We start from the raw sequence: 143357 nt of genomic DNA on the forward strand, positions 1-143357 counted from the left end.
GGAGTTCTGCTCTCTCCCTCCCTTGTCTCCTCCTGCTCCCCTTGCGAGGCACAGACTCGCCAGGCCAGTCTGTACTTCCCCATCGCCCTTCCTGCCTTGCCTGCTTCCTTAACTCTGGTGACTCATTTACTTGTGGCAGTCTAAGGATCTGTTGAGTATCTCTCTTCCCTAAGTAGGGTCTGAGCTCCTTGAGGGCAGAGCTTCATCCAGGTAATCTCTGTGTCTCCATTGCCTTAGACTAGGAACTGAGCACTGAATTTCAAAACCAGTTGCAACAAAAGACTGCATTTAAAAAAATCAGCAAGAATTTCTTTGGCTCTGCAGAAAGCACAAAGAGTGTGGGTGAGTGATGATTTCAGCAGAAATGCCACAGGACTCATGGGTTCTCAATTATTTATGGGCCTGAGGAGACTGTTCCCAGAGCATTGCAGTACATTCTGAGGATGTCAGGGGAAAATGTGAGTGACTTCGCTCCTTGGAGTCCCTGCACCCCTACTCTGCAGATACCAGGGAGGGGGCTTTGAGCTTCTTTTTGCAGCAATGAAGAACTGAAGAGCTCAGTTCTGCTCTTTCCTGGTTACTGTTTCTCAGTGTGCTGGCAAGAGTGACAAGAGGAGGTAGGATGGCCTCTGGAGACAGAGGGGTCTCGGTTCAAGTCCTCCTCTGCCCTGGGTCAGTCTGTGCTGGCCATTTTCTGGGCTGCCGTTTTCTCATCTGTTTGATGGAGATGGGCACCACCCCCTGACAGGGTCCCTGGGCCATTCAGGGAGGCAGAAACCTATGTGGACTCACAGCTCCCCACTGGGTGCACACAATAGGTGCTCACATGGTGGCAGTGGCAGTCCTACTCTCGGGTCTGGCTAAGCTGGGTCCAGCTTGACTCTGTGTGGTTCTGAGTTCTTGGAGTCTCTCAAGTGCAGAGTTTCTCAATGGAATTTTCAAGAAGATTTACAAAGGATTTGCTTTTCACTTGAACCAGAGGATAGAGGTTGTATAATTATCTGCAAGGGGTTTCTTCCTGTTTATGTAAGGGAGAGTTGAAAGGTTTTCCGGCAAAACTGTTAATGCTTTTCTTAAGAGCGGAGGCTGCATCAGTGCCAAGGACAGGGGTTGTGCTGGTGGCCAGAGACAATGGATGTGCTTTTTTTCAGGGCCAGAGGTTGTGCTGGTCCTGGGAGGCAGAGAGTGTGCTGGTCCTGGGATAGAGGGTGTGCTGGTTCAGTAAGACATACACAGCTTCCATAGCCAGAGGTCTTGAGCATTCACCTTGTGCTTGGAGACCCCAGAAGTAGTTGGGGATGGAGGCAGCCTCTGGAGTCTGGTGTCCCAGGTTGCTGGCCTTGATTTTCACCACTGATTATCCTCTTTTGGATTCCTTCTAGGATGTTCACGTGATGACCACAGAGCCATCCCAGCGTCTGGTAGTACATAAGTCCTTAATAAATGATTGTTGAATGAATTATGTGATGAGGAAATAGTCTTGGACTTGGGGCGAGATGAAGCCTGATGCAGATTTTATATGTGCATGGCTGAGTGTCTATTCCTTCTCAGCATCCATGTCCTCACTGGTGACAGTGGGTGTAACACCACCAGCAGTGCTGGGTGTTTGAGGCGTAAACAGTCACAGTTGAGCAAGCACCTAGCACGCGCTGGCACTCGATCCATGGTGATGTCTTCTCTGAGTGCCCAGCTGCCTTCTTCAGATTTCTGGAAGTCTTCATTTTCTTTCTTATTTTGTTTTCCCCTAGTTCAGTAGGTTTTTTTCAGGTTTAAAAAAAAATCATGGCAGGAACACTTACCATGAGATCCACCCTCTTAACAGATTTGTACATGTACCGTACAGTATGGTCTGCAGGCACAGTGTTGTACGGCAGGTCTCTGGAACCTCTTCATCCTGCACAAGTGAACCTTTCTGCCCATTGAACAGCCCCCTCTTCCCCCCTCCTCAGCTCCTAGCAACCACTATCTACTCTGCTTCTATGCATCTGACTATTCTTCCTTATTCTTCCCAAAATAAATAATGTTCCCCTTAAGCACTGCCGTCTAGATAAATAAAATGCTCTTATTTAATTTGATTGTTTTCCTGTTTGTTTAATTGCTACCATTAAAATGTTAATGCTGTTTTGAGTTTTCTCATGGCAAACGTGATTATTTTAGTTCCATTTTGGGTTACTGTGTTTGTCAAGTCTCTGATGATGCAAGTATCAGAAACCTGATTCAAATTGGCTAAAAAAAAAAAAGGGAAATGTATTGGTTTCTGTAACTACATATTCCAGGGGGATTGCTTCAGCCAAAGCGGAGGCTGTGTCCAGACAATCCAAGGATGGCGTCAGGACCCCCGTCTACCTCCCGGCTCTCCACCGTGTGGCTCTTGCTTGTGGGCACAGCCGTCTTTCGCCCCATCCTCTTCTCTCTACAGCTCCACTGAAAGAGCCCTTCCCCTCATCACAGACACTCAGAGTCCCAGGACTTAGATCCAAACCCTGCTGAGGGGTGGTAACACGCTGGCCAGCCCTGCTGGGTCCATGCCTGGAGCTGAGGTGGGGCTCATTCCCTTCCAGACCTCATGGGCTCGGAGAGGCAAGTGATGGGTCTCTGAATGAAATCAGTGCTGGGTTCATGGACACGGAAGGGAGGGTTGTTGTTGCTTCTGTTTTACTGGTGAAGAAAACACCCGTGTTCACTACTGTTCTATTGGCAGCAAACTTGAACCCCTGTGATAAGCTTATTTCCTCTGAAAAATGGGACCTGGGCGTTAAACTGTCAGCTCCTAAAGCCCTTATGGAATCGGGTGCTTGTGTTGACTTCTGGGCCTATCCAGGGGCCTTTGTGAGGCCGTCAGCGCAGGTGCTTGGGCGGAAGTGGGCAGGGAGCATCAGGGAAGGCTGAAGTCAGCCCTGTCCTGGCCGTGCCCCAGGCGCCCTCGAGGATCTAGTGCTGGTCAAGACCTGCCCTGGATCTTCACTCCCTCATTGTGAAATGGAAGCAAATAACTCCACCCTCCCAGAGACGTGGGGAGGATCACACGAGGGGTGAGCGCTTAGTAAGCGCCCAGTGAATGCAGAGTTGGCTCAGAAGCCATGTGAACTCGGACAGGGCACGTCAGCTCTCTGAGCCCAAGCAGCTTCAGCTGTAAAATGAGGTAATGATGAGCCTGCATCCCAGGTGGGTCGGGTACGAGGTGTTCACTGAGGGAAGAGACTTCACAAGCCATGAATCCCCCCAGTGCCGGGCGTCCCGCCTCCTGCAGGTGCACACTTGCTGAGACTCCCACTATTGAAGTGAGGAAATGGATGCCCAGAGAGGCAAACTTACTCCCTCAAGATCATGTAATCACACAGTGAAGGGGCAGAGCCAGGCTCAGTTCCAGCTGCTTCCCCAGGAACAGGACAGCGCTCCTTCCATAGTCCTAGTTACTCAAGACCTGGCTAAGAGCTGGCCTCTCATGAGCTCTCCCCAAGGGCCCGAGGCTGAGTGAGGGGCTCTCCTCTGATCCCCCCAGCTCCCTGGGCTCTCCAACCAGTTCTCACCACCTGGAATTGCAATTGTCTATCTGTGTGTTTGTCTCCTTCACTGGACGGAGGATCAGGTCTGATGTACCCCAGAGCCCCTGGCCCTTGATGTGCTGCTGGGGGTGAAAATGATGCTGGGCGAACATAGAAACAGTGACATGGTAAAGAGCTTCTGGTATCGCCCCGCGCTCTCTCCACTGGACCTTGAGCAGGGTCTTGCCCTGCTTTTGCCTCAGTCTTCTCATCTGTGGAATGGGAATAAGAGCACCTCCCTAGCTGTGTTGTTGTCAGGATTAGAAACAGTCTAATAGTAATATAGTCATAATAGCACTGGCATTAAGTGAGGGCTTACTCATTTATTTCTTCCCACAAACTTTTAAGGCAAACACCAGAGTCTGGCTTATTTTACAGATAAGAAACTGAGGCTGAGAAAGAACTGCTTTGCCCAGAGTTGCACAGCTGGAACCTACCACATGCACAGTGGGAAGTTGATGAGCGGTGTCTAGAGTAATAAAGAATGTTCCTGGGGTAACTGAATGAATGTGCCCCTGACCGCATGGCTTCCCCTCCCCTGCCATCACAAGCCCCTGAGCCCTTGTTAAGCAGCAGGCTTGGCCTTGGCCAGGCAGTGCCCAGGTGAGTTACTGAGCTAGAAAGGCCAGCGTGCATGGGGGTGCATGAGTGTGCAGGGCTGAGGTGGCCTCTGGAAGGAGGGGGATTTGGAGTGGAGCAGAGGCCTTGCCAGGCAGTCCTGAGAAGCAACCGGGCTCATAAAGTCTGGCGTTTTGATCTGAAGAAATTGCTGCAGCCCCTCCTGGACCCTGGCTTTTCGTTGCCTCCCTCTCTCAGCAGCAACCCCTTCCTCCCACGGGAAAAAGCTGCACAGCCGCTGGGCCCCTCAGCAGCAGCCTCGGGCCGCAATGGAGCATTCACAGTGCGCTCCAGTGCAGGAAGGGAAGACGGGTGCAGGAAGGAAAGACGGATGCAGGCATAGCGTGGGGCGGCCTAGCATCAAATAGGCTAGGCTCAAGTCCCTGCTCTGACGTTCACTGGCTGAGAGACCCTGTCTGAGCCTGGGTCCCTCTCTGAAAATGGGGACAACCACCCTGGTCTTGAGGGGCGGAGTGAATTAGTGTCAGTAAAAGGCGCTGGCACTCGTCGGTGCTCAGAAATGCTTTCTTGTCTTCCTCCCACCCCTTCCCTTCCTAGGCATTTACTGAGAGCCTTCTGGGTCCAGATGTAGCCCAAGGGTCACAGGGTCTTGGAAGCTCTGAAAAGCTGGGGTGTTTGGAGTTGGATATGAGGGTCATTGCTGTTTCCAATATGAGGCCACCTCCCCCAGGCTCAGTGGCATTGTCTGGGCATAAGAGTGAGCCCCCATGCCAGGAAATGCACTGTCCTGGCCTCCCCCAGCCTGGAGGCACCAGGGCGAGTGACCTGTGGGGAGGTATGGGTGCCTGGCCTGACCACAGTGCCCACGTGCGCCTCTCCACCCAGCAACACAGTCTGGGCTGAGCTCAGGGCCCCCTGGAGGTGGAGGCCTGAGTGTGGGGGTGCTCTGCTCCCCTCCCTCCTGGGGCATGGCTGTGGTCTTGTGCTTAGCCAGGGTGAAACTGAGAACTCTGGGGCACCTAGAATCTTGTTTTCTGCTCTTAGAGCTGGGTGATTCCTCAGGGATACCTCAGGGAACAGGTGGAAATACTTAGAGTAGGAGAGAGGGGCCCTGCAGAAATGTGGGCAGAGGCAGCAGGGTGGGGGATGCGACAGACAGTCCCACTGCACAACCAGGGAATATTCGGCTGGGAGCCATGCTGGGGAGTGGGTTATGGGAGGTACCCAGCCAGGCATTCTTGGAGGGACAGAGGAAAGGCAAGTTTAGGGGGTAGACCTGGACTCACTGTCCAGCAAGAGAATGATTTGTCAGAGAGGTGATGAGCACCCTGTCTCTGGGGGCATTCAGGTCGATGCTTATGACCACTGGGCAGAGACATGGAAGAGCTAAGGCACCAGGACAGTTATTCTGTTGGGAGTGACCTTGTTCTTGCAGAGAAGAAGGTGAGAAGCCCCATGCTGGCTTTGGGGGCCCTGTGGAGAACAGGGCACAGCAACTTCTGGCGAGGCCCAATCATGCTTGTCTTCCCCGGATCTCAGATGGCAGCTGTTGACTCTCCCACAGGTCAGCATCTGGTTCTGACAGAGCCATGGAAGGTCACGTTCCTGGGTCTGCAAGTGACCAGAGAAGACGAGCAGCCCATTACCCAAGAGGTGAAAGACAAGAGGGCTGTGAGGGGCACCCGGGGCCAGGCGGCCACCCTGAGAGGCTGGGACCCTAAGGTAGGGCCAGGCCAACCTGAGAACGGGAGAATCCGAGCCAGCAATATCTTCCTTAGGAAGGTGGCGTTGAGCACAGCCTTGAAGGATGGGGAAGAAGGTGGGTGGGAGGGGGGGCGGTGGGGAGAGAAGAGACACAGCAGGCAGCCTCAAAACCTGCGACCAGTGGCGGGGGCTGGATTCGTCAATACTTATGCGGTTGCAACAGCTAGAAATGGGATTAAGCTGATTTCTTCTTCTTTTTTTGGTTCACATAATTGAGAAATCTAGAGTTGGCTTTCTGCATAGCTAGATGCAGTTTTCTAAACGCTGTCATCATCTCTTTTCATCACTCAAGTCCTCTTTCCCCCTGTAGAATCTCAGAGGGGCTCTCTCAAAGCAACCCCCAGCACCAATGTCTTCCCCAATAGCTCCAGAGTAAGTTCCAAGAAAGGTCTGTCTGACCTGGCTTGGGCCGTGCCCACCCCTGAGGGATGGGGGATGAAAGGCTCTGGTTGGCTTTGACGGGGTCATGGGCTGATCCTTGGGTTAAGAATGTACAGAAGTATTTCCATTAGGAAACCTGAGGTACAGTTACCGGAAGAGAGAGAATGGATTTAGGGCACGCAACAACGATGTCCATGGCAGGGCCTGGTCCTTCTGTAATGCTTCCTGCTGCCAGCTGCCAGCTGCCACTATCATTCCCTTTTTTTTTTTTTTTTTTTTTTTGAGACGGAGTCTCGCTCTGTCGCCCAGGCTAGAGTGCAGTGACATGATCTCCGCTCACTGCAAGCTCCACCTCCCGGGTTCACACCATTCTCCTGCTTCAGCCTCCCAAGTAGCTGGGACTACAGGCGCCGGCCACCTCGCCCGGCTAATTTTTTGTATTTTTAGTAGAGATGGGATTTCACCGTGTTAACCAGGATGGTCTTGATCTCCTGACCTCAGGTGATCTGCCCGCCTCAGCCTCCCAAAGTGCTGGGATTACAGGCATGAGCCATGGCGCCTGGCCTTTTTTTTTTTTTTTTAAGACAGGGTCTCACTGTTTGCCAGGCTGCAGTGCGGTGGCATGGCTACAGATCACTGCAACCTCAACCTTCTGGGCTCAAGCTGTCCTCTCACCTCAGCCTCCTTAGTAGCTGGAACTGCAGGTGCACACCGCCATGCCCAGCTAATTTTTGTATTTTTTATAGAGATGGGAGTCTGTCTCACTGTGTTACCCAGGCTGCTTTTGAGCTCCTGAGCTCAAGCAATCCTCCCCTCAGCCTCCCAAAGTGCGGTGAAACAGGAAAGGTTCCCTTGCCGCCGTCGCAGGGCGTGCAGTGTGGGTGTGGCTCCCTTCTTCAGTGCCCCGATGCTCAAACCTCTAGGGAAGCAAACAGATGGGCAGGCTGTGGGGTTCCGACCCCACGCAGTGTGTAGGGTGAATGTTTACCCCTCCTGAAGCCCCAGTGGGCGTGTTACAGGGCGCTCTCTTAGTTTGCCATCTATAGGCGGCTTGTGTTAACCAGCTCCATTAGACCCTCCACCTGTCCCAAGGTCAGAGGCATTTCTGTATCCCGGGTTCTCGTCTTGGTGTACCGGAAGAATGGGATCACACGTGGGCTTGGAGAATGAGTGCGAGGTTTTATTGAGTGGAAGCAGCTCTCAACAGATGGGGGAGCCAGAAGGGAGATGGTTTTCCCCTGAAGGCTGGCCGCTGGGCAGCCTGTCTTCTCCGACCTCTCTTTCCTAACTCCGTGTTGTTCCGCCGGTCGCTGGCTTGCCGGCCTGCCGGTGCCTGTCGATGTGCTCTCCCGCCAGTGTGCTCTCAACCAGCTGCTTCTGGCTTTTTCCACCGATGTGTCCCTCACGATGTCTAGCCGCTTGTGTCTCTGCCGTGCTAGGGTCTCAGGTTTTTATAGGCCCAGAATAGGGGTGTGGTGGGCCAGAGTGGTCTTGAGAAATGCAACACTTGTGTGCGAAGGCAGAAGTACCTGTCCTCACTAGCTCCGTGGGGGTGGAGCCCTAGCCAGGACCACACCCTCCTTTCCCAGTACCCCGCCCCCACCCATCACTGGCATTACAGGCCAGAGCCAGCACGCCCAGCCCACCTTTCCTTCAGACGTGAGAGCTCCGGGCTTCCCTGTCACTGTCCTCTGGCCCTCTGCACAGATGCTCCTTATCTTCTCTTAACTCTCTCGTGGTGACTGCCGGCATGAATGACCAGCTGTGGCAGGCTGAAGAATGGCCCCCGAAGATGTTCATGTCCTAGTCCTTGGAACCTGTGAATGTGTTTCCTTACGTGACAAAAGTGGCTTTGCAGATGTGATTAAGAATCACGAGCCGGGAAGGTGACCCTGACTTATCTGGTGGCCCTGATGTAATCACAAGGGTCTGTCCTTATAAGTAGAGTCAGAGAAGGGGAAGGGATGACGAGCACATGAGGGATGCAGCTGCTGGCTGGGGCCATGAGCCAAGGAATGCAGGCAGCCTCCAGACACTGGGAAAGGAAGGGCAATGGATTTTCCCCTGGAGCCTGCAGAAGGAATACAGCCCAATTGCACCTCGATTTTACCCCTGTAAGACACATTTTCGACTTCTGCTCTACAGTACTTTCTGTGTCCTACATCTGTGTTGTTGGAAGCAATTAAGTGTGTGATCTGTTATAGCCACAGCGGATCAAAAACTTAATGGCTTTATACCTGACATCTTACTTTCTGGAGATCTTGCTTCACACTTGCCCCCGCTTTGTCACTCACAGATGGAGCCACCTCTCCCAGCTCGCAGCTGTCGGCTGGATTCAGGTCTCCCCTCCAGTAACCCCACTCCACCTGCTGGCTGACTTGCCACTGTCTGGGACCTACCCTCCACCTTCCTCCTCCACGGGGACAACTCCCACACCTCTCAGCTCCAATGTCATCTCCCCTGAGAAGTCGGGCATGTGCCCCTTCAACACCTGCTAAGCACCCTTTTCTGTCCAGTCCCGCTGGGGTGGAATCACATGTTTCTCTGGTCTCTCCATTAGGCAGTGAACTCATTGGATACAGATGACGGCTGATTCATCGCTGTTACTGGGTCCCAGCCTGGGGCCTGCACACATCAGAAGCTAAGTCCAAAATTGCTGACTTGGATGGGCCACTAGCCATGAGGGGTGGGCCAGCGAGAAACCACCAAAGAAAAGCGTGGGGGCTCCCTCTTCATGGCTGGCTGCTCACCCTGAATCTGTTTTCTTTTCTTCCTGGTTTGTGCCTCCCTTGGGCTGTGGGCTGACTTCTGTGTTCTGGCCCATAAGCTGTGGGCAGAAGTGATGGGTTCCCTTTTGGAGCTGAAGCTTTTAAGGAGCAAATGTGTCCCTCATTTTCTTCCCTTCCTGAGTCTGAAAGAGATGAAAACAAGGCCCTGGTGCTCAAGGGTAGGTGGCTCCCAGGGGTGGAAGCCTGGTGTCTGGCTTACTGTGAAGAGAACCCTCCCACCACCCAGGGCTGCAACCGTAGGCTCAGGATGATCAAGTGAAGAAGAAACCAAATTCTGATGTGTTGAGTCCTTGCTCATTTTGGATCTACTTGCTTCAGCAGCTTGCATTACTCTAATCAATACAGGAATTGGCACCTTGAAGCAAGAGTGTTGCCATAACAACCTTAAATACGTGGCATGGCCCCAGGGGGTGGACAGTGAGTAGCGAAGACTGGAGATTCCAGGTGGAAAGTGGGGGGACTTGTGTGATGCAGCCACAGCGCATCTGATGAGCCGTTCATTGCCTAAAATAATTTGGAAGGAAGACAAAGGCCAGGGAACTGGCAGCTCCAGCGGAAGAGGTAAAAATCCTGAAAGCTAGCTTTTGCTGCATTTTGCTGCTTACAGCAAGGTCTTACAAGAAAGACATGAACTCAGGTCTAAGATTTGTGTAGTCTGCAAGCAAAAATGAAAGAAAATAGCCAGAAAGCTGGGGCCTCTCTGGGTTGGTTGGATTTTCCAGATTTGGACTATTGCATTGCATGAGCAAGTAATAGACTTCTGTTGAGTTTGAGTGTGCATACACCTCTGGGTCTATTTTTCCAGCAGCTAGCATTGCCCTAACATAGGCGGCTTTGGTAAGTGCCACCCTTGGGTATGGCTAGTACTCTTCACATCCATTTTGGCTTAGTCTCCCATGGCAGGGAGGGGCCACACTGAGCCACCACTCCCTGGATGGCCTGCCCTGGAATCTATGTCATCACTTGCAAGCAGAAGGCTGGGGTCAGAGGGCTACAGGGTTCCAAATAAGCCCAGGGTCACACAGCTGATGAGCTGGGGAAGCCAACTCATGGCAAGCTTCCCTGGCTCTAGAAACGTGCTATTTAGTCACGTGAGATGTGTAGGGGCCTCTTTTTCACTGGGGCCTGGTGAGTGAGTGTGAGCGTATGTGCCTGTGCGTGTGTATGGTGGTGGGTGGCAATTGAGTCCTCAATGACCCCAGTGTTGAGATTCTTCATAAGTAAAGCACTGCTGGACAGAGGGATGGCAGAGGACAGGGATGCTTGCCCAGAAAAGTCTTTACTGATGGGAAAACTGGGGCTCAGAGAAACCAAGGACCTGCTGGAGGTTGCACAGCAAGTGGCTGGCAAGCTGTGATGAACAGCCAGGACTTTGCCCATCTGCAAGGAGGGCCTCCCTCCTTTACTCTTGCTCATTCTGCTCTGTCCTCCCTGAGCCTCGCCTTCCCCAGTGGCTTTCACACACTCTGACAGCAGAATCTTGCCTGCTCCTTCTCATGTCTGTACCTTTCTGAGCTCCATGCTGCAGGGCTGGGCCCAGGGACCAGAACAGGAACCAATGTCATGGAAACTGGAGTCCCAGCCTGGACTTGGTATATTGAACTGTCATGAACTTGGCTGATCTTTGGCCATCCAGCCTCTCTGCCCACTTCACTGGGGGGACTTGCCCTTCTGAGTTGCATGTGACATTGTCCTGGGGTGTCCATCAAGCTGTCCTGTGTTCTCCAGGCCAGGCCAGGGGATGGCCTGATTGCAGGGGCTCTGCATCATAGAGAGACCACCAGAAGTCATTCATCACAGTGGTGGCAACTTGGCAGAGAGGAAAAGCGCTCTCGGTGTCCTGGTCCCCAGAGCTGCTCTGGTGTTTGCTGAGCTCAGACCTCCAGCTTTCCTTCATTTTTTTCTGAGCTACCTGACATCTTTCCAATAAAGTTCACACAAGTCAGTGTTCAGAGCTTGCACCCAAAGACTCCAGATGATGCAGACAGAAACCCAAATGAATAGTGGGAAAGAATTTCCCAAAGCCATCCTCAAAGCAATGCAGTGTGCAGTTTTTGATCACCTACTGTGAGCTAGCCACTGAGATTGCAGAGAGGGAGCAGTCCCCTTTACAGCCTGGAAAAGCTCACATATTGAGGGCAGAGAAAAGAGACAGTGGACGAATGGGGGCCAGTGCCCAGTGGCCAGGAGTCGAGGCTTGGGGCTCTGCTGTGCCCACTGTCTCCCGTATCATAAACTTTTAACTATGAATTTAATTGGCACCCAAAATGGTTTGCTCCTATTTCCTCTCATCTCCCTTAAAAAATAAAATCAATAAACCATTCAGGATGTCTTTAATAGAGACTAAATCAGAGTCTTTCCATAACCTTGTTATGGGGTTGGCATTTGCAACATTTTACCCCTAAAGCTAAAGTTGGGTTAATATAGCATCATTTGGAAATCAGACAGTGGACTGAATTAACCAATAACCAACCTATGTCTGGCAGTTTATCATTTTCAGGGAACCCTCGCAGGCATCATAGAAGCCCTGCAGGTTAGAGAGTTTGGCTCAAAGAGGGGAGGGAACATGCCTACATTCACACAGCCAGGGTGGAAATGGTAGAGCTGGGATTGATCCTGGATCTGCCTGACTCCTCAGCTCCACTTTTCTTTTGTTTAATTGAAAGGGATAGTTGAAACTCTGGAAGCCTAGGAATGCTGGCGCTAGGGGGAGACGATTTCTGCAGGGTTTAGGGAGGGCAGTTTACGCGCAGGTGCTGGCTGGATAGGCATTTGTGGTCCTGCACTGCCCCCTGGTGGATTCCCTGTGCCTGGGCGTCCCCTGGTTTGGAGACTGGCTGGGAGTTGAAGGCTGCTGGCTGTGGGCGGGTTGGAGACCTTCCTGGTGCAAGCAGCCCCTGCTTTGGGACAGCTGAATGTTTAAGCCTGCGAGATCATCTAACAGATGTTCATGTGTTTGCTTATTTGTGGGAAAAGTGTTCATTAATTAATTCACTTCCCTGGGTTCTGCACGTCGCAATGCTGATGACTCCACACTGCCCTGGCCCCCAGCCTCATGGGAGGACCAGATCCACAGAGAGACGCCCGCTATGCAGGGAGATTGGACTATCCTAAGCTAAGCGCAGGGCGTCCTGGGGAAGGACCCAACCCGGGCAGGAGTGGGGAGCGGTGGGCGGGGCCGGGGAAAGGCTGCCCCGGGAAGGTAAAGGAGGGGAGATGGGACCAGATGGGGCAGGGGAGGCAAATCTGCTTTAAGGCCAATGGCCCGAAGCTTCAGGGACCCTCGTTTTCTAGGACTCTGGACTTCATTGTCCCATTTATCCTTTTGTACTCTTTTTCTTCAGGAGATATACCCCAGCTCATGTAAGCTTCAGGGCTCCACCAAGCCTAGCTCTGCCGCTGGACAGACGGGGATGCAGGCGGAGGACGCGGAGCGGGCTGAGCCGCCAGGAGGGTGGTGTGGCCGGAGCCCTGGGCAAGTGCCCCACAGAACCTGCAGGGAGCAGCAGGGGATTAAACGACAGAGGCAGAGGGGCGGGCTGGCGCGGAGGAGACCGGTGGCCTCTCTCGTGAGGGCAGTGGGTCCCACTGGAAGGTTTTGAGCAGGGGTGTGGCCAGGCCCTGTGAGTGAGACAGGTCTCTATAGAACAGGGGCTTGCCCACAGGGGCCCTGGCCTTCCTCCGCCGAACAGTCGTAACGTCTAATTCCAGGGTCTGCAGGGACCTTGCCCGGCCCCAGTCTGTAGAGGAGGGAGCACGCACGCTGGCGGTGTAGTGCCCGAGGATGGCTGCTTTTCGGGGCTGTGCGGAGGGAGTGGAGGGGCCTAATGGAGGGAGTGGAGGGGCCTAATGGAGGGTGTAGGCAGTGTTGTCAGCCGGGGGCCTCCCCCAGTCCACCCTCATGTTTTCCACCGTTAGGAGAACCTGAGCTGTGCACCCGTGCAGCTCACCCAGGGCCAGACCAGGCTGGGCTTCCTGGGTCAGAGGTGCTGGGGAGGCCCAGGAGCTGGGAGTGGGCGGGTCCTGCGGGCAGGTTGTGGGATCTAGAGGCCGGAAGCGAACATGGGAATGTAGGGGTGCTCTGAGAGGAGGACTGGCCAGTGATGGGGACCCAGCCCCAGGGTGACAGTGCCCAGTGCAGAGATAGTGCCTGGGGCAGGAAAGGGCAGGGAGAGGGCCAGGACTCAGATGCCAGGGCCGAAGAGCCCATGGCTCATAATGTAATTGTTGGCCCTTGGTAGCCCGGGAGTGAGCCGGGCGGCTTCCGAGTCTAGGGCCGGGGCAGAAATCCAATGGGAGGGGCCATTCTCGGGGCTGGGAAGCTTTATCGCCGGGAGGAGGACTGGGCTGTCTCTGACAATCTGGTCTCGGGGACACAGGCCAGACCTCTTGTTCTCTCAAGAATAGGATTCCCACCCTGTCTGCAGCCCCCAGGAGGCAGCAGGAGGCCCCCGAAAGGCGGGGAGGAAGCGCGTCTCTGGCCCAGCCTGGTATTTAGGTCCCTCAGTTGCAATTACTGTTGCAATTAGCTCAGCTGGTAATTGGAGCGGGAAGTGGTAATTTCTTTCCTTCATGGAAGCTTCCTCCGAATTGGGCTCTGCTCCTCTGTCCAGGATGCAGGGTTGTGATCCGGGAGCACAGTCTCTCAGTGGGAGCTCTGAGTGCACAGCCCTGGGCTTGGCAGGTGATGCGTTTGGATTCTGATACAGCCCCTGAGGCGGGACATTTTATTTATGGCAAGGAGGTGCTTTGTGGGCTTCACAGGAAAAAGCAAGGCTGCTCTTAAGATTTGTGGAGCTTGGGAGGACCGTTCTCACATATCTAAATACTTACAAGTCAAAAATCAAACCAGCTGTGACAGGCAGCCCCTAGTGATTTCCACCTCCTGATGTTCCTGCCCTTGTATGACCACCCCCCCTTGAGGGTGGGCTGGCTGGAGACTTGCTTCTAACCAGTAGAATATGACAAAGGTGATCGGGTGTCACTTCCATGAGTAGGTTATAAAAAATAGTAACTTCTGTTACAATCTTATGATGCCTCTTGGCATGCATGCCTTGATGAACCGAGATTCCTTCTGGCAAGGAACCGAGGCCAGCCTGGCTGACAGACAGCCACTGACTGAGCTCAGCCACCAACCCTGCCCTAGTTGGGCCTTCAGATGAGACTGAAGACCCTGGGCTGAGACTTGATTGCAGTCTCCCAAGACACTGTGAAGCAGAAAACTCAGCTAAGCAGTTTCCAGATTCCTGATCAGATAAATTGTGAGAAAATACATGTGTGTCATTTTAAGCTACTAAGTTTTGGGGTCGTTTGTTACACAGCAATAGGTAACTGGTACATAGACACATTATTAAATTAAATAGCTTCTATTTTTTGATCTTGAGAAAGTATGCTTTTCAAACTACCTAGAAGGCCAGGTTCAAATCTGGAATCTTTGGACTCCTTGGCATTCCACACCAGAACGTGGTATGGGGAGGAGAGCTGAACCTTGGCAGAAGGCCATCCTGCTCTGTCTCTTCCCACCTGGGCTCCATCCCGTATACCCCACATCTTATACATGCCCAAGGGTCAAAACTCCATTCATATCCCCCCATAAGTAGCCATCCTTGGGCCTAGCCATGTTCACGGTCTACCCCTGAGAGGTTGGACATGGGGACAGGCCTGCACAGGCCCAAGAATTGGGCTTTAGCACCATTGGGCCAAGGAAATCTAGGGCCCCAATTCCTGCAAGTGTCATTTAGAAGGGGGCCAGGGTTGGCTCCAGGTGGCCACATCCTTTCAGCCCCATAGACCCTTGACCCCATGGGGACCACTGGAGGGACAGGAACAGGTCTTCCAAAGCAGGGTCCTTCTTGCCTGGGTCTGAGGGGGGGTCCTGGGAGGGCTTCTTGTTCTAATCTTCTCAGACAGGGATGAGGTGTCTCCAGGGATATACCAGAAAAGAGGGAGATTCAATAATACTCAGCCCAGGGGCAGGACTGGGGCGCACATCTCCTCTCTCCTCCCTGTCTTCCACCTTCATTGGGCCTGATCTGTGCTAAGCACTTGCTGGCAAAGCATCTGATGGACACAGCCTCTGGCTTCCCAGTTAGTAAGGAAGACATACCTTAGAGCAGAGCCAGTCCTTCTCCCCAAGCAGATTCATTTAATTAGAATTCATTGAACACATATTACAGGCTAGGAGCTGGATATTAAGCAGGGAGAGATTTATTAGCATAGGTTATTAGAAAGCTCACGGATTGACAGCAGAGCTGGCCTGGCTGGGAGCTGGAGCTGCCCTCGGAAGCCTGTGCACCGGGGTGAGCCAGCTACTGCTGGAGCCCACCGCATTCTGTCCTGCACGGAAGAGCTTCTTCCTCCCTCCCTTTTTAAAATTGATTTATAATAGTTGTACACATTTATGGGCGACATGTGATATTTTGATACATAGGTACAACGTGTGATAATCAAATCAGGGTAACTGAGATATCCATCACTTCAAATATTTATCTTTACATTGGGAACATTCAAATTCTTCTCTTTTAGCTGTTTTGAAATATGCAATACATCATTGTTAACTCTGGCCACCTTACTAAGTTATCTTCTTCCTCCCATCAGACTGTATTTTTGTACCCATTAATTATCTTCATCCTCCCTTCCCCTCCCGTTCCCAGCCTCCAGTAACCACTGTTCTACTCTCTGTCTCCATGAGATCTACTTTTTAAGCTCCCATATATGAGTGAGAACATGTGATTTTTGTCTTTCTGTGCCTGGCTTGTTTCACTTGACATGATGACCTCTAGTTCCATTCATATTATAGCAATTTCACTCTTTTTTGTGGCTGAATAATATTCCTTCATGTATTGATATGGTGTGGCTGTGTCCCCACCCAAATTCATCTTGAATTGTAGCTCCCATAATCTCCACCTATCATGGGAGGGACCCGGTGGGAGGTGATCGAATCATGGGGGTGGGTTTTTCCCATGCTGTTCTCGTGATAGTGAATAAGTCTCGTGAGATCTGATGGTTTTATAAAGGGCAGCTCCCCTACACAGACTCTCTTGCCTGTGACTATGTAAGACGTGACTTTGCTCCTCCTTCGCCTTCCACCATGATGGTGAGGCCTTCCCAACCATGTGGAACTGTGAGTCCATTAAACCTCTTTTTCTTTGTAAATTACCCAGTCTTTGGTATTTCTTCATAGCAGTATGAAAATGGACATATATATATATATATATATATGTATGTATATATATATATATATATATATAACTTTTTCTTTATCCATTTATCTGTTGATAGACTCAAACAAACAACTCAATAGCAAAAAGCCCAAATTATTTGTCTGAAAATGGGCAAAATATTTGAATAAGCATTTCTCAAAAGAATACATACAAATAACCAACAGGAATATGAAAAAATGCTCAATGTCTATCATCGGGGAAATCCACATCAGAACTGAGGAGAGTGGAAATCACCTGGTGACCATTGGATGGGTCCAGGAGACAAAAACTCCTTACCTGAGGAGTTTAGAAGCGAGCAACGACCACCTGGTGACCATCGAACAGGCCACCGGAGGCAAAACTCCCTATATCTGGAGAAAATCAAAAGTAATTAGACTTCCCTAGTATCTAAAGTCGGCATCTGGTTCCAGGCCTCTTTCAACTTTCATAAGTAACTAAAATTTCTATCCATCTCCGGAATGCCATGCCAAAACTCATTTTACAACCCTAAGCTCCTGCCTTAGGTCCATAAATACCCCTAAGGAAAAATCCACTGCTGGATTTTTCCACCCTAAGGAAAAATCAGTCCTCTCGCTGAGGTGCCCCGCTGCATGCTTTTGCAGCATTCTTCCTTTCCAATAAACTTTCCTTTTTCAAACTTATACTATTGTTGGTACTTTTTTATTTTTTTTATTTTTTTACAAACCCACGAGTCGATCACTTCCCGGTGCTGGGACTCTGACCTTGCCTGGCAGAAACCACAGGAGATACCATCTCATCCCAGTCTCAACAAAAAGGCAAAAAATAACAGGTGCTGGTGAGGGTGCAGAGAAAAGGGAACGCTGGCATGTTGTTGGTGAGAGTGTAGATTAGTACAGCCGTGGTGGAAAACGGTATGGAGGTTCCTCAAAGAACTAAAAATAGGACTATCATATGATCCTGCAATCCCACTGCTCGGAGGAGCTTATTTCTAAATCAAAGTTGCTCGAGCCTTTGATCGGGATATTCTGTCATATGTCTGCACACTAGGGGTAAGGAAGGCTGAGCAAGGCAGAGGTTTGCATTCTACACTGAGGTCAGGAGTTCGAGACCAGCCTGACCAACATGGTGAAAGCCCATCCCTACTAAAAATACAAAAAAATTAGCCAGGCGTGGTGGCGGATGCCTGTAATCCCAGCTACTCAGGAGACTGAGGCAGGAGAATTGCTTGAGCCGGGGAGGCAGAGGTTGCGGTGAGCCGAGATCGCGCCATTGCATTCCAGCCTGGGATACAGAGCGAGACTTCGTCTCAAAAAAATAAATAAATTTTAAAAAAGATTGCATTTTGTAGATTTTAATCAAATGTAGACTCATTTTAAATTTGCATTTTTCCTTTCATACTTTAAAGGCTCTGTTTTCTTTTCTTTTCTTTTTTTTTCAGGTCCCAAATATCTTTGGAAGCTTCTGTAAAGCTTGCACTTATAACGTGTAATGAATAAAATGGCCCTGCCAGCAGGGGGCGTCCCTGCCCACTGGCTGCGGTTAGAACCCAAGTTTTTTTTTTTTTTTGGCTATTCTTTTTTTTTATTATTATTATACTTTAAGTTTTAGGGTACATGTGCACAATGTGCAGGTTTGTTACATATGTATCCATGTGCCATGTTGTTGTGCTGCACCCATTAACTCGTCATTTAGCATTAGGTATATCTCCTAATGCTATCCCTCCCCACTCCCCCCACCCCACTACAGTCCCCGGAGTGTGTGATGTTCCCCTTCCTGTGTCCACGTGTTCTCATTGTTCAGTTCCCACCTATGAGTGAGAACATGTGGTGTTTGGTTTTTTGTCCTTGCAATAGTTTACTGAGAATGATGGTTTCCAGTTTCATCCATGTCCCTACAAAGGACATGAACTCATCCTTTTTTATGGCTGCATAGTATTCCACGGTGTATATGTGCCACATTTTCTTAATCCAGTCTATCGTTGTTGGACATTTGGGTTGGTTCCAAGTCTTTGCTATTGTGAATAGTGCCGCAATAAACATACGTGTGCATGTGTCTTTATAGCAGCATGATTTATAGTCCTTTGGGTATATACCCAGTAATGGGATGGCTGGATCAAATGGTATTTCTAGTTCTAGATCCCTGAGGAATCGCCACACTGACTTCCACAATGGTTGAACTAGTTTACAGTCCCACCAACAGTGTAAAAGTGTTCCTATTTCTCCACATCCTCTCCAGCACCTGTTGTTTCCTGACTTTTTAATGATCGCCATTCTAACTGGTGTGAGATGGTATCTCATTGTGGCTTTGATTTGCATTTCTCTGATGGCCAGTGATGATGAGCATTTTTTCATGTGTTTTTTGGCTGCATAAATGTCTTCTTTTGAGAAGTGGAACCCAAGATTTCATCAAAGTATAATGTTCAAAAGGTTAAACACACGACTCATACAAATGTATAGTCAACAGGAGACACAGAATAATTTAACTCATTAATGAGAGAACAAGGAGGATGGTAGGTGGAGCTGGTTCAAATAAGAATCTGAGAAACAGCCGTAGACCATCACTGAAAGAATGTCTTGGGATAGGATTGCTGAATTAGACACAAACAGGGTAATGTCCTACAGGACAATAAACTATAACCTTTGATATAATCTTTCCCACTGTATAGAAATCATTTGCATTTCTAATGGGCCAAAAGGAAGCTATTTGCAACTTAATCTTCTACAAGTTAACATGTAACTTTGCAAAGCCTGGGCCCTAATCAATAGTAAACAGTAAGTCAAACACAGGCACATTCCCCTGGAGAATCAGATAGTCCTGGGCGGGCCTGCTAGATAGGTCCCCCCGTGTGACACTCACAGGACATGCTGTCACCTTTCAGCTTTATTCCCAAGTTTTGGGTAAAAGTTCTTAGCAATAGAAAGGGGGAGAAAAGGGCTTTTCTGGGGCAAGTCTTTCCTGGGTCAAGGCTCCCGGGGAGGTAAATGGTTTGGCATTTCTTCAGATCTATGTCTTTCGATCTTTGTTCAATATTAATCTAGCTGGGTCAGGGAAAAACTGATTTTTCTGTTAACAAAAACTATATACAGAAACAAAGTCACTTACCTGTTTATTTCCATGGTCACATGGAGTCAGTACTCAGAAAATACTCAGCAAAACATTTCATTTTGTTTTGGTTTTTGTTCTTTCCCTAGTTTCATTTGGGGATTATCCAAAAATAAGTTAGTGGCACAGGAAAGAGTTCTAGCTCTAGACAATGCATTATTTTTTATTGGTCAGCAGCCCGATGGCATGAACTACTGGGTTCCTGCAGTTCAGCAGAGGACACTGTGGGCTCCAAGCTCACTCTGATACCCCGTGTGTGGAAAAATGTCCAGAGTGGGCAAATTCACAGAGACAGAAAGTAGATTCATGGTTGTCAGGGGCTGGGGAGTCATTGCTAATGGGTGTGGGGGTTCTTTTGGGGATAATAAAAAATTTTGCAAAGTTGCAAAATTTAGCAGTGAAAGTTGCACAATTTTGTGAATATACTAAATACATTAAGTTGTACACTTTAAAAGGCAAATTTTATGGTATGTGAATTGTATCTCAATCAAAAAAACACTCCAGAAAAGGGTCAACACAACAAGGGATTTTGGAAAATTCCCTAAAGGGCCAAGCGTGGGGATCAATGCACATTTCTCCAGCTATGAGAGAAGAATGATCCTGGAAACTGGAGTTAGCACATTTATGGTTTATTCCCATGATATTTCAGGGTTCCCCGCCATCTAGCTGGCTCACACTCTAACTCAGCTTGGGCTGGTCCTGTCTTTAGTAACATGTTTCAGAGGAGACAGTTTCGAAGAACTGAGAGGGTCCTCTCCCTTCTACCTCTCATACACAATACATGTCTAAAAGATTTAAAATCATTTATTTGAACACCTGCTTAGATCCACCCAGTGCTTTAGCATTTTATGCTGCCTGGGACCTAAATCTTCAAATTGGACATTTCTATAGTATTGTTCCTGGCATTTAGAGGAGCCACAACCACAAGGAAAATCCACCTCAAATCATGTTGTCATTATGTATCAAATGCTTTTATTCCTCGTCTCTTAATCCTCACCACAAACTGTAAGGTAGATTTTATTAAACTTGTGGAAACAAAATGGCATCTGTGGCCTCCTGATGCCTTGAGATCTGGACAAGGTTGGTTTGATCTCATTCATTCACTACCCTCTAGGAAGAGCACAGCCTTCCCAAGATTCCAGTGACTTCCAAAGGATATAGAGTCTCCTGTTTTTTTTTTCTGGCTCTGGAAACCTGCTCCTCTAGGGTCCCTTCTGTTGTGGTCTATGTGGGCCTAGATGCCAAACTCCACCCCCTTCCCAGATTCCACCCCCACTACCAAAGCCAAAATACTCATGAGTGTAATGGTCTCTCCTGGAGATCTTTGTGTAGGAGGACAGGTGGAGAAGGGTTTACACCATATCAGTGTGTACAACTATGAAATGAACATGAGGAATTCACTTTTCTTCTAAGTGTCATTTTGGGAATGTACATGGTTAACTTCATTCTGTCCCCATCTTAGCAACTTTTATCGCTTTTCTCTTTTCTCATCCCTCCTCCTCACCACCTGCCACCCCAGACTGTACCTCACGAACTCCAAATTCTTCTCCCACTATTATGCAGATAAATGCATTTTCAGATTCATCCAGGTGCTCAACAGAACAAAGGGAACCTAGTTAACAATAAGGGACTTTCTTTGGAAGAGGCAGTTTGGGTTATAAATAGCATAAAGAAAATGTCCCCAGTACCACCATGTCACGGATGAGAGAATGAGACTCAGAGGCCTGTGTTAGTCACCTAGATTTCCCTCTCTGGCTCAGCCTCTAGATCAGATGAATGCTGGGTCCCTGGGAGAAGATCTTGGAGTCAACTCCAAATGAGCTCTATCCCTAAGTCTCTAAGAGAGGTTCAATTTCAATGCCCAGAGCAGCCCTACCTTGGCACTCAAATCCTGGACTGAGCTCCAAGGTTGGTGGAGGACCTCCATTGCTTTGGGGAGGGGGCCGCCTGCAAGGTCTTGACATTTGGAAGGCTCAGAATTGACAAGTCAAGAATGTACCATTTAGAGTTGGGTGTGTACATCTCATGGGTGGCAACTGCATCCATGTGGGAGCAGGGAAGGCTACATGGGCTAGATCAGGCAGGGCCGTGAATGTCAAGCCAAGGAGCCAGCTCTGCATTCTAAGGTAATGAAAGCTACAAAGGCGTTTGAGCAGAAGAACACTCAATGACTTGCACTTTGGCAGTAGCAGCAGCTGATGCTTATGGAGCACATGACATTGTCTAAGCTCTTTGGTTGCATTGTACCGAGCTCTTTGCAGGCATGACATCCTTTGAAACCTTCCAACAACTCTGTAAGATACCACCAATTTTCCCCATTGGTGGATGAGGGAACTGGAGTGTGACTTGTTCCCTCAGCTGGAATTCAAAGCCAGTCAGATACCATAACCTGCTGGCTCTGAGATGCCCTTGGGGACACAGGGAGGTGTCCATACACATTGGACAAGGAGGGAATGAGGACCGGAAGGCTAGTGGGGAGTCCAAGAAAGGTACAGTGAGGCCTGACCTAGGGCAATGGTGATGAAGATGGGAGGAGTGGGCTCACTGAAGACCCTTTCTGAGGTCCAAAGGCTCTTGGGATCTCTCTCGAGCACTGCAGAGAAACCCTGGTCAAGACAGAGGCAATTCTCAATCTCTCTGTATTTCTTGTCCTCTGAGGTCTCCCTGCTCTCTCCAGTTCCCCTGGAGGAGCTGAAGGAAGTGTGTGTGCGGTGTTGTCATGGCAGAGGGAAATGGAGGAGGCATCCTCGGTGGTGTCTGCTCTGGGCAGGGGCCACACCCCACCCCTACTTTCTCCTCTAGGGGCTCCCCCAGAGTAACAGGGCAGTTCTGTTCCTGAGTCCACAAACTGGCAGTGTTCTGGTGAAACGTCGCCTATAAAAAGGCTTGGTTGTTTCAGTACATCATTTTTTTTTAAATTACCAACTTTTCAAAGAGAGATTTATCTAATTTATCCTCCTCCTCTCCCTTCTTTCCTCTCTCCCTCCCTTCCTTCCATCTATCCACTTACTTTAACAGGTATACAGCATTTACGATGCCCCCAACATCCTTCTTAGAGCTTTACAAATATTAACCCTTCTAATATTCCTAATAAATGTCCAAATTTATGTCTTCTCCTGAAAAGTAGACTCTGGGACCACAGTCCCAGGTGGCAGCGTCATCATCCAGCAGAGTTGTTGTGGTCCCTTTTGGCCAAGGTCATATAAACATGCATGCAATTAGCATGGCTGGGGTGGAGATCAACAGCAGGGACATTGGTTGTAAATTGCCAGGCACCCTCTTCTGTTTGTCTTAAGCCAGTGAGCTTTGGTGGCCCCTGAAGGCATCTGAGTTGGACCCTCTGGGATGTCTGTGATGTGTCTCTTGGACAGATGGATGTGCCAAGGGAGGAAGTAATGATAATTCTAGGAACAGGGACAGGGATCACTTTGAAATGGAGGTGAGGCCCAAGCTGGGACTTGAAGGATGCCTGGGAAGGGAATTCTGCAGCGGACACGACCATGGAGTGAGAGCACACACGAGAGGCTGGGTCCTTGAGCAAGAGGGGAAGGGGAGAGTGCAGCAAAGGGGGAGGGCTGTGAGTGAGCCTGGACCGTTAGGCAGAGCCAGACCATGGGGGGGGTGGGGCAGTGGTGGTGGGGGTGGAACACTGAGGGGCCCACAGCCAGGCAGTGCCAAGGCCCAGATTTGAGTCTTAGAGATTTCACTGTGGGGCAGGGTAGAAAATCATTGTGGTGTGTGTAGGAGACTGAAGGCAGCTTCACTAATGGGGAGTTGAGGAGCTTTAAAGAACTCATTTCCAGTCAGCTGGGGGACCCGGTCTCCATCCTGAGACCGCTGCTCTGCAGGGCTCTGGCATCAGGCAGATTTCAGGTCATATCTGGCCTGGCTTCTGTGGCAGATTAGATAGTCATTCACCCCTCACCTCAGTTCCACTGGAGAGTGAAGGGGTGGATTTACTTGCTCCATCCATGGCTTGGCCATGGGACTTGCTCTGGCTCATGGTGTGTTTGCAGACGAGATGCCCAGAAACTTGAAATGCACATGTGTTGCTGGGCTTGTCTCTTATGTTCCTGCCGTTTCCCAGAGAAGAGCTTGCCTTGGTGGCCCTGCTGGTCCCAGGAGGGCATGGGAGACACCGGAAGCAATGCTGAACCATCCCAGCAGAGCCCATCCTAGATTAGCTGCCTACAGATGAATGAGCTAAATAAATATTTACTGCCACATGCCGAGAGATATTCTGGATGTTTGTTACACAGCACTCCTGTGGCCACTCTTAGCTGATACAGCTTCTAAGAGCTGGGTGACTCGGGCACGGCTGGCTTCCTCCACAGAGATCCAAGGAGGAAGGCAGGACTTGGTAGAGTTCATGGGGAGCCTGGGGTGAGCCTCAGGAGAAGTCTGAGTATTTCTTCTACCTACCTTTTCTGTCCTGCACTGGAAGTAGGGCATCTCTAGGAGGACTAGGAGGACTAGAAGGCACAGGTGGGGTGTTGAGGCTGTAAAGAGACAATTTCTTCCCAGTGTTGCTGGTGGGAGTGTGAACATGCTTTGCCTCTCTGGAGGGCTGTTTGACAGCATGTATACTCCACATAAGTGTACTTGCAGGTACACTTTGCTAAACACACACACGCTCACACACACACAAACACAACCAAAAAAACTGCACTTGCACATGTGCATGAGATGATCAGCATATCACTGCTTAAACAGCCAAAAAAGGAGAAATAACTCAAATGTCTGTGGCTAGGAAGACAGCTAAACTGTGGGGTACCTACCAATACCAATACACGGAACACCTTCCCACGGCTAAAAATAATGAGGAAGATCTTTATGTGCTAGCATGGTTGAAACTTGAAGACATACTGTTGAGTGTGGTTCCTTAGGTGCAGTATAACTTTTCTGTCAAAAAAAAAAAAACAAAATAAATAAAACTGAACCAAATAGCATACAGCAAACTAGGATAACAGTGGTTGCATGGAAAGAAATTGCTAGGGAAAAAAGATTGTTGGCGGGGCGGGGGGTGTCAAATAAACTCTACCTTTCTCTGTAATGTTTCCATTTTAAAAAGAGATTGTATGTCTATTATCAGTTATGTCCTTGACAATTAATTTCAAGATAAAGGTATAAAGAAAAGGCCTGGACTTTGGAGACGAGCAAATCTGGCTGGAGCCCCAGCTATGCTGCTTGTTCGGGTTGTTAATTTCAGAGTTGTTAACAGTTCATGGGGATGCTAATATCTACCTGGGATGGCTGGTCGCAGAAGAGATGAGCTGATGGCTGCAGAAAGGCTGACATCATGTCTGGGTACAGGAAGGGGCTCGTAAAAGTCAGTGGAAAGTGACGGACGGTTTATCTGGGAGCCACGTGGCCCAGACTGCATCCATTTGGGGCCCTATTTCCCTGAGAGTCCTGCCAGGCCCACCAGATGCATGAGAACTCTGGCAATGCCCCAAATGGCCCAGGTGGTGAGGGCCAAGGTCAGGCCAGGCCAGTGCAGCCGCTTGCCCGGTGGCATCTCAGGACGTGAGAAGCACTTTGTGCTCTGTGACCTTGAATGAGGAGGTCAGGGACACGGCACTGACTTCTGCAAAGACCTCCGAAACATTGAGTTATGAGCCCCGAGGTCTGTTGACAGTTGGGGCAGCGGGGGTGGGGGGGCTCCTTCCATTCACCCTGCAGGCTTGAGGCTCCTGAATTCTCACTGGATGCTTGGAATTCCAGTGGCAAGTGTGTGTCCCCAGCAATGCGTTCCTGCTTGTGTGACATGGGGAGAACCACCTGAACTCCCCAGCTCCGTTCCCTCATCTGGACAGTAAGGATGATGAAGTCTCCCTCGACAGTAGTCTTGACGGCCACACCAAGCACGGGGAATTTCCGGGTGCTTTGCTGGGGCTCACAGCAAAGTCGTTGTGAGTAGAATGGGATTCTCCATCCCACCCAGCTCAGCTGGGATGGGATTCCAAACCACCCCTCAATCTGGCTACCGAGTAACTCACCTACTTTGCATCTAAACCGGGTTTAAACACCACCTGAACCAGGGTACTCAGGAGCCTTTTCCTGTAGAACCCCATGGCTGCTGGGTCCACTTCCTCCCATACTCAAGCACTGCGTCTCCCTCCCAGCCACAGCCACCCCGCTCTCCACACAGCTCATTTCTTCCCTCATTCCCTTATAACGTTTACACGCATGCCCATCTTTCAGGCGGGCACAAGCTTTGATTCCTTTGGGTTCCCAGATGTAGCCTGAGGTCTGCAGTGAGCAGATGCTCATAGAATGTTCTTGTCCACCCCCACCTGCTGCAGGGGACTCACGATCTGCCCCCGATCCTCCCCCTGATCTATTTTCTCCACTGGAGCCTGAATGCTCTTTTCATAACACAGACCGCATCATTTTAGCCCCCTCTGCTGAAAACCTTTCAAAGGCTTCCCGTGACTCATGGGAGGAGACACAATTCCTGATGTGGCCGCCAAGCCTCCAGTCTGCTCATGGGGCCTGTTTGAGGCTCACATCCCCTAGTCTTGGTAGTTTCCCAAAGACTCTCTGGTCTCCTTCCCCCTCTGCAACCCCATTCCCCTTTGCCTAGTAAACGATCACAGTTTTTGCTTCTCCGATTCCCACTGGTGGCATCTGAGCCTGCTGGCACAGGATTCTGTAGTTCCCAGGCCCCAGCCCTGGCTGCTTGACTATAAAGAGCCCCGATATTCATCACCCCCGTGGCTGTCGCTCAGGGGTTAGCAGTTCAGTTCAGGACTGCTTAGCATCATCTGCCAACCCAATTTACTTCCTTCACCTTTTCCAAGTCTTCCAGCTTTGTCTTTTCTCCCCTGAAATAGATATTAAAACTCATTTTCAGCCGAGCAGTTCCTGTAAGCTTTGATTTACACACAATCTCTTCTCTGCTTCTTGTGAAAATTTGTCAAGGTGTGTCTTAGTGGGTACTTCTGGAGGGTTGGAAGCTCAGAATTCCACAACCTCTAGCCTCCTCCCTACCATGCCAGGGAGCACGGCTCACGGCTGACATTGCGGTGATCAAACATCATCCTCAACTCCGGCCTGCCCCCTTCCTTCCTCCTCAAAACCCTTTTGTTGGTAGCTCTGGGATTCATTCCTTGCACAAAATCCATGCATTTTCTCTTGACCTGGTTTTTACTTGTGCCTCATCCACCCACTCTCTATTGTGGGCTTGTTTGATTGGCAAGTTTTCCATTTTAAAGATGCCTCTTTCTCCCACGTAAAAAAGGTGTCTCTGCATCTGGCAATTTCAGAATTATTCCACTCCAGGAACACTTACCAAGCCCCTCCCAACTACCTGGGTCTCCAGGTCCTTCTGATCAGCCCTTCCCTCATTTCTGGTGTGGCTCTTTAAGATGAAAGGAGCTTCTGGAAAACATCTTTACTTTTTGAGGCAATTTTTAATTTGGCCTTTACCCCAGCATTTTATCATGACTCTTTTTCTAAATCAAGACACCGTATGATGAAGTTTGGGAAGCATTTCCTCACCAGGAAGTTAAAAAATAAAACCGTGAGGCAGCATCTGTTTCGATAGTTTTATTGGAACACGATGGTAACACAAACATGGATTTGGGGTCCCACCACAGATGTTCCTCCTCCAGGCAGCATGCACCCCACTTCTGCAGCCAGCAGAGGCTCCAGGAGGCCTGCAGAAGGTGGAGGCAGCCCAGAGACAGACGTGGAGGCGTCTTCTGCAGTGGCGGGTGGTGCGTGGGCCCCTCGGGCCAGAGCTCTGACCAGCTGAGTCTGTGAACAGCCAGACTGGTTTGTTTTCACTTGAGGTCATGTGGCCGTGACTGAGAGACCCGCCTGCCTCAGACACCTGGGAAAACTTCCAAGAAGGGGGTTCTGGGGATTCCAGAAGGAATTCAGCCAAGAGACTAAGCACCTCTGGGGGGTCACCAGGGCAAATCATGCCTTTAGGTTTATTGGCAGATACACTGCTGAAAGCATCTGTTTTGGCCACTCTCTGCACTGTCTTTTCTCTGATCATTCATCCAACACATATTTATTAAGCTCCTACCATGTGACAAACACTCCTCTAGGGGTTAGACAGACAATGGTCACCAGAAACAGACAGGACCCACAGCCTCGTGAGGAGGAGAGACAGACAACGTTCAAGGAACCACGCAAACAGCCATGCCAGTGCCTTCCAAGGAGAGCTCTGAGGGGTGTGGCAGGGGCCTGGCTTGGTGTGGAGGGTGAAGGAAGACTTCCTCAAGGCAGTGACACTTCAGGGGGCAGGAGGAGCCTTTCCTCATGGAAACAGCTTTGAGCATGGAATGGGCAGAGTGAGTTAATCAAACTAAAAGGAAAAGAACAGCAGGGCCAGAGTGAAGTGACGGAGGAGGCCTGGCGCAGGGGGAGGCTGGAGAGGGCCCAGCAGGGTCCCAGCACAAAGGGCCTGAGGGCCGGGCTGAAGATGGTTTTATCTACCTGTGTGGCACGACCTGGGTTGCATCTGGCATGGCCCACTCTGGCTGTCAGGTAGGGGGTGGACTGGGTGGGGGCGAGAGTGCTGAGGTGTTCCAACTGTCCTGATGAGACAATGGTGGTCGGATGGAGTGACACAGAGTAGATGGGGAGAAGCCAGCAGATGGTGGAGCCAGGGCTCCATGAGGACCGAGGCAAAGGGAGGTGGTGGCAAGGTGGACCCTCAGCCTGTGAAGCCCGGGCAGGCTTTGGTCTGAGAAAGGGACCTGGGGAGCAGGGTAGGTGCAAGGGGAAGGCAGGCACGCAGCTGCAGGCACGCTGAGGGAGAGCGCCTCTGAAACTCCCAGGTGGAGGTGTTGCGGAGGCGGGAGTGGGTCTCAAGCTCCCGGAAGGAGCCAAGCCTGCAGTTATAAATCTGTGAGTGATTTCATAACCGAACCTCGTGCCTTGTAACTGGAGTTGTGGGTGCAGACGAGGTCACAGGCGGAGAGATGCTGAGTGAGAAGAGAGGACTCCGGACTGAGACTGGGGAACAGCCATATCTGATGGCAGGCAGAGGACAATGAGTTGCAAAAGGGACAGAAAAGAGAGGTCGGGGATGTTAGGGAGGGGGAAGATCATGAAGCATCTTGGAAACCAAGGAAGATTGAGTGTCAGGGGCCAGCCAGGAGATGCCACTGAGAAGCCCTGAGTGTAGGAGTCCCTCCACAGCCCCCTCTCTCTGGGGCTGGCACTACCCTATCTCTTTGAGTCTCTTCATGGATCCTGTAAATAGGAACAGGGGGCCTACCCTCTTGGACAGGGGAATCAAAAGCTGCTTAGAGTGGTCAGGAGACGTGCCCGAGGTCATACGGCCACCAGAGAGTGCTGGGGGCCAACTCCCCCATTCACAACCATTACAGTCCCTCAAGCTCCATCCCTCCCTCCATGATGCCTGGCTGCAGACACTCTCTGAGAAAGTCCACCGCACACCACTTCTTGATGACAAGCACCAGAGAGGGTCATACCGTAGCAGGAAGGGACCCCCAGAGCCTGGGGGTCTAAGCCTTGCTAGGAGGAAGGTGGCTGAGTCAAGGAAATATTTGCCCTCTCTCCTGAGAGGCGGCGTAGTGCAATGTCAGTAGTGTGGGCTTGAGGCCTGGCTTTTCACTCATTCTCTCATGCATTCACCCATTCAACAAATATTTTTGTGTGCCTCCTATGTGCTAGGCACACTTTCTAGGTGCTGAGTGGCCTCGGGCAGGTCCCTTACTTCTCTGAGCCTCAGTTTCCATCTCTGTAGAGTCGGGGTGGTGATTCTTCCTCTAAACTCATGTTGCTATAAGGGTTATGAGAGCTCATGCCAGGGAAGCACCTAGTACACAGTAGGTGCTCATGAAAAGCTATTTCCTTCCTTTCTCTGTCTTTTCCTTTCCTTTCCTTTCCTCCATCCTGCAGAACCCATGAGGGAGTGAGAGGCCGATGCTTTCTTCAATACCCTCTGCCTTGCTCAGAGGTCATGCACCTTCCTACACATATGCACCCATGCACACACATGTGCACGCATCCCCGTCTGTCCCACCGTCTCTGCTCATGACTCCCAGGGCCAGCACCAACGTGAGCTTTGAACCCATGGGATTCAGCCCACTCGGGCCCAGAGGAGTCTTGCGTGCCTGTCTGGGAATGCTGAGCACAGAATAGGCTGTTCCGCCCTAGGCCTGAGGACCCCACGCCCAGCTGTGTGTTCTGGGAGCCGCCAGACTCAGTCCAGGGTGAGTCCTTGGTGGCTTTGGAGACTGGGTCCTTAGGAGCTCCAGGAGTCACATCTTGGGGACCAGGAGCGGTATCTTCAGTGTCTTGGGGCTAGGTCTAGACAGCCTCAGAGGACAGCGTCCTCACCGCTTTCTGGGGAGGTCTTTTCTGTGGCTCCTCAGACAGTGGCTCCCCCGAGAGCTCCTCCGAGGGGCCTCCCGTGTGTCTCTGAAGGAACCTGAGCCCCCACAGGCTCTTGCAGCAGCTCAGGAGGTTGCTGGAGCACGTAGTGCAGGACAGCGCTGGCTTCCTGAGGAGACACAAGCACATGCCAGGCTGAGGTGGCCACAGAGCAAGGCGGGGGCAGCCCAGGTTTAGCCTCTCGATTTTGCTTCTACTAAGCCGGGGCCTGGGGAGGGTGGGATGGGGTGGGGAGGGGAGGGGAACCGCCGTTTGCCACCCAGAGCAGCCTATAGGCAACAAAGACTTCTTCCCTCCATCCAAAAGAAGGAGTATTCAGGAGACTTGCTTTCAAATCCCAACTCTGCTTCTAACATGTTGTGTGCCTGTGGTCAATTTACTTAGTGTCTCTGACTTCAAATGAAGATAAAAATATCCAATTCAAGATTTTTGTTTTGTTTTTGTGTTTGTGTTTTTTGAGACAGGGTCTTGTTCTGTTGCCCAGGCTGGAGGGCAGTGGCATGTTCATAGCCCACTGCAACCTCTAACTCCTGGGCTCAAGGGATCCTCCGACCTCAGCCTCCCGAGTAGCGGACACTATAGGTGCGTGCCACTGTGCCTGGCTAGTTTTTTAAATTGCCTTTTTTATAGAAGTGGGTTGTCACTCTGTTTCCTGGGCTGGTCTTGAACTCCTGGGCTCAAGTGATCCTCCTGCCTCAGCCTCCCAAAATGCTGGGATGATAGGCATGAGCCACTGCACGCAGCGCTCACTTTTCCTACTCCTGAAAGAATTCAGTGTTACAGAATACATATAAAAGTAAGCACACGCAGGCTGTCTGGTAGTAGGAGCCCTGTCAAAGTGTGCCATTCCCGAATCTTAGTGAGATGATTCCTAAGCATCTGCAGCATGCCCCGAGTTGGGGAAGAAGTTTGGGAGAAGTCTGAGTTACTCCATCTGGCATTCAAATCAGCTGTGAACACCTCGGCCACCAAGGGAATCAAGTGTACGCTCCCTCTCCCTTCCACCTAGAGAGAGGGAAGGGAACCCTCGTGCCTTTAGCGTCCACCTGATGATAGCTGTGGGTTTGGAGGCCTGACTTTGTAAAGCTTGGTGAACAAGGCGCTTCCTTCCATGTGAGGGCATGTGCCGGCCAGGCCATTGCAGAAGGCCTGGGTGTGGCCCTTCCTCCCTGAACACCCCACCTGCACCTGGGCCTCAAGGTCATCCCTCTGGCATTTCAGAGCCTGTGGGCGTCCTTTACCATGTTAGCAGTGTACATATTTGACCAAGCAGGCAGGTATTTGCCCTTGCATTAACATTCCAGATGCAGCCTGTGGCTCTGAGAAGGCAACTCTCTTTGCACTCAGTGAAATTATCAAAGAACAGCTAGCTCTAGGCTAGGAAATAACCACCTCTCTTCTTCTAAGGGGCCTAAAAATCACTTAAAATAATGCTATTTTGGAAATACCACATGTTCATAGTAACAAATTCAGACCATAGAGATTAACTAAAAAGAAAATAAACATCTCAAGTCTTTCTCTATTCAGTCATATCTCTTTGTTACATGTCAATTTACTCATTAAATATTTTTAAATGAAATGCATTCAGCATCCAAAGAGACACTATATAAAACACATATACATGGATTAAGGAATATTGAAAAGAATACCAGTGGAACCACCTGTCAAATTAGGAAACTGAACTTTACCAGCCCCTGATTTGTTTCAGCAAATATTTCTGTATCCCTAAACAATCTATTGTGTTGTCCTGCCTGTATTTCACTTGTATATACATAAAATCGTGTTTTATGATCTTTTCTCTGTAGCTAACCTTTTGTTATTGTTTAACATTATATTGTTGATAGGTATAGCTGTAGCTCATTTTCACGGTTGTGCAGTATTTCAGGGCCAGGCAAAGTGGTTCATGCCTGTAATCCTAGCACTTTGGGAGGCCAAGGCAGGCCAATCGCTTGAGCTCAGGAGTTCGAGACCAGACTGGGCAACATGGCAAAACCTGGGCAACATGGTGAAACCCTGCGTCTACAAAAAAAAAACACAAAAATTAGCCGGGCCTGGTGGCAAGCACCTGTAGTCCCAGCTACTTGGGAGGCTGAAGCAGGAGGATCATCTGAACCTGGGAGGCTGAGGCTGCAGTGAGCTGAGATTGTGCCACTGCACTCCAGCTTGGGGGACAAAGTGAGACTCTGTCTCAAAAAAAAAAAAAAATTCTACTCTGGGCACACTACCTGTGGGGGTAGGTAGTCCTGCTCCATAAGAAGCAGTTAAAAAACAAACAAACAAAAAGATTGGGCATAAGTTGATAACTGTTTACATCTGTATGATGGGTTCAGGGAGCCTTACTATGTACATGTTTAAAATGTGCCATAATTTTTTAAAAAAGGTATTTCATTGTATGAATAGACTTCAGTTTATGCATTTATCTGTTGAAGGACATCTGGATTTTTTACCATTACAAGAAATGCTGCTCGGGACTTCACTGGACCTGTCCCCTGGTGTATAGGTGTTTGAGTGCTAGTTGAATTTTCTATCCTTTTCCACTGGTCTATTTGTCTATTCTTGCAGCATTACCACCAAGGACTTAATTGCTATATCTTATTTTTTCCTCTTTAGGAAAGACTTGGCTATTCCTGAGCCTATTCTCAACCGTACAGATTTTAGAATCAGCTTGTCCATTTCTATGATAACACTGTTTGGATTAATGGGAATTGTTCTGAACATACAGATTAATTTGGCAAGGAGAAACATCTTTATAATATTGAGTCTTCCCCTCCAGAATCTATGAGTCATTTGAATTAATATTAGGGTATAACAGGGGTATTGCACATAAGATCAGTATACAAAATTCAGTTGCACATATGGAGTCCAATTCTCTATGTATCAGAAGGAGGTAGCAAGAAAATGCAATTTATAAAAGGATACCACACTTACAACAACAATCAAAATCACAAGGCACCCAGGTACTCATCTAACAAAAGACGTACCAGATTTTTATGAAGACATGTATATAATCATTGAAAGATTTATTTAGCTCTTCTTCAATGTCTCATTTTCTGATTGTTCTTGTAAGTGGTAGTTTTCAAAAGTTGACAATGTACGTTGATTTTATGTCTGGCAATGCTGCTCAACTTTCTTATTCATGATAACAATTTGTAGATACTTTTTGGTTTCTGTATAGAGGATGGTTATTAGCTGTGAATAGTAATAGTTTTGTTTTTTCCCCCTTCTTATTTTTTTAAATTTGTTTTTCTTGTCTTACTGGACTGATCTCCAGTAATATGTTGAATGGAAGTGTGATGGCCAGCTCTGCTCCTTATTTTAGAAGTGGTTTGTTAGTATTTCCTCAGGTTAAGGAAGTTTCCTTCCGTTCAGAATGTGCTCGGAGATTTTGTTTTGTGTTTCAAATCGTGAATAAATGCTTAAACTTATCCAGTGTTTTTTTTTTCTGCTTCTATTGATATAATATTCACAAAGAGTTTTTTTTCTTTAATTTGTTGATGAGCTGAATTACATTAGTAACATTTCTAATATTAAAGCAACCTTCTATTTCTGTATAAATCTAACTTGGTCACGAGGAATTATATTTTTCTTTTAAAATATTGCACGATTATGTTTTCTAATGCTCTGAAATTTTTGTAACTATGTTCATGTTTCTGATTAGCTTGTAATTTCCTTTTTCATACTTATTTTTGAATCTGCTCTCATAAAATAAATAGGAGAGTTTCTCTCTTTTTCTCTCCTCTGAGAGAGTTTGTATAGGACTGCACAGTGATCTCTTTTCTTTGAATGTCTGGTAGAACTCATTTACAAAACCAAATACTATTGGTGTTTTATTCATATTATGTATTTATTTTTAAAATATAGAATTCTCATGAATTTGCATGTCATACTTGCACAGGAGCCATGCTAATCTTTTCTGTATGGCTCCAGTTTTAGTATATGAGCTGCCAAAGTGAGCCTGCCATTTTATTTATTTTTAATGGTTATAGGGCAATTCAGGTTTTCTATTTCTTCCCAAGTCAGTTTTGGCAAGTTCTGTTTACTTATTCACTTCACCTTAGTTTTTTCTTGTTTTGGGCATAAAATTGATCATAATGTTCTTAGTATCTTTTTTGATCTCTGCAACATCTATATTAATATCTCCCCTCTATTATTCATAGTCTTTACTTATGTTGTTTATTCTGTTATCTTAACAAGTTTTTAAAGTACCAAAGTTGGGTTTTGTTGCTCTTCTCCTTATTAAATCTTTGTCTTCTGTTTCATTAACTTCTTCCTTTGTCTCGACTCTTTCTTTTCTGTAATTATCTTTAAGTTTGTTTTGTTTGTTCTTTTTTTTTTTTTTTTTTTTTTTGAGATGGAGTCTGGCTGTGTCCCCCAGGCTGGAGTGCAGTGGCGCCATCTTGGCTCACTGCAAGCTCCGCCTCCTGGGTTCACGCCATTCTCCTGCCTCAGCCTTGTTGTTCTTTTTAACTTCCTAAATTGGCTGTTTAAATCATTAAATTTCAAAATTGCCTTTAAAAATATGAGCCACTATGGCTATATATTTCCTTTTGAGTAGAGTTTTAGTGGCATCCTATAAGCTTTGATGTGCAGTATTTTCATTGTCGTTTACTTTAAAATGTTTTCTAATATCCATAATTACTTTTTCTTCATCCCACGATCTATTAAAAATGTTTACAACTATGTAAGAGTTTTGTTACTATTTAATTTTGTTGTAGTCAGATAATTGTTCTGTAAGAAGCATATTCAGTGCCTTGAAATATGCTGATACATACTTCTTAACCTAATACATGGTCAGCTTTTTAAATGTTCCATGTGTGCTTGAAAGGAATATGTACTCTCTAGTTGTTAGAGACAGTGTTCTAAGCGTTTTGTGTTTCCCAAATATTAATTACTGATTTTTTATATGCTTCATCTTTAAATTTTGATAGAGGTATATTACACATTTTCTGCTGTAATGATTATTTATTTCTCTTTGTAGTTCTGTCAACTTTACATATTTTTAAAGCAGGGTTATTTGGTACATACAAATTTAAAATTTATCTTTCTGGTGAACTGAACTGTTTATCAAAATATGGTGACCATATTTATCTTTAAAGATGGTATATTTGGTCGGGTGCGTTGGCTCATGCCTGTAATCCCAGCACTTTGGGAGGCCGAGGCGGGCGGATCTGAGGTCAGGAGATTGAGACCATCCTGGCCAACACGGTGAAACCCCATCTCTACTAAAAATACAAAAAAAAAAAAAAAATTAGCCGGGCATGGTGGCGGGTGCCTGTAGTCCTAGCTACTCAGGAGGCTGAGACAGGAGAATGGCGTGAACCCGGGAGGTGGAGCTTGCAGTGAGCCAAGATCGCACCACTGCACTCCAGCCTGGGTGACAGAGCGAGACTCCATCTCAAAAAAAAAAAAAAAAGATGGTATACTTTTTGCTTATAGCTACTCAGATTTCTTTCAGTTAGTATTTGCTGAGTATATCTTTTTTTCCTTCCTATGCTTTCAAAAATTATGTTCTTTATATTTTAAGTCTCTTGTAAAAACATTTGTTTGGATTTAAAAAACCAAGCCTGACAATCTTTGTATTTTTTTAACTGGCCAATTTATTCCATTTATATTCACTGTAATTACTGATTTATTTTCATTCATTTCTTCCATCTGTTTTTGTGCTTTACATTTGTCTCATTTTTTCTAAATTTTCCCCCCTTTTCTTGTTTTAAGTTGATTTCTTTTTCTCATTCTCTTTCCTCCATACCATATGGAATCTCTACCTTCTGTTTTTTAAGTGATTATCCGAGGCATTTGAACATGCATATTTAGCTTTAAAAAGCCCAGTGGCAGGAGCCCCTCTCTCTCTTACTTGCCCCCCATGCTGTGCATAAGCTGGGATGAGACACCAAGCTGGGATTCCCATGCTGTGTAGACTCTAGTACAGATTACCCTTAATGGCAAAAACCGCAATTACTTTTGCACCAACCTACCACTTGCAGAGATTCTAGTAGGTTTAATCTTCTTCAACCCCCTTCACGGTCCCATGGCCTATCTTTGCCCTGAGCCAGAACACTGGAAGCTATTTTAGCGGATGTTAAGGGGGTTCTAGGTGTGTATAACGTGGTATCTGCCGAGCAGTGTTTGTGATAAACACCTCGTTTTCACATTTCCATCCTCAGTTCCCCTTCTCATGCTAACAGCACCTTGATTCTTCTTCAGAATTCGACCTTCCGCACTTTTTGTCCTTGTAGATTAGGTGGAGTTGACCTATTTCCCTTTGCCCTGGCTTCAGGGTTGGGCATGTGACAGTCGGTTGAGGGATAGACATATGACCCAATCCAATGAAACCGAAGCCTGGAGCTTTTTGTTGGAATAGTAGGAAAGGGACATACTTTTCCCTTGGGTCTGCAAAGATGTTAAGATAGAAGCTTGGACCTGCTGGTGGCTCTATGGGAAGACTCCAGCTGAGAATTACAGCCGCAATCTGAGTGGGAAGCCGAGTTGAAAGTTGGAGAAAGACAAATTCCTGAGGACATTTGAGCCCTTGGGTCCAGCCATGCTTGAAGCTACTCTTAGTCTCTTCAGTTCTATGAGTCGGTTACCTATCTCCCAAACCCCATCCTCTTTTAACTGGGTTTCTTCTACTTGCAGTTAAGAGAGTTCAGACTAATCATATTCCTAAATAAACGTCATTTGAATGTGAATCTTGTGTTTTTACATGGACGGTGTTATAATATGTTCAGCCACCAGGGAACAGGACCCGGTTTCAGAGCTGCTTGGGTCGCTTTGCCCAGCCCGGCTCTGAGCCTCAGTTTCCTCATCTGTGAAATCAGTTAATAATAGCGACCTCACACGGCTAATGTGAGGACAACGGATGATGAATGCCAGTGCCCCTTCCCATTTCCCTCTACCGCTTATCATACAAATAATCAGACAGAACCACCATCTGTATGTGTTATCCTGCTATTTCTTGCATCTGTGCTTTTGCACAGATTTTTGTTATTCCCACTGCTTTAAATTCCTGTATTTTCTTCTTTGCTGGTCAATTTGTCCTGTTTTTCTTTTCTTTTCTTTTCTTTTTGAGACAGAGTCTTGCTCTGCTGCCCAGGCTGGAGTGCAGTGGCATGATCTCAGCTCACTGCAACCTTCGCCTCCCAGGTTCAAGCAATTCTCCTCCCTCAGCCTCCTGAGTAGCTGGGATTACAGGTGCATGCCACCATGCCTGGCTAATTTTTTTAAATTATTTTTAGTAGAGACGGGGTTTCACCATGTTGGTCAGGCTGGTCTGGAACTGACCTCATGATCTGTCTGTCTCGGCCTCCCAAAGTGCTGGGATTACAGGCGTGAGCCACTGTGTCTGGCCAATTTCTCCTGTTTCAATATTCTGTTCAGTATCATCTCCTCTGGGCAGCTGTCTCTGAGGTCTCCCAGAATTACCGGTTCCCTCCTGGCTCCTGCAGCCCCTTTGCCGAGGCACTTATGTCCCTGGGTTAGGTGTCAGCTTACTTGTCTGTCTCCTGGACTAAACAGGAGTGTCATAAAGGCAGGCATTGGATCTTTCATCATCTACCTTGTCCAAGTTTATAGTAGGTGTTCATGTGTGTTTTGGATAGTGATTCTCCTGTCTTCTAACTTCCCAAATTCACAGATGGTCAGAGGCAGTCGAGCTTCTCCCTGGCTGTCTCTGGTAGCCAGTACCCACTTTCTGGCTTTATTTCACCAGCTACCTTCTCACCACCAGCCTGTAAGAGCCTTGTGGGCAGGAACCCTTGAGGGAGACAGTGAGGGAGGTTCACCACTTCAACAAACATCTGAGCAGCAACTGCATGCTAGGAGTGAATGGGAGGAGGTGTGAGATTCGGAACCAGGAGTTCCGCGTTCTGTCTGAGCCTTCCTCATCCCTTGCTGCTGGGTCTCAGACAACTCTGTCTCTCTCTGTTCCTCAGTCCCTCTCCACATCTGTACAACAGGAACAGTCCTGAAGAAGAGGCTGTCAGAGCCATGAGATGAGATGGGAGAAGTGGAATGTTTTGAAATTTCAGGGAATCCTCCTTCTCTTTCTCCTCCTTTGTAAATGCTTTGTCCCTGAGGGTCCCTAAAAACTGACAGTAGATCACGCCTGTAATCCCAGCACTTTGGGAGGCCGAGGCGGGTGGATCACGAGGTCAGGAGATCGAGACCATCCTGGCTAACACGGTGAAACCCCGTCTCTACTAAAAATACAAAAAATTAGCCGGGCGTGGTGGCGGCCGCCTGTAGTCCCAGCTACTCGGGAGGCTGAGGCAGGAGAATGGCGTGAACCCAGGAGGTGGAGCTTGCAGTGAGCTGAGGTCACGCCACTGCACTCCAGCCTGGGCAACAGAGCGAGACTCTGTCTCAAACAAACAAACAAACAAAACAAACAAAAAAGCAAACAAACACAACAAAACAAAAAAAACCTGACAGTAGAGGGACTGGGTGCTGAGGTTCTGGGCTGATCCTGTACTGAACAACACACAAGAAACCCCAGACTGAGAGGGTCAGTTTCACCTGCATCCTGGGAACTGGGTCACCAGGACATCTCTCCTTTAAGAGCAAATGGAAGCAGAGGAGGTTGGGGAGGAGAGAGGATGGCTCCTGCCCTCAGGGCCAGCCACAACCCACCTCACAAGGGTCTTTCTCATTGCCATAGGCTATTGCTAAAATTGGAGGCGACCCTTTTCTCTAGGCCATGCCTATTTTTTGGTTGTTTTAAAATATGCCGTGGTGGAAATTTCAGGACACAAAGTCACCTGGAGAGCAATCACAGTGTTCTTTTCATCCCCCCTTGTTTTCTGCCACAAACCAACATTACCCAATATGCCCAAATGACCACACTTCAGCCCTCTGCTCATGAAAGGAATTCTTTTCTCACGGCCTTCTCCTGGTTTTCTGGAAGTAAGCACAGAGGGTTTGCCTGCCCCCAGGGTCTGCTTTGAAGGAGACTGAGGGGCAGTGCCAATGGCAGGGATCTCCCTTCAAGGCAGGGCTCACTTCATCCTGCATTAACAGGCAGCGTGAGCAGGTTGCTGAGCAGGCCGGGGAGACTCCCAGCAAGAGCTCTGCAGACACTCTGGGTTCACTTTTGCACCCAATGAGGTGAAATGAACCCCGTGGGACTTACTTGAGATCAACAGTTGTCAGTCACAGGCCTTAACCCCTTTTACATTTTTTCCATGACAAAGGGAAAGTGTGGGTCTGGGAGCTTTAGGCCTATAAAAGGAATTTTGATAAGGGAGCTCCTGGGACACATATCCCTGAACACTCATGAGCTATAGCCTCGGACCTGACCGGGAGGCTGCGAGAGGGAGGGGGTTGGCTGTGACTCTAGCAGGATCCCTGGATTTGCTAGTGAATGAATAGGTGACTGGCAAGAAGTAGCATTTACTAAGTGCTCGTGTTCTGGGGCCTGAGCTGGGTGTTTTGCATCTTTTTTTCTGTTTAACTGTCTCAATGGCACGATAAAGCTAGAAAAGGTGTGTGCATTTAACAGACCATGAATGTGAGGCTCCACGTAGGTAAGAGCTGCCCCAGGTCACACAGTAGCAATGCTAAAATCTGAACCCAGGGCTGTCTGACTTCAAAGCATGCTTCTCTCCCACTGCGACATGCTGCTTCCTGTGGGGCAGACTGAATGGATTAGGCAAAACGGCATAGAGGGATAATACGAGGGACACGGAGATGATCTGGGCAGGGCTGCTGGTCTCCAGCAACTTAAGGGTGATACAATGTTTGGGTTCATTGCTGCAGTGTAAAAACAAACCTGCATGTGTGCATAACGTGAGCCTGTAAGCGAGCCTGTGCAGGTCGGTGTGCCAGTGTATGCACAGGTGTAAACTACACACAGGGACAGGTCTGCTTGCACGCAAGAGCGTGTGTGCACTCCAGTGCCTGAGTGTGCATGGGTGTGTTGCCTGTGAGTGTGAGTGGGTGTGCACCAGCAAGATTGTATGGCCATTTCTGGCTCTGGAGTTCACAAGAGGCTCCATGGAGCAGGTGGCATTTGAGTTGGGCCTGTTGCCATGAGGGGTGTTTGGGGAGGTGGGCAAGGCTCTTCAGGCAGAGAGCAGCCTGAGCTGTGGGATGTGTTCTGAGAACAGGCAATGGCCTATCTCAGCTGAAGAGGAAGAAGCATGGGGCTGAAGAAGATGAGAAAGGCAGAAAGGGATTCTGTAGTCGGAGTATGAAGGTCTTGATTGAGGAATTTGTGTGTGATCTGGCAGGCACTGGGGAGCCACTGAAGGCTGTAGAGCAGGGGAGTGTCAGGAATTGAACAATGACTGGACTAAGTCTGTGACCCGGACGGCTCTTCTTCAAATTCTATGGCTGCGTGGGGTGGTGAATACCCCAGTGGGGGAATGGGGAAGGGAGCTTGCCTCTCTGGCAAGGCATATTCACTCACTGCTGGGAGAGATGAGACTGCAGGGGAGTGAGTCTGAGCAATTTTCATGGGCGTCCTCTTTAAAGGTAAAACTTTAGGCAAAATGTGTGACTCAGCACTGTCTTTGAGCATGCAGTGTGTGCTCCGCCTGGGACCCCTCACCCCCACCAGCAGTCATGCCAGCGGGGGACTTTACAGAAGAGAGGACTGGCCTTCCCTGGGGTTGAACGCCCTGACCGAGGTCACACAGCTGGTGAGCAGAGGGACCGGGATCCTGCCACCTCCGCTAGGTGCAAACCCCGTGCTGAGCCCTAAGAGCTACCACGCGAGGCCACCATCCGCTGAGCTCCTGCTGCACTGCGGCCCGGCTCTAGCATTTTCTATGTCTTAACTCAGTTCCTTCTCACCCCAACCCCATGGGGCAGGTGCTGAGATTCTCCCCGTCTTATAGAAGGGGAAGTTAAGGCACAGGAGAGGTTAGAAGACCCAGCAAGGGGGTCACACAGCCAGTAGGCAGCGCTGAGTGTTGCAGCACATCCCATGGAAGAACTGAAGGCGTGGGAACCCTACTTCCTCCCCCACCTCCCTGCCATCCACTTCCTGCTGCTGACCTAGGATTGCTGGTAATAAAACCACAAGAGTGTGCATGGAGGAGGCCCTTAACATCCACACTGTCACTTAACTTTTACAACATCCACACGATCGACATGACAGATATTTATCCTGTTCTCATCTCTAACAGATGAGGGAGTCTTGGCCCAAAGAACTTCAGTGACTTGCCCGGGACTCACAGTGAGTGGTGGAGCCTTGAGAAGTCCAGGTCGGCCCCACGGCAAAGTGGGGGGCTCCCTGCCTTGTAATGCACAAGGCGGAGCTCAGAGGGGGCCCAGAGTTGACCCACACTGCTCCAGAATCGGGGTCACACTCAGGTCTCCCAAGTCCTGACTGTGTTCACCCTGCCCAGCTGCTCGAACTTTTCAATAACTGCCACTTTGAGATGGGCTGACTTGACGCACCCTCTCCTCAAAACTGTGAAATGTTTTTTTCAAACTGAAGGAAACTCTCAGGCCCCTGCCCACTCATGCCGACGGCGGCTCACACACAGGCGACTCTCAATGGCAGTCACCATCCCTCATTACATCCCAGCCCTGCGAGGCAGGCAAAGTGTCATGCCCATTTTGTAGATGGGGAGACTGAGGTTCAAAGAGGCCTGCTGTTTGCCCCTGGGCATTTAGCAGTGCCTGGCAGAGCTGGGAATCGCCTGGGCCTGTTGAGCGCTGTGTCTTGGGTGTGGCCCCTGAATCGCCGTGCCAGTTTCTTTGGTTTGAGACCTTTACTGGCTCTGTAGCCTCTGACTGGCTCAGGCCTTGGACCTGGGGACCTCTCAGATGGTTCCTCCTCAGCCCCTTCCAAGACTCCTCTCCCCTCTTCCCTGTTCCCTGGCCCATCCTTAAATGCTGGTGGCCCCTTCTCCTTGCGGTCTACACCCTCTGCCTTAGTCTGCCAGCCCTGCAGCACTTCTAGGGCCCTTTTGCTGATGTGGCTTCGAGGAAGTAATAACCTTCCGATGTGGCTGGCAGCAGGGAGGCCCCCACAACCTGTCTAGAAAACAGCCAGGTGAAGTGTAGCACAAGGCTTCATATACCCCTCCCCTTTTGCCAGTAACTGTTTCCAGAAATTCCGTTTCTAGGGAAATAATCTGAAATAAACAAAGTGTTCCCTGCATGAAGATGTTTATCATAGGGTGAAGAAGAGACAACAGCCAGATGCAGCAATAGGGAAGGGTTTTCTTGCACCAACTGCTGCGCGAGCTGGTGACCTCTGGGGCTCACTGGGTGCCGGACGCTGTGCTCCAGCCTCTATATTATTCACTCCTTTAATCCTTGTAACAACTTTTTGAAACAGGCACTAGTAACACCCCCTTTGACAAGTGAAGAAAGCGAGGCTTGGAAGGTTAATCGGCATGCCCAAGGTCAGCCAGCTCCCTGAAGTCTGACTCCACCAGCCTCAACCGTTACCAGGGCAGCGATGGTTAGTAGTCACAATTACCAGCTAGTTGTTGGGAGATGGCCAACGTGCTGGGCAGCGTGAGATGCTTGTCAAGTGCGGCAGGCTGGGCTGGACTTTGCAATGCAGGGAGACTGCATGGCTCCTGGCCCTGGCTTGTCTGCGTCATCGGCACGGGCCCCGCCACTCAGGCAGCAACGGCAGGGGAGGGCAGAGACAATTTCTGAAGTCCCAAACAGAAATGGTGGAGATAGTGTCAATGTGCATTAGGTTTGCAAGGGCCCCTGTGAGCCGTTCCCCACCACCCAGGAAGGAGGGGGCACCACCTGGGGAGTGGGGCGGTAGGCTGGGTTAGATGCTAGGCTGGGCCCTGCTTCCTACCCCCAACACTCTCCTGTTGGGTCAACACCCAGATTGCAGAGGAGCTGGAGTCACTAGAAGGTGAGTTTGTGGGGTCTGAAAGCACAGAGGCTCTGCTCCACTCCCCATTTGGAAGCTCAGGACAAGGCTGTCTCAGAGCAAGGGGCCCCTGCAAGGGAATAGAAATAGCAGCTAGGAGGCCTCAGGCTGCACCCCAGTTCCTCTTCCCTCTCCTCACAGGGGCTGCAGGAGATCGTTAACATCTCGCAGAGCCCACAGTGAGCCTGAGCACATGGCTGAGCCTTGGGGACTGCCTGCTAGGGTGTCCTAGGGGTGGGGGCCCATAGCAGAGGTTAAGGCCTGCAGGGGGATGTAGCTGGCTTTGGACAGTGCCAGGGAGAGCCCAGGAGCCGGCCGACTATGTCCACGCAGGTGCCATGGATAGAGAAGCTGACAAGACAGGTCTGGAGTGGCCCAGAGAATGCCACTGGGGCCAGACAGCCTCCAGGGACTTACACTGGGGGGATGCAGGTGGGGAGGGGAGAGAAGCCTGCACGGACTGCGTGCCACTTCCAAAGCCACCATGTTTACTACGGGAAGTGGCTGAGCTCCCTGACCTGGAAAATTTAAGTTTTTCCATCATCTGTGAAGTGGTGGCCTATGAGGTCCCAGAGCAGAATAAAACAAAGTATCTTACACCTGGGCACGTCCAGGTGTGTGCACCAAGCTCCACTCCTGGGGCAAGAGCACTCACTCAACTGGTCCTTCCCCAGCCCTGGGAGGGAGGCACTGGAATGATCAGCCCCATTTTTCAGATGAAGAAGACACAAGAGTTTGAGAGAGAGGAAGTCACTCGCTCCAGGTCAGCCAGCCAGCAAATTGGGGAGGTCAGCCTTCAGAGCTCTGGCAACAGACAACTGCCATGTCATAAATAGCTTCCCAGCTTGCGAGAATGTCTGGTAAGGGACGAGTGAATGGGGGAGACAGCAGGAAACTCAGCAGCCACAAAAGTGAGAGACGTGCAGCCTGCTCAGGAATGAACACCAGGTGGAACAAAAGCGGGACAGAACAAGAGCATGTGCATCCTCTTACCACCAAGATATTAAGGCCATGTCTGCACCCGGACCAAGATGGGAAGCGAGTGCAGAGCTGTGGCTTCAGGGACTAGGAAGGGTGGCAACAGACATGGGGTTCTCTATGACTTTCCATTTTATCTTCCATTTTCACAGTAAGTTTTAAAACTCTGTGTCTCCAGATTCAGCATGAGAAGGAGAAGTTCCTTGAATCCTCTGGGCATTGAGGACAGCCCTGCCATCCACCCTGACAGTCTGTCCCTGGGTAACAAAGGGATGTGGTCGGTCCTCACATGAGGAGGGACTGAGTGTCCTCCATGGACCTGCGACGTCCTGTCTGTGAGGCCCTCGCTACCTCCTGCAACTTTCTGCATGGATCAGAGACAGGAGAAGCAGGCACGCTGATGGCTGTGTAGCACCACCTGCCAGTTTTTGGCAGTCGGGACCACCTCGGCTTCCTATCTCCAGGCAGGGCGGGGAGGGAATGGTCCTCATGCCCCAGGAGAGCCTCAAGGGCTGTGCACACCCTGCAATGCAGGCACACCCCCTTCCACCCTCTGAATGCTGTGCCACAAACAGCCACTGCGAGTGTAATGAACACCCCAAAACAGGGAGCCCTGTGACTCACCACTGCTGCTTCAGGGACAGGGACAGCTGCCAGAATTCTTAGCTCTCTTTTACAGATGGGGAAATTGGGACTCAGAGAGGGATACGATCTCTCCAAGCTCACACAGCCAATCTGTGGCAGGGGAATGAGAAAGTCTGGTCTGGTCTCCTGTCCCCAAGGCTGGGGCTCTCTCTGCAGTCCCCGCCCTGTGCCCAGCCTGCACCCTCACCTGCCCCTGGCTTCCGAACCGGCAACTCAAGTCGTGACGAGGACACGCTTTACTGAATTTGCCTCCACACTTCGAGCGACTCATTAGTATGAAAAACACGTTCCTACCACCCTTGCCAGAAGATTCTTGACACAACACAGTTGGGGGGTTGGCACGCTCTCTCCGTTGTTAAGTATTTATATATAGTTAGTGTTGGAATGATCCCCGGACACCGATCCAAGTCTCCCGTTTTCAGATGGGGGGCATCAGGCTTAGGGTCAGGACCCCCCTGGAACAATTCAGTAGCACAGCTGAGACATAAATCCACAGAGCCTGCCCTGAACTTTCCAGCTGCTCCTTGGCAAATGGGCCATAGGGAAAAAAATAAATAAATAAAGACTGCCACTTACTAAGCATTTGCTCTGTGCCAGGTGCTTTGCATAAATCGGTGCTAAATTTTATCCTAATTCTCTCAGGGAGGCATTTTCATCCCCATTTTGCAGATGAGCAAGCTGAGGCCCAGAAAGGGCAAGCCACCTGCCCAAGGTCACAGAGCCAGGGGCTGGAAATGGCACACATTTCTTCCCCCACGCCAGGGCTGGCAAACGATAGCCCACAGGCAAATTGAGCCCACCACCTGTTTTTGTTGAAATGGTTGAAAAATAATAGAATAACATTTCGTGACCCTGTGAAAATGATATGCCGCTCAAATTTTTGTGTTCATAAATACAGTTTTATGAGAACACAGCCATCTCCATCCATTTATGTATGGTCTGTGGCTGCTTTCACCCTACAAGGGCAGAGTTGCAACACTGCAACAGGGATCGAATGGGCTGTACGGCCTAAAATATTTACTATCTGGCCCTTTGCAGGAAAGGGACTCCTGCCTTTTGCTGGGCTGTCTCCTGAAGGGTCTCGAAAGTATGCAGCCCCCATACGGTTGTGCAGGCCGTTTTCTGCACAAAGGCATCAGGTGAAGGGGTCAAGGGCCTGCAATCAGCCCTCCCTCTGCTTGCCAGGCTGTGCACCCTGGGGCCGGGTGCCCTGGAGGAAGGGCCTTTTCCTCATTTGTTCACCTTTCTGTGCTCCTTTTTTTTTTTTTTTTTTTGAGATGGAGTCTTGCTCTGTCACCCAGGCTGGAGTGCACTGCAACCTCCGCCTCCCAGGTTCAAGCCATTCTCCTGCCTCCGCCTCCCGAGCAGCTGGGATTCCAGGCACACGCCACCAAGCCCAGCTAATGTTTGTATTATTAGTAGAGATGGGGTTTCACCATGTTGGCCAGGCTGGTCTCAAACTCCTGACTTAGGTGGTCCGCCCGCTTCAGCCTCCCAAAGCGCCGGTATTACAGGCATGAGCCACCACGCGCAGCCGCTGTGCTCCTTCTTAAGGGTACCAATGTGCTAGCAGTGGCCCCGAAGGCATGGTGCCCCTTCCCGCCCCATCACGGTCCCTGGGAAGGCGGCGCCTTCAGACCCAGGGCAAGGGCAGGGCAGGGGAGGGGAAGGAGGGGTTCACAGGTAGAAGCCAGAGCCTCCAGCTGGCTTCCAGTCACCATCCCCAGACCCATGCAGGAAGTTTCTCTACCTTTCAATGACTCCTGGGGGGCCACGATTTATTCTCCTTGACTTTTGAGGCTGTAAAGGGCTTCCCACCTCCTCTCTGCTCTCCTTCCCCTGACTTCCTTTCCAGGAGTGGGAGGGGCTCTCACTCCCCAAACTCTCTGAAGAGACAAAGAGGAAGAAGATTAACTGTGAGCTTGCGCCGTTGCTCCGCGTGGCCGCTGTGCAGAAGTGCAGGCCCCGAGAAGCTGGGCGGGCAGGGATTTGGGCCCCGGTGGCCCACGATGCAGCCTCGAGCTGTCCACCCAGGGCCTGCAGAGGCCGCGAGCTGCCCTAAAGCCCAAACACTTGGGGAAGGAAAAATGGGCCCTTGGATGGAAGAAAGGGAAGGAAAGAAGAAACAGAGGGGAGGGGAAAATTGCAGCAAAAAGGATGGAAGAAACGGACAAAGGAAGAGAAGGCGGAAAATAAAGATAGCACCGTGGCACTGTTATGCTAAGTGAGGGGAGCCAGGCACAGAAGAGCACCTATTCCATGAAATCCAGAGAGGCCGAAAGCAGACGCGTGGCCACCTCGGTGTGAAGGTGCAGGGAATGGAACGCAGGGAGTGTGGGGGTCAGCTCACAGGTGCAGGGTTTCTTTTGGGGGGTGATGAAATGCTCTAAAACGGATTGTGATTGTAGATGCACAACTCCAGGAATATACTAGAAACCACCGAACTGTCCACTTTAAGCAGGTGAATTCTATAATATGTCAAATGTAGCTTGATAAAACTTACAATAAAATTGAAAGAAAGAAAAAGGAAAGCAGGCAGGCAGACAGACAGGAACATGAAAACGAGATAGATGGTAAAGAATGAAAATTCTCATTTGCTGAAGTACCTGTCACATGCCAGGAATGATGCTAAATGTCTGTGCCCTTTACACCTTTTCTGACTTTTCTGTGGAAGTCTGCTGATTATCAGCATTTTACAGTAAGGAAGCTGCAGCTCAGACTGGAGAGTGACTTGCCCGAGGTCATCAGACCTGTAAATGGTGGGGCCATGACTCATACTAGGCAGACCCACCCTCCAACACCCCAGGAGAGCACCCCTAGCAGCTGTGAGACGGGGCAGCAGCTTCACAAGGCAGCCAGCAGGTTCCCGAGTGGTGGGGCCAGCCGGGACCCCTGACTGTGGGGTGAGCCGCCCTGGATGTAATGCAAAGGGCACTCCTAGAGGCCGGGCAGGAACGCTGAAACCATGTGCTAAAGGGAGCATTTCACTAAGCTGGATGTATAAGTTAACAAGCTGGGGCTCTTGAAGGGGTGAACACGTTCAGGCCCTTAAGGAAACTGATCTTCTGGACAACAGCTCTTCTTCAGAAGTGTGTGTATCAGACACGTGGTTGCAGCCTCATCTTCTGAGATTGGATTTGGAGCAAAAGACAAAGTCAGCCTTGCTCCTCAAGCTGTGCCCCTGACTTCTGGCCAAACCACGACATGCTGTGGTGATGCTGTGGACGCAGTCCAGGTTGTTGGGAACTCCGGATTCCAGCCCTGACTCAGAAGCTCGCTGTCTGTGCCATTGGCCAGAAGTCACACCACCTTCCTGCGTTCATCTGTGCTGGAGCTAGAGAGGGATTAGGCTGTTCCCACCCCGAGGTTCTATGATTCAGAGCTGGTACTGGATTCTGCCAGGAAACCTGCCTCTGATGCCAGTATTTGGAGGGAGGCTTATTGTGACATCCAAGCTAAAAAGGCGAACCAGGAATCTCTGAGTTCTTATGAGGTTTCTGGAACTTCCCTCTTACAGACGTGGTTTCCTAATCTCTACAGTGGGGGTGGGTTCACTTCTCAGGGTTCCTGGGGGCCTATAACAAGATAGTCACTCATTCATTTATTCAATCAGCGATATTCCTGGGCCTATTCTGTGCCAGGCACAGTGCCACGTGTTAGGGTCCAGTAGTGAAGAACACAGACAGGGACGTGTCCTATGGAGCTTATGGTCTAGGGGGAGCAGACATTAAACCAATAGGATAAGTCAAGAGAGGGAAGAAGAGGGCCTGGGCTGAGGGGAGCCTGCATGGGGTTAGACACCATGTGGGCTGAGGGGAGCCAGAGGGGCAGGAGAGGAGGTCGTGGCAGGGCAGGGCCTTGGAGACAGGGATAAGAATTTGGTGTTTTACTCTAAGCAATAGGAGAAGTGGAATATAATCCAATTTATGCCTGGAAACCTCTCAGAGAGAAGGAGGGCAAATTCAGAGAGCCAGTCAGGGGCCAGTTGCGATGCTGGGCTGATTGGGGGACAGAAGAAGAGCTGGAAGGAGTGGGGAGGCACCAGCTGTGACTGCAGCCCTCCAGGCATCAGGAGTATTGAAGCCACAGGCACAGGCCCAGGGACTGTGCAGGCACGAGGAAGGGCCACGCCCGGAGAGTATGATAGCCCAGGTGCTAATGAATATTATCTCCTGCCTTGGGAGATTACCATGAACAAGTGAATGGGTGGGAAAAGGGCTCAAAGAGACCTAGGCAGGGGTCCAGAAACACAGGGTTCTCCTCCCAGCCTCTCCTGAGCTTGCTTCACACCTCAGACAGGTCACTTGCCTCCCTGTGCCTCATTTTCCCCATCTGGTCTCTGTAGGGCTAGCACTGGTGTGATAGTCAAAAACAGGGCCAAGTTCAAATCCAGACAGCATTTCATCCTAGAGTCTAGGCTTTGGGATCAGAGAGACTCGGGCTCAAATCCTAGCTCTGCCACTCATTAAGGTTGGCGGCCCAGGCCAGCTCCTCTGTTTCTGGGAGTCCCCTGCTGGTGGGGGCCACGCTGTGACAACGCCTGCTGTAGAGTAACATTCCTATGAGGAGAGGGCCTCAGCCTTTCTCCCTGCCCTACTGCAAACAGTGCTGGCAGGTGGCAAGTCCTTGGTAAATGCTTCTCACTGAGCTCTGGGTGGTTTATTCTGGCTGGGGCAGAGGGTGGTGGCTGGGCCTGGGGAGGTGGCAGGAAAGGCAGCAGGACGGTGGGCAGGGACCAAATCAGGACGGGCCAGAGGGTTGGGACTTGTGGGAGGCTGAATAATGGCCCCCAAATGTGTCCACATCCTAATCCCTTGAGAACGTTGCCTTACGCGGCAAAAGGGACTTTGCAGATTTGATGACGTTATGGAATTTGAGCTGAGGCTCTAGAGTGCATGGGTTACCCAGGCGGGCCTCAGTGCAATTGTGTCTTTCTAACAAGGAGGTGGAGGGAGACTGACTACAGCAGAGCAGAAGGTGACGTGACCTTAGAAGCAAAAGGCTGGAGTGATGTGAGAGGGGCCCTGAGCCAAGGCATGCAGGCTGCCTACAAGTGGGGAAAGGTAAGGAAAGGGAGGCTCTCTGGAAGCCTCCAGAAGGAAGCAGCCCTGCTAACACCTTGATCTTAGACATCTGGCCTCCTGAACTGCAATAGAATAACGTGTGTTGTGTTTGGCCACTAGGCTGGCGGGGATTTGTTATGGCAGCCACAGGAAATGGACACAGGGCTACCTATGTGCAGGCGGCTGTGGGAGGCAGAGGAGGGTCCTGAGCAGGGGCACTACACTGAGATTCATAATTTAGGGAGCTCACTGTGAGTGATGGAGCAGACAGGGAGCGGCTGGGAGCAGGGGTATCTGAGAGGAGGCAAGGGAGAGGTGATGAGGGGTGGACAGTAGGGGTCAGGAAGGGGCAGATGGTGTCTGCCCACAAGGCAGCCAGCAGGTTCTCGAATGGTGGGACCAGCCGGGGCCCCTGACTGTGGGGTGAGCTGTCCTGGGTGTGCTGCAAAGAGCACTCGTAGAGGCCGGGCAGGAACATTGTGGGGTGGCTGCTGGTTGGCCACAGGGAAGGGAGGACCAGCCAGCTTGGCCACTCTATCTTCTGGAGTCACCCCTTGGCCGATGGTGCCCCCACCCCACCCAGGGCAGGCTGGCTCAGTTCCCTTCAGAATTCTTGGCTCAGGCAGACAGCCCAATCTTGGCAGTGATAACAGCTCTGGGTCAGTGCGGGTTTGTCCCCAGACGGAGAGCTGGAGGACATGCTATCAGCCAGCAGGGAAACTGGCAGCCAAGCTTATCGAGGCACACACGAGGCCCTGATCGCCCCGGCAGTCTTGGTGGGAATATCAACCTCTGGCTGTTCTTGGCTACCTCCGCCCTCCATGCCCTCAACCACAGTGTGGGGCCCTCTGACTGGCTCCGCTACCCTCCTCTGCCAAAGCCCTCTGCCCCTGCTCCTGGGGGCTGGAGGACAGACCATAGCCGTGATCTCCAGGAGCAGGAGCTCTGGACCCGGCTCTGGCCCTGCCTCCACGGCTGCATGCATGACCCTGGCAGGCACCACCTCTCTGCTGGCCTCGGTTTCTTCACAGCCCCCCACCCAGGGTGCCCACGAGGATCAGAGCAGGAGATGGACACTCATACCCTGCAGCAGGCCGGGTGCCCGGAGGACAGTCTGCAGCAGGCGCTGCTATTTCTGTTGTTGCTCAGATCGCAACTTTGGGTTGTATCCCTTGGGGCAGTTTACTTGACTTCTGTGAGCCTCAGTTTTCCCACCTATAAAGTGGAGATTAAGCAAGTCCCTGCTTCACCGGGTTGTGTGGAGGATGAAGTGAGGCCCTGAGTCTCAAGGGTCCAGCCCTGCCTTGGATGAAAGGGCCTTTCTCATTTGCATTTAAAAGCTCAGAGGTCTACTCTCCGGAATGGGCTCCCGGGCCCATGTGCCAGCCCCATCTGGGCTTCAATCCTTGGCATGTGTGGCTCTGAATCTGACCAGTCAGCTTCTTCACTAGACCATGAGCAATTGCAGGTGGCCGAGGGTGGCACGGGGTGGAAGATGCTCTATCTCACTTTGTGCCCTTAGCACTTGGTGCAGGGGTGGGAGTAGGATGCCCCCGAAGAACAATTAATGCCTAGAAACAATGTCAGACATCTGAAACGGGCCAGTAGTGGATGCTCAATGAATGTTAGCTATTGTTGTTAAGTGCTTATTGAATGAATAAGTTCCCTTAAGGACTCAGCTGAAAAGGTGGCTTATTAACCCAGGGCTCAAATAGGTAACGGCACTACAAAGTGATATACCAGACTAAACCCAAGAGTGGCAACCACCTTCTAGCTGAACCACATCCCTGTATTTTTTTATGCTTTGTGAGCTAAGTCAGCTTTGCACTCCAGCCGCCTCCTGAATAAGAGATTGCGCAAGGATATGGTAGGTGGGCGTTTTGCCCATCAGCACTGGAAGCGGAAGTTTCCAGGTGTGCACTTGGAGGGTGGATTTGAGGGGCAGGGTCCAGGGCCTGAGGCCACAGTTCAGTGCAGGAGCAACCAGGCTTGCTTCAGATGGACAGTGGTGAAAGAGCAGAGGGCCCAGGACCCGAGTCTATGGAGGGACACTCCAGCCCTGGGAATGGGGGTGGCAGCTGCGAGGACCAGAGGGAATATGCAGGGGTCTCACTAGGCAGTTTTGCCTCCACATCTCCAGAACCTGGAGCCCTTGTTGGTGGGTCTGCAATATCCATGCAAGCTTTTCTTGAGTCTGACGCTCAGTGCAGCAGCGTGGACTTATGCCCTGTTGGGAGATGGCGGAGCATGTTCATGTCCCTTCGCTCATGTGAGCTTCAGGCAACTCTGGAGGGCAAGTAGGAAGCCCGGTGAGGGTAGACCAACTCTCCATGAGATGAGGAAACTGAGGCCTGAGATGGGGAGGAACTTGCTCAAGATACAAGGTGAGTGATGGCAGAGCTGAGACCAGGGCTGTGCCATTGATTTTCTCTAACCTCATCACCATAAACCCAAAAAATCTCACTTCTACATCCCCAGTATTCATCATAATTCCTGGCATGTGGTGGGAATTGGATGAATGTTTGCAAATGAATGAATGAACAAATGAACAAATGAATGAATGAATGGGTCAGTTCCACAGACCAGCATTCTGGAAGGCAAAGCCATGGTCTGTGGGAAGAGAAAGGAAAGCAACATTTATTGAGCAACTTCTATGTGCCAGGTATCCTCTGAGCATTCTTGCATTTGCTCCTCTCAGCAGCTAAAGCCCAGACCAGTAAGCTGTCTCTCCTCACAGCGAGCTTCCTCGGTGCCACTCGGGTCTTTGGTGTGGTTCCCCTTAAGATCCTGCATTGGCTTTGTCACCAGTGAATTTATCCAAATCTCATTCTGATTCTGTGCATCTTTTCTGCCTGGTGCCCTCTGGGAGGGGAAATCCTGTTGTCCTCTCTGCATCTCCCGCACTGTGAACATCCAAGAGTCTGCAAGCTTTTAAGATCTATGGCCTCCTTGATTTTGCTTTCTTCTCTTTCCTCTCTCATGAGTGAGTGCCACAACCCCCTCGTCTACAGCCTCATCCTCTGGTCCACATCTTAGGGGTACCCAGAGCCCTCTTTCCAAAACGTAGATCTGCTTAAGTTACCCTTACTCTTGCTTCTAACTCTTTCACCTTTCCTAAAATCTACAGTATCATGCCCAAACTCAGCCGCCTTCAAGGCCCCACCTTTCTGACGCCACTGGCCTCTTTCCCCACCAACTTACACACCCCCACGGTAAGAGCTGATGCATAGTAGGTGCTCAATAAATGCTGAACTGAGCTGAGTTTCTCATTTAACCCCACAACAGCCCCATCAAGTGGCAGCATTGGTGACATGGTTACTTGAGTGCTATCCTGGAGGGGTTGGTTGAACACTTACGACTCCTCAGTGGCAGTCAGGCTTTAAACATAAGACTCCTAATTGTAAGGACAATGTAGCTGGGAAAAGGGGCTCGTGAGTTCCGAAGTCAGGTGACCACTCTTCAGGCCCCAGCTGTGCGGCCCTTGCCAAGTCCTCTGAGAATTTTAATATGCTCCTTTTAAAATGGAGCTGTTTTACCTTTGGGGGCCGTTGGGAGGATTAAGCAAGAGGGTGTTTACAAAGTACTCACGAGGAGTTCCTAGAACATAAACCAGCACCACCTAAACAGCAGCTCCCTTAATCATTCCCACCAGTAGCATCCCCTCCCAGTGCCCCCATCTTGTGCACCAATGGCTAGGGCTATTACCTGTCTGTGGCTCCCTGGGGGGCCGTGACTTCTGTCTCACTCCACACCTGGAGCTTCAGGGGTTTCTCTTCCTGTTGCCTGGGTTCTCGGCTTTGGGTCCTGGACAGCTGAGAGGCGTTGGACCTCAGAGAAGTTTTGTGGGAGTTGCGGTTGGCGAGCCTGCAGCAGAAGAGCTGTTGGTACCCGGTGCGGAAGTCTCTGTTTAGCGCAGCATACAGGATGGGGTTCAGGGCTGAGTTGGCATAGCCCAGCCACAGAACGATGGCTTCTAACACCTCATTGATGGCATCATCCCCTCTCAGCCCACGGTACACAAATGCGGTGAAGTAGGGAAACCAGCAGATGATGAAGGCCCCCATGACGGCGGCCAGTGTCACTGTGGCTTTGTGCTCTCTGATGGTGGCTGCCTTCCAGGAGCTAATGTGATTGATCCTCTTGGCCTGATCCCGGGCGACCTTGAAGATGCGGTAGTAGGTGATGCACATGATCAGTAGCGGTAGGTAGAAGGTGACCAGCCCATCCACCAGCCCGTACACTTCATTGACCTGGACTTTGCACTTAGAGGTGGTATGATTGCCCTTGCTGCTCTCGTTCCTGCTGTTCCACCCCAGGTGGATAGACAGAAAGGACAGGGTAATGGAGATGACCCAAATTAAGACCAGAGAGATGGCAACCCGAACCGGGGTGACCAGCACAGGGTACCGCAGTGGGTCCATGACAGCGCAGTACCGGTCGAGGCTGATCATGAAGAGGTTAAGAATGGAGGCTGTGCAGAGCATCACATCCAGGCTGGTGTAGATATTGCAGAAGACCTTGCCAAAGCTCCACTTGCAGGACAGCTGGTAGATGGCAGAGAAGGGCAGCACCAGGAGGCCAAGGAGCAGGTCAGTGATAGCCAAGGACACGATGAAACAATTGGTCAGGTTGCGGAGCCGGCGGTTCAAGCCCACGGCCAGACAGACGACCACGTTGCCAGCAACGGTGATGAGGATGAGGACCGCAAGGACCACGGTGATGGTGATCTTGCATGCGGTAGAGTCCAGGCAAAAGGAAGAGGCTGTGCCATTGGGTGCCATCCTGGGACTCTATGGCTCAGTCCCCTGACCAGGGCCCCTGGTTGCTTCTTCTCTGCTCCCAATGTGACAATTATGCCAACCACTGGACTCCAAGCTCCCAACAGAGCCAAAATGTGTCCAATTTTTTTTTTTTTTTTTTTTTTTTCTGGCCAGGGGGTGGGGAAGGCTTCAATGACTGACTCTGGGCTGCTTTTCTAGAAATAAATTAAGCAACACCTTCTAAGGTGTTGGGAATGAATATGAATGAAGAAGAGAGAAAAGCAAGGCCTGAAGCCAGGTTCATGGATCAAACTCCAGTCCTCAGACGATCCCCTGAAGAGCTAGCTTCCTCCCGGGGCTGGGGTAGGTCTCCGCTCCCCAGGTTTTGCATAGAATCCGAGGCACTGTGTGGCGGTGGCTTTGGTGTCATGCAGGATGGGTCATGTGGAGCCGCAGCTGTATCCCTCTCCATAGCTGGTGCCTGCTCCCATCTGCGTGATGGAGTCAAGTACTGGGATCTCCCTCTCTGGACTCAGTGGAGGGCAGGAGCTGAAAAAGCAAGGGTTGGATGTTAAGCACCTTGAAACCAGATAGAAAGCATGAACCAATTCAAGATGTGTCCTTCTACTAGATCTCAACCTCTTGGCAAGACCCCAGGAAGTATGGGGCCAGTTTGGATACCTTTCTTTGGGAGGGACTTGGACAATCAGGATACATACTGGGGAGGCAGAAGCGGGGCAGGATGCAAGGGGCTGGACACTGAGGCTGGTGAGAAAGAGGTGGAAAGGCTGGAAGTGCTTGTACTGAGAAAAGAAGGATCTAGACACAGACTTTCAGCTCCAGAAGAAGAAGGCCTGCATCTGTTTGTTCACTGCTGGTTCCTGGTGCCTGGCCCCACAGATAGACATTAAGCATCTGACGAATAAAGGATAAAATGAATGAACGAATAAACAATTGTAAGGAATCTACTCCTCTGAAGTGCTGAGAACAGTATCTGGTGCTGCTGTTTGGCAAAATGTCATCATACTCTAAGGCAGTGGCCGACAAACTTTTTCAGGAAAGGGTCAGGTAATAAACATGTCCTGCCTCGCAGCCTGTGACGGCTCGGCTCTGCCTCTGCAGTGCGAATGCAGCTATGCAGATGACGTGCAGACAGAAGAGCGTGGCTGCACTCCAACAAAACTTCAGTAATGAACACTGAAATTTAAATTTCATATCATTTTCACGTGTCACAAAAATCTCCTTTTTTGATTTTTTTCCAAAATTTAAAAATGTAAAAACCATTCTTAGCCACGGGCTGTACAAAGCCAGGCAGAGGGCCAGATTTAGTCGGCAGTTTGTCACCTGTCATCCACGCCACCCCTGCTCCGAACACATCTCTAAATCTTACTGGTCTTACTTGGCAGAACACGTGATCCCACATCCAGGTCAGCAGGGACAGAACTCACTCAGTCCTTCTAATGGTTGCGTAACAGTCTGTGGGGAGGCTCACCATGAATAGGTTTATCCTATCACCCCCATCTCACCCTCTCACGGGCGTTAGGGTGCTTTCTCCTGTCTCCCGTCCTCCCTTTGCACTATTGAAGTAGTGCAAACAGTACTTCAATAAAGTAACTGCATGTGCAATGCCTCTTGGTTAAATAAGAGCCCCTGGTCACCAGATAATCTCCAAGGCTCCCTCCCAGTGGTGGCTGTATATGATTCCAACTGGCGAGAAATAAGCTGAGGCCCTGTTCCACGCCCCGGTCCTTCCCTACCAGCTCCTCCTGGTTTTTCAGAGAGCAGGCAATCTCCTGAGCTCTGAGAGTGTGCAGAAATCGAGTTGACGGTGGAACCCCCTCTCAGAAGCAAGCTGATCTCCATAAAACATAAATTAAGCCTCTCCCAGGCTCTTGCCTGGAGCGGTTTGCAACCTGAATATGAGAAGCATCATTTAATCAGAACCATTGTGTTCGTGCAGGGATCAGCGTTCCCGATCACCCTCTGCCATGCTCCCTGGCTTAGCCACCAGTCCTGGCGGCTGAACCTCCAGGTACTATTTTTAGCAGATCTTTTCATTACATAAATAGCCCAAACAGCATGAGTCTCACCGCCACACTTAATTAACTTTGGAGGGGGTAGCAATAAGGGTATTTTTTTGGAGAATCCCTATTTCTCATCAAAATTTTTCTGAGTTACCACAACAGCCGGGTATAGGTATTTTGGCATTAGGCTGACATTTGAGTTAATGTTTGGATGAGGGGTCTTCAAATCTGAGTGAACCAGCCTCTCTTATAATTAGAAAATCCTTTCCTTCTCTCCTCTCCTGCCCCTCCTTCCCTTCCTCAGTCCTTTTCAACACATATTTCTTTGAAAACCCACAATGTGTCAGATGCTACTCCAGATGCTGGGAGGACAATGATGACCAAAACAGCTGTGAGTCCTTTCTTCATAGAGTTTTCAAAGAAGAACCACTTCTGCTGTATTCCTATTTAAAGCCCAGCTCCCATAAGTTCTGGTCACCTTTCTTGAGGGCAGGGGATTTTGCACGGCGCTCTCCCTCCCTCCCATCCTCTCCTGTCCCATGTGGGCAGAAGGATTGCCCTAGAGGGCCACGTCATCCCCTTATGGAGCAACCTTCAATGGCTTCTCTTTGCCTGTGAGGAAGAATCATGTCATCCTTGTCACCATCATTGTCACCCTCATAGCTAACAAAAAATAGTCTCTCAAACTGTCCTTTCAAACTTCCAAAATGATGACAGGCTTATTCCAGTAAGCCAAGTATCCCTGAGGTGTACAGAAAGGGCCAAGAATCAGGGCCACCACACACCTGAGCCCCTGCACCAGGAAGTGACTGCTGCTGACCGTTTGGTATGTGGGGGCCTCCCGGGTTTCTCGTGCCTCTGCCTGCACATGGGCACACACCGGGCGCTGTCCGCACACAGCATACATGCTACTCAGCAACTGCCTCTCCTTCACTTCTTTTAAAATTCTCAGTATATAATGGATGGCCCTCTAGGTCACTTAGATCTAAGCCATTCTTTAGGGAGCCCAGCCCGTGGCAATGCAAATGCTCTTGAGAGGATACGTGCACAAGGATGTCCGCTGGCAGATGTGCAATGGCAAGAATGGAAAACAGCCTGAGCTGCCATCTTCAGGGAAAGAAAGTTCAATGAACCATGGCACAACTGTCCTGCAGGATCATCCTGGGCAAAGCGATGCCACGCATAGTAAATACAATATCACTGAATCCTCACAACCCCACGAGTGAGGAAAATCATTGTCTCCATTTAACGGTTGAGGAGACTGGGGCTCAAAGAGGCCAGGTGATGTCACACCCCTGGAAAATGGCAGAGCCTGGATTCAAATTCAACTCAAACTCCTTTGGCCTGTATTTAATGCCCACTCTGATCAGACTTCAACCTGTCTTTCCAACAGGGTCTCATCCAACACTCCAGCATCTGCCTGTTAATTTCACAGACACTCAGGCAACCGAGCATGTCCCCAGCTGCAGCATGCCTTCTCCCTCCTTCCTCTGCCTTTGCGTCCCCTATGCCTGGTGTGTCACTCTTTCTTGTATTCACTTCAACCACTCTCCTTTCAAGGCCCAGCTCAGGTACCTGTCTCCTTGAGTCCTCCCAGATGCCTAAAAGCAGGAGTAATCTCTCTGCACTTTGTACCGAGTTAGATGGTACAGCCCCTGCTGCCTTGGAGCGTTGATCTGGCTCTGTGGCATTTAATTCTGAAAAGTGCCAGGCCCATTCTGATTCTGTGCCTTTGCACATGCTGTTTTCACTGCCTGGAAGGCCTTTCCTTACCTAGAGAGCTCTTACTCTTTTTTCAAGCCCCGGCCTCCTCTGTCACCTCCTCCAGGAAGTCTTCCAGAGGTAGGTTCTCCATCCTCTCTCCCTTCTACCTCCCTTGTACTCACCTCAGGCAGAGGCTTGTGCTTTCTGAGGTGGACAGAAAGGGGGTGTTTTTTAAATCCCACTGGGCAGAGTTTTGAGTTTTCAAGGCCCTGGGAGCACTCTCTTCTTGGTGGAGTCCTTGGTGATTCACCATGAGAATGTGTCTCCCCAGGAATTGAGTTGTGGTGAGACACAAAATACCACTTTTCTCTTCTATCCTTCCACCTGGTGGTGAAGAAGATGAGGGCTTGGAGGGTGAAGCTTTCCATAGAAAGAGGTAGAACTTGGCAGACAGCCCCAAGTCTGCCTGATGCCACAGCCTCCCTCTCACTGCCCCCAACTCATGAAACCCCAGAAGAAATGCCACTGGTATGCATGCAGTTAGAAAACCAGAGGGGCGAGGCCATCTAGAAAAGCAACCAAGCTGGTGACTGGGATGTGCTCCCCCTCCGAATTTATGAAATCAAGTCCAATACTTTCTTTTCCCTTTTCAGCGGGAAGTGAAACACCTTTTGCTGTTTAAGTACTTAAACCCCCAGACACAGCCCTGTGGGAGCCTGGCAACTGCACACAAGCGACCAGCAATTTGGGGGAATCAGTTAAGGCTTGATTGGGCTTCTCACTCGGCCTGAAAGATAAATCTGATTTTCCAGGCAATAATGTACAACAGGAAAAGAAAATCCTGCATCCACGCAGCGACCGCTGTGCCTGACGCCCCTTCCGGGCGAGTGTCACGGCAACCCTGTGAAGTAGGTGGTTTGATCCTTACTCTACAGAACAGACACCGTGAGGAGTGAAGGGGAGCCCCCGGGCTGAAAGCAAGGACTTGGACATTGGACAGATCTGGGTTCTAATTCCAGCGCTGTCGCTGAAATAGCTTTGTGACCTTGGGCACGTGACTTCCAACTCTCTGAGCCTCAGTTTTCTCATTTGTAAAATGGTGATGCTACTACCTTCTCTTTCACTTGATGGCTGTGAAATGAAGACAGTAAAGGGATGGAAAACCCTTAGTGCCCGGCACGTGGTAGGTTCTTACCAATAACACTTTTGTCATTGGCTAAAGCTGCATGGCCGGCAAATAGCATTCATGTGCATGACTTCAGCTTCCAGGTGAAGACACTGTGCTGGGGACTGGGCTATAGCAGTGAGCACAGCAGACACATCTGGAGCGCCCATCACAGGAGTGGGAGGAGATAACATCGGGGACCTACTGTGGAACTGCTTATTTATGGCAGCCGCGCTAACAGTTATATAAAGGGAAATAGCACCGCCAGAATGTATCACGGTGCAGGTACGGAAGGCTTCCCCAAGGAAGCGATATTCGAGTTGAGATCGGTACAGATGGGAACAAGGTAACTGAGTGAACATGGGACAAGCCGATTCCAGAGAGAACAGCCACTGTGAACGTTTGGAGGAGAAAGATGGTGCGTTGTAGCCCAAGAACCCTGAGACGCCTCCAGCAGGTGGAGTGGAAGTTCGAGCAGAGGGTGATGTGATTGGAAGGCGGGAAAAGTGGCGCAGGGTCCCTGACCTCCTGCTATATATCAGGATTCGGGGGTGTGGCAGCTGGGGGTGGGCCGGAGCAGGTGGCTGCCCGGCACCGCCCAGTTCCTCATTCTCATGAGCTATTCGTTCTCAGAACTTTTCCCCTGTAATCGACCACTTCAAATGTTCCAGGTGCCTACTGAGGGTATCAGAAAGTGGCCCCAGCATCAGCTCCCAAGGAGCAGCCCAAAATGGGCTGGGAGGGGTTATTTTGGGGTTGCAAGGAAGCAGGGAGTTATTTTAGTGTTGCAAGGAAGACAAGCCTCTCTAAGCCCTGAGTGGCTGCCCCCATAGGAGCTGCGGACCAATGTGGCTTCAGCCCAGACGGTCAGAGCTGAAATGACCCCTGGCCTTCCCAGGGAGCCCTTTCTTCCCACTTAACATGGCAGGACAGCTTCATTTAAGAAATGCTGACCAATACATCGAAAAGATACCTGAGCTCATGTTTTTAGCAGCACTATTCACAGTAGCTAAGATATGGAATCAACCTACATGTCCATCAGTGAATGACTGCATAAAGAAAAAGTAACAGGGCACAGTGATTCACACCTGTAGTCCCAGCATTTTGGGAGGCTGAGCTGGGAGGATTGGCCAGGAATTTGAGACCAGCCTGGGCAACGTTGTGAGACCATATATCTACAAAACGTTTAAAAATTAGCTGGGCATAGTTATGCACGCCTATAGTGCAGGCTACTAGGGAGGCCGAGGTGGGAAGATCGCTTGAGCCCAGGGGTTCAAGGCTGCAGTGAACTGAGGTCATGCCACTGCACTCCAGCCTGGGCAACTGAGTGAGAACCTGCTTCAAAAAAGAAAGAGAGAAAGAAAAGAAAAGAAGGAAAAAAGAAACAGAAACAGTGGTATACAGACACACACACACACACACACACACACACACAATGGAATACCATTCAGCCATAAAAAAGAATGAAATCTTGTCTTTTGCAATATTTGACTTTCTGTGTCTGCTTTGTTTTAGTTAAAATAATATCCTCCAGTACAACTGGAGTGAAATATTGCATGTTCTCACTCAGAAGTGGATGGTAAAACATGTGTACACATGGACTTAGCACATAGAATGCTAGACAATGGAGACTCTGAAAGGTGAGGAGGTGGGTGATAAGAAATTACTTAAGAAGTACAATATACATTATTTGGGTGATGGATATGATAAACCTTAACTTGACCACTATGCAATCTATGTACGTTACATAATTGCACTTGTACTCCATAAATTTATACAAATTTTTAAAAACCTGGAAAAAACTATTGATGGCCCATTATGTGCTAGGAGTTTGGGCTTCTTCTTGCCTTTGCCCAGGAGCCCAAGGCAAGCCCTGGGGCGGGGGCTGGGGATACATTTGAACAGGGTGTGGTGGTCCCAATCCTCTAGAAGTTTAGACACAGCAAGAGATGGCTAATAAGAGCTGTGGGTGGAGGCCACACATGTGTGGGAACTGGAACTTTAGCTCTGAGGGCGGTAGCAGGCAATAGCTCCGCGTGTGCGCACGTGCGGGGGCAGACGTGCGCATGCCAGGGTGTGTACTCCGGCACACACACACGCATTTGTGGAAGGAAGCATTTTCTTGGGTCTGGAAAGCCCCATTAATGTTAAAATCACTCAGACTACTGACCCAGCAGTTGCACTTCTAGGAGTCTGTCCTGTGATTCCCCAAAGCACTACTTGTGTTGGCAAAGTCCAGAAAGTGTAAACGTGCACCTGAGAGAACGTGGTGAAGGCATCCAAAAGACTTAGATTGTCTGGGCTGATGGGCGGGGGAGCCTCCAAAAGTGTGCTGATGCTGAGCATGATATGCACAAGGGGGAACATACGTGTGCATACCCACACATCTACACATGTTAACATCGGTCAAGGACCGGCTCAGGAGGGCGGCAGTGAGAGGGTAGGGATGGCTGCCTCCAGGGAGGAAATGGGAGCTGGGACAGGATGGGAGAAAGCCTTCTTTTTCACTGTGTGTCTCTTGGGACCTTTTCAATCTTTTCACCTTGTGTTTGTATCACCTACTCAAAACCTAATAGACATATAGTTTGACAGGTGGAGAATGGAAGGAGAAGGGTACGCTGAGCAGAGGGAACAACACGCAAAGGAATGGAAGCTGGAGGACTAGCTCATGCTCAGGAGTGAGACAGGGCCACACGGTTGAGATGGGCTCCAGGCTAGGGTTGGGTGAGGGTTGATGCTTGGTCCACTCAGTCCAGATGCCACTTTATAAAAAGTCCTCTACCTCCAAGCTTATAGCCCTCAGGGCCCATCCTCTCCTCTCAATCATTGCACAGGTTTTGCAATCTAACTGTCCTGGTCTTTGAGGATGCCACAGCTTTACAATTCCCCTCCTGTTGTTAGGATAAAAATGGCAATGCCTGCTATGCCCTGTGTGATTGGCCCCCGCCAACCTCTCCGGCTAGTTCTCAAGAGGAAAATATAGCTGGGGATGGGGTGCTTGGGAGTTTGGACTTAGTTCTGAAGATAATAAGGAGCCATTGAAGGTTCAATCATCAGCCGTAAGATCACCCAGGGGACCCCATATCTCTTGATTTCAACCAGTTAACAACCCATGAGAGTGATACTACTACAAATTGGCATATAAAGAATGCTTACTTCATGACAGGCCTGGTGTTATCTCATTTAATCTTTACCACAACAATGTGAGGCAAGAGATTTTTCTTTTCCCATTTTACAAACACAGACGCTGAGGCTTAGCAAAATTAAGGAAATTGTCCAAAGTTTCAAAAACAGCAAGTGGCAAAGTCAGGATTTGAACCCAGGTCTGTCAGCCTCCAAGAGTCCCTGTTCTCGGCCTCCACATATTTGGCTTTGCAGGTGGAGAAAGGGCTTTGGGCTTTTAAAAGAGATGGCGTGATTGCAGTTGTATCAACAGCACAAAACACTTCCTCCCTTGTGATAACATACAAACATCTTTCATCTTTGTGTTTGCAGGTGTCTAACTCCTTCCTGGCAGGACATTTGGTCAAAGCCCATAGGCAGGAAAAGACTTCTGGCTGTGGCTGTTTCTTGGAGAGAAATCCTCCAGCCTCCTAGGAGCTTTGGTCCTGCCCCTTTATTTCTTCTGAGTCAGGAGGGGTGCAAAGGCAGGACTTGTTCTTGCTTCTGTCCCCAAGCACGTCTTGTCCCAAGCTCGGCAGCCGCCAGCGGGACCCCTCTGCACAGGCTGAAAAGTCAATGGATCTGAATGTTGTCTGTAATTTGGAATTGGGGGCAGGTTCTGTAACTGGTGTTGTTGGCACAGACTGGGAAGAGTCTCACTACCCCTGAGACGTGTGTCCTCCAGCTCAGTGCTAGATGGCGGGGTCAGAGTGGACCCTTTATGACGATGTCATCCCCTAGGCATCATAGTGAGGGAGAGGGGACCTGGACTTGAAGCAAGGACCCTGGCCACTTCCATTTCCTGAGCACCTACCACGTGCCAAGCACCTGACAGATGATAATAATAGTATCTGGATAGCAGAGATTGCCATGTTCCCATTTGATAGATGGTGAAACTGAGGTTTGGAAACCTCACTTGTCTGGGGCCACACAGCCGGTAAAGAGGCAGGCAGGGCTTTGAACATCCATATCCCCCGACCCACCCTGCCACAGAAGGCGTGAAACCAGCCTCGGCACTGACTTGTGTGACCAGTTCTTGTGTGATGTTTCTTTATCAGTGAGAGACTCACACCATTTACTCGGCCTCTGCCAACAGCGGATGTGGGAAACTGAAGCTGCATCTGATGACAAAATTCTTTAGTTTTTGTCTGGGAAAGGCTTTATTTATCTTTCACATTAAAAAAGAAAATTGAGGTGGCCAGGTGTGGTGGCTCGCGTCTGTAATCCTAGCACTTTAGGAGGCCGAGGCGGGTGGATCACCTGAGGTCAGGAGTTCGAGACCAGCCTGGCCAACATGGCAAAACTCTGTCTGTACTAAAAATATAAAAATTAGCAGGGTGTGGTGGCGGGCATCTGTAATCCAAGCTACTTGGGATGCTGAGGCAAGAGAATGGCTTAAACCCAGGGGGGCAGAGGTTGCAGTGAGTGAATCACGCCACTGCACTCCAGCCTGGGCAACACAGTGAGACTCCATCAAAAAACAAAACAAAACAAAACAAAAACTGAGGTGAAATTCACATAACATGCAATGCACCATGTTACAGTGTACAGTGCTGGGGAGCATTCAGTACCTTCACCATGTTGTGCAACCACCACCTCTCTCTGGTTCCAAACATTTTTATCACCCCAGAAGCAGTCCTCGTTCCCATTATCAGTCGCTCCTGCTTCCTCCTTTTCCCTAGCCCCTGGCAGCTGCCAACCTGCTTTCTGTCTCTGTAGACTTGTCTTTTCTGCATATTATGGGCACAAAGTGCATATAAATCATGAAGTGAGGGGCTGGAAAAGGACCCCTGATTCTTTTTTCTAACCTGCTCCTCCCCAGCCTCCAAACACCTGGTTGCTCAGGCTAAACACTTAGGCATTCTTCTTGATTCCCATCTTTCCTTCACCTCCGACATCCAGCCCATCAGCAAACCCTGTCTGCCTGTGAAATGCGCACATGCATACACACACGCACACACACACACATCTACTCTCCTTTGCAGCTGCCCCCGTCCTAGTCCTAGTTCGAGCCATCACCCTCTCTTGCCTGAAGTTTTGAGACAGGTCCTGACCAGCCTCCCTGCTGCTGGCACTTGAATCACTAGCACCTGCCTGCTTCTACCTTACCAGTTTTGTCCTGTTACACGCTCTTACCGCTGGCTCACAAGGCCCCTTGTGATCGGCATCCCCTGCAACCAGCTCCATCTCCTCTTTTACTACCCGAGGCCTCAGTGGGTGCACACTGGCCCCCCTAACCTTGCTCTTATTCCTCAGATACTACACACCTGCTCTTCCCCGGAGCTTGGTTTGTGACCTGCTGATGACCTGGACATTCCCGTCTTGGTACACACATCAGCTCTGCCAAGGGGCCTCCTGAACCCCTCCAAGGCAGCTCAATTCACCCTCTTTAACATCCCCCACCCCATGTGGCCTCCTAGCATTTCGTGTGTTTCTCTGTTGGTTCACTATTTGTGTCTCCCTACTGGAATGAGAGCTTGGCGAGGGTCAGGATCCGGGATCCAGGATCCACTCCACCTTGCTCCCCAACAGGCACTTAATGGGGATCCATTAATACTCAGTTGGCTAAATGCATTTGAAAATAACCATCATAACAATATAATATCCCATTTATTGGGTACTTTTAAAGTGTCAGATACTGTTTGAAATATTTTACATACATTATCCCATTTAATCTCTTCAACAACCCTATTATGTGGGTACCACTATTCATCTCTATCTTATAGATAAGAAAATTAAGGTTTATGATGTTTTGTGACTTGGCCAAAGTCCTCCATCTGCAGTGGGCTGGCAAGTGTGGCAAAGGCCTGGGGAGGGAGCTTTCAGGGCAGGGGTGAGATGGGATAGCTGAAGAGTCTGCCTTGGTTCTTGGGGAGGTGAGATGTGGATCGCCAGTGTTTTCAGAGAAGCCCACATCCCTGCCACCCAGGGGCAAAACTGCTCAGGGGCAAGAGCTGGGGTGGGAAGAACACTGGGCTGGGAATCCGGATCCTGAGTTTGTGTCTCTGGTGTGACTCTGACTTGCTGTGTTACCTCAAGCAAGTTTCATACCCTCAGTTTCCTCAGCAGAAAAGTGTGGAGATGGGCTTAGAATATTTCAAAGGTCTCTTCCAGCAAATGTGTGTGTGTGTGTGGAGGGGAGAAGGGAAGGAATCGTGAGCCCTCCATAGTAAAATAGGAGAGCTCTGGGTGGAAACAAAACACAGGGCTCCTCATGTTCAGGAACCCCTTCTGTAGCACCCCAGAGAGGCAGTCATCCCGCTCCCCTTGCACACCTCCATCGATGGGGGCTTAGTATCTTACAAAGTGTTTGCCAATGAGTCACAGCCATTTAAGGACATTTACAGAGCTCTACGCCCTCTTTCTTTTGGAGGTCATACCTCACTGCATAATAAATACATTGCAATTTATGCACTTTCCAAAGAAAATATAATTTGTCTATGGCTATTTTACTTACGCAGCTGACTTTGACCAGCTGGCATAATGTTACATTTGTGGATGTTCAATTGAACATTTAATACTTGCAATTTTGTGGGTTTCTTTTTATATTTTATACCTGGCACTTCATGTGTATGTGTGTGTGTTTGCAAAGTTTTTTGTGTGTCTCTGAAAAGCTCTGAGGTTCAGAGAAGAAGTCCAAGTTCCAGGCTGGCTATCACCACCATCATCACCATCACCTCCACCATCAGTAGCAGCTGTGGCCACATGAACTGGATACCAGCGCTGCCGCTGACCACACTGTCTCTTCCTCCCACTCTGTTCTCTCCCCCAGCCTCATTCCTTGGAGGTTTTGCCCTTCTGCCAAGGTACAACTTTCTCTTACAGGCAGAAGTTCTGCAACCAGCTGGGTCACCTTAAAGATATCAGCAGCAAACAGATAACACTTGCCAGGAACATTTATACCCACTGATTATCTTATGCAACCTCTGCTCTGCTGAGAAAAACCAAGCCCATGCAGTGCCCCACAAAGCCTTGGGCATCCATCTGGCTCTGGGAACTTTCTAATATGAGTCCCCAACTTCTCTTTTCCTCACTCAGAGGCTTCCGTGCACAGAACTGTCCTCCAGTTCCCCAAAGCACTGCCCCATCCCCATGCAGCACTCTCAACAGACATTAGACGTCTGGTTATACATTCTTGGCATCCTGTACTTCCAGCACGGCACTTAGCATACCTTGTTATTAATCCCATGTGCGCCATTCTTTCTTTCTCTGTTGGCCCCTGCCGGGTGTGTATAAGTGCCACAGGGTGGGGCCCATGTCTGTTTGCCCACTACTGCATTCAGATGAGGCTTGGTAAGCATTGTTACAGGCCCGAATCTGGATATGGCCTGGCAAAGCAAATTAAGAACCAGCCCAGGCAGCTGTCTGCCTGGAAAACATTTTCATCATCCTGATGTGGCCAGTCTTTGGCCAGCAATGAGGGTGGGGATTAGGCTTAATCATGTAGACTCTCCAAGGGTCTCTGGTGGGCTCAAGGGTCTTGAGGGTTCTGCTCCAGGCAGGTGGTTGCATTTGCAGCCTGGCTGTGGCGATGCTCTCAGGCACACTGCTGGTCCGAGGGGAAGCGGTGGGATTTCTGAATCATCTGTTAGTAGGACCGAGAACAGGAAATAGCCTAGTGGTCACTGCGAGTGGAAGAGTCCCTGTCCAGCATTTCAGATGGATGGCCGGGCTACCTCTCCTTGATTACCTCCAAAGATGGGGAGGTCATTTCCTTCAAACAACATGTGTCTCCCCTAGTTTTCAAATTTTTGGACAGCAAAGATGGAATCAATGGCCACAGGCTGAATTCAGTCTACTGAGGAGTGCTGTTGGGTTCAAACAATGTTTATCATTTTTTTTAAGAAGCAACATTTAACAATCAGGAGACTTCATGTAAAAAGTCTAGATTTCCAGTTACTTTAAAAAAAAATTTGTTTGAGGCAGGGTCTCACTGTGTTGCCCGGGCTAGTCTTGGACTGCTGGGCTCAAGAGATCCTTCTGCTTTGGCCCCCTGAGTAGCTGGGATTACAGGCCTGGCTCCAATTACTCTTGAAAAACAGCCCTGGCCCTCATTCCCACCTGTCCCCTTTGGATTGGAGCCTGGTGCTAGAAGCCTGTTTGGCCAGACACAGGCCCACCAGGGAGTGACACCAAGCAATGATGCCCCCTGTCTGGCCTTGGAAGCATCAGAGTTTGTCACCCCGAGGGAGCTGCTCCTGTGGTTAGTAAAATTTGGGCTCCTTGGAAAAGCAACATCAAGTTACAGAAGTGTCCAGTCTTCCTGGTTCTCTTCAGTCCATGAACAGTAAAGGCAGGATTCCTTTAGTGGAGCTCTAGTGCTTTTTGAAAGCATTAAAAGGGACCTTGCTTGGATCCTGATGTGAACGTAATCATGGGACAAAGGCATCTTGAGGCAATCAGGGAAACTTGAATGCGAATTGGGTGTTAGGTTATGTTAAGTAATTGTGTTCATTCTGTCATTCTGTTAGCTGCAGCAATGGGAGGGTGCCATGTGCTCGTCAGTTAGAAATAAACACAAACACTGAAGCTATGCACGGTGGCCCACTCCTGTAATCCCAGCACTTTGGGAGGCCGAGGTGGGTGGATCGCTTGAGGTCAGGAGTTTGGAACCAGCCTGGCCAACATAGTGAAACCCAATCTCTACTAAAAATACAAGAACTAGCCGGGTGTGCTGGTGGGCACCTGTAATCCCAGCTACTCAGGAGGCTGAGGCAGGAGAATCACTTGAACCTGGCAGGCAGAGGTTGCAGTGAGCCGAGATCGCACCACTGCACTCCAGCCTGGGCGACAGAGCGAGACTCTGTCTCAAAAAAAAAAAAAAAAAAAGAAAGAAAGAAATTAGTACAAGCACAGTTCCATGATGCCTTGGATTTTCTTTAAAATATTCACATGAACAAACAAAAAATATTATGTGGTGGCAGGGATGAAAGACGATTGGCAAAACGCTGAAAATAGTGAGGCTGGGAAAAGGGGATGTGGGGTTCATCATTCTCTCCTCTCTGCTGCTGTGTCCCTTTGGAACCTCAAAAACAAATGCATTTAACAAAGCAGGGGCCAGGTGCTGTGGCTCAGGCCTGTAATCCCAGCACTTTGGAAGGCCGAGGTGGGAGGATCGCCTGAGCCCAGGAGGTGGAGGCTGCATTGAGTTATGATTGTGCCACTGCACTGCAGCCTGAGCTGGAGGAGACCCTATCTTACAAAACAAAACAGAAACCAAAGCAGGGGCCTCCTGGGGAACTGCACGATTGACTCTTTGCGGACATTGTTGCACTTTGCTCCGTGATTCTGCACTGAGTGAGTCCTGCCCTCAACATCCCTTCCGTCCTGGGAAGCTCCCCTCTCCCCTGCTTCTCCCACCCTCTTTCTGGATTTGGACAACTCTGCTCTGACCTTGCTGCCCTTCCCTAAGAGTCTTTGAGTGCCTGTCACCCTCGCTCTGCTTCTGGGAGCACGCAATTGTTCCTGGACAGCCTGCAGAATGGCTGGACTCCTCCTCACTGAACAGACTGGGGCCCTCCTCCTAGCCGGCCCCTCACCGCGACTCTCATCTCAGTCTCCAGGACCTGATGAAAAGAGGCATCCTTCACAGCAGCTGCAGTGAGTTCTAGTTCAGCTCTGCTGCTACCAGTTAGTCCATTTTGGCCAGATGACTTTGCTTTGAGCCCCAATTTCCCTTCTTGTAAAATGAGGCTAATAACCCAGCCTCACAATGGAGTTGACACGTGTATGGGGTCAAGATCAAGACCCTTCTAGAGCCAACTTCCTGAGTAACATTTCCCTGCACCTCCACCCTGCGAGCAACAGCTGGGGGGGTCTCTGCCTCAGACTTCTCAACTGGAGGAAGGAAATCCGTGCAGTCCCCCGCTGTCTGACTGCTGTGGGGAGTCAGTGGGCAAATGTGTGCCAAGCCCCAGCACTCACTACTTTGTTCACACACCGTGAGCATAAATAGCGCACATGTGTGACGCACAAGACCACAGTACAGTGCTTGGCCCACACTGGCACCTGCCTTCCTCCAGCTCCCCAGGTGCCTGTGCCCCGCCCCGGCCCTTCCCCTTCCAGAACCTCATCCCCACACAGTCCCAGCCCTGGGGCACCAAACCATGGCTTTTCAGCACCTGGCCCCCGCTTTGTTAAATGCATTTGTTTCTGAGGTTCCAAAGAGACACAGCAGTAGAGAGGAGAGAATGATGAACCCCACATCCCCTTTTCCCAGCCTCACTATTGTCAGCATTGTGCCAATCGTCTTTCATCCCCGCCACCACATAATATTTTTTGTTTGTTGATGTGAATATTTTAAAGAAAATCCAAGTAGGTGGCCCACTTTCTAGGGATGCTCACTCTGCCCAGTTAGAAATATATAGAACAACTGTAGGTATAACTGTTTTCTTGACAATAGGCAATATCGGGAATGACCTATATGTTCAAAACTGGAAGAATGGTTAAATTATGTCATAACAAAATTACTATAGCTGTTACTATCACTTCTTGGAAACTATGAAATAATGAGGGGAAATGGTTATATTTAAGTCAAAAAATAGCAGGATTCAAATTGTAAGGAGACAATGATTATAACTATGAACTCCTAATCTGTTAACTTACAGGGGATGTGGGGGGACAGTAAAAAACAAATGTATGCCTAGTAGGACACGCTGGATGGTGTTAGTGGTTTTCTTTGGATGGTTATACTGGTTATTTTGTCTTCTTTGCACATTTCTTTTGCTTTCTTTTTTTTTTTTGGAGGCGAGGGACGGAGTTTCGCTCTTGTCACTCAGGCTGGAGTGCAATGGTGCAATCTTGGCTCACTGCAACCTACGCCTCCCAGGTTCAAGCGATTCTCCTGGCTTAGCCTCCTGAGTAGCTGGGATTACAGGCACCTGCCACCACGCCCAGCTAATTTTTGTATTTTTAGTAGAGATGAGTGTTCACCACGTTGGCCAGACTGGTCTCGAACTCCTGACCTCAGGTGATCTGCCTGCCTCAGCCTCCCAAAGTGCTGGAATTACAGATGTGAGCCACTGCACCTGGCCCGCACATTTCTTTATTCAAAGTTTTCTACATTGAGAGTTAAGCCTACAGTGACTAAAAAACAACATGTAAGGTACAAAATAGTATGTATAATATATTCCCCTTTGGGCCAAAAATAAGACTATACATTACATATATATATGCCTTCATTTGCAAAAAGAAAACCTGGGAGAATAAACCACAACAAATGAACAAAAGAAACCTCTTCTTGGCCAGGCGCGGTGGCTCACGCTTGTAATCCCAGCACTTTGGGAGGCCGAGGCGGGCGGATCACGAGGTCAGGAGATCGAGACCACGGTGAAACCCCGTCTCTACTAAAAAAAAATACAAAAAATTAGCCGGGCGTGGTGGCAAGCGCCTGTAGTCCCAGCTACTCAGAGAGGCTGAGGCAGGAGAATGGCGTGAACCCGGGAGGCGGAGCTTGCAGTGAGCCGAGATCGCGCCACTGCACTCCAGCCTGGGCGACAGAGCGAGACTCCGTCTCAAAAAAAAAAAAAAAAAAAAAAAGAAACCTCTTCTTTTTTTGGAGCAGGGATTGGACAGATGGTGGCCAGGGCGCAGTGAGGCCTTTCATTGTGTACCTTGTAGATTGTACTTTTGAACCACATGAAGGTCTTATCTACTTAAAAAGTGAAAAGAAAAAACAACCATCTAATCAGTCTTTAGAAGAAGGCAGTATGGTTCCAAATGAGCTCTGTGGATATTTGTTAAAGGCGCTACTTCAAAAAAAGGAATCCAGAGGCCAGGCGCAGTGGCTCATGTCTGTAATCCCAGTGCTTTGGGAGGCAAGGCGGGTGGATCACTTGAGCCCAGGAGTTCAAGACCAGCCTGGGCAATATGGTGAAACCTCGTCTCTATAAAAAAAATACAAAAAATTAGCAGGGTGTGGTGCCGCATGTCTGCAGTCCCAGCTTCTTGGGAGGCTGAGATGAGGAGGGTCTCCTGAGCTGGGGAGGTCGAGGCTGCTGTGAGCTGAGATTGCATCACTGCACTCCAGCCTCAGTGACAGAGTGAGACTCTCTCTCAAAAAACAAAAAAGGAATCTGCGCCTGAGTTCAAGGGTGAGTCACGTCAACTGGGGTCTCTGTTGCAGACTTGACTGAACTCGCCATCCTGTACTGTGACTGAGAGGGGCTGGGGGTAGCAGGGCTTCCAGAGAGCCAAATGAGGCCCCAGATCCCACCTCCACAAAGCCTTCTCTGAGACTGACGCTCCAGGAACACAGTTTGGGGACTGCAGGGCAAGCAACTCCCACACTGGCCCAGCCTCTAGGTAGCAGGGCAGAGACGGGGTGAGGCTGGTCCTGGGGTCTCAGATCCCAGGGCCTCAGGGCTCAGGCAGGCAGGTGAAATGTGGCAGGCTGCACCCACAGTGGGGGTGTAGTGCCCAGCTGGAGGGGCAGCCACTACGCAGCTGTGGCCACTGTGGGCTCAGTGCCATCAGAGCTCCACATTCTCCAGAAGCTGGAAATCTGGATGTTAAGTAAAATCTTCTGGGTTCGAAATAAAATGTCCTAACTTTTCAATGAAATCCATTTAAAACTGTTGGCTCATTTTTTTTTTTCCAAAACAAAAATATCTTGTGGTCTCTGCAAAAGTCCTCTGCCAGCTGCCATCTATGATCTTGGCATGTTCCTGGTGTTCGTGGAGAGCCAGGTCGGTTTCCAGGATTTCCTTCTTCCTTTTCTAACCACTCTTGCCCATTTTATAATCGCTTTGAGAGCTTGGCCTCAGTTGACATCACATTTACTGGTCAATTGTTTGTGGGAATCTGCCTTCTGCCTGTTTGACAATCAGACTGACAGGCACCCATCTCTGGCCCTGGGAGTGTGGTGAGTGTTGAGAACTTTCTAGCTCTAGCAATGGGCTTTCTCAGGGCAGTGAGTGCTCTGTGCCTGGAAGCGACAGTCAGTGGTCTTGTAGCCAGGACCCCTGCTCTGGGTTCTAACAGCCCTCTGATGCCAAGCAGGGATGCCCCTCCTGCCCACTCCAGCCTCAGTTTCCCCTCCCATCTTGCCATCACACCCTCTGTGCTCCAGGCATCCAGGGCCTCTCACTGTTTCTTTAACTCTCTTTAATTCTCACACTTCTGTGCTTGTGCGTATCCAGATCCCTGGGTCCGGACCTCCCTCTCCCGCTGCCTCTACTCCCCCTCTCCAGCCACCTGGAAAATGCCATGCTCAAATGCCAGCTCCTGCAGCTCCTGTGCCTCCTCGGTCGTAGCAGGAACCCCCGGAGGCTGGCATCAGCTGTTCCTGTGTCATTCATTACTTAGATTCCTTCCTTTCCTTCAACCCATACCCCCGTCAGATGATTTTACCTCTCGGCTTTGAAGCTGTCCCTTCCTCTCCAGCTGCAGAGTACTGGCCTTCATCCCTGCACAAGATGAATAAAAAGAGCCAGGGCATCCTGATTAAGTTCCTGGCCTCCTGCTCTCTCCTCAGCCCCACCCTCCTCCGCACTGTCTGGAGAAAAGGCATTTTAGAAAATGCAAACCGGATCACCTCTATCCTCAGCTGAAAATCCTTTTGTGCAGGCTGTGTGTGGTGGCTCACGCCTGTAATCCCAGCACGTTAAGAGGCCACGGCAAGAAGATCTCTTGAGCCCAGGAGTTTGAGACCAGCCTGGGCAACATAGCGAGCCCCTGCCTCTACAAAGAAAAAAATAAAGCAGCATGCATGGTGGGGCTCTCCTGTAGCCTCAGCTACTTGGGAGGCTGAGGTGGGAGGATCGCTTGAGCCCAGGAGGTCGAGGCTGCAGTGAGCCGTGAATTCGCCACTGCACTCTGGTTTGGGTGACAGAAAAAAAAAAAATCCTTCTGTGGCTCCCACTGCCTACAGGACAAAATCCAAACACCTCAGCTTGACACTGAAGACTTTTCAAGGTCTGCGCCCTTGATTCCTCTACTGTCTGCCCCCACTGCCCTGGGGTCTCAGGTCAAGCCTAATCATCCTGAATGCCCTGAACACCCCTGGACATTTTGCAGCTCTGCTTCCTTGTGCACGCCCTTTCTACATCTGGAATACCCAGACGCTCTGTGTCTACCTGCTGCATTCCCATGCACCTGTCTGCTTTCCACACTCTGCTGGAATCTTTTATCTGGTGTATCCATTGCTGTATCTTCAGTGCACTGGCCAGGACTGAGCACAAGCAGGGCCCCAGGAAGCATTTGGTGAGTGACGGAATGTGTGAATGAATGGCCCTCATATTAAGAGAGGCTTTGGCTGTTAGATCATTCTCCCAGGAAAAATGGGCAATTCTAGAGCCCAAGGTGGCCAAAGCGTCCAGTCCTTGCTGGAGCTGGAGGTGTTTGCAATCCTCCCTCCTGTTCTTGGAGGTTGGGTGCCGGGTCAAAGCTGCCACACGCTCCTGCAGACTGTCCCCTTGGGGCTGGCAATAATCAGCCACGCTGCCTGCTCCAGTCCGTGACCAACTTGGCTCCAGCCACCCTTCTCTCACAGCAACGGCGCCCGGCCCGCACCCTCCTGGCATTGCTGTCACACAGCATCAGATAAGGGCAGAGCTGGAAAGGCCCTTTGCAATCAGCCAGTCTCACTTCTTCTGGTTTTCAGATGGGGCAGCTGAGGCTCAGAGTGGGGAGGTGGCTTGCCCAGGGTCACACAGTAGTCAAAGGTGTAGTCACACCTGGAGTTCTTCAAGATCTTATCAAACAGGAAGATACGATCAAAGAAAACTTGAAGTGTGCTAGAGGGGGGCTGGAGAAGTGTCCTTGAGACTGGGAGGACAGGGAGGGCCTCTCTGAGGCTAATCCTCGAACTGCTGTGCAAAGGGCAAGCTGGGCAGAGGAACTGGTGAGTACAAAGGGCCGGTGGGGAATGAGCTGGCCCTTTTGAGCCTTTGGCCAGAGCCGAGTGAGGAGAAATGCAGACAGGGCACGGGCAGGGCCTGATGGAGGGCGCCTGATAGATTTCTATGGAGTTTGCATTTCAGTCCAAGTAAGGGAGTGATGCATTGAAGTTTAAAAGGTAACTCTGATCTGAATAGACAGTTCTCCAAAGAAGATACACAAATGGCCAACAAGCACACTGAAGGATGCTCAAAGTCATTAGCCCTCAGGGAAATGTAAACCGAAACCACAATGATAGCACTTCACACCCACAAGGATGGCTAGCATCTAAAAGATCTAAGAAGCTTTGGAAAGGACTGGGACCTCCACGCACTGCTGGTGGGAATGGAAGACAGTGCAGCCTCTTTGGAAACAGTTTGGAAATTCCTCAAACAGGCGCCAAGTCAAAGCTGCATCACCATGTGATCTAGCCATTCTACTCCAAGGCATATATTCAAGAGAAATGAAAATATATGTCTCCCCAAAAGCCTATATGCAAATGTTCACAGCAACATTATTCATTATAGCCCCAAAGCAGAAACAACCCAAATGCCCGTCAACTGATGAATGAAGAAAATGTGGTCTATCTATATAATGGAATATTATTTAGCCATAAAAAGGCATGAAGCGCTGATACATGCAACAACATGCATGAACCTTAAAAACATGCTGGGTGTAAGAAATCAGTCACAAAACCTATGGTATGATTCAATTTTTGTGAAATGTCCAGAATAGGCAAACCTATAGAGAGGGAAAGTAGGCCTGTGGTTGCTGAGCCTTGAGTGGCAGTGGGGAGCGGATGGACGGTGAGTGCTAATGTGGACAGGTTTCTTTTGGGGATAGTGAAAATGGTCTGAAATCACGTAGTGGTGATGGCTGCACAACTCTGTGTGAATATCCTAAAAATTATGGGCTTGTCATTTGAATTGGTGACTTTTATAGTATATGAATTATATCTCTGTAACGCTCTTATGTTAAAAAAGAAGACCACTTTTGTTGCTTGAGGGGTGGGGGCAGAGGGGAAGCAGGGAGCCAGGTGGCCAATAGAGCAACCTCAGGCTCAAAGGACCAGTGCTTTGAAGGCACTTGGTAAACACCTGTGGGTACCTGAACCAGCTGATCCCTGGTCAGGAATGCTCTTCTCTTCCAGCCCGGGGTTTCTTAACCTAGGCACTATTCACATTTGGGACAGGATAATTTTTTGTTATGAGGGCTGTCCTGTGTATTGTGGGAAGTTTAGCAGCATCTCTAGTGTCTACCCACTAGATGCCAGCACTCCCCCTCCCCAAGTTGTGACAATCAAAAATAGCTCCAGATGTTGACAAATATCTTCCAAGGGGCAAAAATGTCCCCAGTTGAGAACCATCGTTCCAACCTCCCTGGCTCACCTGGTGAATTACTACTTATCCTTCCTGATCTATTTCAAATATCATCCCCTCTGGGCAGCCTTCACCCTGCATCCCCTGAGGCCCCAGAGTTTCCTAAACACCCCCTATCAAAGCCCTGAGGACCCTGCTTACACACCACTCTCCCCACACCCCACTGTCTGTAAGCTCCCTGTAGCAATGGCTTTTTTTTTTTTTTTTTTGAGACAGAGTCTCACTGTCACCCAGGCTGGAGTGCAGTGGCACAATCTCGGCTCACTGCAACCTCCGCCTCCTGAGTTCAAGAGATTCTCCTGCCTCAGCCTCCCGAGTAGCTGAAACTACAGGCATGTACCACCATGCCCGGCTAAATTTTGTGTATTTTTATTAGAGACGGGGTTTCACCATATTAGCCAGGCTGGTCTCGAACTCCTCACCTTGTGATCCTCCCGCCTTGGCCTCTTAAAGTGCTGGGATTACAGGCGTGAGCCACTGTGTCCAGCCTGAGATGGCATCTTATATATGCCTAGGTCCCCAGTATCTGGCACAAACCCTTGCACTTTGGAGGTCATTGTTGTGCCATTTCTTCACCTCTACAGTGCAGAGATGCATTGCTTTTTACAGCATCTCTGTGATCCCCGATGAAATGTTGGTTGATTGAATCTGTCAACCCTTCCTGACCCTGATTCGAGTGTAGGCTGTGGATTTAGATGGCCAGTGTTCAAATTCTGTTAGATATTGGGCAAGTGGCTGAACGCATGTTACTCTTAGTTTCCAATCTGAAAGTGAGACCCACAGGGTTATCATGGGAACACAGTAAGAATACAACAAATAAAAGATATTATTGATATTAATAATTTTGTATTTCTTCTAAGGGGCCTGCCAGGCCTCGACATAGAGGTGCCCCTATTACTGACAAGCCTTCATGTGCCAGCCCCATCCTGGGTGCTGGCAAGGAGGAGACAGTTTACATCGTCCCCATCTTTAAGGAGCCCTGGGGGAGGAGCATACCTGTGAACTGTGGGGTCCTAGAAGATCTGGTTTGAATGGAATCTTGAAGGATGAGTAGGATGGGGTTGCTAAGCAAAGGAGGGCATTGCAGGCAAGAGAAATTCCAAGTGGGAAGTTTGGAGGTGGGCAAGAACATAGTTAATTCAGCCAGCTGGATGTGGATTGTTGTAGGTGGACCAGCAGAGGGTGGGTGGGTGGGGTAGCTGGAGGCGATAAGGCTGGCCAGAGACTAAACCATCATGAGCCATGTATGCCAGTCTAAGGACTTTGGTCTTGATCCATTTGGTAATGAGGAGTCTTGGAATATTTTTGAGCAGGGGAGCAGTAGTCTCAGATCTGTATTACCAAATTGACAATAAGATAAAGGATGTATCAGAATTGGAGGGGACAAGATAAGAGACAAGAAGATGGTGAAAACTTCAATCTGGAAAACACTACTCGAACCCTTTTAGAGGAAATTCAGTCTATATTGTAGGCCTGAGACAGGGCACCCTCAGATACGGGGCACCCATTTTACTGAACCATAAGTTACCTTTTTTTAATCAGGCACCCTCCTCCCTGCTCTCAGAACTCGAAGCCAGATAGTCCACTAATTATTAAAGAACATGCTCATTGCATAAAATCTGGAAAGTCAAGAAAAAGTAGTCTGGGAACAAATCTCCCACAACCCCACCATCCATGGGCAAACACTGTTAACACTCTTTAGCCTATTTCCTTCCAGTCTTTTTTCTAAGCTCTTGCCACATATTTGGGACCCTGCCATCTGCATGCTGATGCAAAACATGTTTCCATTCATTAAAAACTCTCAACTTTTGGCGGTCACATGGGTGTTCCATAATTTTGATTCCCTACTGTTGGACATTTAGGCACTTTCTGACTGTTGATGAATATCTCTGCATGTGAAAGTCTTTGTGCATATCTCCATCCTTTCATTTGGATGTACTCCTCTTCTTTAAAACATTTTTTGGCAAAGGAACCTCTCTAGCCTGCTGGGACACCCTTTTCCCCATCATCAGGGATTTCTTCCTCTAGTCTAAATTAAATCCTTGGGATTGGAACTTAATCCTGTTTCCCTTACTTTGGGGTGTTGGCAGAGATGGACCACAGCTGGTCTTGTTTTTCCCATGGACACGTCGCCTGGGAGGGTCAGTAGTTAATCATCAGCCTAGGATGGAGAGTGGGATGTGCCTGTGAGCTCAGGAGAATCGGCCTAGGCTGAGATGAATAAAGACAAGGTTGACGGGGACAAGGTGACGGAGGGAGCAAAGAAATTGGTGGGCTGGGGTGAGTCAGTCTGATATCGGCTTCCTATGTAGTATTGAGTAGTGACCTTCCTTCCTTCCAGACCCTTAGAGAAATCCCTTGGCAAGAGTACCCCAACCCTGCTGCCAGCCTTCAGGCTCACTTTCTCCAGTGCTTTGTAGCAGTCCTTCCTATGACACATGGAACAAGAAGCCAGTGCTGATCACGCACGTGCCAGGTGCCAGGCCCTGTGCTATGCCGCAACTTATACAGTCATATTTTGGGGCCGGCACGATACAACCAGAAGCACCCTGGAGGCGGGCAGACCTGGTTCCAGTCTCTGAACAGGCACTTCCTGTGTGTGACTTCCGGTGTGACCACATGGCAATCATTCACCTCTGGGAACCTCAGTTTCCTCATCTGTAAATTGGGATTTGATGGCACCAGTTTCCCAGGATTGCTGTGGTAACTCTAACCAATGCCGTACTTGTAATGCACCGAGTACCAGGCCTGCAAGGAGCAGGTTCTCGAGATAAGTTATTTTCTCATGATATTGAAATCTCCTTATATCCTAGCTCAGATATAAGGAGAAAATGCCACCATCCAGACCCAGAGATGTCAAAAAATGTAATCTATCCAATTGCCTTGGATAACCTCCAGGGACAGGAAACTCGTTAGTAGGTAGGAATTTATAACTTCCTTTTATAAATAAGGAAACTGAGGTGCTGAGAGATTATGCCAGGAGTCTTCACAGGACAAAAGCTGCCATCTGAGAGACGCCATGTCTTAGAGGAGCATCAGCCTCAGGATAGGTGTGCAGTGGAGGCTGAAGCTTCTGGGCCCCCCACGTTCCCTAGGCCCTGCCCTGCTTCATGCCCAGCCCGGCCACCACCCAGCTTCACCGATTGACCCTCTCTGGCAAAGGACAGAGAGGGGACCTAAGGCATACAAATGACTTCCCAAGAGGCAACCGCCTCCAGGACTGGGCCCATCTGATCTAGGGCATAACAGCTGCCACTGGGGGACACCACAGCACTTTCCTGCCCTACCTCCTTCACCTCACAACACCTCATGGACGGGGTGGGGGGATTAGCATGGCCCTGTTCATGGAGGAGGAAACTGAGGCTCTCAAGCTCAAGGTCACCGCCCAAACTGGGATTCCTATCAGAGGCCACTTGCTCGGCTCATCCCACAGGCGAATCCACGTCCAGATGTCCCCAGCAAGGACTCCCACCCGCTGAGCGCTGCCTGTTGTGGCTCCGGTCATCGGTCATCGGGCCGCAGGCAGCAGCCCAGAGGGATGAAGGCAGGTCGTTCTGGTTTCCTGAGACACAGAAGCCTCCTCCCCACCAGCCCCCGCCCTCCGCTGGCTTCCCTTTAGCAGAAAGTTGCTCCATGCTCCGACAGACACATCGCCGCGAGAAAATGCCACCACCCAGACCCGGAGACAAAACGGGGACTGTTTCGGCGCAAGTGGACTTTCCAAATCCATCCTTCGCGGGCAAAGGGGATATAAAGCCGACCCGCGTCCCGAGCACTGCCGTGCACCGGGGCTGCATCCCGAGCTCTCAACGCCCCCTTGGGGAAGGCACGACCCCCGCGGTCACAGAGAAGGAAACTGAGGCTCGCAGGCCAGGCGGAGGCACCTGCCCAAGGTCAGGCACAGCCAGGGAGCGGTGGGGCCGGGGCTGGGGCCGGGGCTGGAACCCGGGTTCGGGGCCACGACGGCCGCCGGGGGTTCCGGAGCAGCCCCTCGGGCGGCTCCGCCAGCCCACGCCGGGTCCCCAAGCCCGCCTGGGACCCCACCCCGAGCCGAGGCCCCGCGGGGAGGCGGCGGCCGCGTTACCTGGTGCTGCTGCCGCGGGTGTTGGCTCCGCACCCGGTTCGCCTCGGTCCCGCGCCCGCGCCGGCTGCGCTCCGGGCAGGGATGCTGCGGGCGGCGCGCGCACGGCCTGCGCCCCGCGCCTCGCACCCACTTCCTCGTCTCCGCCCCCAACTCGCTCCTCCTTGCTCTCAACGCTCCTTCCCTTCCTTCCCTCTCCAAGTCTCTCTCTCTCTCTCTCTCTGTCAGCGCGCACACGCCCACATTTTCTCCCCCAGTCTCCCTCTCCCACGGTCTCACCCACTTTCTATTTTCCTTTCTCCTACACCCTCCCTCCTCATCTCGCAGACCCTGACACTTGCCCCTTCCCCTTCCTTTCTGCCACACTGCCCCCTCTTTCTCTCCCTTTTCTCCCTGGCTCCTTCTCTCTCCCCGCCCGGCAGATTGTGAGCCCGCCCTTGACCCGGCAACCGTCACCTGTGCAGATATTGGCTGAGTGGCCACAGCTGGAGGACCTGCCCCGGGTGGGCGCTAGACCCAGGAGGTCAGGTGGCATCCCTCACATTGGGCGCCCAGGACCCAGCTAGAGTCAGGCTAGAAGGGGGAAATAACTAGTTTTGAGGGAAAAGCTTGAATAATTCTGGAATCTGAAATCTAGAAACACAAATGCAGAAATTAATTAGTCCAGGGGTTATTAATTACCAAAAAAAAAAAAAAATCAGGAAACTTCAAAAACCCTACAGTGGCTTTGTTTTGGTTGAAGGAAGGGATGAAGAGAGAGAGAAGTAAGGAAGTGGGCTTTGGGAAAAGGGGTTTTGGGGGTAGGGAGAATAACGCCCACCTTCCAGATGAGAAAATGGAGGCTCGGATGGGAAAACCCGTCTCCTAAATATCAAGATATCAAGGCCACTGTGCTAACCACACAGATCTCCGTGGAGGGAGCCTGGGTGGGCAGGATGGTGAGAGATTTTCGCCAGGACTGGACAGCAGCCCAGTGCAGGGGAGGCAGGCGGTCAGCTGGGCTGCCCCGGTTTGCTTGGGGGTCCTGGTGTGTGGAGGGGGATTTCTGTGGAAGCTTGGCAAAGGATGGCGAAAGCGAGGAGGGTTCAGCTAGCATGCGTTTCAGACAGATGCCACTGCTGATTGATGCACCACCTCAAGCCATTCTGTCACCATGGACCAGTCCTGTGCCAGGGGCTGCGATGCAGAGGATGAGGGGCCATGGTCCCCTAGGTCTCAGTTCACAGCTTCTGGGGAGGCTATTATTGCACTGTGCATCCGAGTCATTGTCATCTTGGAATGACAGAGCCTCCGAACTGGTCTTCTGGATGCCTGTCATGCTCACCTGCAATTCACAAAGCAGCTCAGATAATCTCTGAAAAGTGTAAATCGGATCGCGCCTTTCTACTTCCCTGCTTCCAGACCTCCCATGACTTCTTGCTGTAGTTCAAGTAAAATCCAAGTTCCTTGTCACCGCTAAAAGGCCCGCCCCACGTGGTTTGCAAGAGCCACCTGTCTGATCTCATCACTCACCACTCTTTACCTCTCTCTCTGCACCTCAACCACAGTGGCTTCCTCCTCGTTCCTGGAATAGGCCAAGCACACCATACCACAGGCCATTTGCACAGGTTGTTTCTTCTGCCAGGAAAGCTGTCCTCTGTTCCCATAGCTGCTTGAGCATCACTTCCCCAGTGAACCCACCCCAAACCAACTTATCTAAAGGAGTCACCTTCTTGCCTATAGTGTTTTTCACAGCAGCCCCTTTTATTGTAATTAACACATTGATCACTGTCTAAAATTATTTTGTTTTTCTTTTTTCCTTTTTTTTTTTTTTGAGATGGAGTCTTGCTCTGTCACCAGGCTGGAGTGCAGCCATGTGATCTCAGCTCACTGCAACCTCTGCTTCCCACGTTCAAGCGAGTCTCCTGCCTCAGCCTCCCGAGTAGCTGGGACTACAGGTGCCCACCACCATGCCCAGCTTATGTTTGTATTTTTAGTAGAGATGGGGTTTCAGCATATTGGCCAGGCTGGTCTCGAACTCCTAACCTTGTGATCCACCGGCCTCGGCCTCCCAAAGTGCTGGGATTACAGGTGTGAGCCACCACGCCTGGCCTATTTTGTTTTTCATTTGCTTATATGTGTATTGCCTCTTTATCTCACCAGCATACAACTGGGGAAGGATTGAGACCTTATCTGTATTGTTCCCTGTGTCTCTGCAGAGCCTAAAACGGTACCTGGTACATAGTAGATACTCAATAAATGTTCACTGAATGAGTGAATGAAAAAAATGCTATAACAAAGAGGTTTAGAAAATGAAAAAGTTGATTGACCCTGACAAAGGAAAAATAGGATTATCTTCAAAGAGATTACTTTACAGCCCAATCCTAAAAGGAAAGCAACATTTCACAAGCTGGAGAAGAGGGGAAGGGCTGTGCAGGTTGAGGTGACAGCACAGAGAAAGGAACTGAGGCGTGAGTTTCAGCAGGGCTGCAAGCCAAGGTGTGGGGAGCACAGACAGAGCCAGGAGACAAGGCTGGACAGGCCAGTGGGAACCCGATCGGGGGAGGCCTGAAGGACTCGGATGGCAGTTTGGACTTGATCCTGTTATCAGTAGGGGGATTACGGCAGGTCTTTAAGCAGGGGAGGGCTGAAAAGGCAGGGATGTGTATCTTGGAGTAGAGAAGGCTCCAGTGACCTTCATCTCTATGAAGGACCTCTGTGCAGACGAGAGAGCGGCACTGAGGCTAATGGTAGAAATAGAATGAGATGCATTTCCACTCAGTAAAGAATGTGTTTTTAAAGGAGCTGAAGAGGAAAACGGGCCCCGGGGTGGTGGAATCACCATCCATGCATCTTCAGTGACCCTCCCGGAAAGAGGATGATGCGTCTGGGACTTGTGTGGCTACTGGTGCGCTGGTGGAAATGAGGTGTATCTCTCCTGAGCAGAGGCTTTAGGGCCAGCGAGTGCCTGCCACGTTCCTTTCCTGTCTGCCACAAGACTGGCACCATTCAGGTGTTGTGCCAGGGAGAGGCTACTCCATCACCTGGGTCCCAGAGTGAAACTGCAGAGGTCCAGCCGGCCCCCAGTGGACATGTGTAAGTGAGAGATACTTACATTACACGTTGTAGGCCATTGCGGTTTCTAGAGTCATCTGATATTGCTGGATAGTCACGGCCCTTTGGTCTGCCTCAGTGAGTCATAAGCTCAGCCAGGCTGGTTCCAACACTCACTAGCTGTGATGGATTTTCAAAGACAAACCTGGCAGTTCAGCTCAGGCTTCTTTGCAATGGAACAGCACCTCCTATCGAGAGGTGGAGTATATTTCAGTGCTCCTTGAACTTTGGACTGGCCTTGAGACTTGCTCTGGCCCATAGAACCCAGTAGAAGTGATGCAGTGTGGCTTCCCAGGTTACGCCTTAAGAGACCTGACAGCCTTAGCTTTCCCCTTCTCGGAAAAATACCCAAGACCACCATGCTGTGAAGCTATCTGGGATGAAAGGCCGCACGGAGAGAGATGCCCAGCAGTTGCAGCCCTCACAGCAGACCCACTAGCTGAATGCAGCCACATGAATAAGCTCAGGTGGGGCCAGCACAAGAACCACTGTTTAAAGCTAGTGGAGTGGTTTCAAGGGGTTTAAAGCTAGCTCAAGTGGTTTGTTATGCTGCAGTGGATGACTAGGTAAGTGGCGTTGGGAGAATCAGCACCCATCTTGAAGTCCATTTCCTTGACCATAAAATAAGCATAACAGTAACATCATCCTTGTAAAGAGACTGTCTCTTGTAAGGAGACTGTCTCTTGTAAAGAGACAATGTCTGTTGTAAAGTGTGTGGATGAGGCTCAGATTTTTTTAAAGAAAGGATATAAAATTCATTTATTCATTCAACAAACATGTATTGAGTACCTACTGTGTATGTGTCAGGCACTGGGTCTACTCTGGGATGCAGCAATGAGCAAAATAGGCAAGGACCTGCCATGCTAGAGGTAGATGAAATGAGCCCAATAATTCCAGCTACAGATAATTGCTTTGGGGAAAGCCAACAAGGTAATGTCATGGAGAGTGACTGGGCTAGCACTTTGTTTAAGATACTTGGGGAAGGATTCCTGAGCCTGTGACATTTGCACCGAGCCAGGCATTTGCAGAGAAGGGGGAGCAGCCTGCTTTTGAAGGACCAATAAGTGCAAATGCTCTAGAGTAGGGCAAGCTTGGCCTTGACAAGGAACAGGGACAAAGTCAGTGTGGCTGGGTGTATGAAGAAGAGGGACAACGGCCAGAGATGGGGTTGGTGCAGGGTCTTATAAGCCATGGTAAGGTGGTGGATTTCATCCTAAGTGCAATGGAGCTGTAGAAGTTCTAATAGGGTAGTGATATCCTTCACACACTGTAAAGTGATTTACTGCTGGAAGCAGTTCATGGTTGGCCACCCATCTGATCAGGACAGCACTGTTGACCCTGTCCAGCTCTCAAAGTTTTCAATTCTTTACTAGATCTGAAAACCTTTGGAAGCTCCTAAGCATCTTCATCATAAAAGGAGTCCTTGTTATGAATAACCAGAATTGAGGCTCCCTGCCTTGCTGGAGGGCTTTGGGATCTGATGGCCCGAAATCCCTTCTGGCTCTCTGTATGTAACAAGAACCATCTTTCAAAGGAAGCCGGAAGAGGCCTCTCATTCTGAGGAAATCCAAACCACTATTGGACCAAAATAGAAAAACGTACTTTCTTTGGAATGAGTAATCCCTGCTGAGTCTGACTGCTTGAAATCAGAAAACAAAACAAAATAACAACCACCAAAAAACCCCATAAACCCAACAATTAAGATACTGAATGACATGGTATGGTAATAACTTTTACCCAAGTGGTCTGTGGAAAATTCTGATAAAAACCTACTGGTTTTTGTCATTGATTATTTCTTATCTGCATCCTGTGCTGTGTGGTAGCTCTGGGTTTGTGGTAGGGCACCTGAACTGTGGTTGGGCTGTGTGGGTGCGGATTTCCTGGCTGTCAGGTGCTGAGAACCTTGAGAGAGGCATTGGAAAGGTCTCGGGGCTGAGAGTCCCCAGATGGGTACAGCTAATTCCTGCCCCACCAGTGCTACTCTGGAGACCCCAGACTTGGCTGCTTCCCCCAGCATCTCTGAAATTGCACAATGACCCAGTTTTGGCTTGCAAGGGGAGGAGGGAACATCGTTTTTTGACTATCTGCTGTTTTCTGTATACTGTGCTAAGCTCTTTCGGTACATCATCTCTAGTAATTCTCACCACAGCTCTGTGAGGCAGATACTCTTATTTCCTCCAAGTTACAGATAAGGAAACTGAGGCTCAGAAAGTCAGATATGTCTCCCAGGTCCCCCAGCTAGCTAGGGGATTCACTTCACCAGGTTTCTGCTATTAACCACTCTGCTCTCCCAGTCCACTCCAACAGCAAAAGAGACGGTTCTATGGGAACCTAGAGTAGAGAATGATTCAGCCGGGGGTGGAGAGGGATCCAGGAGGCAACTTTCATAGCGGATCTGGAAGCATAAATAGGACTTTGTTCATGGGTAGGGCGGGGAGGGATGTTTCAAGCAGAGACAAAGCATAGAAGGACGTAAGTATGAGGTGTTAATAGGGAAAAAGGGACAGAGGTATTGTTGAGTTATGAGATAGAGAGGTGGGTTGGGATAGAGCATAGAAGCCCTCGAACACTCTGCTAAGAAGCCTGGGCTGCATCCTGGTGGCAATAGAAGGTGGTCAGTGCAAGACAGAATGTTCATCTGAGAGATGGTGAGCGGGAGAGCATTCTCCCTGGTGACTGATAGAAGAAAGAACAAACTCAGGTATCTTCTGATTTCAAGGAACAGAGATGCCTGGAACTGGCTCAAGCATGCAGGACTTTATGGAACTGAAACTCAGGATGTCATGAAAAAAGGCTAGGACACACAGATTGGTCTCACAGAACCTGGACAATCTTCAGGCAACATCTATTCCTTTTTTTCTGCCTCTCCTGGCCAATCATCTTCTTTGTCTCCTTGAGCAGATGCATGTCCCCAATTCTGAATCCCCTGTAATTTTCACTTCCATGGTATTGCTGCTGGGACCCTACTTGGGCCTCAAAGCTATGTGACTCACAGATCCATGGCCCAGCACAAGTCGACTACAGCTCTTGAGTCTCATAATTCAGATCATAAGAGAGATAAGATCTGAGGGAAGTGACTTGTAAAGTACCTAAGAGACAGGGGAGGGAAGTAATATTTTCTTGAATGCTTACTGTGTGCCAAGTGGGCACATGGAATATCTCAGTTAACCTCACAATAGCCTCACTGAGTAAAGGGTACAATCTCCATTTTTACAGGAAGGAGAGTGATATGGTTTAGATAGCTTCCCCTCCAAATCTCAGGTTGAAATATAATCCCCAATGTTAGAGGCCTGGTGGGAGGTGTTTGGTTCATGCAGGCAGACCTCTCATGAATGGCTTAGCGCTCTCCCCTTGGTGATGAGTGAGTTCACATGAGATCTGGTTGTTTAAAAGTCTGTGGACCTCCCCTGACTTGCTCTCTTGTTCCTGCTTTTGCCATGTGATGTGCCTGCTCCTGCTTTGCATTTCACCATGATTGTAAGCTTCCTGAGGCCCTCACCAGAAGCTGAGCAGATGTTGGTGTCATGACTGTACAGCCTGTAGAAGCATGAGCCAATTAAACTTCTATTCTTTATCAATTACCCAGCCTCAGGTATTTCTTTATATTAATGCAAGAATGACCTAATACAAAAAATTGGAACTAAGGAGTAGAGGTTTGCTGTAAAGATAGCTGATGATGGGGAAGTAACTTCAGAACTGGGTAATGGGCAGAGGTTGGAAGAGATTTGAGGGCTCAGAAGAAGACAGGATGATAAGCAAATGTTTGGAACTTCAACTGGCTAAATAGTTGTGACTAAAATGCTGATAGTGATGTGGATGGTGAAACCCAGGCTGATGAAGCCTCAGTTAGAAATGAGGAACCTGGCCAGGTGCAGTGGCTCACACCTGTAATCCCAGCACTTTGGGGGGCTGAGGTATGTCGATCACTTGAGGTCAGGAGTTTGAGACAAGCCTGGCCAACATGGTGAAACTCTGTCTCTACTGAAAATAAAAAAAAAATTAGCTGAGCGTGGTAGCATGCGCCTGCAGTCCCAGCTACTCAGGAGGCTGAGGCAGGAGAATCTCTTGAAACCAGGAGGAGGAGGTTGGAGTGAGTTGAGATCATGCCACTGCAGTCTGGCCTGGGCAATAGAGCAAGACTCTGTTGAAAGAAAGAAAGAAAAAAAGAAAGAAAGAAGGAAAGAAAGAAAGAGAGAAAGGGAGAAAGAGAAAGAGAGAAAGAATGAAAGAAAGAAAGAAAGAAAGAAAGGGAAAGGAGAGGAAAGGAGAAGAAAGGAGAGGAAAGGAGAGGAAAGAAAGGGAAAGGAAAGGAAAGGAAAGGAAAGGAAAGGAAAGGAAAGGAAAGGAAAGGAAAGGAAAGGAAAGGAAAGGAGAAAGAAATGAGGAAACTACTGGGAACCAAAACAAAGGTCACCCTTTATATGCCTTAGCACATAACTTGGCTATATTGTGTTAATGCCCTAGGGAACTGTGAAAGTTTGAACTTAAGAGTGATTATCTAGAATATCTAACAGAAGAAATTTCTGAACAGCAAACCCTTCAAGATGTGATCTGACTGCTTCTAACAGCCTATGCTCATCTGTGGAAGCAAAGAAATGAGTTAAGCTGGAACTTATATATAAAGGGAGCATAAAAGTTTGGAAAATTTGTAGCCTAGCCATGAGGTAGAAAAGAAAAGCCCATTTTCAGGGGAAGAATCCAAGCAGGCTGTGGAGCAACCACTTACTGGAGAGATTTGCATGACTAAAAGCAAGTCAGGTGCTGATATCCAAAACAATGGGGAAAAGTCCCTGAAGGCATTTCAGAGCTCTTCTAGGAAGCTCCTCCCATCACAGACCCAGAAGCCTAGGAGGAAAGAATGGTTTCCCACGCCAGGCCTGGAACTTCCATGCACAGCAGCAGGACACTGCTCCCCGCATCCTGGTAGCTCTAGCTCCAGCCTCAGCTCAAAGGAGTCCAGGTACAACTTGGGCAACAGCACCACAGGGTGCAAGCCATAAGCCTGGGCAGTTTCCATGTAGTGTTAAGCCTACAAATACTCAGAATGGAGGCATGAAGGAGGCTTGGTGGCTTCCATCTACGTTTCAAAGGATGTATGGAAAAGCCTGGGTGCCCAGGCAGAAGTCTGCTGCAGGGGTGGAGTCCCCACAGAGAGACACTATTAGGGCAATTCTAAGGGGGAAATGTGGGGTTGGAGCCCCCACACAGAGTTCCCACCATGACACTGCTTAGTGGAGCTGTGGGAAGGGGATCACTGGCCTCCAGCCCCCAAAGTGGTAGATCCATTGGCAGCTTGCACCTTGACCCTGGAAAAGCTTCAAGCATCAACTCCAATCTTTGACAGCAGCCATGTAGGTTACACACAACAAAGCCAGAGGGGCAGAGCTACCCAAGGCCTTGGGAGCCCACCCCTTCACCGGTGTGCTCTGGATATGGGACATGGAGTCAAAGGAGATTATTTTGGAGCTTTAAGATTTAACAAATGCACTGCTGGATTTCAGATTTGTGTGGGACCTGTTGCCCCTTTCTTTTGACCAATTTCTCCCTTTGTGAATGTTTATCCAATGCCTGTACCACCATTGTATCTTGGAAGTAAATAACTTGTTTTGATCTTACAGTCTCATAGGTGGAAGGAGATGAGTCTCAGATGAGACTTAGGACTTTTGATTTGATATTGGAATGAGTTACAACTTTAGGGGACTGTTGGGAAGAGATTATTATATTTTGCAGTGTGAGAGGGACATAGGAATTGGGGGTCCAGGGGTGGATAAGATGGTTTGGATATTTGTCCCCTCCAAGCCTCATGTTGAAATGTAATCTCCAGTATTGGAGTGGAGATTACATAGTGGGAGGTGTTTGGATCATGGAGGCAGATCCCTCATGAATGGCTTAGCACCATCCTTTTGGTGATGAGTGAGTTCACACAAGATCTGTTTTTTTAAAAGTCTTGGACCTTCTCCTCTTGCTTTCTTGCTCCTGCTCCTGATGCACCTGCTCCCCCTTCATCTTGTGCCATGATTGTAGGCTCCTGAGGCCCTCACCAGAAGCCAAGCAGATGCTGGTGCCAGGCCTGTACAGCCAGTAGAACTGTGAGCCAATTAAATCTCTTCTTTATCAATGACACTGTCTCATTTTTTTTTATAGCAACACAAGAATGGTCTAATATAAGAAATGACGGCCGGGCGCGGTGGCTCACGCTTGTAATCCCAGCACTTTGGGAGGCCGAGGCGGGCGGATCACGAGGTCAGGAGATCGAGACCATGGTGAAACCCCGTTTCTACTAAAAATACAAAAAATTAGCCAGGCGTGGTGGCGGGCGCCTGTAGTCCCAGCTACTCGGAGAGGCTGAGGCAGGAGAATGGCGTGAACCTGGGAGGCGGAGCTTGCAGTGAGCCGAGGTCACGCCACTGTGCTCCAGCCTGGGTGACAGAGCGAGACCCTGTCTCAAAAAAAAAAAAAAAAAAAAAAAAAAAAAAAAAAAAAAGAAAAGAAATGACTTGTCTAGGGCCCAACAGCAAGGAATTAGCAGAGCATGAGAGTTAATTTTATTTGTCACCTTGGATGGGGCCATGATGCCCAGATATTTGGTCAAACATTATTCTGGATGTTTCTGTGAGGATGCTTCTGGGTAAGCTTTCCATTTATATTCGTGGATTTTGAGTAAAGCATATTGCCCTCCATATTGTGGATAGACTTTATTCAATCAGTGGAAGAGCTAAACAGACCAAAAAGACTGATCTCCCTCAAGCAAGAGGGATTTCTTCTTACAGAATTTGGACTTAAACTGCAGCATTAGTTCTCTCCTGGGTCCAATATATATCCTATTTATTTTAATTCTCCAGAGCACCCAGACAAATAACCAGAATAGGAACTCTTAGTCACCTACTAGAGCAAGAATGGGAGAGAACATTTTGGGCAGCTGGGGGACATGTTGACTGACACAGGCATCCCAGGACTGGGGACTTAAGTAAGAAACTAATAGCCCAGAATAAAGGGAAAGCCAGGTCCAGGAATCAGCCCAGGATGAGCCCCTAGGAGCCTGGCTAGGTCATTAATTAGAGTCCTGTGAGACAAGGGGCTTAGAGGTGAGGCTAAGGAGGTGAGCCTAAGGCCGAGCCAGTGAAGTCTTGGGCAGTTTGTTCCTGGTCTAGGCAGAGGCAGAGAGCACTGATGTTCACTACAATGATTCCCAACTCCCTTTACCCCTGCTCTGTACCCACTTCAACTGCTGGAAATTTAGAGAACAGCTTTCCTAGCCTCTGTTGCCGCTACGGGTTGTCATGTGACCCAGTTTGGCCAATGTGATGGAGGGATGAGGAAATTTCCTCTTATAATAAGAAAGACAGACACCAGGCACACCTTCTCCTGCTGCCCCGATGGCTTATCCCATGACCTCCTTCCTTTGATCCTGCAGGTGAGGCAGCCATATTGTGACCATGAGGGAAAGACCATGAGAACTGAAGGGAAATGGACTCAGAACCCAGATATTGTAAGGCTCCTGGAGAAACCCTGGAAACATCTACTTCTCAACGTTTTTGCTTGTGAGCTAATGAAACACCCTATGGTTAAGCTACTGTGAGTCAGAGTGTCTGTTATTTACAGCTGAACACATCCTGATTCAAGGAGGAAATATATAAATGTGCAGCAAATATGACTTCATCTCCAATTTGCTGCCCCTCGAGAGTATGGTGACCCAATTTTCCTCTGTTAGGATATTCTTTCTCTGCATCCTCCATGTGCTCCCCTCTGAAGCTTAGATATTGTCTTCTTTGGATAGCCAACTTCCAAGTCCCAGGCTGGATCACACACCCCTCCACTGAACTGTCTTAGTCCTGCATACACCTGCTTTCATAGCATGTCACATGGTCTTGTAATGGCAACTTTTCCACAAGATATGCGCTCTGTGAGGGCAGGAAAGAAGAAGAGAAAAGGGAGTCAGTGATATCGACCTCCTCAGCAGACTTTCACTTTTATTTCATTGCCCAGACCTACCACATGGTAGGCACCCTAGCTGCAAGGAAGGCTTGCAAACTGACAATTTCACCCTTCCAACTTCTATAGTGGAAGACATGCAAAGGAGAAGAGTACTGGGAATGGAAGCATGGGTTGGCCACCAAGCAGCATCTGCTACAAATGACAAAATATTTTAAGTTCTTTGATGTTTTAGCCATAACATTATTTTTATTTTTTTCTAAATGGAAATATTTTATTACTTTTTCCTAATTCTAAAAGCAATGAAGCTTGTTTTAAAAATTGAAACCTTATGGGTTATGGAGTGAGGTTCCTAAAATCTTTTTCCTTTAGATATAATCTTACGAACGATTAAATCTATGTATTATTTTGGCATAAAATATTTTTTGTCCAAGCATAAAAATATTTTAGACACTTACTTGTAAAAGTGGGTTATATAACATATACTGTTTTGTTATCTACTTGTTTTTTTTAACTTAAGACTAGCATGGCCATTGTACATAGTTATACAAATAGATATGACTTAACCTTTTTTAACAGTGGGATAATTTCAGTATTAGTTATCTACGGCTATATCATAAATTACCACAAACTTAGTGGCCTATAACAACACGTATTTATTGTCTCACAATTGCTGTGGGCCAGGAATCTGGGCTTTGCTTAGCTGTATTCTCTGTTTTAGGGTCTCTCATTAGACTGAAAATTGTCTTCCGGGATTGAGTTATCTTCTGAAGCCTTGACTGGGGAAGAAAGAATCTTGCTATGGTTTGAATGTCCCCTCCAAAACTCATGTTGACATTTAATCGCCATTGTGATGGTATTAAGAGGTGAGACCATTAAGAGGTAATTAGGCCATAAGGACTCTGCCCTCATAAATGAATTAATGTTATGATGAGAGTGTGTTTGTTATTGTGAAAGTAGGTTATTGTAAAAGCAAGTTTGGCTCTCTCTTCCTTGCTTGCTCTCCCTCATGTGTGCCCTGTCACCCTTCTACCTTTTGCCATGGGGTGATGTGGGAAGAAGGCCCTTGCGAGTTGCTGGAAACTTGATATTGGATTTCTCAGCCTCCAGAACTGTGAGAAATAAATTTCTTTTCTTTGTAAAATATTCAATCTATGGTATTTTGTTATAGCAACACAAAATAGACTAAGACATATCTGCTTCCAAGCTCACTTAGACAGTCAACAGAATTAGTTCCTTCTGTGTTGTTAGACAGAGAGGCTGAATTCTTCCATGGCTGTTGGCCAGAGGCTGCCCTCAGCTCCTTTCCATGTGGTCCTCCCCTACTTCATCAGATCAGGAAGGCAGAGAACCTGCCAGCAGGGTGGAAGTCCAAACCTTCTGTAACTGAATCACAGAAGTGATACCCACTCAATGCTACAGTATTCTATTGGCTGGAAGCAAGTACTTGGTCATACCCACACTTAAGGGGATGATATTACACAAAGGCCTGGACACCAGGAGCCAGAGGTGATGGGGGCTGCTGTCTGCTGTGGTGTCCCACTTGTTCAACTATTTTGCTGAGGTTGTTTCCAGTTTTTTCACCAATATAAACAATGTCATCATCCTTGAACTTGTATCTTCATGAACTGGTTCAAGATTTTCTTTTTTCTTTTTTTTGAGATGGAGTTTCGCTCTTGTTGCCCAAGCTGGCGTGATTTCGGCTCACTGCAACCTCTGCCTCCCAGGTTCAAGTGATTCTCCTGCCTCAGCCTCCCGAGTAGCTGGGATTACAGGCACGTGCCACCACACCTGGCTAATTTTTTGTATTTTTAGTAGAAATGGGGTTTTACCATGTTAGCCAGGCTGACCTCAAACCCCTGACCTCAGGTGATCTGCCCACCTCAGCCTCCCAAAGTGCTGGGATTAGAGGCGTGAGACACCATGCCCAGATTTTCTTTGGAAAATTCTCCATGGTGGAATTTCTTGTTCTAAAGGCAAATAGATTCATGGGTAAGTGGCCTCCCAAAGGCTGACCAAATGTGTATGCCCAACATCTGTGTGTGAATGTGGACTATTTCTTGCCATGCTCACTAGTACAGCATTTAACAATCGGTTAAACCCGCCGGCCACAGTGGCTCACGCCTGTAATCCCAGCACTTTGGGAGGCCAAGGTGGGCAGATCACAAGGTCAGGAGTTTGAGACCAGCCTGGCCAATATGGTGAAACCCTGTGTCTACTAAAAATACAAAAATTAGCCGGGGGTGATGGTGGGTGCCTGTAGTCCCAGCTACTCAGGAGGCTGAGGCAGGAGAATCGCTTGAACCTGGGAGGCAAAGGTTGCAGTGAGATGAGATCACGCCACTGCACTCCAGCCTGGGTGACAGAGTGAGACTCTGTCTCAAAAAAACAAAAACAAACAAAAAATCTTAAATATTCTTCAATATGATAGATAGAAACTGGTATCTTTCTGTTTTAGTTTGCAATTCTTTGTTTCTCAATAAGGTTGAAAATATTTCTTATGTTACCAGCTGCTTGTTTTGGTCAGGATTTTTTGGTTATCATGTACAAAAATAGCCTTTTTAAATTTTTTTAAAAATTTTTTATTTGTATTTTTTTGCGACAGGTTCTTGCTCTGCCACCCCCAGGCTGAAGCGCAGTGGCATGATCACAGCTTGACCTCACAGGCTCAAGCAATCCTCCTGCCTCAGCTTCCTGAGTAGCTGTGACTACAAGCAGACAGCACTATGCCCGGCTAATTTTAAAATTTTTCTTTTGTACAGATGTGGTCTCACTATATTGACCAGGCTGGGTTCAAACCCCTGGCCTCAAGCGATCTTTCTGCCTTGGCCTCTGACAGCCCTGGGATTATGGGTGTGAGCCATTGCACCGTGCCAAAAAAGCCATTTGAACTAGTTTAAGTAAAACATAATGGAAGAGAGTGTGTTATAACGTAATGGAAGACAGTGTATTTGTAAGGACACAGAAAAACTTTATAAGCAAATTACTGCCTTGCCTTTATTGGATGCAGAACAACTTCCATCCCAAGTTCTTGAAGTCACCTCACTTCATTGCTCACTCTCTGGGGACCCAGGGAATGTCATCTCTTTTCTCTCAGCCCATCTGCTCTCCTTTCTTCTCCTTCCTTGTTGGTCAGCTCTTCTGCTTGGAGGGGGAAGCTCCTCATGGCTTTCTTTTAGTGTCCAATACAAAACACAAGCATTATATAAAATTTGGTTAATGTAGATGTGCATAAAGCCAAATGTAACAATGTAATCCTCACCCTAGTCTCTTCTCTCAGTGATATTGACAATGAACTATGTCAAGAGTACCTCTTTCTCCACCCTCTAGAGGAGGACGATGATGGTGATGGTGGTAGCTACCAGTTACACAGCATTTAGTATGTTCCTAGCATTGTTCTAGGAGTATTGCACACTTTAATGCTCCTTAAAACAACCATTTGAAGACACAATTCTTTTTTTTTTTTTTTTTGAGACCGAGTCTCGCTCTGTTGCCCAGGCTGAAGTGAAGTGATGCAGTCTTGGCTCACTGCAACATCTGCCTTCTGGGTTCAAGTGATTCTCCTGCCTCAGCTTCCCAAGTAGCTGGGATTATAGGTGTGCATCACCACGCCTGGCTAATTTTTGTATTTTTAGTACAGATGGGGTTTCGCCATGTTGGCCAGGCTGGTCTCGAACTCCTGACCTCAGGTGATCCACCTGCCTCGGCCTCCCCAAGTGCTGGGATTACTGGCGTGAGCCACTGTGCCTGGCCTATTTCTCATTTTATAGATGAGAAAACTGAGGCATAGAGAGTTTAAGTAATTTGCTAATAATGCCAGGACCAGGATTCAAATCCAGGCAATTTGAATCTTCAACACACAAACACACACACACATGCACACACACACACTTTTAAAAATACATTAAAAAAAAATATCACACTGTGCAGTTTCTGCATTTTTTTCTGTATAAAATATTTACCTCATTGTTTTTAATCACTGAATGGTATTCCCTTGTAGTGATGAACTGTAATTTTTAGCCAGTCCCCTATTGATGGACATTTTAGTTGTTCCCAATCCAGCACTTCACAGGCACCCTCATCAGTAAGCCTGGCTTGATGGCAGTGACTCTGGCCTTTTCCTAAAATGACGTTTCAGGTTGACTCCGCACCAGCTGACAGCTCTGACTCATCTTTTCATTCAGGTCTTCTTGAGAGAGGATCTGATGGGTCCTGGACCAGCAAATGAACACATATGACTGCCCCTCCCAGAGGCAGGCAGCTCTGGGAGGCAGGTCCTTCGGAAAGAACACTTTTCTTTCTCTCTTTCTCTCTTTCTCTCTTTCTCCCTTCCTTCCTTCTTTCCTTCCTTCCTTCCTTCCTCCCTCCCTCCCTCCCTTCTTTCTCTTTCTTTCTTTCTTTCTTTCTTTCTTTCTTTCTTTCTTTCTTTCTTTCTTCTTCTTTCTTTCTTCTTTCTTTCTTTCTTTCTTTCTTTCTTTTTCTTTCTTTCTTTCTTCTTTCTTTCTTTCTTTCTCGTTCTTCTTTCTACAGGGTCTTGCTGGTGGCCAGGCTGGAGTGCAGCGGCACCATCATGACTCACCACAGGCTCAACCTCCCCAAGCTCAGGTGATTCTCCCATCTCAGCCTCCCAGGTGACTGGGACTACAGGCACTCACCACCACACCCAGCTAATTTTTAAAATTTTTGGTAGAGACAGGGTTTTGCCACATTGCCCAGACTGGCCTCAAACTTCTGAGCTCAAGTGATCCGCCCGCCTCAGCCTCTCGAAGTGCTAGGACTACAGGTGTAAGCCATCACTCCCAGCCTGCAATTTTTCTATTAGGGCGTTGCTCTTTTCCCCACTGACTTCTCACATATTTTGCAAATTATATCTTTCCATTTGTCTTTATGTCTTTTACGATACAAAAGTTTTAAATTTCAACATGGTTAGACCTATTGGCCTTATTTCTCACTTCTGACCCTCATGGCATTCTGAGAAAGGCCTTTCTCAACTCAGGGTCATAAAACTTTTCTTTCTTTTATTTTCCCTATGACTTTAACAATTTTTGTCTTACGTTATTTGAATATCAAAACCATTTCAAATTCGTTTTTACAATCAAATTAATCATCTCTCAAATAATCATCTCAACACCATCGCTTGGTGAGGCCCTCCTTTCCCCACTGACCTGCCTTGATGTCCCACCTACCACTGTCTGTGGTGGTTACTGGCAGGGACATTTGAGTGGGACACACTTGGGTTCTGGGTCCCGCTCTGCCACTTACTGGCTGTGTGACCCTGAGTAGGTTACTTAAGGTCTCTGGGCCTGTGCCTCCTCCTTGTAAAGTGGGGATCATCAGGGTTCCAGACTCAGATGATTGCTGTGGAATGAACTGATGCAGTCCCTCCCAATCACACAGTAACTGGCCTCATGATTACTGTTTCCTAATTCCCCCCAACCCCATTTCGAGAACCTACGCCTGGGCTGTCACTGGTTCCCTCTGTCTGCTCCACCCCAGGACCACACCATTTACACCCTCTGGTTCTGTAGCACGTGTTAGTATCCTCCAGTCTGTAAGCTTCTTGAGGACAACGATGGTGCCTCAGAACCTGGTATATAGTAGGTGCTCAATGAATAGCCACAGAAAGAATGAATGAGTAATGTGAGCTCCCCTCCTTGTTATATTTCTTAGACATTTTCTTGGCTATTCTTGAGCATTTTTTCTCCCAAATTAATTTTAATTAATTTGTCAAGATCTTCTCCCGGGTACTAATGGGATTTTTATTGGCATTACAGCAAAGTAATGAGGTGATTTGAGGCGAATTGGCCTTACAGCCCCAGGAACGTGAGCTGCAGTGCATTTACCCAGCCCTTGTTTCATGAGCTTTACTAAGCTGCATCGTTTCCTTGTTATTGGCCTGGCCTGTTTGCCTGCACGCTTATTCCTAGATGTTTTGCTGTTTCTCTTGCTTTTTTGAAAGATGTCTCTTCTCCATTGTAGTGGCTGAGCAGTTAGCATCTTGAGTGGAATCAATATCCTACCTCTTTCTGGCATCAGTGGTTATGAGCACACAGCTTCAGAGTCCAGCAGATCTGGATGTGAATCCACTTAATAAGTGCATGACCTTGAGAAATGACCTTCCACCTCGAGTCTCAGTTTCCTGGCCTGTGACAGAGAAGAAGTAACATATGTGCCGCAGTCTTGCTGTGAATATTAAATTAGATACTTTGAGTAAAGCTTTTAGGGTGGTACCAGTACAAATACGCAAGAAATGTCTTCTATTATGGTTATTTAGTAATACTACTGGCATAAATATTTTATAACTCTAAACAATGTACTATCATGCTGGGCGTTTTGTTATTACTATACACAAAAAATATTTCTGATGCCACACCCCTCACCCCATCTATTTGGTAGCTAGGGGACGGCACTATTTTCTTAGTGCTCTGCCTAACGATCTTTCAGATGCTTGAAAGTAATGTGGCTGTTGAGTGTGGAGATGCATAGAGCGAAAGAGAAATTGCTCCAAGACCAGGTGGAGACTGAGGATGGGGGACAGGAAACATTGAAAGGCATGAGTGAAAGTAACAGGAAAGGGTTCCTGGGGGGAGAGAGAGAGAGAGAGAGAGAGCGAGAGAAAGCAGGATGGGAGGAGACAGTAGAGAAGCGTCAAATGTGATGAGGACTTGGGAGGGAAATCCTCAGGCCTCTCTACTGTCTTTGCTCCTCTGACTTTCTGGCCAAGCAAGGAAGTTCTGAGCACCGCCCTCCCAACCCAAGACCTCTGTCTGGGTCTCTCCGGGAGGCCCTTGATCCTCAAGACAGAGCAGCTGGACCAACAATCTCAGCGCTGCAGCTGCCCCCAATACATCTATGGAGGCTGCAGGTCCCCTGCAGGGCCCCAGATTCTCAGGCCCCACAGAGGCCTGAGCCCACTAGAAAGTGATGTGCCTCCCAGTTGCTCCGGGAGGAGGCTGGCAGAAGGATTGGGAAACCAGCCGTGGGGACCTACATCTGCTGCAGGGCATGGGCGTGGAGAGAAAGACCAGCAGGCTCCCTGCCCCCCAGCCCTCCCCAGCTGAGGCTTCTCTAGCAGTCTCAGCGTGTTTCCCTACTTCTGGGTGGGATTCTGCAGGGCTGGAAGGGTTCAAGCATCCTTCTTTGAAATCCAGCGCTAAGTTCTTATGACACCATTTATTACCTATGAACACTGTACAGGAATGAGTGTATTCTCTCATTCTGGACCACCAAATAAATTTCCTGACACAGCCCCTGCAGGGCATGCATGTTAGAAACTGTCAAGGCGGGGAACAGTGCACTGCAAGTGGGTAATTGGAGCAGTACACGAGAGGGACTTTTTACAAAGGTGCAGGCAGGCTGAAGAGGAGCCACAAAAGTCAGTGCTGCACCCTTGGTGGTCACAGCCAGGCATCTGTACCCCTAGGGCTGAAGTGGGAAGGGGAGCACAGAGTCCAGCACCTGGACACGGAGAGGGTTAGGGAGGAGCAGCCATCATCAGTGAGGGAGGCAGCCAACCCAGCCCCCAGCCTCACTCCCTGCTTCCCTCCTGGCAGTACTGCCTGTTGGTTGAACACAACAGGAAGCCAGGGGACAAGGGAGCTCTTTGATGTAGCAGGCTTTTGCAGTGGAGAGAGGGTCTGGCGGGACAGGTGGACGTTATCTATCATGGCAGGGAAGCCCTACATCGGTCTCCAGGAGAGTGATGGCAGACGCGTATGGCAGGTGCCTGGCTCTGTAGCAAGCCCTTTATCTGTATGAATTTATTTAATCCCCACCACAACCCTTTGAGATAGGTGTGATTACTAGCAACATCTTTACTTTGCTCACAGGGAAACTGAGGCCCAGAGAGGTTAAAAACTTGCCCAAGTTGCTGGGCTACCAAGAGGCAGAGCTGGGACCTGGATCCAGGTCGCGTAGCCTGGGGTCTGAGGTCTGAGGCACTTCCCTGCACTGCTCCCTGCCCCTTGTTGGGGACCCCCAGAGGAGCTCCTCCTGCACGTCACGTGTTAACCACCTTCCCATGAGGCTCTGCCATGTAGAATGTGCTAGGTTGGCACGCATCCTATGTTAAGGCAGAACCTCAACTAGGACAGAATCCTACTCAAGCACCTTACTCAGGGGGATCCACTGGAGATGTATTGAGCTGGCAGCAAGTGACAAGAACAATCAGGTTGCCTGTGACAACCAGTGGCTGGAGGTCCTGTGTGAGTGTTTTTTTTTTTTTGAGACGGAGTCTCGCTCTGTTGCCCAGGCTGGAGTGCAGTGGCGCAATCTCGGCTCACTGCAAGCTCCGCCTCCCGGATTCACGCCATTCTCCTGCCTCAGCCTCTCCGAGTAGCTGGGACTACAGGTGCCCACCACCACGCCCGGCTAATTTTTTGTATTTTTAGTAGAGACGGGGTTTCACCGTGGTCTCGATCTCCTGACCTCGTGATCCACTTGCCTCGGCCTCCCAAAGTGCTGGGATTACAAGCGTGAGCCACCGCGCCTGGCCCTGTGTGTGTTTAAACCAGCATCTCTGCTCTCAATCCTAGTGACAGCTTTGGGTCCCAGCCTCATTCTGTGTCCCAGAGTCAGACAGGTAGCCAGGCCCCTGGCTATACGTCCCAGCTCCATCACTTTCCAGCCGGGTGGCCTTGAACTCACCTCACTCTTCTCACCTGCAAATTGGGGAGATAACAGTCCTATCTCATGGGATTGTTGTGAGGCTGAAAAGAGTAAATGTGAGTAATGATAGCAGTTCTTGGCACATTGTGTATACTATGTGTTAGCTATTTTTGCTGGTGTTCATCATCATTATAATTAGACAGAGATCAGCCCTCTCATTATAGGCCTCCAGTGCAGGGCTTCTCAACCCTGGCTGTGCATTAGGTGCTGCTGGGATGTTTCCAGAATGTGTGTGCCTGGGCTGCCCAGCAGACAACTCAATCAGAAGAATATCTGCTAGCGGCCGGGTGTGGTGGCTCATGCCTGTAATCCCAGCACTTTGGGAGGCCCAGGCGGGCGGATCATGAGGTCAAGAGATCGAGACCATCCTGGCAGACATGGTAAAACCCTGTCTCTACTAAAAATAACAAAAATTAGCTGGGTGTGGTGGCACGTGCCTGTAGTCTCAGGTACTCAGGAGCCTGAGGCAGGAGAATCTCTTGAACCCAGGAGGTGGAGGTTGCAGTGAGCCGAGATTGTGCCACTGCACTCCAGCCCGGGCAACAGAGCAAGACTCCCTCTCAAAAAAAAACAAATATCTGCTAGCAGGTGAGGGGGGACCAAGGCAAGGGTAAGAGATGGTTCCAACTTCCAGGAGCTTAAATCCAGCAGGGAGCACAAGAGGAACTGCATGGCTGGGTTGCTTTCTTCATTTGAATGTGAACGGTAAGGAATGTTGAAATCAAGGGCGTATTTCACAAGGGAAAGGGAGTGAATTTGAACAGCTCTGAGGGCACATTTTGCAGGAGAGAAAAGAGGTGGGCAAACAGTTGACAGGACAACAGCAAGAAAGTGGAAGGCGCATGCCAAGGGCCACGACCACTGCCTTGGCCCTTTGCTAGGGCTGGGCATAGGGATGGCGCATGGTAAGGATTTGTTTAATGAAGGAGTGAATGAAGGAGCCCACAAGTCCTTTAAAACATTGCGTTCACAACCCTAGATTTCTGTGTATTCTGTTTCCTAGGGTTGTGCAAGGCTGTGTAGCAAAATAGCACAAGCCGGGTGGCTTAAACAACAGAAGTGTATTGTCTCATAGTTCTGGAGGCTGGAAGTCCAAGATCAAGATGACAGCAGGGTTGGTTTCTTCTCAGGGTCATGAGGGAGAATCTGTTCTGTGCCATTCCTCTAGCCGCTGGTGGCCCCCTTGGCTTGTAGATGACATTCCCCCTGTGTCTTCACATCTCTTCCCTCTATACAAGTGTCTCTGTGCTCAAATATCCCCTTTTATTAAGGACACAGTCATACTGGATTAGGGCTCTCCCTAATGACCACATCTTGATCATCTTCAAAGACCCTGTTTCCAAATAAGGTCACATTCACAAGTATTGGGGGTAAGGACTTCAACATCTTTTGGGGGTTACACAGTTCAACCCAGAGCATTGCTATTTCAGCCACCTTAAGAGCTTAGACATTTATTCATTCCCTTCATACCTCTATTGAACATTTAAATGTGTACCGTGCCCCGGATGTTGGAAAAGAAAAGGCTGGGAGCACTGGTTCCCTGGCATCAAGCAGCTCACAGCCTAGAGGGGCAAACCGAAAATAGGTAGAAGGGAAAGGATCCAAGAGGGGGAGGACAGGGGAGAGAGTGGGGCCGGGTGCAGGGGGTAGGGGTTGCTGAGAATGGTCAGGCTGTTCTCGGGCTCGGTTCTACATCTTGTATAAACAAGCCCTCAATAAATCTATTTGCATTTATTATCCAAGTTCACTGGCCTCAAGTTCCCCAGGCATTTGAGGAGGTTCTTCCTTTTTCCTTAGTGAACAGGAGGCTTTTTAAAAAATAACAGACTTCTGGCTGGGTGCAGTGGCTCACACCTGTAATCTCAGCACTTTGGGAGGCCGAGGTGGGTGGATCACCTGAGGTCAGGAGTTCAAGACTAGCCTGACCAAAATGGTGAAACCCTGTGTCTACTCAAAATACAAAAAATTTGCCGGTCATGGTGGTGGGTGCCTGTAATCCCAGCTACTCAGGAGGCTAAGGCAGGAGAATCCCTTGAACCTGGGAGACAGATGTTGCAGTGAGCCGAGTTCTTGCCATTGCACTCCAGCCTGGGCAACAAGAGCGAAACTCCATCTCAAAAACAAAAAGGACAACAACAACAACAAAAAACAGACTTCCAAACACATTCCAAACAAATTATCCTAATAAATTCTTTTAAAACTTCTCTCAGAATCTGAGCCTTGCACCTAGGTATCACAAAATCTCTTTTCCCACATTCTAACTCTGGCTCATGTCTTGCCCTAGGAAAAACATGAACACCCCTATCTGGTTCATCCCACCATTTAAAGATTGAGATCTTTCCTTCCAACCCTCAGCCAAAATTCTCCCAGTATAAGAAATACCTCTGCCCGGAATCAATGCCACATGGGAGGTGGAGCCGGCTAAGCTGTTGGTGACATTCTTGTTGAGTTGTATTTCCTAGCAGAAATTCCCAGAATGTGTCCCAGAGTAGCTGGGATTACAGGCCAGGGAGTTTCTCCGGCTTCCCAGAATGTCTAATGACACAAGTAGATTGGGAAGCATGAGAAGTGGGGACCCCTGGACATTTCTCAGTTCTCTTCCCTCCCTGAGCTAACAGATGGAATGCTGACTCAATCCATGTTACAGTTGCTGATCGGAGTGTGGAAGAAACGCTCAGTCCTGGGGTTGAATGTTGCTTCCGGCCCAACCACATTGCTGTCTTTATTAGCGTAAGGCTCTGGTCCCAGGACATCCCACACTACTGGGCTGCCCTCTGTGACAGCTATTCATAGACCCTGAGAGGTCCTGGCTTGCAGGCAGGCAGCCAAGGCCTGCATTGCACAGGTGGCAACTTCCTTCCCAAGCCCTTGACTTTTCCGGGGTTCTAGATTGTGACTTCACTCTTCTCGTTTCTTTCTTTTGGTGATGAGCAGTTTTGGTTCACCATTCACTGAGCTCTGATCCTGCCACAGCCTTTGGATAGGGGGAATGGGGGCTCCTACCCTCACGGAGCTTATGGTCCAGTGGGGAAGACAGAAAACAAGCCAATAGTTATGATAAAACAAATACGGAGTACAAATAAATACAACAAAGCAATAAAAGTTACAGAGTGTGATGAAATACTATGATAAGGGAACATACTCTTGCTGGAAAGGGGTCCCGATCCACACCCCAAGAGAGGGTTCTTGGATCTTGTGCAAGAAATAATTTAGGTGGATCCATAAAGTGAAAGGAAGTTTATTAAGAAAGTGAAGGATAAAGAATGGTTACTATGGTTACTCCGCAGGCAGAGCAGTGGCTTGGGCTGCTGGACTAAGGATACATATAGCTATTTCTTGATTATATGCTAAACTGGGTGGATTATTCATGGGTTTTGCAGGAAAGGGGTGGGCAATTCCTGGAACTGAGGGTTGCTCTCCTTTTTTGACCACATAGGGTAACTTCCTGAGCTTGCCATGGCATTTGTAAACTGTCATGGCACTCGTGGGAGTGTCTTTTAGTATGCTAATGCATTATAATTAACACATAATGAGCAGTGAGGACAACCAGAGGTCACTTTTGTAGCCATCTTGGTTTTGGTAGGTTTTGGCTGGCGTCTTTTTTTTTTTTTTTTTTTTTGAGATGGAGTTTGTTGCCCAGGATGGAGTACAATGGCATGATCTAGACTCACTGCAACCTCTGCCTCCTAGGTTCAAGCGATTCTCCTGCCTCAGCCTCCAGAGTAGCTGGGATTACTGGCAAGTGCCACCACGCCCAGCTAATTTTGTGTTTTTAGTTGAGACAGGGTTTCTCCATGTTGGTCAGGCTGGTCTCAAACTTCCTGACCTCAGGTGATCCGCCCGCCTTGGCCTCCCAAAGTGTTGGGATTACAGGAGTGAGCCACCGTGCCTGGCCTTGGCTGGCTTCTTTACCGTATCCTTTTAGCCGCAAGGTCTTTGTGACCCGTATCTTGTGCCAACCTCCTATCTCATCCTGTGTCTTAGAATGCCTAACCTCCTGGGGATGCAGCCCAGTAGGTCTCAGCCTTATTTTACCCAGCCCCTACTCAAGATGCAGTTGCTCTGGTTCAAACACCCCTGACAATACCACTGGAAATATTGAAAAAATGGAAGTGACATAGATGTTGCCGTTCAAACAATGCCCTGCTAGGCAGCCATTAGAGAGGGTGCTGATTAGCTCTAGGGACTGGCTTGGAAAGGTGCCTGAGATACGCTGCTGTCAAATGCCACCAACTGAAGACCACCAGGAGCACAACTGTAGTTGAAAGGTAAGTTTATTTGGTTTGCTGCAGCAAGGGAGACTGATTTCTGAGGAACCATAGGAGTGTGTTAGTAATTGGAGGGGTATTGGGGGTTAGGTGGTTGGGAGAGTTTCGTAGAGAATTGGTTTGACTTGGATGATTCTAGGTGAGAATAAGGAAGTAGGTTCCCAATTGGATATTGTCAAGGAGCAAGAACAATTCAGTGATTGGGCATCTGAATGCATTTTATCTTGGAGGCAGTAAAAAAGCAGCAATCATTCATATGAGTCAAATGAGGGGGTGTTTGGTAATTTATGTGGCCGCAGATTGGCTTTGTCTCTGTCTTCTTAGCATGGCCCAGTCTGAGCTCCAGACCATCGGGGCTCAGTTTATATTCTGTGAGCATTGAGCATCGTTTATGTTCGGATGGGAACATCACGGTCTGACTGCCAGCAGAACCGTCTTTTACTTTCTCATTGTTAATAGAAAAAAAAGGTTTCAAATTTTGGGGAAAGTATACACATACACAAATACAAGTATCTATGTAAAAATATGTGCATATGACAGAAATTAAATAATGATTTATTAATAGTGTTTCTTTTTTTGTAGTTGACAGGATTTGTGGGTTTTTTTTAGGATCTGGAAATTTTACATAGAAATAAGTATTTCTGGCTTACACTGAAAAAAATGGGAAAATTTAGCAACATTGAGCTTAAATCATTTTTTTTCTGTAACAAAATTTACCAGGGTTTTCTGGAAAGAAAGGTATTGGAACCTCCCAATCCATGTTCTCTGCTATTTAAAATAGCAGAAAGTCGGCTGGGCGTGGTGGCTCACGCCTGTAATCCCAGCGCTTTGGGGGGCTGAGGTGGGCAGATCACGAGGTCAGGAGATCGAGACCATCCTGGCTAACACAGTGAAACACCCTCTCCACTAAAAATACAAAAAAAAAATTAGCCAGGCATGGTGGCGGGCGCCTGTAGTCCCAGCTACTCGGGAGGCTGAGGCAGGAGAATGGCGTGAACCCTGGAGGCGGAGCTTGCAGTGAGCCGAGATTGCGCCACTACACTCCAGCCTGGGCGACAGAGCGAGACTCCATCAAAAAAAAAAATATATATATATATATATAAAATAAAATAAAATATAAAATAAAATGGCAGAAAATCTCACTGGGATGTCTCTGACCTGAATCTGCTAGTAACCCCCTAAGAAGAATTTATCAGTAAGGAAAAGAGAGTCTGAGTTCATGTGGCTAAAAGCCCCTGTAGATCTAGCCACCCTGACTTGGAGTGGTGCTTGGGGAAGGAGAGCTGAATAGAGGAATATAGGAATGTACCCCAACAGAGCTGAACTTTGGGGCAGCATCAACAGGAAGGGTCTGACCAGCCCAGTGCTTTGCTACACTAGACGAGTGTTCACAGGACGTGTAAGACCAGTGTTCAACAGCAACGCCTTCTGCAATAATAGAAGCAGCAGCCTACAGGCACAGTAGCTCACACCTGTAATCCCAGCACTTTGGGAGGCTGAGGCAGGTGCATCACCTGAGGTCGGGAGTTCAAGACCAGCCTGACCAACATGGAGAAATCCCATCTCTACTAAAAATACAAAATTAGCCAGGTGTGGTGGCACATGCCTCTAATCCCAGCTACTCGGGAGGCTGAGGCAGGAGAACCACTTGAACCCGGGGGGTGGAGGTTGCGGTGAGCTGAGATTGCACCGTTGCACTCCAGCCTGGGCAACAAGAGCAAAACTCCATCTCAAAAAAAAAAAAAAAAAGAAGCAGCAGCAGCTCTGGTGGATGATGAAATCCTCCCATTTCTTTCTCCCCATGGTGTTTTTCAAAATTATAAAATCTTTTTATTTTTATAGATTTAGGGGGTACAAAGGCAGTTTTGTTGCATGGATATATTGCACAGTGGTGAAGTTGGGGCTTTCAGTGTAGGTATCACTTGAAAAGTGTACATCATACCCACTAAGTAATCTCTCATCCCTCACCACCCTCCCACCTTCCACCCTTCCAAGTCTCCAGTGTCTGTTATTCCACATTCTATGTCCTTGTGGACACATTATTTAGCTCCCACTTATAAGTGAGAACCTGTGGTATTTGACTTTCTCTTTCTGAGCTATTTCACTTAAGATAATGGCCTCCAGTTCCATCCATGTTGCTGCAAAAGACATGATTTTGTTCTTTTTTATGGCTGAGTAGTACTATGTTGTGTATATATACCATGTTTTCCTTATCCAATCTTCCATTGACAGACACTTAGGTTGATTCCACATCTTTGCTATTGTGAACAGTGCTGCAATAAACATATGCAGATATCTTTTTCATGTAATGATTTCTTTTCCTTTGGGTAGATTCCCAGTGGGATTGTTGAATCAAGTGGTAGTTCTATTTTTAGTTTTTTGAGCAATCTTCATACTGTTTCCCATAGAGGTTGTACTAATTTACATTCTCACCAACAGTGTATAAGCATTCCCTTTTCTCCATATCCTTACTAACATCTGTTATTTTTTTTGACATTTTAATAGTAGCCATTCTGACAGGTATAAGTTGGTGTCCCATTGTGGTTTTAATTTGCATTTCTCTAATGATTAATGACATTGAGATTTTTTTCAAATGCTTCTTGGCCACTTGTGTATCTTCTTTTGAAAAAATGTCTGTTCATGTCATTTGCCCATTTTTTCATGGGGTTATTTATGGGTTTTTTTTTGTTGAGTTGTTTGAGTTCCTTGTTTATTCTGTTTATTTGTTAGATGCCTAGTTTGCAAATATTTTCTCCCATTCTGCAGGTTGCCTGTTCACTCTGTTGATTATTTCTTTTTGCTGTGCAGCAGCTTTTTAGTTTAATTAAGTTCTATTCATCTTTTTTTTTTTTTTTTTTTTTTTGAGATGGAGTTTTGCTCTTGTTGCCCAGGCGGGAGTGCAGTGGTGTGATCTGGGCTCACTGCAACCTCTGCCTGGCGGGTTGAAGCAATTCTGCCTCAGCCTCTTGAGTAGCTGGGATTACAGGCACCTGTCACCATGCCTGGCTAATTTTTGTATTTTTAGTAGAGACTGGGTTTTGCCATGTTGGCCAGGCTGGTCTTGAACTCCTGACCTCCGATGATCCACCCACTTCGGCCTCCCAAAGTGTTGGGATTATAGGTGTGAGCCACCGCCCCGGCCTCCATTTCTCTATTTTTGTTTCGTTGCATTTGCTTTTGAGATCTTAGTCATTAATTCTTTGCCTATGCCAATGTCCAGAAGAGTTGTTTTCTGGGGTTTTCTTCTAGTATTTTTATAGTTACAGGTCTTATATTCAAGTCTTTAATCCCTCTTCAGTTAATTTTTGTATGTGATGAGAAATAGGGGTCCAGTTTCATTCTTCTGTATATGGAAGTCCAATTTCCTCAGCACTATTTAGTAAATAGGGGGTCCTTTTCCAGTGTGTGTTTTGGTCGCAACTTTGTCAAAGATCAGTTGCTTGTAGGTATGTGACTTTATTTCTGGGTTTGCTATTCTGTTCCATTGATCTATGTGTCTATTTTGTGTGTGTACCATGTTGTTTTGGTTACTAAACCCTTGTAGTATAATTCAAAGTCAGATAAAAATGCCTCCAGCTTTGTTCTTTTTGCCCAGGATTGCTTTGGTTATTACAATCTGTTTTTTGGTTCCATGTGAATTTTAGGATTATTTTTTCTAATTCCACAAAAACGACATTGGTTGTATGATAGGAATTGTATTGAATCTGTAAGTTATTTTGGACAGGATAGTCATTTTAGTGATATTGATTCTTCCAATCCACGTGCATAGCATTTTTAAAATTTGTATCATCTATAGTTTCTTTCACCAGTGCTTTGTAGTTTTCCTTGTAGAGATTTTTCATCTCCTTGGGTAAATATATTTCTAGGTAATTTTTTGTAGCTGTTATAAATGGGATTGACTTCTTGATTTGGTTCTCAGATTGATTGTTATAGGTGTATAGAAATGCTACTGATTTTTGTACATTGATTTTGTATCCTGAAAATTTACTAAATTCATTGATCAAATCCTGGAGTCTCTTGGTGGAGTCTTTAGGGTTTTCTAGGTATGGGATCATATTGTCATCAAATAGAGATAATTTGACTCCTCTTTTCAAATTTGGATGCCATTTACTTCTTTCTCTTGCCTGATTACTCCGGCTAGGACTTCCAGTACTAGGTTGAATAGGAGTGGTGAAAGTGGGCATCCTTGCCTTGTTCCAGTTCTTAGGGGAAATGATTTCAACTTTTCTCCATTCCATATAATGTTGGCTGCGGGTTTGTCATATATGGCTTTTATTATTTTGAGTTATGTTCCTTCTATGCTTAGTTTGTTGAGAGCTAAGAAAGACTTTGGGGGTGCTTGGGCAACTCAAGGAATGAGGAAAAACCTCTATGCGCAAGTTGGTGTTCACATGCCTAGAAAAATAAGAGAGAGATGTTTTAAGCTGGTGAGATACGTAGTACCAGGTATAGTAGTAGAAATGAATGGATCTACCAGGCGCGGCAGCTCACGCCTGTAACCCCAGCACTTTAGGAGACTGAGGCGGGCAGATTACTTGAGGTCGGGAGTTTGAGACCAGCCTGACCAACATGGTGAAACGCTGTCTCTACTAAAAATACAAAAATTAACCAGGTGTGGTGGTGGGCACCTGTAATCCCAGCTACTCAGGTGGTTGAGGCAGGAGATTCACTTGAACCCGGGAGGCAAAGGATGCAGTGAGCCAAGATCGTGCCACTGCACTCCAGCCTGGGCAACAGAGTGAGACTCTGTCTCAAAAACAAAAAGAAAAGAAAAGAATGGATCAGAAGGCCAGATAGCCTCCAGCAAGCAGACTTCATGGAGCCACTAAGCAGATAGCCAAGGCCTCAGGCCTTGTAGCCTTCTCTCCCGCCCCGGTAAGTGAGTGACCATCTAGGTCCTGTGACAAGTACCCAGCCAATTTTTCTCCAGTGTGGTCAGCCCTGGCCTCTTTCCCAAATGAACAAGACCCCCACGTGAGCTGGCTCCCCCTCTCTGACCTCATCTCATAATGCTCGCTTCTTCCTTACTCTGCAGCAGCCACACTGGCCTTCTTGCTGCTTTATGAACATGCAAATTTCATTCCCACCTTAGAGCCCTTGCATTTGCTGCTCTCTGGGCCTGAAACACTTCCCAGAGCTCTTTGTGTGGTGGGATGCTTGTTGTTGTTTTGGCCTTCCCTGACCACCCCGTCTAAATGAGCAGCCCCTTTCACCTCTAGTTGCCCTCCATCCCGTTTCACTGTTTCATTGCCTTCCTTGCATATATCACTCTTGGAAATGTCCTTGTTTGTTCATTTATTTGCCCGTTGATTGTGTATCTCTTTTCACTAGAATCCAAGCTCCATGTTTGTCTGTCTTGTTGTTTGCCAAATCTCCAGCATATAGAACAGTGCCAGCCGCAGGGTAGGAGCTCAGCGATTCTTTGTCAAAATGAATGTTGATTCCTTTAACCCCTTCAGCGAAGGCCAGTTCACAGAGGCCCATGACCTCGATTGGCCTAGGGGACCCATAGGTCAGATGTGTTGTGCCTGGTGGAGATCTGAACTTGGAGCTGACCTCATCTCTGCCTTTTTTTTTTTTTTTTCCTGTTTTGAACCTGTTTCCTCTTCTCTGAAAATGAGCTAACCTTATGGGATGTTGACCCACTCTAAGCGGGCGGGAGGTCAGTGTTTCTGTGTTTGTGAAATCTGAAGCGGGTGGGATGCCTGAGTTCGCAGCTTCCAAGAAGCAGAAGGAGAGAAAGCCAAAAAAGCACATTTCCTGGTCTCACCTTCTGGGAAGACTTGGGTGGGCTTAGTACCAGTGGATACCTCAGGGGACAGTGGGGGCCCAGCAAGGGAGGTCCCCAAGGAGCAGAGTGGGGAAGGCTCTGGTGCTGAGTAGGATGAGCTGGGGTGTGGGCATGGGGCCAGGAAGGCCGGAGCCTGGCAGCAGAAACAGCTTGGGCTGAAGGCCTGGGTCGGGAACCGCAAGGGCAGGAGGGAGGCCACGGACATTCATGGTCACTGATGATCTTCCAGATTTCGGGTCCTCTTCTTTTGTTCTAGGACACCTGGCTTAACTCCGCTAGGCAGAACTTACTGCTCCTTCTTCAGTGCTCCTACTAAGTGTTGCTCATACATCTTTGACCAGTATCTGGTTGTACAGTTGACCCTCAAACAACCTGGGTTCGAACCGCGCAGGTCCAACTTCTACATGGATTTTCTTCCTCCTCTGCCACTTGTGGACAAGGCAAACTCGTCCTCTTCTTCCTTCTCCTCAATGTGAAGATAACAAGATAAAGACCTTTATGATGATCCACTTCCACTTAACGAAGAGAAAATATATTTTCTTTTCCCAATGATTTTCTTAATAACATTTTATTTTCTGTAGCTTACTTCATTGTAAAAATACAGTATATAATACATATGACATACAAAATATGTGTTCATGGACTGTTTATGTTATTGGTAAGGCTTCTAGTCAACAGTAGGTTGTTAGCAGTTAAGTCTTGGAGGAGACAAAAGTTACAGGCAGATTTTTTTACTGTGCAGGGTCTTGATGCCCTTAGCCTTCACATTGTTCAAGAGTCAATTGTATTTTCACGTGTTTTTCCTTCCTTCTAGACTCTGGACTCTTGGAGCATAGCAATGATGACTTTTCGATTTATGTCCCCAGGCAGAATTAGTCAGTACTCCTTCTCCAGTGCTCCCACTGAACATAGCCTACATGTTCGTGACAACAATTATCTGGTCAATTGGAATTGTTTATTCACATAGGTGGCTCTTTGTTGACCCGTAGGGTAGGGGTCAGATATTTTCATCTTTATGTCCCTAGCTCTTAGCACATTGAATAAACACTCAATAATAAGTTATTGAATGATAAAAGAAGAGTAAATATTGTCCGGTGGAATTCGCATTCTCACATGCACCCTATGGATGTTCTCCATGGAGTTCATTATTGCTCAGCCTGTGAACTTTCCCTCTGTAACATTAGATTAAAGAGATTTGCCACTGGTGTTTCAATGAACTTTTTTTCCTTTCCTGTAGGCAGTAGGAGTCATCATCTATTGGGCTCTTATATTGATATATATTGATATATATATATCAATATTGATATATATATATATATATATCTTATATATATATCTTATATTGATATATATATATATCTTATATATATATCTTATATTGATATATATATATATATATCTGCACAACACTTCCTTTGATGGCTAGAGAGTGCAAATGAAGCACAAAGAGGTGGGGAGCCAGGATTTGAAACCACTTCCAGGAGAGGCCAGAGCCAGGCACATTTGCCTGTGTTAGGACACCCAGAGGCAATAATAAACCTTTACCCAGGGCTGTAGCAGGATCAAATTTAGTGACAGCTGCTCGAATGATCTTCTGTCCTGCCCCAATGTGGGTGGGAGAAAGCCATTCCAAACCCTCAGCTGGGAGCCTGAGCAGATCCAAGATTCCCGAGAATGAGGTGGGGTGGTGTTTGGGCAGACCTGTGTGATGACAGCCAGTATGGGAAACCACTGGACACAGGTTCCAGAGGCCCTTCATTGCCAGCTAATGGTTGGTGTAGCTGCCAGGGTCCCAGGCTAGCAGGCAGCAGGCACCCCCTATGACCTTGTCTGCCAGAAGGAGACATCAGCTACACAGTCGTACTACCTTTGGGATACATGCAAGATGGAGTCTTAGGGGCCCCAGGACAGTCAGAAGAAAACCCCATCATCTAGTTCCAGTCTGCCTTGACCTTGAGCAAGCCCCCCATCACCTCCAGCAGTGGGTGCCCCACACCTAAGAGTCTGTGGTCCTCCAGCTCCCCGACTGCGGCGTCTCCTCTTGTCCTGGAGATTGTCCTACAGTCCAAATTGCATCTGGTCTGCCCCCTGTTAGAGCTGCTCTAAGGTCTTTCTGGGTTTTGCTAGAACCCTTTCCCAAGACTAGCCTCCTTCTTCTCTTCCCTAAACCTGCCAGGTGGAAACTTTTGGCAATGACATGGGCTGAGCCCCTCGTCACTGTGAATATTCAAGCAGAGGCTAGTGAGGGCCTCCCTTTGTGACTCCGAGGCCTGCAGTTCTAGGGTCTTCCTTATGGCTGGTATCAGTAAACCCTGCAGAGGGAACTGTGTGAGCCCCAGAGCTGGCCCATCTTTCCTTGGAAGCTGTCCATTGCTCTCCCTGGCCTCCGTCTCCTTATGTGTCCATGGGGATGTTGACATCACCTCACAGGATTATTGTAGGGATGAAATGAGAGGAGGTTTCTAAAACCCCTAGTGCAGTGCAGGCACATACACAGCACATGTTCCTCTGCCATTTGGGCCGCCACAGCAGCTGATCTGCTGCTTTGTGCCAGACCCCTGGCCATGGTCTGAGCTGAATTGCATGAGGATGGACAGGAGGCTGGTGCCCACTGGGAAGGTGACTCCTTACTTTCCACATTGCTTCGGTTTGCATTTGTTCTCTAACACTCCCTCCCTCCTAGCCTTTGCTTTTGTGGTTCCTCCTCTCCGTATTTACTCACATGCCCATTCAACAATTATATACAGAATTTCTAACCCTGGTTTTATATTAGGCACTGTTCAAGGTGCTGGGAACGATACAACTGTGAATAGGACAGCTCTCACGCAGCTTGTATTCAAATCGGGAGAGAAATAAAGACAGTAACAGAAGGTATCTGCAATGGTGTGAAGTGCCCTGAAGAGTGTCAGGCATGGTGACTGGACAGTGTGACAGGGTGGGGATGGAGACGGTGAGGAATGGCAGGCCATAGAAACCAGCCCTGGCCAATGGATGCTGAATTGAACAGGAACAGGCTGGAGGGATCCCCAGGAATGAAGAGTGAGACTCAGAAAGGAGGCAGGTCCCAGGGAGACCTCAGCCAGACCAGCCATAGGACAGGCTATCACCCTTCCAATCTGCATGGGCTAGTTGGGCCTCCTTACAACATGGCTGCACAAGGCTCTAGCACATGTGTTCTAGTGAACCAGATGGGAGCTCCATCTCCTTTTATGACCGAGCCTTGGAAGTCACAGGGTGTCACTTCTGACACATTCTGTTGGTCAAGTTGCTAAGGTTGGCCCAAATTCAAGGGCACCCTACCTGTTAATGAGTGACAAGAATATGTAGATATGTTTCAAAACATCTACTCAAGTCCTGACAGACTCTGGACTTGAGTGCTGTCACCACGGGGAATAAGTTCTGTCTGTCCTTTTGGAGTAGCTGAGGCTGTGTTGCATGCCACCCCATAATTCCCAGGAGGCAGGAGAGAAAGAGAGGATTTCCACCCCTCTTTGGCCTCCCTGATGTAAAGGCTGCTCTGACGCTAAGTAGCCAAGAAATAACAAGTGTCTGAAGAGGTAACATCTGATTTGAGATCTACATCATAATGAAGCAGTCATGGAAAAGTTGGGAGGAAGGGAAGCATTGTAGACAAAAGGAACAGCAAGTGCAAAGGCCCTGGGGCAGGGATGAGCTTGAGGAGTTCCAGGCACAGAAAGAAGGCCATGTGGTGGAAGTGCAGTGAGTGAGGAAGAGACCAGGAAGAAAGGTGGGCAGGAAGCTGCTTTGCTTTGCAATGCTGCTGCAGCTGTGGCAACAAAGCTGCTCCCCTCCCGTCTCCTTCCTCCCCAAATTCAGACAAGATTGCCAGGCTCTGAATTCTCTCTGCATCTGAGTCGCACTTTTTCACGAATACCACACACTTTCCACCTGGTCTGGAAATTATTTATGGGCATGCTTGACTTAGAGCCCTGGAGGAGAAGGACGGGACTGTATTTTCATCTCTGTGTCCCTGGGGCCAGAGGCAGCTTGGCACAGGAAAGGTCTCAGGTTGCCTGAATGATTTAATCAGCTGCCCACAACAAGGGGCAGCACACATTAGAAACATAGAAACCTCCGTCAAAAAGTGCCAATGTTTCCAGCTGTTACGTGAATATTGTACCAACTAAACAATCGGAGCAACAGGCTATGTGCAGCTTGTGAGAAAGCCCCTGGTATTCTCTGTTTGCTCAGTTTGGTGGTCAAATCTCCCATCTGGGAAACTTCTGGCTGGTGGTAGATGTTGCGGAATGCCTGTCCCATGGTTGTTGCTCCATCTTCCTTGCTAATGAAACCTCAGTTTTCTGCAGCTGGCAGGAGATGAAGCATAATTAGTCTAAGCTGATCATACGGTGTGGTTACCGATGGTTGAGAAACAAATTACCCCAAACCTTAGTGGCTTGAAACAATAACAATCATTTTATTATCTCACATGGTTTCTGTGGGTCGGGAATTTAGGAAGGCCTTGAGTGGGCTGTCCTGGCAGTTTCAATCAGACATGGCTGGAGAAGGAACAATGGGGAGCTGGGGCACTTGGAGCTAGCAAGCCTCTCTCGCTCTTCACATAGGGCATCTCTATGTGGAATCTCTGCATGGGCTAGTTGGGCCTCCTTACAACATGGCTGCACAAGGCTCTAGCACGTGTTCTAGTGAACCAGATGGGAACTCCATCTCCTTTTATGACTGAGCCTTGGAAGTCACAGGGTGTCACTTCTGACACATTCTGTTGGTCAAGTTCCTAAGGTTGGCCCAAATTCAAGGGCACTCTACTTGTTAATGAGCGACAAGAATATGTAGATATGTTTGAAAACTACCACATCATGCCAGTCTTACTCTTTTGCCACTGATTGGTCAACAGGTCAACACTGATTGTGCAACCTATTTCTGGCCAATGAGACATAAAGGCAAGTCTCTTGCAGGTTTTCAAGCATGATTTTTCCTGCATAATAAGAGAGGATACTCCTTTTATGCCATCTTCTGTCCCTCTCTCGGGATACATTCATGATGCTTGCAGCTGCGGCAGCCAAATTGCAAGCTGCTAGAATAAGAGGGACAGAGTGGGAAATTGGGAAGAGCATGAGTCCTTGATGATATGGTTGAGCTATTGCCTCTACCGTGGAATCATTTAAGACCAGACATCTTGATATGTGAGAATAATAAACCCCTGCTGTATAAGCACCTTTGCCTGCTGTTCCTTGCAGTTGACCATATGCTAATACTGACTGGTGTAGGAATTCAAAGCACAGGCTTTGGAACAAGACCTTTCTTCCTTTTTTTTTTTGCGATGTAGTCTCGCTCTATCACCCAGGCTGCAGTGGCACAATCTCGGCTCACTGCAAGCTCCACCTCCTGGGTTCACGCCATTCTCCTGCCTCAGCCTCCTGAGTAGCCAGGACTACAAGCGCCTGCCACCATGCCCAGCTAATTTTTTTTGTATTTTTAGTAGAGACGGGGTTGCACTGTGTTAGCCAGGATGGTCTCTCCTGACCTCGTGATCCGCCTGCCTCAGCCTCCCAATGTGCTGAGGATTACAGGCCTGAGCCTCCGTGCCCGGCCGGAACAAGACCTTTCTGTGTTTAAATTCTAGTCCTACATTTAGTCGCTATGTGATCTTGGGCAAACCACTTGACTCTCTGAGTCTCATTGAATAATGAAGGGAATAACTCTGCCCTAACTCACTGGGATGTTGGGAGGATTAATGAGATCTCGTACAGAACACATGGCATAGCATTTGGCATGTAGTACATGCTCAACAAATTCCAGCTAATGATATGCAGTGATTTAAACCCACGTGGCAGGAGCTGTCGCTTTCATGATCTCAACAATTTCGTGAGATGTGGGTGTTTATATCCTTGTTTTGGAGGCAGGGAAAGCGAGGGTTAGGAAGGTGAAGTGACTTGCTGGAAGTCACATGGCTGGTGGGGGTGGAGCCAGGGTTTCCGGGTCTGGCTGGGTCCACCTGTTCCTTCTCCACTTTGGTTTTGTTCTGACTCTTACTTTGTTTCCTGCAAAGCTGTCTCTGAGATCCATGGTTTGTACCATGTACCAAGCTTCCCACAGTCACCCTCCTCACCCATGCACTGCTGTCAACTCTATTCTGCTGTGTCCTGCCCAAAGCTGCCTTCTTCTTCCCAGCCCTGTGGGCACCACCCTGTTTCTCTCACTGGGCTCACTGCACTGCCTCTCAAGAGCTGGTTTGGAGTTTCTAGCAGGGGAGCACAGCTACTCTTATACCCTTAACAGAAGAATGGTCCTCCTCTCTCAGGGAAGGTCGCTCCCTTTGACTGAGCATACAGCTTTGGGAGGGACACACGTGGAGGGTTGAGGGAGGAAGGGGACACCCGCCTAGCCAGCCAGATCAGCTGAATCAGCTTTGGCAATCCAGTGGGGTGATAGATGTCACAACCAGATCGCCCTCCATCGTGCAGTGTCTCTTGAATGGTCTCCTTGTGTCCACTTGTTGTCCTCTGGGTCCAGAGGATTCTTCCTAGAACCTAAATCAGCTTGCATCTCTCCAGTGGCTTCTCAATACTCTTGGAGTAAAGAGCAAACTCCCTGTGGAGGCCTCCCAGGCCTGCAGCCTCTGAGCCCTGCTGTGCCGTGACTGTCCCGCCGCCGCAGCCTACCATGCCCCACACACTGGGCGTCTCCCTCTTCCCTCTGCCGGCTGCCACTCCCTCTTCTGGGCTCCCTAGAGGGCCACTTCCGCCCACTCCTGTTTCTGATCCCTCGTAATTTTATGCCACACAACTTTTCAGTTTCACCCTTCACTTGTTTCTTGAGTTTTTCTAAACCACATCCCCCCTCGCCTGGGCTGTGAGCTGTGTGTGGACCGGGAAGCAGTGTAGCTTAGTGGATAGAAGGACGGGCTCTGGACTCAGACCAAATTCACGTCCCTGTTTACTACTCACTGTGGGCCCTCCCTACAGGCAAGGGACGTAGCTGTTTTCTGCCTTAGTTTCTTTGTACATAAAAAGAGGGTGATGAGAGAACCCATCTCATTGGGTTGCTGTGGAAATTAAATGAAGCAAATCCACATGATATTATTAGAGAGGAGCCTGGGTCATAAGCAACACTTAACAAATACGAGTGACTTCTTATTCTGCTGGCTGCACCACCCCTCCCACCTGGCACTGATTGCCCCTACCCACGCAGTAGGTGCTTAATTAGAACTTGAGGGATGAGGAATGAATGGATGATCTGCCTTGCTCCTTCCAATAGCCCTGTGCAGTGGGAAGGTGGGATTATTTCCCTCATTTTGCTGAGAAGGATTCAGCCCAGTGTGGGCTAGCAGCCTGCCTGTGGGCACAGAGCAAGCTGGGGGTGGAAGCAGCAGTTGAGCTCAAGCCTCTTGACTCCCAGCCAGGGTTCTGTCCATCATTCAGGGGTGGATGCAGTCCTAGGGAAACCCCGCCGAGGCCTCAGCCAGTCAGCAGCAGAGCACCAGGACTTGGCTGTCTCCTTCTTCAGGAGATGATAAGCCAAAATGCCAGAGGCCTTTGGCTTATCAAGATGTCCCTTTCTCCGTTTCTCCCTGGCTCGGGGTCAGCTGTGATTAGGAGGCGTCTAGCCCTGCCTGCAGATGTCCTTGGGGACCGAGCAGCCAGAAGCAGGTGGGTACAGGCCCTGATCAGGAGGCACCCCATACTGAGACCCAGATTCCATAGCATTCCCTGAACAGCTGCAATGTGCCTGGCCCCATACTAAGAGTGCCTGGCCACCATGTGGCTCCTGCTCCCCCAGGTCCCTTCCCTCCTGCATAGGGCAAGCCTCTGAAACACAAATCTAACCTCATCCCTCCTCTGCCCACACCTCCTCTGAGGTAGTGGGCTCTCCACCACCTCAGCTCCCTGGGCCTGGCATTCAAGGCACTTCTCCTTATTCATGGCCCTGTCGTTCTGAAACTCTTATGTACTTGACCACTTGTCTGCGCTCTTAATGCCCATCTTCCTCCCCCAGCACCTTAGGCTCTGTGTCTTATTCACTGCTGTATCCACAGTGCCCCGTGCAGTGTCAGGATCTTTTGGTGCTGTGTGGATACTCACTTAATAAATGAATAAATGAATAAACAAACCTTCTGTCCCCTGACTACTGTCCAGTAACATCCCCTAAAGTGTCCCTGATGACTTGGTTTGGCTGTGTCCCCACCCAAATCTCATCTTGAATTTTAGTTCCCATAACTCCCATGTGTCGTGGGAGGGACCTGGTGGGAGGTAATTGAATTATGGAGGCAGTTACCTCCAGGCTGTTCTCATGTGATCTGATGGTTTTATAAGGGGCTTTTCTCCCTTTTGCTCAGCACTTCTCCTTCCTGAGGCCATGGGAAGAAGGACATGTTTGCTTCCTTTTCTGTTGTGATTGTAAGTTTCCTGAGGCCTCCTCAGTCATGCCGAACTGTCAGTCAATTAAACTTCTTTCCTTTATAAATTACCCAGTCTCAGCTGGGCCTAGGTATAATTACCTCGGCTTGGCTCACGCCTGTAATCCCAGCACTTTGGGAGACTGAGGCAGGCGATCACGAGGTCAAGAGATTGAGACCATCCTGGCCAACATGGTGAAACCCTGTCTCTACTAAAAATACAAAAAAAAATTAGCTGGGCGTGGTGGCACGCACCTGTAGTCCCAGCTATTTGGGAGGCTGAGGCAAGAGAATCGTTTGAACCTGGGAGGCCAGGGTTGCCGTGAGCTGAGATCGTGCCATTACACTCCAGCCTGGGCAACAAGAGCGAAACTCGATCTCAAAAAAAAATAAAATAAAATAAGTAAATAAACAAATAAATAAATAAATAAATTACCCAGTCTTGGGTATGTCTTTATTAACAGCATGAGAACAGACTAATACACCTGCCATGCCCCAGTCCTGGGTTTTACAGTTCAGCAATACCAATCCACACCTTGGCCAAGGCTGGTCTCTGCCTAGCATGACCTCCCTTTTGTGACCTATTCATTGGTGAAGTCTCAGCTCTTTCTTGACCTTCCCTCGCCCTGCCTGCCCCACTGGCCCATCTTCCTGGTTCCTCCCTGCATTCTCCATGGCCTCCATCCCACACATGGTCTCCATCACAGGGCCATGGGAACCATTACTAACCTGGATCATGAGCTCCTGAAAAACCCACGTCTGATTAATCTCCTGAACCCCAGAACTGAGCCAGGTCCTTGGACAGCGTAGACACTTGGTAAACACTTGCAGACTCAGTCTTTCAGATGAACTAGTTTAATCCTCGCACACCCTGAGGGGCAGGGGTTCTTTGTGTGGGAAAGTGTGCCTGCCACCAGTGAGCAGCAAGGATGCTGTTGGGCCACAGGTGTAGAGTCCAATGGTCCAGGACTGAGACCATGGAGCCAGGCAGACCTGGGTTTGAATCTCGGCCCTGCCATGTGCCAACTGTGACCTCAGGACGGTTTCCCTCCTGCTCTGTGCCTCAGTTTGCCCACTTGTCAAATGTGGACACTAATAGGGTCTTTCTCATAGGGTTGTTAAGAGAGTTAAATGGGACAATTCTCGTAAAACACTTGGCAAAAAGTCTGGCACATAGTAAGTGCTCAATACATGTCTGCTGCTATTATTGTTGTTATCTTTTTTTGTTTTTGTTTTTGTTTTTGTGACAAGGTCTTTCTTTGTCAACCAGGCTGGAGTGCAGTGGTGTGAACTCAGCTCACTGCAGTCTCAACCTCCTAAGATCAGCTTCCCAAGTAACTGGGACTATAGGTGCATAGCACCACACCCGGCTAGTTTTTATTTTTATTTTTTATTTTTTTGTAGAGAGAGGGCCTCCCTATGTTGCCCAGGCCGGCCTTGAACTCCTGGGCTCAAGCAATCCTCCCACCTCAGCCTCCCAAAGCGCTGGGATTACAGGCAGGAGCCACCGTGCTCAGTCTGTTGTTTTTATCTTGCCTGCATGTCTTGTGCTGTCTTACACCAACCAACTCAGTTACAGCTACACGGAGTAAACTTTGCCAGAAAATAGAAAACAACAGCCCGAAGTCAGACTGTTTTTGACCTTTGGCTGCTAAGGCGAAGGACAGTGACATTTGGGATAAGCTCTGCCTATGGCTTTGATTGGAAGGCTGGGCAGTTGGCTCTCTAATGATGCTAGTGATCTCTGACTCTGGGGAGGAGTTGGGAGGAATAACATGGTTGCCTCTGCAGAGCTTTCCACAGCCCAGCCCAAACTGTGCCAGCAGCGACACCCCTAGGACCTGCCCCATCTGGGCAGCCAGGAGGTAAGGACACCCCACAGTGAAAACAGCACAAATGGAAATGACCTCTCTTACCAATAACAAAGCATTACCAGGCAAAACAGAGACTTTTTTGTGGGAACAGAAAACTGCATTTGGCAATCACCTGCTCTGTGGCTGGAGTTTTGATGTCCACGAGCTCTCCGATTTTCCCAACCACTGAGCCAAAGGACCTGTGGGAAAGACTGTTAGTGCTTGCCAAATAGCACATAGAGAGAAATTCCTGCACAACTCCAGGAATTCCTGCAAGTATTTGGGAGCCATGTGACTCGTTCTGGCCAGTAGCTTGTGTGTGGAAGTAACATCGGTCACTTTTTGGCCAACGCAACTGAAAGCCAGTGTGCCCCCTCCATTCCTTTTCTTCTCCCTGCCCTGGTGACCTTGGAGAACACATGCCTTAGATGACAGAGTTGCAAGATGGAGCAGCACTGTGAGTGGGGTTATGAGGGGCAAGTCACCTCTTTTATGTTAAGATATAATTTGTTACCCCAACAAAACCTAGAGTAGTCCTGACTCCTGCAGCATTCTTTTTCTTGTTTCCAGATGAGGAAATAGAATCTTCCAAATTTGAAGCTGTTACCCCCCAAAAAAGAGGCTTGGTTTGTTCACCTGGTGAGTAACAAAGAACTCTCCATGAGAATACAGGTTTTCATCAATAGGAGTTTTATTACTTGTCACAAGTAAAAAAAAAAAGCACTGGGAATATTCTCCAAAGCAGTGTCTCCCCGAGGGAAAATTGTCACAAGTAAAAAAAAGCACTGGGAATATTCTCCAAAGCAGTGTCTCCCTGAGGGAAAATGAGCAGAGGGTTTTATGGGGTGATGGAGAGGGGAGAGGGTGCATCATCGCATGCAGAGGAGGGGTCCCAGTGGCACAGATGCAGTGAGTCCTCATGCCAGCACATAGGTCGCATGTTACGGCAGTGAAGCTATAGCTCCTCCATGGGTAAGACTTCAGCATGGTGGTGAGGAAAGTTCCCTTGGGTTTATCTCTAAGTTGCCGAGGTCTCTGTCAGACGCTGCTTCCAACTGACTAGGTGACAGCATTCCACATGGGGCTTGGGGAAAAACAGGCTGCAAGGCAGAAGGCTGTAAAACAGGCTGATTGCTCGAGTTGATTAAATTCCTATAGTCCCTGGAGACCCTCCCTGTCTGCTTACAAAGTGATTTGCTCTAGATCATCCAACTAGCAAATGGCAGAGCTGGGAATGTGTTATTGGCAGTTGGACTTACATCTTTTTAAGACTCATTCCAAATCAGAATTTTACGTTTCTCTAGCTGAGGATCTGAAGTTGGGGTGAGTAAAGAAAGCACAGCCAGGGGTCTTGGGCAGTGGCCAGGTGAGACAGGGGAATCTAGGCAGATCCATCAGAGGACATAGGTGGGTGAGGGCTCCAGCCTCAGCCCAGGAAGTGGGGTTCAGACCTTGTACGGCGGACGCACCTGACAGCAATAACTCAACCATACCCTGAGAATGACCCTATGATCTAAGAAGAATGTCGGTTCAGAGTTTTGAGCTAGGGAATCCGGGAGTAGCCAACCCAGAGATTCACTCCTTATCTACAAAGAACATCTGAACCCCTGGCCCATTCCTTGGAATGAAGGCCATACAGGAGATGGAGGCCCTTTGTTTTGGGTTAAATAGAAGTTGCTAGGTAGAGTGTGCTAAGTGAAGATTGCTGTATAAACTACATGTGTTTTACAAATCGCAGTGGTTCTCCTGTCCAGCCCACTGCCCTTAGACTATCCCATATGTAAGCCCTCAAAAAACCCTATGTGTTATTCACTGGCTTCAGGTCTCTTCTTCAGCCTCTTGGACATGGTGCCATCCCTATTGGACTCAACAAGGGTCCAGCACAACTGATCTGAAGCTCCAGCTCTGGATCAGAAGGAGGTTAAGGGAGGGTCTGTGGCTGTCTAAACATAAGCAGAATAAGCCCCCATATGGCTAAGGGATAAGATCGGCTCTTGCAAAGGTCATTTCCAGAGACAAGATGTCTCCCAAGTTCAAAGGAATAATTTCAGATCTTAGAAATTCAATTAAGACTTTGAGGAGGGAGAAGAGGGGGCTGCCTAAGGAAAGTGTGCTGTAATAAGAATGTATCTGGTTTTCATTCCCATTTCTGGCAGTGAGCTCCAAAAATCTTTGGAATTTTCTGAGTTCTAAAAGGGTCTTTGTTATGCTAATGAGGTGGGCCCCTAAATAGTTTTAGGATGGGGATTGGTTACCAGAAAAATTAACCATGAGATTAGAGGGTTGGTATTTTGGGCCAGCCCAAGCTCTGGGGAAGGAAGGGGGTTGGAGGCTGAGTTCAATCACACAGCCAGTGACTTAACCAGTCATGCATACAAAATCAAACCCTAATAAAAACTCTGGACACCAAGGCTTGGTGGAGCTTCCTAACTGGCAAACACACTGATGTGCCAGGAAAGCAATGTGTCTGGATTCCACAAGGAGAGGTCACAGAAGCTCTGCACCCCTCTCTTCAAACCTTGCCTTGTGCCACTTCACTCAGTTGGTCCTTCTCTGTATCCTTTGTGATTGTAATCTAGTATTTTCAATGAGTTCTATGAGAACTACTAAACCCGAGGGAGTCTGGGACCCCTGAATTTAGAGCTGGCTCTTTAGAAGTGTGAGCAGTACCTGAAACATGTGGCTGGCATCTGCAGTGGAGACAGTCATGTGATGTCCCGAGCTCTTAAACCCGTGAGTCTGATGCTAACTTCAAGACATTTAGTAGGTGTCACAGTATTGGAGATAAATGAAGGGACAATTATTTGCCCATCTGGAAGAAGAGTTTGAACAGATAGTTTGTTTGCAAGGAGCCCAGAAAAAGAGATTAAGTGTCAGTGTCCTCACCCAGAGATGCCAGCATCTACTGCTTTTGGTGGGTCTTCCTTGCGTTGGTAATGGGAAGGACTTAGGTTCAGCGAAAAGACCCTAGCTACTGGGGACATCCAACCACTGTCTGTGCATTTCTTATAAGATCATCCTATCGGCCAGGCGTGGTGGCTCACACCTGTAATCTGAGCACTTTGGGAGGCTGAGGCAGGCAGATCACAAGGTCAGGAGATCGAGACCATCCTGGCTAACACGGTGAAACCCCGTTTCTACTAAAAATACAAAAAAATCAGCCGGGCGCCATGACGGGCGCCTATAGTCCCAGCTACTTGGGAGGCTGAGACAGGAAAATGGCATGAACCCAGGAGGCGGAGCTTGCAGTGAGCTGAGATCGCGCCACTGCACTCCAGCCTGGGTGAGAGAGCAAGACTCTGTCTCAAAAAAAAAAAAAAAAAAAAAAAGATCATCTTTATCATCACCATTATATTATCATCACTATCACCCATCACCATCATCATCCCATCATCCTTGCTATTATCATCACCATCACCGTCACCATTATCAACATCACCATCATCATCACTGTCTTAGTCCATTTGTGCTACTATAAGAAAATGCCAAAGCCTGGGTAATTTATAAACAATAGAAATTTATTTCTTACAATACCAAAAGTTGGGAAATCCAAGATCAAAGCACCAGCAGGTTTGGTGTCTGGTGAGAGCCCAGTCTCCACTTCTAAGATGGCACCTTGTTGCTCTATCCTCCAGAGCGAAGGAATGCCATGTCCTCACATGGTGGAAGCAATGGAAAGGGCAAAAAGAGGTGAATTCCCCTCATCAAGCCCTTTTACAAGGGCACCTAACTGCCATTCATGAGAGCAGAACCTTCATGACTCAATCACCTCCCAAAGGCTACACCTCCCAATACTGTTGGATTAGAGATTAAGTTGGAACATAAATTTTGGTGAGGACAAAAACATTTAAAACATAGCAATCACTGTCACCATCACCATCCTCATCCTCAGCATCATCATCATCACCATAATCAGTACCACCATCATTATCCTTATCACCATCACCATCATCACCATTACCAACATTATCACCATCACCATCATCATCCTCACCATCGTCATCCTCACCATCATCACTATCATCATCACCACCATAATTATAATCACCACAGTAATAATTATCATCATTCACCATCACTATCATCATCCTCACCATCATCACTATCATCATCACCACCATAATTATAATCACCACAGTAATAATTATCATCATTCACCATCACTGTCGTCATCCTCACCATCATCACTATCATCATCATCACCATAATTATAATCACCACAGTAATAATTATCATCATTCACCATCACTATCATCATCCTCACCATCATCACTATCATCATCACCATAATTATAATCACCACAGTAATAATTATCATCATTCACCATCACTGTCATCATCCTTACCATCACCATTGTCATCCTCACCATCACCACCATCACCATCATCATCCTCACCATCATCACTATCATCATCACCACCATAATTGTAATCACCACAGTAATAATTATCATCATTCACCATCACTATCATCATCCTCACCATCATCACTATCATCATCACCACCATAATTATAATCACCACAGTAATAATTATCATCATTCACCGTCACTATCATCATCCTCACCATCACCATTGTCATCCTCACCATCACCACATCACCATCATCATCATCATTCTCACCATCACCATCACTGTCACCACCATCACCATCACCATGATCATCATCCTCACCATCACCATCACTAACATTGATCTAGTGCTTACCATGTGCCAGGTCCTCTCTTGAATTTCTGCCACACATTCCATAGCAGTCCAGTGAGGTGGAAACCATAGCTATCCTCATTTTACCTGAGGAACTTGAGGGCAGGAAAAGTGAAATGACTTCTCTGGTAAACACCAGTGAAAGTCCACTAGGATCTAAAGCCCAGGCTACCTCATTGCAGAGCCTGCGCTCACAGACACTGTCTCGTAAGCTGCCATGCGGAAGTCTTCCTGCTTCCTCCCCTTATCCAATTCCAGGCTGCTATAGATGGACTGTGTCTCACCCAGAATTCATGTGTTGAAGCCTTAACTCTCAGTGTGGCTGTATTTGGAGATATTAAGGAATTAATAAAGGCTAAACGAGGTGGTTGTAAGAATGGGTTTCTGATCCCGTAGGATTAGTTTCCTTACAAGAAGCAATACCAGAGCGCTGTTTCTCTGCACATGCTCAAAGAGGTCAGATGTGCACACAGTGAGATGGCGGCCACCTACAAGCCAGGAAGAGAGGTCTTACCAGAAAATGACCATGTGGACACCTTGATCTCAGACTTCCAGCCTCCCGAACTGTGAGAAAACACATTTCTGTTGTTCAAGCCACCAGTCTGTTGTGTTTTGTTATAGCAGCCTGAGCAGACGAATACACAGGTAGACCCAGTAAAGGGAGGGAGATGGGGAGGGAAGTCTCGTTTCCCTGAGCACCTGCTTGTGGCTTGCCAAGTGCTGACCGATCTATCAGGCACATAGGCACAGACCTAAGGCCCACAGTACTTTCAGGGACCCTCAAAATATTTTAATTTCTAAAAAATCATAAGATAATTTTTTCATAAAAAAAAAAATTCCAGGGCCCACAGACTTCTGCTATGGTAAGAAGGACCCATGAAGGCACAAGTACCTAGAGCTCATGGAAGTCATGATGAAGTCCTATGTATCCCTGGCTTGGACTGATTTTGATCAGGTACCAGCACACCATGGCCAGGGAGCCAAATCCAGCCTACTGCCTGTTTTTGTAAATACATATTGCCTATGGTTGCTTTTGTGCAACAAAGATAGAGTTGAGAAGCTGTGGCAGAGATTGTATGGCTTGCAAAGCCGAAAAGATGTACTCTCAGCTCCTTGGGAGAAAAAATATTGTCAACCCCTGCTTTATATTCATTAATTGAGTTAATCCATGCCCTGTGAGGCTAGGCATTTTATCCTTATTTTTCTAGATAAAAAAACTGAGGCTGAGCAAGGCGAAATGGCTTGTCGCAGATCCCATAGATTTGCAGCAACGAAATGTTGACTTCACAAAAAGCTCATGTTCTTTCTGTCACAACCAGGCCCAGCCAGGGTGTTTGTTTGGTCCCCTTCCTTCCTGAAATTGCCCTCTTTTCTTTCTAAATACACAGAATGAAACTGCAACAATTAAGGGAAACGTGTTACCACAATTAATTTCAGTTCAAGCAATATTTTCTGTGCCATGCCTGTTCCTGTACTTAGTGCCATCAATATAAAGACAAAGGGCCAGGCGTGGTGGCTCACGCCAATAATCCCAGCATTTTGGGAGGCCAAGGTGGGTGAATCGCTTGAGGCCAGGAGTTCAAGACCAGCCTGGGTAACATAGAGAGACCCCATCTCTACAAAAAAATAAAAAATAAAAAATAAATTAGCTGGGCACGGCGGCGTGTACCTGTATTCCCAGCTACTCGAGAGGCTGAACCAGGAGTATCACTTGAGCCCAGGAGCTGGAGGCTGCAGTGAGCTATGATGGTGCCACTGCACTCCAGCTCAGGTAATAGAGACCCTGTCTCTAAAATAATAATAATAATTTAATAATGATAAAGACAAAGCGGACATATCCTCTGGGGAATAGTATAGGACAGTGACTATAACATGAGTGTTAGTGCTGGCTGGAGTGGCCCTGATAAGCTGTTTCCCCTCTCTGAGCCTTGTGGCTTGCTTTTCTAAGAATGCAGCCAGCGTGGTTGTTAAGAGTGGGGCTCTGGAGGCAATAGACTAAAGCTTGAATCCTGTTGTGTAAACTCACCTGTTGTCTCCTCTGTAAAATTGAGATGCTAATAGCTCCTATCTCGTAGAGTTGTTGTGAGAAGCAAAGGAACTAAACGTGAAAATGCCTTTGAATGCTGTCACAGAGAGGGAGCTTCATGATGATTAGCCGTTGTTGTTACTATTATTATTACGCACCAGGACCACTTAGATTTATTTTTATTTATCATTTATTTTTAATTTTTAAAATTTATTTATTTATTTATTATTTATTTTTGAGGTGGAGTCTCACTCTGTCACCCAGGCTGGAATGCAGTGGCATTATCTCGGCTCAACCTCCACCTCCCGGGCTCGAGTGATTCTCATGCCTCAGCCTCCTGCGCACCTGGAACTACAAGAACATGCCACCGTGCCTGGCCAATTTTTTGTATTTTGGTAGAGACGGGGTTTCACCATGTTGCCCAGGCTGGTCTCCAACTCCTGAGTTCAGGTGATCCACCCGCCTCAGCCTCTCAAAGTGCTGGGATTATACAGGGGTGAACCACCATGCCAGGCCAGACCACTTAGATTTCTGGGCTTGGTGAGAAGGCCTCACACTGGGGTCTGCTAGAGACTTGGGACCTAGTCCCGAGTGTTTCTGACTAGCTACGTGACTCTAGATAAGTCCCTTCCTCTCTCCAGACTTCAGTTTCTCCACACAATCACCAGTTAATCTCCACCCAGCATTAATTTTCCCTTTTCTTCTAGACTGTCCTCGCTGCTCTCTCCCTCCTAGGCCTTGTTTCCCTCGAGGACTGCCCGGGGTGGGGCCTGCCCTGTGGCCCCATTGCCCACTTGGTGACTGCCACTGTGGCCTGCCCCCCAGTGGCTCAGATGGGGACATCCTGGGTAAGGTCAGAATCCAGGTGCAGAGCCCGCCACAGCCCGGAAAGGCAAACAGGGAAGGAAATGAGAAGCTACAGGTTGTCGCTGACTTAGCACCAAGGTATACCTGTTGGCCCAGAGGACGAAACAGAACCCTCCAGAATTTGGAGATTAACCCTCCACAATGGGGAACCCAGATTAAGCGCGTCATAGCTTGTGGGTGTGCAGTGCCGTGTACGGTTCACATAGCTCATTCATAGCCAGGTCTCTTCCCTGTTCATGCCACTTGCTTCCTCAAACCCTCCTTCTCAGTGGGACCCTCCTTCAGGGTCTCCAAGGAGGTCTCTGAGGACCCTCCTTCTCAGTGGGAACCACATCTGAACCTGCTCCTGGTTTCCAGCTGCAGGGGCTGCCTCCTGCCCACCCACCTTCCTGGCTCTGTGCACCCAGCCACACTGGCCTCTTCTCTGTTTTCCTTGCTTGCACCACTTTGGCTGATAATTCCTCTTTTTAAAGGCTGGCCCCTTTCACCCTACTTCTCCGGGAGGTCACCCCAGCGAAAGCAGCACTCCCCAGACACTCTTGATCTTGTTGTGTATTCTGCAGGGCACCTTGACTCTGGGAGTCTCCTATTTGGGTATTTATTGTCTGTCTCCCTGCCCCAATGTAGGCTCCATGAGGCCAGGGCCCTTGTCCCTCCATTACCATTGCCTTTGCAGGGTCAGGGCAACGCCTGGAGCATAGGAGGTGCCAGTCATAGCTGCTGAGGGACTGAATAAGTGCATTCACACACATCTTAAAACTGCATCTTTCCATCTTTTTTTTTTTTTTTTTTTTTTTGGCAGAGTCTTGCTCTGTCACCCAGGCTGCAGTGCAGTGGCACGATCTCGGCTCACTGCAACATCTGTCTCCCAGGTTCTAAGTGATTCTGCTGCCTCAGCCTCCTGAGTAGCTGGGATTACAGGCGCCTGACACCATGCCTGGCTAATTTTGTATTTTTAGTAGAGATGGGGTTTCACCATGTTGGCCAGGCTGGTCTCAAACTCCTGACCTCAGATGATCCACCCACCTCGCCTTCCCGAAGTGCTGGGATTATAGGCGTGAGCCACCACACCCGGCCCCATCTTTCGTTTTTTTATGAGAGGAGGCTGAGGCCTGGGAGGAGCCATAATGTAGAGAGATTTTCTGAGGGAGCTGGCGGTGTGACTTGGACCCCAGGCCACACTGCAGAGAGGTTGAGGGAGGAATGCAAGCTTTGGAAACAGGCACCTGGGTGTGGGGCCTTCCTACGCTTTACTAGCTGTGTGACCTTGGGCAAGTGACTCACCCTCTCTGAGCCTCTTCTTTATCTGTGAAATCATCACTCAGGTGGGTGGTGTTCCGGGAAGATAGAATCTGATGAGTGAGTGTGAGTACGCTGTGTGCTGATAAGGGTGCGGGAATGGTGGTGTTGGTCTTGTTCATCCCAGACTCTGTGTTGCTTTGCCAGAGGTGGCCAAAAGGCTGTCATGGGTTGCAGACCCTGCACGTGCCTAAAAAGCAACTCACAGCTTCACCAGCGGTCTTCTGGGAGTTTGCAACCATGACCTCTAAGAAAACATAAAGGACTCTGGGCTATATATTTTTTTAATTGTATAATAGTAAACTACATACAGCATTTATCATCTTAGCTATTTTCAAGTGTACAACTCCGTGGCATTAAGTACATTCACACTGTGTGCCTCCACCACCATCTCTCGCCAGAGCTCTTTTCACTCTCCCCTGCTGAAACTCTGCACCCATGAAACACTAACTCCCCATTCTCCTCCCCTCACAGCCCCTGGCAGCCGCCATTCTACTTCCTGTCTCTATGAGTTTGACTATTCCAGGTATGTCATGTAGGTGGAATTACAGTATTTGTTCTTTTGTGATGGGCTTATTTCACTCATAACACATAATGTGCTCAAGGTCCATCCATGTAGCATGCATCAGAATTTCCTTCCTTTTTAAGACTGAGTACTATTCCACTGTGTATATGCCCCATATTGTTTATCCACTCATCTGTCCTTGGACATTCAGGTTGCTTCCACCTTTTGGCTATTGTGAGTAATGCTGCTATAAACATGGCTGTAGCCGGGAGCGGAGGCTCACATCTGTAATTCCAGTACTTTGGGAGGCTGAGGCAGGCGGATCACCTGAGGTCAGGGTTCAATACCAGCCTGGCCAACATGGCGAAACCTTGTCTCTACTAAAAATACAAAAATTAGCCAGGCGTGGTGGCAGGCGCCTGTAATGCCAGCTATTCGGGAGGCTGAGGCAGGAGAATTGCTTGAACCCGAGAGGCAGAGGTTGCAGTGAGCTGAGATCACGCCGTTGCACTCCAATCTTGGTGACGAGTGAAACTCTATCTCAAAAAATGTATAAATAAATAAATAAACATGGCTGTACAAATAGCCCTTTGAGGCCCTGCTTTCAATTCTTTCGAATAAATACCCAGAAGTGAAATTGCTGGATCATATGGTAATTCTATTTTTAATTTTTTGAGGAACAGCCATACTGTTTTACACAGAGGCTGCACAATTTTCCATTCCCATCGATGGTACACAAGGGTTCCAATTTCTCCATATCCACACCAACATTTCTTATTTTCTATTTTTTTGATAGTAGCCATCTTAATGGGTGTGAGGTGATATCTCACTGTGGTTTTGATTTGCGTTTCCTTAGTGATTAGTGATGTTGAGTTTCTTTGCATGTGCTTGTTGGACATATGAATATCTTCTTTGGAGAAATGTGTATTCAAGTCCTTTGCCCATTTTTTAATTGGGTTGTTTTGCTGTCGTTGAATCATAGTTGTTTATATATTTTGGTTGTTAACTCCTCATCAGATATGTGATAGGCAAATACTCTCTCTAATTCCATAGGTTGCCTTTTCACTTGGTTGATTCTGTCCTTAGATGCATAGAACTTTTATATTTTGATGTAGTCCAAGTTATCTATTTTTACTTTTGTTGCTTGTGCTTTTGATGTCATAGCCAAGAAAACATTGCCAAATCCAATGTCATAAAGCTTTTCCCCTGTGTGTTCTTCTAAGAGTTTTATAGTTCTAGACTATTTTAAAAGCCAAAAAAAAAAGAAAGAAAAAAAACATGGTAAAATGTAAAGCGATCTCAGTGCAGCTTGGAGCCCTCTGACTCAGATTCCCAAAGCCAAGAGTCTTGTGACTGGAGATCATTTGTGTCCAGTTTCCGGGCAGAGCAGTGCAAGGCAGGCAGTGGGCATGCCGTCCAAGAGCTCCTTAAGTGCCTTGGTTTTCCCATCAGTAAAATGTACCTGCTTCATGGATTTGTGAGGATTAAATGAGAAGGAATGTAAAGCAACTGACCCTTACTGAGTGTCTGAGGCCCTGATCGCTCTGAGCTGTTCAGGGCCTCAGCTGGGTCACCAAGAGAGCTCTTGAAGATTTTAGAACAGCCCAATCTCTGCAAGCAATTCTTCCACGGAAGTGCGGCCCAATAATAAAAAAAGGAATTCTCAACTTTACAAACAGCACTAGAAAAGATTAAAGAGGATCTGATTCCTAACCCACTGGACACTTGTTCGTGCCCATTTTCCCTCCATCCTCAGCCAGCCCAAAGGGCTCCAGCCCCTTCCTCACCCAGCCGCACCGAATGCCCTCCACCCAGCAGGTACACGTTCTCCTCTCTCCTCCACTCTCTGAATACAGATGAACTACTTTCTGATGTGCTCTTTTCTTTGCCCTTTTTCCTAGGCCTGGATCATATAAAGCTCTCGTGAGACCTGGAGAAGCAGCAATGGCAAAACCAGCATTGTCTATGGGAGAGGCTAAGATGTAAAAACAATCCAGGTTAATAAGTTTAAAAACATCCAGTCAGCCCAGGCGCGGTGGCTCAAGCCTGTAATCCTAGCACTTTGGGAGGCCGAAGCGGGTGGATCACGAGGTCAGGAGTTCGAGACCATCCTGGCCAGCATGGTGAAACCCCGTCTCTACTAAAAATACAAAAAAATTAGCTTAGCGTGGTGACAGGCGCCTGTAGTCCCAGCTACTTGGGAGGCTGAGGCAGGAGAATGGCGTGAACCCGGGAGGCAGAGCTTGCAGTAAGCCGAGATGGCACCACTGCACTCCAGCCAGGGGGACACAGCCAGACTCCGCCTCAAAAAAAAAAAAAAAAAAAATCCAATCAGTCAACATGGGTGAAGTTTGAAAACATTGTGCTGAGAAAAGGAGCCAGTCACAAAAGCCCACTTATGAGATGAAAGTCCAGAACAGGCAAATCTAGAGAGACAAAGTAGATTGTTGGCTACCTGGGGCAGGGGTGACAGCTAAGGGGTACAGGGTTTCTTTTTGGGGTGATGAAAATATTCTAAAACTGATTGTGATCATGGATACACAGCTCTGTGAATGCACTGAAAATGATTAAACTGTACACTTTAAATGGGCGAACTGGATGATGATACGGTTTGGCTGTGTCCCCACCCAAATCTCTTCTTGAATTGTAGCTCCCGTAATTCCCATGTGGTGTGGGAGGGACCTGGTGGGAGATAATTGAACCGTGGTGGGGGGGTTCCCCCATACTGTTCTCATGGGAGTGAATAAGTCTCATGCGATCTGATGATTTTATAAGGGGAAACCCTTCTCACTTGACTCTCATTCTCTCTTGTCTGCCGCCATGTAAGACCTGCCTTTCACCTGCCACCATGATTGTGAGGTCTCCCCAGCCATGAGGAACTGTGAGCTCTTTATAAATTACCCAGTCTCAGGTATGTCTTTATCAGCAGCGTGTAAATGGACTAATACAGATGGTATTTGAATTATATCTCAATAAAGCTGTTAAGAAAAATCTCTTCACCTACCAAAGATAAAACTGTGCTCCCGGAAACAATGTTGCCGATCCAGGTGACAACCAACAAGTGACAAAGCTGCGACACAAGACCAGTCTGCGTGGCCTCAAGGGCTGCTTTATTCCTCTCTCCTGTGCTACCTCCCTCAAGGACAAGTGAGAAGGCAGAAGTTTGGCATTGTCTCTTTAAAATCTAAGGGGTATTCGCGAATATTTTAACAGTAGTATCTATGAGTGATCAGATTTGCTTTCTTCTTTGTTCTTTCTGTATTGTTTGAGTATTTTAATATTATTTTTTATTAGAAAATGTTTTAAAGAAAACACATTATTCAAGAACTGTAGGTGACAGTAAGTTTCATGGGGGTCAGTAGTAAACAATTACTCTTGTCATTGCTCTGCTGAGGTGGCATGCGTTTTAATGTGGCAGGCATGAGATCACCTTTGCAAAATGACATCAGTGAGAAAATTGTGGCAGTGGGGGAGATCTGATTTAGCCAACCTGCTTCGTGCCTTTAGCCTTCGAGCTGCCTTTGATTATTCCTGGGCTAGCTTTGGAAGACATTTAGTTTATAGTTGAAATGATAACAGCCCGACCGGGCATGGTGACTCACGCCTGTAATCCCAACAGTTTGGGAGGCTGAGGCAGGTGGATCACTTGAAGTCAGGAGTTTGAGACCAGCCTGACCAACATGGTGAAACCCCATCTCTTTTAAAAATACAAAAATTAGCCAGGCGTGGCGGTGCACATGGATAATCCAAGCTACTTGGGAGGCTGAGGCAGGAGAATCGCTTGAACCTGGGAGGCAGAGGTTGCAGTGAGCCGAGATTGTGTCATTGCACTCCAGCCTGGGCAACAAGAACGAAACTCCGTCTCAAAAAAAAAAAAAAATGATGACAGCCCTTCCCCAAAACTCAACCACCTTCCTAAAGCTAATGAGAGGCCACCAGACTAGGAGAGGAGACTGAATTCTGCTAAGGTGTAGACATAAACAACTGCCAGCCATTATTCCAGAGGTCATAAGATACGCAACTCCCCCCAGTCACTCCTGCAAGTAACATCGCTGTGGTAGAACCTAAGGTTGGCCTTTTGGAAATATCTTTTCAGGTTTTTTGCATGTTTGACACCTAGGGTTCCACAGGATCCACCCACCGATGGTGACTCCAACTGGACCCACCCACTCTCCTGTGGCCCCACCCAGAAGCAATTCAGGGCCGGAGGATCATTTCCCACACCGATTGGATTATACCCCCCAACCAATCAGCGGCCACCCCACCCCTTTCCCCAGACTACCTGTGAAAAACCCTAGCCCCTGAATTCCAGGGAGACTGATTTGAGTAATAAGAAAACTCTGGTCTCCCGTTCAGCCAGCTCTGTGTGAATTAAACTCTCTCCATTGCAATTCCCCTGCCTTGATAAATCAGCTCTGTCTGGGGTGTGGGAAGGAGAACCCATTGGGCGGTTACAGGCACTATACTTAGTGTATGATGCATGACATGGAGGCAATGATTGTCCTCATTTTACAGATGAGAACATTGAGGTTTCAAGAAATGAAGTGGCCTGTCCAAGGAGGCACAGCAGGAGATGGCAGGGCCAGGATCTACCCCCAGGTCTGTGGGTTCCAGAGTCTGTTTCTGGAATTTAGGTATTTCCCATGCCCATGGAGGCATATTGTCTAGATCAGTAGACAGAAGGGTCTGGCCACTGGCCACACTCATTGGCCATGGTGGTTAGTTCCAGACTCTGCCCTTGTGGAACAGACTAAGTAGAGAGGAGATGGCACAGGGAGCCATGCTGTATGGGAGCAGTTGGGGGTCTGAGGAGGAGGGACTGGGGGCATAACACTGTCACTGCTTGTTCTTGGCCAGGCTGTGCTTGGGAGTGGGGGACTTTGTGAGGCCAAGGAGGAGAGACAGAGGGAACTGTGACCAATGGTCAAACTTGGATGGGAGATAGGCTAGGATCTAACTGTCCAGAGATGGGATTGGGCAGCCTTGTGAAGTAGTGAGCTCCCCATCACTGGAGGTGTGCAAGCTGAGGTTTGATTTCAGCTTGGCAGAGATGGTGAGGGGTGGCTTTATGCATTGCATGGAGGTTGGATTCGATGATTGTATTAGTCAGCTTGTGCTGGGTAAAAGTCCCACCCTGCCCCCACTCTACCAAATCTCAGTGGCTTACCACAAACAGTTATTTCTCATACATTGGTCTTCAGGTCAGCTGCGGCTCAGCTGGGCTTGAGTTCTTTTCAGAAAGAAGTAGGGGATGTGGCACCAAAGCATGAATGTAGCCAGGGAGAGATTCCCCATGGTGGGCAAGCGGCAGCTAGATCTTAGGATAATAATGAATTTGGGAATAATATTCAAGTTGAAGCTGTTGCCTCTGCTGTGTGATATGCAATAACTATCCTCCACCGCCCTAAAACTTGAGTAAAATTCTGTTACGTACAGAAGCTTGTGTTCCTGGCAATGGGGGAGTGAAATGATCAGTCCAGCGTTCAGCATGGGAGAGAGTGGGAAGCAAAGGTAGCGTGGAGAGTGAGAACTCAGCAAAGGAGGAGATGAGCGCCAAGGCTAACTGAGGGAGAGGGAGATGTCTAGAATGGGGGTGTGAGTTATTTTCAAAGAATACGCTTAGCCCAGCAGGCTGGAGGGGACTCAGGGCCTCCAGGTGGCTGCCATCTGACTTACATTTGGGGTAGTTTTGTGCTGTGTGGAGAATCCTTTGCAGCTTGGGCTAGCCATCAACCTAGCGCTGAGACAGAACAGTGTCCTCACAGTATTGGGGAGTACAGCCGGGGGCTGGGCGGACCCTCAGAATAGACCCCAAAGCCAGAATGGAGGCATTGCAGAGTCTGAAATCAGCCCTGGAGTATTTGTGGAGTCCCTCCACTCCAGGCCGGCTGTTCCAGGCAGTGTCAAGGCAACTGCAGTGTTGAGAGAACTTTCTAGAACCTTTCGGCCAAGCAAGTCTCCTGAAGCAAACGTACAGGAGGCAGGACAACCCCAGGCAGCTCTCTTCCGGGGTAAGTCAGAATACAGTGTGACTGAGTCGGGAAGAAGGATGCACACAGTCCAGGGAGGCTGGAGTGGAGAAGCCGGCGAGTGCCCCAGGAGCCTCCACGCAGGCTACCTGTGAGCAGGGCCTGGGAGGATGGAGCGGAGTTTATCTGAGAGCAGCAAGGAGGAAGGGCTTCTTAAGCGGAAGGAGGAACGTGAGGTGGAATACAAAGGAGCATGACACACAGCCTCACTAGTTAACAGGAGCTTTTTATCTCTTTTCCCATGTATTTCTCTTTCCTGTTAAAAATGGAAAATGTATTCAGATGTATGCTAATTACGCACCCCACACCCAGAATAGAAAAAGTCGTAGGCAGAGGCTGCAGAATCGTCACTCCTGCGGTAGCTTCTCGTGGTGAGAGATCACAGAGGCTGTGGCTTCCGAGGAAGGTCCTCAGACCCCAGTGCTCTAAGCCACCCTTGGGGCAGCCACGCTCCGCGGAAAAGTCACAGACTGTGCAGCCTCACGGACCAGGGTTCAAGGCCCGATGCTGGCACTTTTAGGCTGCGTGACCTTGGACAGGTCATTTTGCCTCTCTCAATTTTCATTCCCAAAATCTAAAATAAGGATGCAGGATAAGGAGGCAGGCCCATCCTCCTATCACTGTGTCTCCTCCAGGGCCAAGCGCTTGGACTGTCTCCCCGAGAGTTTGCCAACTGGAGGCCCAAGGCCGCCTCTTCCTTGATCTAGAGGCTGCCTGGCTCTGTACCCAAAGGACAAGAGCATGTTGATCCCTCTTTTACTCTGTTGCTAAAGAGACCTTTAAGCAAGTGAGAGCAACCGAGCAGGCAAACACACCCACCTTCCCTCCTCGAACTCAGGCCAGCTTCCCGGTAACTTCTCACCAGGGCCAGCAGCACCAGCTCCATCAGCAGGACCTGGATTCCTGTGCCCCTGGCTTCAGGGCGAGGCCCAGAATGGAACTGTCTCCCTTTCACTCCACACAGAGCAGGTAAAGCAGTCTCCTCTTTGGATCTGGAGGGCTCTGGAATGTGTAGAGCCTGGGCTGGAATTCTGGTTCAGCTGTGACACCTTGGGCAAATCCACTCACCTCTCTGAGCCTCAGTTTCCTCGCAGTTAAAATGGGGATGACAGCATCCACCTCACAGAATTACGATGAGGGTGACATTAAATGAGATAATATATGCAGATGTATAGTGAGTGCTCATAAACGGCAGCTATTTTTACCTCCATGAATGCACCTTCAGACTGTGCTAGGTTTTTCGGAAGCTCTCATCCACTGAGAACCCTGTCCATGCTCTGAACCCCAGCTCATAGTTTGCGATCTTGCTTGCCTCTCCCTGCACCCCGGTTTTGCTTGCTTAACCTCTTTTAGCAGATGAGGAAACTGAGGCTTAAAGCAGTGAAGTGTCAGAGCTGGGATTCCAGCCCACCCTTCTGATGCCAGACTTTGAGCTCTCTCCCCGCTCTATCACTCTAGTGGGCAGCTTACATTTGGGGCCAGGGTCCCGGAGGCCCTTCTGGGCTCAAGGAAGGACGTCAGCTCCGGGAGAGGGGGCCTGGGGTCCAGCAGTGCCCAGCTTCCAGAGCACTTGGCACAGTGGTGCCAAGATTGTAGGAATGCTCACCCAGGGAGGCAATGAGGGGTACATGGTCTGAGAATTTAACTACAATAATAAAATCAACTAAAAGCTTGCTTTTTAAATTATAACCATGTGCCTGCAATTCTAAACAATGTTCATGATATAATACCCCTCCTTGAAAAAAAATTGTTGGTCTATGTCTAAACAATTGGCTGTGGCTGTTATTGAGAATTTGTGCATGTGAGTAAGGCATGAGATCTAATGTATTATGAGAGTAATGCACATCAGCTTCCAATTAGCACGTTTTTATGACTTACTCTTTAAAAATATTCTTCATGGAAATTAATTCTTTTTTTTTTTTGAGATAGAGTCTCACTCTGTTGCCCAGGCTAGAGTGCAGTGGCACGATCTTGGCTCACTGCAACCTCCACCTCCCAGGTTCAAGCAATTCTCCTGCCTCAGTCTCCTAATTGGCTGGGATTACAGACCATACCACCATGCATGGCTAGTTTTTGTGTCTTTAGTAGAGGTGGGTTTTCACCATGTTGTCCAGGATGGTCTTGAACTCCTGGCCTCAAGTGATCCACCCACCTCAGTCTCCCAAAATGCTGAGATTACAGATGTGAGCCACCATGCCCAGCCTCTACATGGAAATTAATTCTGAGTGTTCCTTGTCACACAGTCAACCTTGACAAACTCAAACTCAGCTGTACATTCTTCTTTTGGGTATAAATTTGTAAAGACGTAGAGTTGTTCGAGTTCACTTTGGATGAAGTTTATGTCTGTACCCCTGTGATACTCTATATTCCTGTGTTTGAACAACAGATTTGAAATAAATAAGAGCACAGTAATTGTAAAGATGAAAAAACTGACCTTGAGTTTCTTTAACTCTGTCATTCTGCATAATCACTTGAGGCTCTTATTTGTGTTTAAAATTTAAAACAGCAGAGCAAAGTACACACTGTGAGATGTCATATTTTTGTTTGATAGTGTAACTTCTGTTTACACATGAAAAATATGTTTCACAATTTCATTTTTTTCAGAGTATTATAATTTAATATTCCCCTTGTATAGAGAAGGGGATCTAAAAAATTATCCACTCTGGATCAGATATGGTAGATATTCCCTGCCAAGGAACAACCAGGCTGAGGCCAGGTCCCTGGGGAGCTGGAACAGCCTCTGCCTCCCTGCTCAGATCAGGACTGACTGTCCAGTGGTCTAGGGGACTGAGGCCGTGTGCTGTGGTCTCATGAAGGAGGCAGCGGCCACTATGACATGGAACCACAGGCTTTGGAATCAGAAAGACCAGGTCTGAATTCCAAATGGCTGTGTGGTTTTTGCGGATCACCCGAGGTCAGGATCTAGTGGGATCCATATGAGATTCACTTCTCTGAGCCTCAGTGTCATCATCTGTAAAATGTGAGATGCCAACAGTAACTATCTCCTGGTTTGATAGGAGGGCTTAATGAGATAATGTTGCCAAATTCTGCCTGGCCCACAGCTGGTGTGCAAGGACTGGTGGCCACTGGTATTTTTTGTTTGTTTGTTTTTGTTTTTTGTTTTTTTGAAATGGAGTTCTGCTCTTGTTGCTCAGGCTGGAGTGCAATGGCATGATCTCAGCGCACTGCAACCTCTGCCTCCTGGGTTCAAGCAATTCTCTTGCCTCAGTCTCCTGAGTAGTTGAGACTACAGGCGCCCACCACCGTGACCGGCTAATTTTTTGCATTTTTAGTAGAGACAAGGTTTCACCATGTTGGCTAGGCTGGTCTTAAGCTCCTGACCTCAGGTGATCCACCCACCTCGGCCTCCCAAAGTGTTGGGATTACAGGTGTGAGCCATCACACCCGGCCCAGCCATTGTTAATGATGTAATTTCTGTTCATCAAGGGCTGGCAAGGAAGGAAAAGATTGGAAGTGAAAGTGCCTTTGCAAAAATTATGACAGTGGCAGAAATTTGACCCAACTGACTGTATCTTGCTTCTAACCCCCAAGCTGTCCTTGCTCATTCCTGGACATACACTGAGCTGACTATGGGAGGAATTTAGTTTATAGTTTATCTTTGAAAAAAATGATAACAGCCCCTTCCCAAAACTAACCCCCTCCTTTGTTGGGGATTGGACTTCCTTTGTAAAACTAAGGTTAGCCAGAAGATCAGAAGTTGCAGCTCAAGAGTCATGCAGCCAGAGGCCACAAGATTCCTAACCTCTCCAATTGCTTCTGTAGATAACATCACTATTGTAAGACCTGAGATTGGTGTTCAAGGTATTGTTAAGGCCCTGAATTCTGATGGACCAGCTGGCACCACCTAGACTGGTAAACTGGCTCATCTGGTCTTGGGCCCCCACCAAGGGACTGACTCAGCACAAGAAGAAAAGCTCCAACTCCCTATGATCTCATCCCCGACCCAACCAATCTGCGTTCCCATTCCCTAGCCCCCTGCCCGCCAAACCATCCTTAAAAAATCCTAGCCTTTGCAATTTCAGGGAGGTGGATTTGAGTAATAATAAAACTCTTGTCCTTCCACTTAGCTGGCTCTGCATTTATTAAACTCTTTTTTGTTGCAAACACCTGCTTTTCTCCAGTGCATTGGCGTTTCTGGGCAGCAGGTGAAATGAACATATCAGGCTGCCGGTCCATTACAGAGGCAGAACAGGGTGTGGGTGTGGGCATTTCCAGTGTGACCCCTGGCAGCTGGGATGACCAGAAGAACAGAGGTTCTGTTTATGGGCTCAGGTCCAAGATTTGGAGGGTATGATTTCTCAAGTGAAGCTGGCAATGGAGAGTTTTCAGTGAAATCTTTCATTTTAAAATGTTGGTTCAAATGCTTCTAAAACACTGTGAGGGTCAAACAAAACAAATGTGTGGGTTGAATGTGATCCATGGGTCACTGGTTAGCAACCACAGTCTAAGAAAAGATGGGTCCCGAAATACAATGAGAAGAAAGTCTGTTGCTCTGAGAGACATCAATTAATCTCTCTTTTCTTTCATCTTTGGCTGTCTAGCTCTGCTTTTCCTCTTCCCCCGTTTTGACTCTCCTCCACTGTCTATTTCATCTGTAGATATCTCAGTAGTTATCTCTGAAAGATTAGCACTCTTTATAACATAACCATAATACCATTATCATACCTAAAAAATTAGCAATATTTCATGAAATACTCAGTAAATATTCAATATTTTCCCTGTTGTTTTATATATGTGATATATATATCATATATATATATATCAACTTGTATGTTCTAATTCAGTGTTTTCAAACCTTTTTTCATCATGGTCCCCCTAAGGAGCTTTTGTAGACATATTTTACCAGTCATAGCCTTCCCTCTCTTAATGAAATTTTAATAGCACAGATATACGCTATATTTCTTTAGGTTCTGCAGCCCTTTGGAGAGCCACAAACCATTATAATAGCTAAGATTTTTCCATCATCCAAGAAGCAATTTTTGCTCCACCGGTGACAGTGGCCCCCCACCACCTTGAAAAATGTACGCTGTAGTGCGATCCATATGAGATCCACACATAACAATTGGTTGATGTGTTCTCTTAGACCTCTTTTAAGGTTTCCCCTCTATCTCTCTCTCTCAAGTTTTAAAAGCAATAAAAAAAAATAATGTGCACATCTATCTTTTAGAATTTCCCCTGAATTTTAGCTGAATTTGCTGACTGCATCCCCCTGGTGTTGGTTACCACGTTCCTCTGTCCCCTGCATTTTCTGTACATCGCTAGCTGGATCCAGTTGCGTTAATCAGTATGGGGATTGATTTTTTTCTTCCTCTTTCTTTTGCAAGACTATATCTTTTACTGATGGGAATAGACATTGATGATCTGGTCTAGATTCATTAATTTATTAGGGCTTTCTCTCCCTTTAAAGTAAATGGCTTCTAAGAGTTAATTCCTCAAAAGGCTGAAAACTTTTGCATTTCTTAAGGGCTTATTCATTGCACTCCCTGCAAAGAATGTTTTAAAGCTCCTTAATCTAAAACACAATGGCTGTAATTAAAAGTTTAGCTCTGGTGGCTCTTGGAGGGCAGCAAAGTCATACCTGTGAAATTCACGTTATTTCACAGCTCACTACAAACATAAGGAGAAAGGATGACCCAACTCGAAAAGTTCTTTCTGCCTTCTTTCCCTCCTTTGTTCCAATAATGAGTATTTACTAAGATCCTATTGTGAGTACTGGATTCTTTCTTAGTATATGGGACCGCGGGACTTAGCCAGCCAGAGTGGGGAGCTGGTGTTCCCAGAATAAACCTGCTCCTGACATGCAAGACATATCTCCAAGGTATTTTTAGGTGTTGGTGAGGGTGTGGGGGGGTAGTTCCTTTAAAAGCCAAATCCTCACTTGGAAGAGAAATAGGTTCACCAGAGGCTGCAGATCTGGTTAGAGTGTAATCTTTAACACAAAGCCAGATTGCACAGGGCAGGGTTTAGCCAAAGACTTGCTTCCAATGCTAATGAAGCAGAATTCCATCTTGAAGGGTGGAGGGAGGAAGTGTGGGGATCCGGGCTAAGAACGAGATCTGTCTTTCTCCCTGGCTGGTGTCTCTGGTGCCTAGTGGATGCTTGGAACCAACTCTTTGAATAAATGAAGACCAAGTGAGACAATATATAGAAAAATGCTTTTGCAGGCCGGGCGCGGTGGCTCACGCTTATAATCCCAGCACTTTGGGAGGCCAAGGCGGTCGGATCACGAGGTCAGGAGATCGAGACCACGGTGAAACCCCGTCTCTACTAAAAATACAAAAAATTAGCCGGGCATGGTGGCGGGCGCCTGTAGTCCCAGCTACTCGGAGAGGCTGAGGCAGGAGAATGGCGTGAACCCGGGAGGCGGAGCTTGCAGTGAGCCGAGATCGCGCCACTGCACTCCAGCCTGGGCGACAGAGCGAGACTCCGTCTCAAAAAAAAAAAAAAAAAAAAAGAAAAATGCTTTTGCAATCTAAAATGCTGTTATAGAACACTAGCTTGTTTTTATTAAGGTGAATACTTACCTTGACCTTGGAGAGTGAAGGTGGGGTAAAGAATGTAGGGAGGAAAAGGAGTTATTATGTACCAGGTACTTTAGAAACATGGGTCTTATTTCCTTTAGCCCTTATGGGAAGTAGGAATTCTTTTTTTTTTTTTTTTTCTTGAGACAGAATTCTTACTCTGTCACCCAGGCTGAAGGGCAGTGGTGTGATCTCGGCTCATTACAACCTCCACCTCCCGGGTTCAAGTGATTCTTCTGCCTCAGCCTCCTGAGTAGCTGGGATTACAGATGTGTGCCACCATGCCAGGCTCATTTCTTTATTTTAGTAGAGAGGGGGTTTCACCATGTTGACCAGGCTGGTCTTGAATTCTCGACCTCAAGTGATCTGCCCGTCTTGGCCTCCCAAAGTGCTGGAATTACAGGCATGAGCCACTGCACCTGGCCAGGAATTCTTATTCTATGATTTGTCAGATGCTACACATTTATTTTGTCAACCAAAAAAAAAAAAAATCGAAAAGCTCAAGATCTAGTTGAAAGAGTTTATTCAAGAGCAGTGTGGGGAAAGGTGAGGATGGTCTATATTATGTAGGCAAAAACGGAGGTGCTAAACAGTATTACAAGGTTTTCCATACAAAGGCTAACATACAGATACAAGATTTGTTTGGCGACCATTGATTACACTCTAAGGGGGTTGCTTAACATTCACTTGTAGACAGGTAACAATCACCAGGGTCTCTGACTCCAAAGTCATTTATTCTAGGTTTGAATAAAGAATAAGGGATCTGGTTAATATTTAACATTTCAACACAAAGATCAGGAAGCAAGTGTCCAAAAACAGCCGGTGTTATGTGACTCAGTTTACAAGGCTTAACTTTTCCCCTGGCCACAATACATTTGGAAGCCCTGAAATTTACTTTTCTTTTCTTTTTTTTTTTTGAGACGGAGTCTCGCTCTGTCACCCAGGCTGGAGTGCAGTGGCGCGATCTTGGCTCACTGCGAACTCCGCCTCCTGGGTTCACTCCATTCTCCTACCTCAGCCTCTCCGAGTAGCTGGGACTACAGGCGCCCGCCACCACGCCCGGCTAATTTTTTGTATTTTTAGTAGAGATGGGGTTTCACCGTGGTCTCGATCTCCTGACCTGGTGATCCACCCGCCTCGGCCTCCCAAAATGCTGGGATTACAAGCGTGAGCCACCGCACCCAGCCAAAAATTTTATTTTCTTTTTACAGTTTTGATTTTGCACATTCCAGAAACACACTAGACTGGGTGCTAGACAATTCTGACAGTCTCTCCATTTCTTTACTAATTCGTTCAATAAATATGCATTGCGTGCTTGCTCCAAGCCACTTTACAAATGAAGACACTGGGGTCAGTGCCTTGGCAAGTCACTTCATCCCTCTGGACTTCAGCTTCTTTAAGTGTGAAATGAGAACAATACAACCGGCTTTCCTGGTCTCCTGGGAGGCTTCCCTGAGAACCTGGTGCATGGTAGGGACTGGCCAAAACAGCAGGGCAGGGCAGCCCAACCTGAGTTTTCCTTTACTGTGTAGACCTGGGGTTCTTATTTGCATGATACTCTAATTGGGGACCTCAGTTTAAAAAATTACCCATTTTGTTTTTCTTCCTTTCCTCCACTCTTACCCCCCTGTCTAGGCAATGCATGCTTATGTAATTATGCCCTTACTTAAGTCAAGATAGCTCCAACCCGGACAGACAAGGGAACGAGACGCACCACAGACCCTGCACCCTGCACCACTCCCACATGTCTCCCATACCAAGTTTCCCTTTAAAAACCCTATGGTAGCTGGGTGCGGTGGCTCACGCCTGTAATCCCAGCGTTTTGGGAGGCTGAGGCAGGCGGGTCACCTGAGGTCAGGAGTTTGAGATCAGCCTGACCAACATGGAGAAACCCCGTGTCTACTAAAAATACAAAATTAGCCGGGTGTGGTGGTGCATGCCTGTAATCCCAGCTACTTGGGAGGCTGAGGCAGGAGAATCATTTGAATCCAG

At 48.4% G+C, this 143357-nt stretch overlaps 1 protein-coding gene and 1 non-coding gene across 5 annotated transcripts; both read right to left on the minus strand.

Annotated features, from left to right (window-relative positions):
* Nucleotides 1-26880: 26880 nt before the first annotated feature.
* HRH2 (histamine receptor H2) lies at nucleotides 26881-79703 on the minus strand. Of its 4 annotated transcripts, XR_004032700.1 has the most exons (4): nucleotides 79416-79703; nucleotides 52966-54569; nucleotides 45948-46083; nucleotides 26881-29833 (listed from the first exon to the last, which is right to left on the minus strand). XR_004032700.1 is itself a non-coding variant. In XM_003273257.3 (3 exons), the coding sequence occupies exons 2-3, from the start codon at nucleotides 54039-54041 to the stop codon at nucleotides 29641-29643; spliced, it is 1269 nt and encodes a 422-aa protein (XP_003273305.3). In that variant the 5' UTR covers nucleotides 54042-54569; nucleotides 79416-79703; the 3' UTR covers nucleotides 26881-29640. The 4 variants fall into 4 exon arrangements, 3 of the variants coding, with proteins under 3 accessions (XP_003273305.3, XP_030680754.1, XP_030680746.1); XM_003273257.3 differs by lacking the exon at nucleotides 45948-46083; XM_030824894.1 differs by lacking the exon at nucleotides 26881-29833 and having other exon boundaries at nucleotides 45827-46083.
* Nucleotides 33575-33681, minus strand: LOC115831814. Its single transcript, XR_004027305.1, has one exon. It is a non-coding gene; the product is annotated as a U6 spliceosomal RNA (small nuclear RNA).
* Nucleotides 79704-143357: the final 63654 nt, after the last annotated feature.

This window comes from Nomascus leucogenys, chromosome 2 (assembly GCF_006542625.1).
Source record: "Nomascus leucogenys isolate Asia chromosome 2, Asia_NLE_v1, whole genome shotgun sequence".
Classification (NCBI taxonomy): Eukaryota; Metazoa; Chordata; class Mammalia; order Primates; family Hylobatidae; genus Nomascus; species Nomascus leucogenys.

What these genes read in the sequence shown, in the direction of transcription:
- HRH2 (XM_030824886.1), bottom strand. Translation starts at nt 54,041, where the DNA reads ATGGCACCCAATGGCACAGCCTCTTCCTTTTGCCTGGACTCTACCGCA. An exon ending in CCCCAGGGAGCCACAGACAG is followed by an intron (nt 51,871 to 52,965) that starts GTAATAGCCCTA and finishes CTCTTCCCACAG; the next exon opens with ACCATGGCTTTGCCTTCCAG.